Source organism: Limanda limanda, chromosome 14 (genome assembly GCF_963576545.1).
Source record: "Limanda limanda chromosome 14, fLimLim1.1, whole genome shotgun sequence".
In the NCBI taxonomy this organism is placed as follows: Eukaryota; Metazoa; Chordata; class Actinopteri; order Pleuronectiformes; family Pleuronectidae; genus Limanda; species Limanda limanda.
In genome coordinates this window covers 16,782,794-16,904,542 of record NC_083649.1, presented here as the reverse complement: position 1 = coordinate 16,904,542, position 121,749 = coordinate 16,782,794, and the positions used below count along the sequence as shown (strand labels likewise).

General features: G+C 41.6%; 8 protein-coding genes across 14 annotated transcripts; 6 read left to right on the top strand and 2 right to left on the bottom strand.

The window, feature by feature from the left end:
* Nucleotides 1-1,078: 1,078 nt before the first annotated feature.
* On the top strand, nt 1,079-8,509 carry chrne (cholinergic receptor, nicotinic, epsilon). The gene is made up of 12 exons (XM_061086236.1): nt 1,079-1,148; nt 4,954-5,087; nt 5,249-5,293; nt 5,433-5,542; nt 5,634-5,789; nt 5,898-5,998; nt 6,078-6,278; nt 6,910-7,024; nt 7,151-7,265; nt 7,352-7,559; nt 8,069-8,202; nt 8,342-8,509. The coding sequence occupies exons 1-12, from the start codon at nt 1,079-1,081 to the stop codon at nt 8,507-8,509; spliced, it is 1,557 nt and encodes a 518-aa protein (XP_060942219.1).
* Nucleotides 8,510-11,912: 3,403 nt separating this feature from the next.
* On the top strand, nt 11,913-30,337 carry pld2 (phospholipase D2). Its single transcript, XM_061086286.1, has 24 exons — nt 11,913-12,030; nt 16,267-16,427; nt 16,510-16,637; nt 17,777-17,919; nt 18,074-18,167; nt 19,020-19,085; nt 19,171-19,229; nt 19,326-19,571; nt 19,910-20,053; nt 20,149-20,232; nt 20,377-20,455; nt 20,557-20,667; nt 20,775-20,984; nt 21,092-21,248; nt 21,351-21,469; nt 21,812-21,925; nt 23,835-23,939; nt 24,196-24,284; nt 24,566-24,679; nt 25,557-25,603; nt 25,880-26,014; nt 26,711-26,864; nt 27,468-27,585; nt 27,703-30,337. The coding sequence occupies exons 2-24, from the start codon at nt 16,295-16,297 to the stop codon at nt 27,925-27,927; spliced, it is 2,874 nt and encodes a 957-aa protein (XP_060942269.1). The 5' UTR covers nt 11,913-12,030; nt 16,267-16,294; the 3' UTR covers nt 27,928-30,337.
* A 1,172-nt stretch (nt 30,338-31,509) lies between these two features.
* mink1 (misshapen-like kinase 1) lies at nt 31,510-61,944 on the top strand. Of its 7 annotated transcripts, XM_061085833.1 has the most exons (31): nt 31,511-32,394; nt 37,438-37,503; nt 38,269-38,451; nt 38,543-38,653; nt 38,743-38,833; nt 39,444-39,574; nt 39,666-39,720; nt 41,757-41,835; nt 43,114-43,289; nt 43,414-43,483; nt 43,595-43,805; nt 44,962-45,069; nt 45,689-45,775; nt 48,614-48,790; nt 48,888-49,058; nt 49,458-49,616; nt 49,989-50,068; nt 50,168-50,271; nt 50,371-50,462; nt 51,580-51,731; nt 51,875-51,992; nt 52,756-52,872; nt 53,155-53,266; nt 53,484-53,633; nt 54,347-54,490; nt 54,973-55,107; nt 55,243-55,343; nt 55,471-55,620; nt 55,732-55,891; nt 56,006-56,145; nt 56,242-61,944. In XM_061085833.1, exons 1-31 carry the CDS (start codon nt 32,338-32,340, stop codon nt 56,323-56,325), a joined length of 3,771 nt encoding a protein of 1,256 aa, XP_060941816.1. In that variant the 5' UTR covers nt 31,511-32,337; the 3' UTR covers nt 56,326-61,944. The 7 variants fall into 7 exon arrangements, with proteins under 7 accessions (XP_060941813.1, XP_060941815.1, XP_060941812.1 ...); XM_061085830.1 differs by having other exon boundaries at nt 31,510-32,394; nt 44,968-45,069; nt 55,471-55,891; XM_061085832.1 differs by having other exon boundaries at nt 31,510-32,394; nt 49,551-49,616; nt 55,471-55,891.
* Nucleotides 61,945-63,252: 1,308 nt separating this feature from the next.
* Nucleotides 63,253-73,200, bottom strand: gnb2 (guanine nucleotide binding protein (G protein), beta polypeptide 2). The gene is made up of 10 exons (XM_061085647.1): nt 72,807-73,200; nt 71,028-71,107; nt 70,879-70,917; nt 70,533-70,639; nt 69,202-69,265; nt 68,787-68,949; nt 67,060-67,126; nt 66,770-66,971; nt 65,484-65,700; nt 63,253-64,483 (listed from the first exon to the last, which is right to left on the bottom strand). Exons 2-10 carry the CDS (start codon nt 71,082-71,084, stop codon nt 64,377-64,379), a joined length of 1,023 nt encoding a protein of 340 aa, XP_060941630.1. The 5' UTR covers nt 71,085-71,107; nt 72,807-73,200; the 3' UTR covers nt 63,253-64,376.
* Nucleotides 73,201-75,683: 2,483 nt separating this feature from the next.
* slc12a9 (solute carrier family 12 member 9) lies at nt 75,684-87,090 on the top strand. Its single transcript, XM_061085459.1, has 14 exons — nt 75,684-75,925; nt 79,836-80,093; nt 80,204-80,338; nt 80,421-80,558; nt 80,647-80,949; nt 81,047-81,154; nt 81,978-82,089; nt 82,186-82,343; nt 82,427-82,509; nt 82,589-82,713; nt 83,432-83,624; nt 83,701-83,875; nt 84,925-85,071; nt 85,170-87,090. Exons 2-14 carry the CDS (start codon nt 79,874-79,876, stop codon nt 86,009-86,011), a joined length of 2,739 nt encoding a protein of 912 aa, XP_060941442.1. The 5' UTR covers nt 75,684-75,925; nt 79,836-79,873; the 3' UTR covers nt 86,012-87,090.
* Nucleotides 87,091-87,264: 174 nt separating this feature from the next.
* Nucleotides 87,265-91,808, bottom strand: hsd20b2 (hydroxysteroid (20-beta) dehydrogenase 2). Its single transcript, XM_061085458.1, has 11 exons — nt 91,542-91,808; nt 90,348-90,394; nt 90,110-90,185; nt 89,921-90,031; nt 89,407-89,474; nt 89,228-89,272; nt 89,078-89,112; nt 88,903-88,984; nt 88,720-88,785; nt 87,604-87,753; nt 87,265-87,517 (listed from the first exon to the last, which is right to left on the bottom strand). The coding sequence occupies exons 1-11, from the start codon at nt 91,696-91,698 to the stop codon at nt 87,374-87,376; spliced, it is 981 nt and encodes a 326-aa protein (XP_060941441.1). The 5' UTR covers nt 91,699-91,808; the 3' UTR covers nt 87,265-87,373.
* Nucleotides 91,809-99,291: 7,483 nt separating this feature from the next.
* On the top strand, nt 99,292-107,422 carry gucy2d (guanylate cyclase 2D, retinal). The gene is made up of 18 exons (XM_061086067.1): nt 99,292-100,171; nt 100,267-100,568; nt 100,683-101,055; nt 101,179-101,263; nt 101,342-101,453; nt 101,536-101,655; nt 101,759-101,839; nt 102,016-102,192; nt 102,289-102,445; nt 102,554-102,703; nt 103,123-103,271; nt 103,370-103,533; nt 104,591-104,783; nt 105,438-105,612; nt 106,170-106,268; nt 106,891-106,985; nt 107,098-107,180; nt 107,338-107,422. Exons 1-18 carry the CDS (start codon nt 99,292-99,294, stop codon nt 107,420-107,422), a joined length of 3,480 nt encoding a protein of 1,159 aa, XP_060942050.1.
* A 5,466-nt stretch (nt 107,423-112,888) lies between these two features.
* On the top strand, nt 112,889-118,161 carry si:ch211-284e13.4 (insulin receptor substrate 1-B). The gene is made up of 2 exons (XM_061085324.1): nt 112,889-113,240; nt 115,016-118,161. Exons 1-2 carry the CDS (start codon nt 112,889-112,891, stop codon nt 118,159-118,161), a joined length of 3,498 nt encoding a protein of 1,165 aa, XP_060941307.1.
* Nucleotides 118,162-121,749: the final 3,588 nt, after the last annotated feature.

Here is a 121,749-nt window from a genome sequence, read left to right as displayed (position 1 = left end):
CACACTGCACATTCCAAAAATCAGTCTGTTGCCCTTGACACCGAAGAGTTACTCTACTTATGTTACCCACAGCAGTAGCTAAAGCAGCAAAGTTACACTCTGGATTTGATACATAGCACTTTGTAGGGTTGCAGCATGGTCTGTTATTGGAATTTCAAAAAACTAAACAGATTGGTGACTTATTGTGATGCAGATCTCAGTGTGGGCCTCCTTGGGGATGTTCACCAGTAGTCTGCAAACAGTCATACTACTGGAGTCCTGATGGTGAGGTGCTAAAGCTCTGCAGGGTGTATTATTACCCTTGGACACATAGCAGCAGGAGTCTGCACAGCTGTTCACCTTGCTACACCCATAGGTGCATGTATCTCTGTTTTCTTGCTGCGGGTCTCCGTGACTTCAGTGAACATTGATTTTCAGTGACCTACACTCTAACCTTGTAAAATGTCATCTACTTGACATTTTAATGATTTAAATTAGGTTAAGGTAACCACAACAAGAGGTATAAGTGATACACACATACACACACACACACACACACACACACACACACACACACACACACACACACACACACACACAGAACATATAAATTCTAATTTCTAATAAATCAATTTGAAAATGCTGGAGATTTTCCTTATAATCTAATATAGAATAAACACACTATATAGTCTCTATAGAGAAATAAGACTCACAGGAATATTACATGGATAACTGAGATATATTCCATATGGGAGGTGAACAGCACAAGGTTTCACTGTTTTTTGTCTTTAATTTTATCACAAAAACATCTTAATGAAATATTACTGCCATCACCACAGATAGCTGGTGTCTAATGATCATGATGATGATTATTGTTGGTGACCAGAGTGTGACTTGAAGTCCTGGTTCTCAGCTGCTGTGTAATCTGAGCCCATGGCAGCGACAGCCGGGGAGGGCGACAGTCGGGGGCATTTGGGTGGGGGTGGGGGGGTTTGGGCCCTACCTCTCTGTCTCCGCTCTCACTGTCTCCCTCTTTTCTTCCTCTCAAACTTTATATTTATAAATAGTGCCGTGCTGGGCAGCGAAGGGGTCTTGGAATATGATGGCACTGCGCGGTTTTGGGATATTTTTTGGAGTAGTTACTATTCTTGGGCAATTAATGGTTGAGGGTAAGTGGCACAGTTGCAAACCTTTGGCACGTCCTCATCGACTGGCTGGCTGCCGTCGCCTCTATCAAAATAATCTTCTGCTTGTCATGTGCAGGCTGACGATCAGTGTGCAGCTCTGAAACTCATGCTGACGCGCTGGAGCTGATTTTCCTAACTCTACTCTTCGTACTAAAATGTGCTTACACCTATATACAAGTGCTGCTGTATTAATAACATCTCGAAACGTGTGTATTTTAATAGTTAGGAGGCAAAATAAATTATTTCCTTCATTTGATGCATATCTGCAAGCTAACATACAGTATATATTGCAATATATAGTATATGTTCATGATGCCGTTAAGTGTATATAAAAATAATCATTGTCTGAGATGGTCCATGAAGATTATTTATATACTGACATTACATTTAAACACATGGCATACAAAACAAACTGTACACAGAGCACGTCATGCTTTTTGTCCATCCACTAATAAGCCTAACCAAATATTGTCGACATGGATCATCTGTCACATGGATCATCTGTCACATAAACTGTCGCACGATTATATGATGCAGTCAGTGCAATTTTTTGGTTGGAATCAAATAAGTCGATTAGCCTCAAAAAATGGGAAAGATCATCTGTGCTTTGTCATGCAAGCAGCATTACTGCAGTGCGTAACACTAAATCCCCCAAACTAATACAAGTCTATAAATAAAGTGCATGGCCCAGTGCACAGCTTGGCCCAAAAAGCCAGAAAAAAAGTGAATTTTTTTTTGGGAACATTGTTGGTGCAGATGCAGGAACAACAGAACTGAAAGGCTGTGAAACTCTGGCTATGATAGAAGTTTTATATAAAGAATATTGTTATGGTTTAGGGGAGCCTACGTAATTCTGCCAATGCATCTTGCCACTTGGGATGGAAAGGAAACTTGTGGACAAATGCTTCCTGAGTCCATCGTGTTGGTAGAGGTCAGTGGAGTAAGGTACAACCAGGGATAAGAGTCATCCTGGAATGTAGACTTCTGATATTATTTCTCTGACATGCTTAAAATGCCAGGTCACTCAAATATCACTTGGAGTTTGGGAACAGTGCTGTTGTGATTGGTGTCCATTTCAAAACACCGCTCATCTTCACCAAGAGAAGCACAGCTCATTTAGGCTGAGAGAAGTTCTTGACATTCTTACCTCAAACCATAGTGTCATATGAATTTTTGTGTCACAAACGGGACGTTGAGGCTGTTGTCGGTAATTTGATCTCTACACACATAGCATGTAGCAGATGCTGCACGTGTTAAGTCAAACTCAGTGGAGGTGTGATATTTGGAATTAACTCTCCTCCTCCCTCAGTCTTCTTCAAGTTGTTATGATGAGAATCAGGAATGCAGACAACAAGATGCTGAGGTGCAGCAGTTCATTCCCCTCAGACAGCACCAGACCATTTCTTCCTCTTGCTGGGTCACATAACGATCCCTTCATGTTTAAAACGCTCCCAGCAGTAGAAGTGTGCACTGGGTAGTAGGTCACAGTCATCTGGGGTGAGTTTGTTTCGCGTTTACCCCAGTTCAACTGAGATGTTGCAATGTTTACCTGTTTGTCCGTTTTTGTCTGACATATTATACTGCCTGCTCTCTTGGGTCAAGGGTCCCTTGAGCCAAATCACAAAAAAACACCGTTTAGAGCTGGTTTTATCTGGGGACAAAGATTTCATCAGCCAACGTTATGAGGTCTTCATTGATCACCTTTGAGCTGACTTGATATCCTATCATGCAGGTTTATAGGTCACCTGCAAAAACTGACCGGGTTGAAGCAGAGACACAAACAAACTTTCGTTGCCACATATTAATATAACTGCTCTAAGAGAATTGGCTGACTACTGCATTTAGAAGCACACCAGTTACTGTGTGACTCACATTGCACACTGAAAAATCACTGCTTACAGTTTTCCATATTTACAGTAATAAGTTTGTTTGAATATCAGCATTGCTTTTTTAGCCATCCATCACAAACACTTTTTTGTGGATGAACAAGAAGAGTAAAAGTAGGCTGGAATAATATCCTTTAATTTGATAGCACTTATCTAAATTAGGTTACAAAGGGCTTTATACATGGGATTAAAACATCACAGAAGAAGACCAAAGAAAACTAGAATGGTACTCAATAGAGCAAATACCTCTGCCAAGGTCCAACAGTCCTGTTGTGAAACCAGGTTTAAATTCACAAGATCAAACATTTTGTTTAGGTCTGCACCAGATTGCACACACTCATGGAAATCAGTCCCTTAAACATTTATTTTTTCATCGAAAGATAAAGATAAATCAAGAAGAACTATGAAAAACGCCCTGTTGCACAATGTTAAAGAAAGTAGGGAGAAGAAATCCTGCATCTGCCTCCTGATCAGGATCTGCAACAAAAATGTAATGTCATGCCCCCCCACTGTGCCAAATGTCATGAAAATTGGTTAACACAAAAAGTTTGACCAGCTTTTCCATAATCCTGGTAAAAAACTAACAAACAAACACAAACAAAGAACCAAATAAACACAAACAAACCTCCTTGGTGGAGGTAATGAGAAGAGTAACATAACAAAAAAAAAAGAAACCGCAAATTTCATCCATTGCCAATGACAGAAAAACTAGGAAAATAAAGCCATTTTCAAAATTATAATTTCACAAAAGCTTCCTATGAGGGAGAACTGTTTTAGTTTTCCTCATTGATAAATTTGGAGAAAGTGCTATTGAGCTGTGTACAAACTCAGAGGCCTAACGCAGATGCATTACACGTCTTACTTTACATTGTCACACTTTCCCTTTCACTGAGTGTTGTTCACTCATCCATGTGTCCAGTGTAATATTCAACAATATTCAATCATTGACAAATGCCTTGGGAGGTGAGAAATCTGACCACTGTCATTACACTGCCCACCACACAAACTGTCCCATGGGAGAATCCTGACTACAGCTCGAATCCAAGTGATATTTTTGTGTCTGACTGTACGAGGGCATGGATCGATCATGGCGGGGAACATGATCTTTGTGGCTTTCTAGTATGTGTTATTGATACCATTTCTGCCTATTAATGATATTGATGATTATTGTGGATGCCCCGAGTGTGACTTGAAGTGGTTTAGAGTTTCCCAGCTGCTGTGTAATCGGAGCTATGGGTAGCGACAGCTGGGAGGAAAGAGGCAAGGGGTCGGAAATAAACTCGGCCTTTTCTTACTCTGAGTGTCTCTTGAATGTTATTCTGAAATACGCTGGAGCCGAGGAGAGTAATAAAATGCTACTACTGCCATGAAGTTCAGTTTAGAGCTGGCCACACGATAACAGGGTAAACAGGTGCATAGAGTCGTCAAACCGGCCACATGTTAGCAATGCAGCAGTATCCAGCTGAAGTTTGCTAATATTCGTTAAAGTTAGCCACCACATGCTAATGGTCACACCATAGATATAAACCTAAAGATCCTCCCATTATCCAGAAACAAAGTTGAAATACCCCAAATGTGAACGCCGTCATCTTGCGCATTTGGATGCATCAATGTGAAATGACCGAAAACATCTTTGAGAAAAAAAAAGTTGATATAGTAGTATAGTAGTATACTTTATTTCCCTTAACTTGCCTCACCAATTCCACAGCATGTCCACGTAAGGCTAAAATTACTGTCACTCTCTATGTTACATGTAGGTGTTCGCATCCTATTTGATAGTTAAGCCTAAAGCATGCATACATTGACATACATTTTTTTTAATGACATGTGTGTCTTGGCCTTGACGATCCCCTCATGCAGATCATAAACTGACCCAATTTCTAATCTTTTTCTCCATGCAGTGCAGTGTAATGAAGAGTCAGAGCTGATCGGCGACTTGTTCAAAGACTACAAGAAAAACATACGACCTGTGGTTCATCCTGAGGACAAGCTGACGATTCAGATTAAGATGACCCTCACTAACCTTATCTCATTGGTGAGAGCTCGCACTTCCTACTTGTTCTCACAATGCCTGGCTGCATATTAAAAGATATATTTCTGTGACATGGACTCGATTCTCTGGACATCCACAGGAGGTTGTGTGTGAAAAGGGCTTGACACCCACAACTCTAATTCTCACATTCACTTGCACCACAGAATGAAAAGGAAGAGACTCTTACGACCAACGTGTGGATTGAGATTGTGAGTTCACTCTTTCTTCATACTCATAATTTTGTTTTGGTTGCAGAAATCATGGAACAACTTTTCAAACTGTCTACATTACTCACCTGTTCGGTCCTCTGTTGTGTCTTGTGACCTTTCTCTTTAATGTCATCTACAGCAATGGGTTGATTATCGCTTTGTGTGGAACACCTCTGACTATTATGGCATTGATACTGTTCGTGTCCCGTGCAACACAGTGTGGCTTCCGGACATTGTACTTGAGAACAAGTAAGACGGACACACAACGCCATTATACTATATGTTTTCTGTTTGGGGCTAAAATATGGCGTCAACTCTTTCTGTGCGTCCTTCTCTGCAGCATCGATGGCAAGTTTGACGTGGCTTACTATGCCAATGTGTTGATCAGCAACGATGGGTCGATGTACTGGCTACCTCCCGCTATCTATCGGAGCACTTGTGCCATCGAGATCACCTACTTCCCGTTTGACTATCAAAACTGCACCCTATCATTCCGGTGAAGTACAATTATATCATAAGTAAATACTGTACATATATGACATGTGTAAGGATGTATGAGTTTGTCTATTTTCAATCCTCCCCTCCTACACTGCCACATTCCTAGATCCCAGACTTACAGTGCCAAAGAAGTGGACCTGATTTTGGCTGTAGATGACGAAGAACATACTATTGAGTGGGTGGACATCGACCCAGAGGCGTTCACAGGTACAGAGCATCCGCATTTAATACTCCAACATTCAAAGCACACAGTTCCTCTGTGGCTTAGTGCGCTTTCACTGATCAGAGAATGGCGAGTGGGCCATCGTCCATCGTCCGGGCAGGAAGATGATCAACAAGCGGTACACCCCGGACGACCTGGATTATCAGGAGATCCTGTACAACCTGATCATCCAAAGGAAGCCGCTGTTCTACGTCATCAACATCATCCTGCCCTGCTCCCTCATCTCCTCACTGGTCGTACTGGCCTACTTCCTCCCTGCACAGGGTCGGTAATTACATGTTATTATGGCTATTAATGACATAATAAGGGGCAGTAGCACAAAAATATTCGATGCTATAAAATGTTATGTATCATAATGTTTTGCACCTGGAAACAGAATGATAATATAAAAAGAGCACAATTTGGAAGCAGTCATTTGACTTATATTTACTTATTTAAATAATAATGATAATGCTAACAATAACAATAAGAATTTTTTTTATATTGCACTTTACTTTTGTTAACAATGTCACACAATGTTTTATAAGGAAGAAACAATGAGAAGAAAAATGGGACACGAGAAGCCTACAAACACACAAATATATACTGTATATATATATATATATATGTATATATATATAGGGTTGATGAGTGAAAATAAGAACTAGTGTAAATCAGTCATAAAAGCTTGTTACTTGTTATAAATCAATTAAAATGGAGCTCTTCTCATGATGTTGTAAGAAACATGCAACCAAACAAAAATTAAGCTTGTTCAGTCAGTCTTGGTAAAATCCCTAACTGATGCCATATGATGTTATATAATTACTATCTGAATATGAAACATAATATTCTTTATAGTACTGCAGGTATAATCTCTCTATTTGGTCCCCTAAGTCTCTGTTGTCCACTTCCACAGCTGGAGGACAGAAGTTGACTGTGGCCATCTCCGTCTTGCTGGCTCAAACTGTCTTCCTCTTCCTTATTGCTCAGAAGGTCCCTGAGACGTCTCTCTCTGTCCCTCTAATTGGCAAGTGAGTCAACGTGTGCTCTCTGCTGTCCTCGGCCAATCTCTGCTGGACTTCTTCCTTTCTTTTTGACCTATACAGTTTGAGTGTCTTGTCCAACCCGGATCTTGTCTGATTTCCTCCCCGCTGCAGGTACCTGATCTTTGTCATGTGTGTTACTACTCTCATTGCTACCAATCAAATCGTGGTGCTGAACATCTCCCTGCGCAGCCCCAGCACTCACACCATGTCCCCCAGCATCAAACATGTGAGTTCATATTTAGGTGTTGGTTTTTTTAACTCTATGTGATTATGTGTCCTTACAGCTACCTATCCATTTTCTGTCTTCCTTAGGTGTTCTTGGAGATGGTGCCTCGTTTCCTGGGCATGTCCCCACTGGTGGATGACAGCGAGGTGACCACAGAGGTCAACGGAGTGAGGGAGCGGCGGCGCAGCTCCTTCGGCCTCATGCAGAGAGCAGAGGAATATGTGATGAAACAACCTCGCAGTGAAATGATGTTTGACAAACAGAGAGCGAGGCACGGCCTAACACGATCTGTCGGTACGACGTCTGTTTCTAAAACTATGAGCAAACATAACCATGTTTGTATTTCGGCTCAAATACTTGCCTGAATGTTCCTGGATATTATTATAACTTATAAGAATAACTTCTCTAAATGTGCCCACATTGTTTCCTTAAGATCCTTGAAATATTTCTGGGGAAATAAAACATATAACTGGCTCCACTGTTTACATTGTGGAGCCTGTATGGCCCACCAAGTTTTGTGGCAATCCACTCGGTAGTTTTTGCATAATTTTGCATATTATGCATGGGTGAAAATATAGTCTCCTTTGCTAAAGTAAATATGAATATCTATTAGAGCAATATCATCACCATGATACAGCTGCTGTTTTATACGTGTATCCCTGACTCATTTTAGTATTACAGGCGTAACCTGTGTTTTTCAACACCTTTTTCTGCCTCATTACCATGGAAGATACCAGAGTCTACCTCAGGAGAAGCTGTAGAATACTGATCTCTAATTGTCAGCATCTCCTTCCCCATCTCAGTGGATAGTATGGACATCAGCAGCACAGCCAACCTGTACAAGAGTTTGGCCCAAGCTGCACCTGAGATCAAGCAGTGTGTAGATGCCTGCAACTTCATCGCTGAGAGTACCAGACAACAGAACGACATCGGATCTGTAAGTGTGACTTTAGATTTCAACTGCCCATCAAACAGATTTTGGCTAAGGAAGCTCAATCTTACTCATTTTCCATTTCATCATTCTTTTAGGTAAGTCTTCATTCTTTAATCTCTATTCACTCTCTTTCCAACTGCAGGAAATTGAAAGTTGGGTACTGATCGGGAAGATGATTGACAAGGTGTGTTTCTGGATTGCCCTTCTCCTCTTCATGATCGGCACGGTGGCGATCTTCCTGACAGGACACTTCAACCAGGTGCCAGAATTTCCATTTCCTGGCCAGAGCAAAAAATACATCCCAACATAAGAGAGTTCAGCAACCCCAAAAACATTTTCATTCAGAGCGGTCTTGATTCCATGACTCGTCGGGCTCAGATTCAGAGTTGAGTTCAGTCATGTTCACAGCTCAGACATATACTTGTGAACACTTTTAATGCTGCTAAGGGTTTTTTATTCAAATTAGCAGCTTTGTTTTTAGGTCTTCATTTTGGTGTCTGTTCATTTGGATGTACTGTATCGTTGGATGAGATTGAGCTTCATCATCATCATAGAATAGAATTATCATTCGTCTGTTCTGTGATAGAAAAGACTATAGTTCTTAGTTTAGACTAGGGGTCATGGTTGAAAGGGCCTAAGCCCATTTACCACCATTCTAGGAGTTCTTTCTATTGAAGCTTCCCACATCAAACTACTGCAGCTTTGCGATATTGTGTATTTAATGTAGCCACATGGACTGTGAAGAGCTATATTTAAAAATAGCAATCAAGAAATTTCACTGCTCTTCTTTGATGGGCTTCAACCATGTACCACACTAAAATACATATCTACTTAAGTCTGGATAAGTTGCTGTGCATGTACTATGTCTTATATAAAGAACCTGTGCATGTAACTTGAGCCCGCCTGCTCTGAATCAAAGCCTTATTCTTCTTACTATGACTTATTTATTAGAAAGTCTTGTTAGAGGTAGATGGCTCGGAGGGATATCATCTTGATGTCATTGTGCCATGTTTTTAAATAAATGTTTTATTTTGTGCATCCTGACTTATTGAATTTATTTATTGCAAAGGATGTGACCCACAAGGCTTGATCGTGAATTGTAGTAGCTGTACATGGAGTATATCAGACTGGGTTGTATGTATCACAGAGAGGGTTTGATTGCTATCCTTCACAGCTGTCAGTCACTTACATATGGATGCAGAACACACACATTTATTACTCCAATATCCAGAAAAAGGCGAGTGGGCAGTCGTGCATCCTCCAGCCAGGAGGATGATCAACCAATGTTATTACCCAGATGACTTGAACTGTCATAAATACCTTGTTCTATCCGATTTATAATCAAATCCATCAAATAAATGCTTAATAAATGCATTTCATTCTCAGTCATATAAAATAAAGGTACATTTAGTCACTTGGGATCCTATGTTTACTCTAAAACTCATCATGCTCACTCTTAGTCCTGAACAACAATATTGTATTTCTAAATCCCTCTCAGACTTTTTCTTTTAGTGTGGTTGAACGCCACCATGTGGTGTGAATCTGCACTACACCAAAGCAAAAAAGGGCCTCTTTCCTCATAACAGCGCCACCCCCAGGCCAACATTCACACTGTATTTCACAACTGATCAGTCATAAGTGAAACTCTATTTTTACCTCCATCTGATTATGGCTTATTTTACCAGTAAACCTCAGTCAACACTTTCCTCTCTAAATGAAATCAGTTCATTTGAATTAACCTAAAACATATGTCTAATTAGCTTGTAGGACCACATCTCATTAAAAGCTGGTGAAAAAAAAGTCACCTTACACTTTTGGGTGTAGAATATGTAGGTATAAGAGCCCTGGTAATAACAAAATAAAATAAATAAATTCGGGCTCACTCCTAATAAACATGTTGCAGTCTTATTATCTGGGAATCTCTAAGTCATTTCAGTCCTTTCCAAAGTGAAGTTACGCTGGAAGAGGTCTGTTACCAGGCTGTGGGCGGACCAACAATAAGTTGGCCCATTTTGTGAAAAGCACCTTTGAACACATCTTCTGTAGCTCACTTTATGAAGTTTATAGAAGGGAGTGCCTGGAAATATTTTGATAGTGCTGCCCTCAGAGAGGTGCTACAGGTCACTTACAGACAAGAGCTTGAGCCTCCAGACTCAAGAAAAGTTTCTCTACCATGCCCATTCAAACTTTAAATCAACACACTACTAATAAATTAAAACTGCCTTATCACCCCCTATCTAAGTAACTATGTTGAACTTTGCAATAACTTCTGTGTACTGTGCAATAATCATATATTAATAAATATACTACTACTTTCTTTATGTCTGCATGCATGGTATGCAATGTGTATGCAATGTTTTATATAATGTGTCTTTTTTGTGAATGTGTTCCTATGCATCTAGTGGAGTGGCACTATGAATTCTGTTGTGTCAGTATACAATGACAATTGCTTTCTATTCTATTCTATTCTACCATACCTGTCTCCATACACATGCTGTGAGCATTAATACAGGTGTTCATTATACATCTGGTCCTTCACACAAATAAAATAGACAAAACAGACATGATAGTAAAATATTGTATACATAACAATAACATAAATTGATCATACAAAAAAATAAATGAATAATAATAAAGTTAAACATTGAAAGGGCATGATCTTCACAAGTCCACTGACACTTTCTTTTTCATGAGTTTCAGTGCTTTCAGAAAAAGAGAAACTCATTAGGAAACATAGAAATTGTAGGTCTCGTTTTCATGTACATGGATCAGTGAAGTTAACATTTCCCAGGTATTTTATCTCTTATGGAACATTTTAACCGGAAATCTCGCGATAGTTTGTGTGACTGACGTCGCAGTTTGTAAAATACATATTAAATGCACGAGTCCTGTCCCTACCGTCCATAAAGGCTACATTCCTGTGTGTGTGTCTGTGTGTGTGTGTACCTGAAGGCACCGAGTCTCAACATGTCCGCTGCAGCCAAATCCCTGCCTGTTAAAGGGATAGTTCACCCAAAATGAATCATTATCGACTCACCACTTTGCCGATGGAGGGGTGGGTGAAGTGTCAACAAAACACTTTTGTTGGAGTTTCAGAGGTAAACAGCCTTGCAGCCAATTCCAAAACAATTTTAGTAAATGGAAATGTAAAAAAACAAGAGAAAAAAAACATTAAATACCTCCATATCTGCTCATTGGTTTCATCCAAAGGTCCTTAAGCCCCGGCATTCAAATTCTACTTGGAACAGCATTATTTAAACAATGTTTATAACCTAAATGTTCACTCGCGCATGCGGCTCCGGAAGAGAGTAACAGTTTTATTTTCGAGTAGAATTTGTTGACCCCTGAAACTCCAACCCCAAAAATTATTCTCTCTTCACCCACCAACCCCTCCATCAGCATAGTGATGAGAAGATGATGAGTGAATTTCATTCTGGGGTGAACTATCCCTTTAACTCTCCTCTCTTCTGCCGGTTGGTTCCATAATATTCCATCCATCAATCTATCTATATATATTTCATACACTTTACATTTTTGTTGCAAAACTATGTGTACATATATATATATATATATATGTATTTTAAATACTGCGACAGACTGTTGTGGAAAAAGCTGCCATCACTCTCTCGGGTCTCCTCCCTTCTGTCCTGCAGGCCCCGGTGGGAGGGACTTGATGTGCATCACCTACTGGAGACACTCTGCTTTAGCAACACTTTGGAATACGATGATCGATCAGCTGTAGTGTGTGTCCGCCTTGTTGTGTCTCATGTGGAGCATCTGAGCTGAGCCGAGCCGAGCCGAGCCGAGCCGGGGGTTTCCTTTAAACTTAGAGTGAGTATGGTTGTAGGCCAAACTTTGACGCGTTATATCCCACTCCTGTTTGTGTGTGTGTTTGTGTGTCGCAGCGGTACCGACACCGACACCTAATCGTCCAGATGCACATGTCTATATCCATCACCCACTCGCCCCACTCTGTCACATGTGTTTATAAACAGCCCGTCTGGTGTAAACAGTGTGAACACAGCTGATGTGTGCGGTGGTTTGATCGCGGTGTAGTTTTTCCTGGTGGAATGTGGCGCTGTGGGAAAACAGGGGAATGGGTGGAGACGACGAAACTTAGCTCTCAGCACTTCCACGGTGCTCCGCCAAAGTAACGATTTAGATCCGGAGTGATCGCGGATTTAAAGGCGGTGTGGGGAAACGGGCTCATACAGATCCCATGTTATCGCCTGGGAGGCTCTGATGGAGCTACAGCCCCACATCCAAAACTCCCATCACCTCTGACAATCTAACCTTCAAATCTGCGTTTTTCTTTCCACCCAAAATCCCCTCTCGACTTGTGACTGTGCCTCGGTGAGGAAGAGGAGCTATTCTAAGTCGAAGCGGAGGAGTTTCAAAAAGGGAAATATGTAGTCGGACCATGTGGCTCAGGCACGGGTTGACTCAGCACTGTTGTTTTAGTCATTGTGCGAAGTTTTGTTCGACACTCGTACCCGATCCTTTCAGTGCACATGTCACTGTCACACAGCCTGTGTGTGTTCTACCCCGTGTGTTCTCAGAGGTGCTGGGCACGTGTGTTGTTTCTGAGAGATCAGAGGCATTCTGTGAAAAATCAAATCAAATGGAAAATGTAGACAATAAGATTTGTGTCAGGGGGGTTGTTTAAAGTTAACGTTTAAGTGCGTGAACCCTAGTGTTCCCATAATAACAGGTGATCTATGCTTGAGACAGATGGATCGATAGTAGGTCTGGACGATATGGCCAGAAATAAGTTTCATATCACTCAATGACAAGAATTAGCACTAGAAATGTCACATTGTTGTATCTTTTAAGTCTAGAAACAGATTTTTGCTCCTTAGAGCAGGCTGCCAAATATAAGCATTATATTGATACGTTTTGTCAAATTGCTATTGATGAAAATTATAATATTCATATAGAATCTGCATACAGAGCTATTTATCTTGGGGGGAGAAACCAATTTCTCACAGCAGCCAAACATTAAATAATGACCAGATTTTCAATTCAAAAATACTTGCAGACCTGAGGCCATTAAGTAAAATGCAGTATTAAAGCAAAATCTAATATAGAAATTTAAATTTAAATACAAAACAAGATCGTGATTAAGCCTCTGACCAATATTATCATTGTAATAAAAATAATAACAATTATTTTGTGCCATATGTGAACACAAACATCACATGTGAGCATAAAGATATTTTAAATTTAGTCAACTTCATTGATCACAGGCCCGGTGGAGGTAAATGAGTTGAGAAGTTCATTGTCAGTTGGCAGGGATGACCTCCTGGTGGAGGTGGAATGAGTCCATTGCTGAAGCTTAATCTTGTCTACTCTTTTATAAAGAGGGTGTGAGAGATAGTACATGACTTGTCTGTAGCTGCCACTCTCTCCTCAGCCAAGTCCTTCAGAGTGGTGACCTCGGACCCAGCCACAGCCCCCGGCCTTTGTTAAGTAGAGGTGTTGTGTATTACAATTTTAGTATTAAACATATCTGCACGTCAAGCGGATTACGGCGTCAGTCAGATCATATTCAGATAAATAAAGTACAGTCTGCTTTGTTATGGTTGGAGACATGCAAACACAATCCTCTATTAAGCAGTAGTTTTCTTTAAATAGGAACTTTAACAACCTGAATAGCCTTCAAGTTGCTGTTTAAAACTCTCTATATATGCACATAATGAATGATTACTAGGAGCACACAATTTTTGATTAGTATAATCACATAATGTATTATTACTGTAAGCACATAATGTATGCTTAATAGGCAAGTTTGTGTTTCCTCAAACTGTAAAGACTGAACCAAGGAAGTAAAAGACAACAGAACTCAGAGCTCATCTGGTAAACCACATCTATCTCAACCAAAAGCTGGAAGGGAATTCAATTGACAGGATGAACATTTCTGAAAAAAACAAAACACCCTGTCTTGCTGTGTTAAACCGAAAGAAAAAAGGAAGTTGGGGGTCATTTTGGTTTTCCTACATTTGTGTATATACAATTTTAAATAGATGATCAACAAATTAGCAAAAATATTATGCACTATTGTCCATATTAAATATGTAATAACATTCAAATCATAAAGTGTTTAACAATCATATGGTGGAATTATGTCATTATGACTTCTCTTTGAATTCACAAACGTTCTATAGTGTAACAATATGTTAACATGGGCAGCCAGTAACATTAGAGCCTCTATATTCATCTTATTTCATTCTTTGTTATTCCATCATTCGTCATCATATGGTAGAAATTATGTCATTATTACATCATTATGAAATGGCATTAGTACAATATAAAGAAAGGAAGCATTTTTACCAATTTGGCAAGTAAAAAGATTAGGTTGTACTAAACAGTAGAAATAGAAGTTATTCAATAATGTTGCTTCCTTAAACTAGTGAGTCATTTCAATGAAGTCTTTTCAATGTGTTTCTTCAATGGGTCACACACACACACACACACACATACAAACACACCAACCACATTTCCTCGTTTCCTTGGAAACACTCAGCCATTCAAAGACATCTACTCACACGGCTACACAAAAGGTTTCACACGCACACCCTCCTCTGTCACCGGTAGCTGTGTCCTAGACTTCTCGTGTTTCGCAATGTCGATGACCTGACCAGCAGATAAACACCACGAGATGCCGATGCTGCTTTAAGACTCTTTACTTTTGTCACTTTAACTGTGCTTCTGACAACATTTCTCAGTCTGTTCGCCGACTGTGCTACTGAGTCGTGCTTGAATGCCTCTTCCTGTGAGAGGATGTTACCTCACTCTCTCTGAGGACGAGATTGACTTGAAGCTCCTGCTTGTTTGACCAGATTGTTTTCTCCAGGAACCTGAAGTTTATCTGCAGACAAGAGTTGTGTTGTTGCAACTGATGATGTATGACAGCCGTGACTGCTAATGTCAGGAATGCTGCTGGTTGATTATTGCTTGAGTGCTGCTGCTCCTAAAATACATCTTATATGACTCATAATGCTGTTGCTATTGTTACTGTTAGCTGTTGTCATAGTGGAGCTAGTGGGACTTTGACCGCTGCTGCCTCTGTTCCTACTTTTACCAACACTACTGCAACGTTTGCATGCTGCTAATCATGTAAAATGAAATATAATATATCATAGATGTACCACACCAATTTCATTCATAGTAGGCAAACTCACATTAACTTACAAAGTGTAATAGACCTGAAATATTGATGACCGTTTCTAGCAGCCCATTAGCAATAACTGAAATTAATATCTAATGAGACATGATGAAGCCATAGAGACAATATAATTATAATTCATTTAAGGAATATAGAGAAGAAAAATCAAATGAATTCAGTCAAAATATTTACCGTCTAGTCTTTAAGTTAGTGATTTAAAGCAACACCATGTTACTTTTACCGAGCAACAGCGCCCACTGCAGCTACACGTGGTGATTCGTTTTGTCAGGCTCAGTGTCCAAGCGATTATGTGGTTAAAAGGTAAAAAACACAGACTATCAATGTGTTGACCGGTGACACTGACCTGAAACACAACAGATATGTCCCATGATCCCCGGCTTCCTCAATCAAAGGAGCTGCAGCTGTAACAAATACAGCAGACTCTGTTTAAAATCCAAGTTTCCTCGCTGAATTTTGGGGATAAATTCTGGTTTTAAAGGAATTTTGTACTCTTTTTAACCGATCTTAAGTTCAGCATTACTCTTGAACTTACTGGGCCTCACCAAAAGTCACATATTGCAAGAGCGGACATTCAGGGTGGGTAGTGGGAATGAAAGCAAAACCATTCTCCTCACCTTCAAACCAATTTTAAAACTGCTATTTAAGGTAAAGTAGTTGCATACTGTTGCTTTACGTTATGGTGCTTCCTTGTCTCTACTGGAATACTGAATGTGATTGGGTTTATGGTGTTTGAAGAGTCTGTTCTCATTTCCACATTTGTTTGGTCAGTACTCCTCATGCGTGCCAGTTTAGTTCACCTTATGTATACTTAGTGGCGAGAAGGTGCACAACCTCTGCAACTGTAAATGTTAATATGCCTTCTTATCTTGTTTGTGCACCAGGACAGCTGCCACCTGCAACAGCTGTGCGATGGCCAGTCCAGAGGAAGTGATCGAGCCTGAGGCCCAGAGCTCGATGGCACAAAACCTGGGCAGAAGACGCTTCTCGAAAGACGGCCACAACCTGAGTCCAGATGAGTTAGACGGCCTCATGTCCAGCAATGGTACGGAACACATTAAATGAGCTGCCTATTGAGAATGTCCGGTGTCCAAAGAGTCTGATTAAAATGTTGTTATCTTCCACAGATGGCCGTCCTTTCCTGGTGGTACATCGTCTTCCGGATATAAAGGAGGCGGGTGTGCCATACTTAATGCCCGGTATTCCTGTTACGTGCAGAGTGGACAACACAGAGAAATACACTACTCGCTCAAAGGTCCTTTTTTTTCCTTTTGGTGGTTGTTAAAAGAATAGAAGTATTTTAAGGTTTAGATGAACTTAAAAATCTAAACACACATGTATCCTTTTTACTATAGAAACATCTCGAAACTGTTTCTACTTCCTAAAGACCAACAGACGATCAACCCATGATCCCCTTTTAACGTCCCAGACGTAATAATTTTTTTACGTCAATGACATGGTGTAATATACAATCTATGACAGTAAAGCTGCAGATGAAACTCTGCTGCTAAACTGTTGAGCAGCTTGTTCCCAGTCTGAACAGTCAGCTGTCCCTGTGTGTCGTGAGGTAGTTGAACTCCTGTGGGGGCGTTCAGGGCTTGGAGCTGCTGTATTAGCCTGCTGTTGTTCAGAATGAGAGGTAGGCTGGAGATTATGTGGCCGGTTGCTTTTGACTGCTTTTATGTGGAGTGTGGATGCAACGTGAGAGTTGAACAGGTGAGTGAAGTGTTGAGAGTGTGAGAGGAAGTGGTTGGCTAAATTTACCGTGGAGTTTTCCTGGAGCCTTCAGAGACTCATACCACAAACAGCTGACTTCCTGGGAGCCCATTTTACAGCTTTGACACAATTCAATGTTCTAAATGGGCATAAAAAGCACAAGGTGTGTGAGTGTAATGGTGCATTAACCAGAACTGACCCATATGTTGCAGTTTGCACAAACTAAAACAGTATAATCATTTATAACAGCTTAGATATATGGCCCCCTGGAAACTCAACGTTTTATTCTCAGGAAGTGATGCGTACTTATAAGAAGGATGCCCAAGCGTGATGAAATTCCAAGAGAAAACGTTTACTCAAACAGTCATTTGTGACTCTTTATAATTTGTCCGGCCACAGCTTCATAATGAACCCAAAAAGTGTTTTTACAGTTCTCATTAGTGTTGCTGCATTGTATAGCTGTGTGCTGCTCTGGATCCTGATCCTCTCCTGAATTGAAAGGGTTCTTCCTTAGGCCATTTCCGACACCTCCCCAAATGTTAAGAAAATTTGTTCAGGAGCTTTTTGCATGATCCTGCTAACTTACAAATGCGGTTGAGAACAGAACAGGAGAAGTCATTTATCGTATTTGTTTTCTTCAGTATTTGATTTTCATCATTTTCCAAATTGCCCCTCCAGGTCCGCGTAGGCACCCTGTACACTGTGCGGCTGACACACGGCCATTTCCACTGGACAGTGAAGAGGAAGTACAAGCACTTCCAGGAGCTGCATCGAGACCTTTATAAACACAAGATGTTGATTAGCTTGCTGCCTCTGGGAAGGTTGGTGCCCACATCTGTTTATCATAATCAGGCAAATCCACCTCTCGCTCTGAGTGAGGTGCTGTTTAAAATCTGAGTGATAGGTTGAACGTGAGCTTTTATTGACTTATCTCTCAGGCTCTGATTGTTTTGAATATTCAAATGTTTGTGACAGATTTGCGAAGGAGCGGCAGCAGCTGAGAGCCATGTCAGAGGAAATGCCCAGCCTGCACGGGACTGAACGAACCAGGAGGACCTCCAGCAAAATGGTATTAAACCAACCCGTTAGATACATCTACAGTGTCGACTTTGAATCGATAATACTCAGACAAAGTGTCTAAAAATCATAGAAAAGATTTTGAACTGTACTATAAGAGGAAGATTGATGATTTCATATAATATGATCAACTTACATCATAGTACTCACATATTCTATTACAATCACAAGCACACTTTTGCATACGTTTTTGGGGTGCCACTTTTTGGAGAAAAGCACATTTAAGTGTTTTCATTTTTGTGATAATACAAAATATTATTTCAATTTTTTTTTTATATGATTCATACATTTTCTAGCGATACCACACACCCACATTCACAAAAGTAAATCTCTGGCCATTTTCAGACAGAAATACAAAAAAATTGGGTCTGGACATTTTCCAGAGTTGTCTTTCACTAATGTAGAAAGCAGCAGGAGATTGTCTGAGTGTGACGTGTGTGTCCGGTTGAATGTCTGGAGCATTCAGGCGACTGGTGGCACCTGAGCATGCAGGAGGCAAAAACGTTTAAAATCCCCTGCAGAAATCTTGTGTTTTATTTGTACCACATTGACACTGTCGTCGGCCCTTATCACCAGAAGCTCTTGAATCTCTATGTCTTTCAAATTTGACACCTTTGTTGGCGTCTTTTTTGTGTATGGCAGATTCTATTAGTTTTTCTAGTTTTGCATCCGTCGTGTGTCCTATTCTCTCACATGATCTCACAAAAAAATTTCAGACATTTTACTTGGGGGCTGGCCACAAAATGTCCTAAGAGCCTGTCTCAAAGCGGCTTCTGACTGACTGCAGTTTGTCAAGTTGCTTTATTAAGATTTGTTAATTTTCTTACCTCCTTGTCTATTTCAGAAATATCTTGAGGAGTATCTGAATGGTTTGCTGGAGAACGCATTCTGTCGGAATGATCACAGCATGGTAAAAGCTATGAAACCCAAAGATACCCAACACACACAGTGGATGTCCTGCAGCATTTTTACATTGTCTCTTATTTTTCTTTCAGCTGGAGTTCCTCTCTGTCGGTGCTCTGTCTTTCGTCACTGATCTTGGACCTAAAGGCTTGTAAGCAAATTTGTTGAGATTTGTGTGTTTAAATACCAAGTAAATAACTGACTTCATGAAAGAGGTTCATTTTGCAACATCTTCAACTTGTCTCAGGGAGGGGCCCATCTTCAAGAGGTCAGGGGGTCACCGCATCCAAGGCCTGAACTGCATCGGCCACCATCAGTTCTGCTTCCGCTGGTCGCGCCGCTGGCTGGTGGTGAAAGACTCCTTCCTGATGTACATGAACCGGGACCACGGCTACATCAACTTCGTGTTGCTGTTTGACCCGGAGTTCAGAGTGAAAGTCGGCCGTTCTTACACAGACACTAGATACGGGGTCTGCATTGAGAACTTCACTCGGTACGTTCAGCTGTGTGTTTGTCTATGTACTCAGTTTTATGCTTTTTAACATTTAGCATTTAACTTCATAGCTATGATTCCACACATGTCGTATTGTTTTCAACACACTATCTGAAATGACAACGCCTTTACTGTCACCTATATAAAGGGACGTACGGCCATTCAAAGTCACAGTGTTCCCCCAAATAGTTAAATAGTTAACTCTTTAGTTAAAACATAACACACATGGACATTTGGTTCCATAGGTCGCGACGGCCCACAAGTGCGATGATTTGACCTTCATGTGTCTGGGATTGTGTTGTGGTTATTTTTCACAAATTGCCTGTTTGTTTGTTCAGGAGTCTAGTGATCAAATGCAGCAGTTATCGACAAGCTCATTGGTGGAGTCACGAAATCAACCGGCTGGCAGAATCCAGTGACTATCTCAAAGTGCAACGCTTCGATGGTTTTGCGCCACCGCGCGAGAACACACTCACTAAATGGTCAGACATGTAATCGACAGTAGATTTACATATGTATGCCTTTTGATTTTTTTCCTTGTTTGCTAAACTTGGCAGTTTATCCATGTCGTTTGAAGGTACGTGAATGGAAGCAGCTTCTTTGACAACCTGGCTGATGCTCTCGAACAAGCCAAGGAGGAAATCTTCATCACAGATTGGTGGTGAGTGTCATCAACATCTGGAATCAGTGAAAAGAGTTTGGTTTACAAAACAAAAACTTCAAACATTTCACCTACAGATTAAGTGTAGTTTGTATGTGCACAATGTAGAAATGTATAGAAAGCCTTCAATGTATTTTCTCTCAGGCTCAGCCCAGAAGTGTTCCTGAAGAGACCAGCGACTGAAAACTACTGGCGCCTGGATGAGATTCTCAAACGCAAAGCAGTAGGGATTCTCTCTGTCTTTTTCTGCTCTTTTCAAGTATTTGAGTTTCACATTACCTGATTGTTTCTTGGCGTCAAGTCTCTTTGAACCTTTTCCTGCAGGAACAAGGGGTCAAAGTGTGTGTTCTGCTGTACAAAGAGGTGGAGATGGCACTCGGCATCAATAGTGAGCACAGCAAGAGGACTCTCATGAATATGCACCCAAACATCAAGGTCTGTCATCTCCCTGCATAATTTGACACAAAGAGAACGGTAACACAATTACCATAAGCCTCATCTCGTGTTTTTAACCTCGATTTTGCCCCTTTTAAATCCACCAGGTGATGAGACATCCCGATCATGTGTCATCTGTGGTGTTCCTGTGGGCTCATCACGAAAAGATGGTCTCCATTGACCAAACGGTAGCCTTCATCGGTGGGCTCGACTTGGCCTTTGGGAGGTGGGATGACAGCCAGTACCGGCTGACTGACCTGGGTTTGACAGAGGAGTCCATCAGTGTAAACCAGGAGGAGCCAAATGGAAATACAGGCGTAAGAATGTGTTGAAACTCTTATTAAGCTTGTTGATTGCCTCCGATGAAGCATTAATATATTGACAATAGTTGAAATAGATGCTAACAAATGTCTCTTTTAACCAGGAGAATGGTGAGGTTGACAGTCCAAAACCCTCTGCACCAGATAAACAAGCAGTGCAGGTTCCTGACAGCCTGACCGGCAACACTAAACTGTGGCTCGGCAAAGACTACAGCAACTTCATCAAGAAAGACTGGGTTCAGTTGGACAAACCGTTTGAAGGTACGTCACCTAATCTCCTGCAGCGTCACACCCACACATGCAAACAGGCCGAGAGCCTTTGAAAGCGTGAGCTGAAAGGTTTTCTTTTCTTTACTTTCTCAGATAACGTCGACCGTACTCAAATTCCTCGCATGCCCTGGCGAGATCTGTCTGCTGCTATTCATGGCAAAGCTGCCAGGGATGTTACTCGCCACTTCATCCAGCGCTGGAACTTCACCAAGGTTAATCTGCAAAGAAACATCTGCCTTTTTAAAGATACCTGTTTTTTAATTGTCGTAGTTTAAATCCATATCTTCACATAATGTTGTAAACATCCTCATAATTTCAGCTTTTACTATTGAATCTTAGATATCGTTAAAATGTCTTGTTCACCACTATTTGCAAGCAGTTATTCAGAGATGTAAGCAAAGTAAAAATAAAAGTTAAATGTTGCTCGAATTAATCAAACTGAGCTAAATACAATCTGAGAATTGTATCATTCAGGCCCGGTTGGAAATTGTAGAACTCTGTTGTGCATAGCGACTTATGATAACACTGCTAACAGGAAGTTTTGTCTCCTCTAGATCTTCAAAAACAAGTACAAGGACAACTTCTACCCCTACCTACTTCCCAAGTCTCAGAGCACTGCTGACTCATTCTCATTCACTGTGCCCGGCTCCAAGAAAGCCAAAGTGCAGGTATTTTTCCCCCCACACAGATGAAACCCAGATGTTGTGTGGGATTTCTTCAAAGACGAAAATGCTTACAATCAGTTCATATATGATCATTTGAATGTAGCTTATGGGTCGCCCGCTGCATAAGAGAGGGTGTAATTATTATTTGATCATGTTGCCTTATTGTTAAATACATTAACAAATGTTCAAAAAGAGACAAATAAGGGTTGGTGTGATACAGTACAAAAGCACCACCTCTACTTTAGACTTCTCACACTGTCAGGTTAGTTATCTGGGTACTCTCTGGCCTTCAGTCTCCTGTTCAAACAAGACAAACAAGATAAATCAGACTTGTTTTCTATTCGTCATAAGTGTCATTCCCAAGGGAGAACAGTGGCGGGTTGTAGAAACACTGCAGTGTCTTGCGCAGAAAATTAACCCTTGATCCATGATAACATAGAAAACAAGCAGACTATCTATAGTATGGATTGTTTATAAATGGGAAAGATACTTTTGTGTCACAAAATCCAGATTTTCCATTAATTTAGAGTAATTACTATAAACAAACAAGAGAGATTGCTAGAGATTGCCAGAGAGATTGAAGGTCCCTGCTGGCTTCTGCTCTGCACTTTACATGGTGCGACACCGAGTCAGATCCAGCAGAAAATCACAGGGATTTATTTGCAGTACAACAAAGAGACACTGTTCTGGTGTTGTAAATGCAGCTTAAAGCATTCAGAGGTTTTTGTTGCAGTGGCAGAGGGGGGGGGGGGGGACAAAGGTAAAGCCTGTGAACTAGAATCACTTCTTCTGTAAAGCCACAGAAAACCCATATGTACTTGAAAGGACTGGGAGAGCAAGTGAAGGCCTAATGGGAGTTGTGGTACGGATGATTGGGAAACACCATCAGCAACTCAAATGCCTAAAGAACAGAGCAGATGCTACGTGTAGCAACTTTACAAAGTGCCATGAATCAGTTTCCGTCCGCTAGAGGACAGAATGATTATAGCTAAGGTAATATAAGCTGTAGACTTTATTATCCCAGGGGGAAATTTACCTTGGACATCATCACAGACACTGCAAGATAAAAGCACAGCCATAATTACTCGGGGAGAGCACACGTCTGCCAAGGGCTAATGTTCCGCTTATGAAACCACATTCACTAGAATCCAGTTTTTTATTTGCACCAAATTATACATACACACACACACATCAGTTCTCTAAACACGTCTGATTTTTTTCATCAAGATCAATGAATTGTTTTCTGGGAAGTGTAAAAAAGATTGTGTTTCACGATGTTTAAAAAGTGAAGAATACCACACCACATTTTTCCACCAAGTTTCATGGTACTCAATGTTCAGACAGTTAATGACAGTAAACAATAGTTTTTGCTGAGTGTATTCTGTTATTGTATTGAGGGTTGTGGCCTATAACCGTAACCCCAGCTCTCTTCTGTGCCGTAGTTTTCAGATCATGTTTTGTTGAGCTCTTACTCAGGTTTCAGGGGCAGTTTATTAGGCTGCAATAGGGTTTCTCCCTTTTTGTTTGAGTGGGTTTTTGTTAGTGAGATGGATGTGAAAAAGAAAACTCCTTGCATCACAAACGACTTCAGACTTGAATTCACAAAGTCTCAGTTTGGTTGTTATGTTTTCACTTTGTTTGTTTTTAAGCAAGATATCATAACAACAACAGCACAGATTTCCATGAAACTTGGTGGAAGGATGAAGTATTAGTTGTAAAAATGTTTAGTGTGGAGTCAGATCAGGTGGCTGATGCAGGATTCACTTTTTCGCTTTTCTTTTTTCACCATTTTGTCCAGGGAATAATTAATGGATCTCGATGATAACAGTGCCTATTTAGGAACTTTCTTATGAAGACTTTGTTGTACACATAGAGAGTGACAGTGTTTGTATTTTCCACTTTTTTTTCTCAGGTGTTGCGCTCTGTCGACCGATGGTCAGCTGGAACCTGCGAGTGCTCCATTTTGAACGCCTACATTCACACCATCGAGAACAGTGAGCACTTCATCTACATCGAGGTAATGCAGGAATTGATATAATATTTATTTTTAATAAGTTATTTTAAATCTCATTGTGTTAATAGACACATCTACATTTGAAGTATACATTTTGCTACCTGTGATTCTTCGACACGTTCTGTGGCCAATCCATGTCTGATCATGAGGTTGCATAAGTCTGAAGGGCGTTATTGCTCGCTCCCTTCCTCGCCAGCTCCCTACCTGTTTTAGCGCTCGCCTCATACCAAGCCACCATCTGCCTCCTCTCTGTCCTCAGAACCAGTTCTTCATCAGCTGTGCCGACGGGAAGACCATCCATAACGGGATCGGGGATGCAATCGTGAAGCGGATCCTGCGTGCCCACAGGTCCGTGTGGAGCGTTCTGGCAATGGATTACATTTCTTTTTATAAACACATTCTTGAATGTTTTAATGATACAAAGCAGCTTTTCGTGAAATCTGTGCGCAAGGTGGATTAACACATGTTAAACCAGGCACAGTAAATCTGTCAAATATTTCAACTGACTGAATAAGTGAAACGAATAAATAGAATAGAGTACAAATGTGAGCGAAACAAACATTTTGTATTAATGTGTAAATTAATACACTCTTATACGATGCATGTGCTGACATTGTGTGTTACGACAGAGAACAGAAGAAGTACAGAGTGTTCGTGGTGATTCCTCTGTTTCCTGGATTTGAGGGAGACGTCAGTACAGGCGGTGGAGTCGCCATCCAAGCTATTCTGCACTTCACTTACAGGTGACAGCCTTTTCCTCCCATTATCATTCTACACTCCAGAACAAGCACAGTAACCTCCAGCAACCACCGGAAGAACACAACCTCCGAGCCTCCATCAGAGTCAGCGACGTCTCCAGACATGTAGAGCGATAGTGAAATGACGGGTCCTTTTCATGAGTGTATCTCAAAAACAGCTTCAGCAACAGAGTAGCAGCAGTAGTGTTATATAAGAGTGCACTAGTTTTAGCTATAGCTATGCCTTATAAACTGTCAGAGTGTAGAGGGTTCATGCAAACTGTGATTTAGAAAATGTCCCACTCCTTTGACTGTCGTGCATTAGAGGAACCATGCCATGGTTTTCCAGTCATGATTTGTATTTAATAAAAGTGGCTAATATGATTAATATATTAGGTAATGTAATTTAGTCATTGGAACCTTTTAATTTGTGCAAAGTATAGGTTTCCGGAAAGAAACGTACTTTACTTCTACTCCTTCAAGGAGGTTATGCTTTTGTCTGTGTTTGTTTGTGTGTTGGCAAGACTACGCCAAAATGTCTGAGCAAGTTTCCATGAACTTTGGTAGAGGGGTGGGCCTTGACCCATCACTCATTACATGTTGGTGCAGATCTGGATCAGGGGGTGAATACAGGAATTTTTTCATCGATCTTGATGAAAAAATATCAGAAATGTGTTAGGGACTGATTGTTATGAATGTGTGAAATCTGCTTCACTGAGAGCTAGTTTTTGATAGAATATAGCTCAGCATTATTGTTATTTTCTAGCTTTTTGCATTCATCCATCAGATTTCCAAGTCTGTTGTGAATTGTTATTATGTATATTTGTATCAATGTCCCATGCTGTGTTAAGTTCTCAATTTGAATGCTGTTTTAATGTCCTAGGACCTTATGTCGAGGGGAACAATCCATCCTGTCGAAGCTTAGAGAAGGTGAGTTTTCTGTTGTGTCTCTGCCCTGATTTTAGCTACGTTCACAAAGTTTCCTGCTTCCTTTTTAACACGGGTCTCTTTCTGTCTCCTCGTATTGCTCCTTTAAACTGAAGCTTCTGGTTCTAGGTATCTGCCCATCAGTCTTTACTTCCATCCTTCACTTCTTTACACATCCACTTTAACAGTCAACGTTCCTTTGTGAGATTCTCTTATGGTAAATCTTCCCTGTAGTTTTAAATATGTTTTCAATAACGTCAGTGTGGTTTGCTCCCCCAGTTGAAGACAAGTGGACAGAGTACATCACAGTCTGTGGCCTGAGAACACACTCCCAACTCTGTCAGACGCTCGTCACAGAGCTCATCTACGTTCACAGCAAGATGCTCATCGCTGACGACCGCTGCTACATCATCGGTGAGTCACCGCCTGCACGGACTCATTCAAAGGTGCATTATCGGTACCTTGAGACATTATTAAGATGTATGCTAATGTTGTCATGGCTCTCAGTGCAGCCATGACACTTTAGTGTAAGTGAGTTGACGCAGTTTAGTTTCATAGACCCTTTTGATACTGGTAAATGTAACTGTGGTTGAATAAAAACATGCAATCAAACAAATATATGGGCATGTATTTATGAAAATAAATAATTAGGAGGAATAAAAGTATAATAGAAGAGTAAGCTTATTAATAAGGTTGTGTTAACTGGATTATTGCTGAAGTTTGATTGTTTTAATCCCTAAGGCTGTCACTTATTGTGGTCATCATTTCTTCAGTAATAATTATTTATGTACATTCTCCGTATTTAGCAGTGTCATGTTCGCTAGTTGAGGCGCTAATTCAAATTGCGATGCATGCATGTCATCCAGTATAGTATAAACCTGTAACGTTTAATTTCGAATCCATTTCTGAACAATAAAATACACCATACAAAGAACTGTAGTGAAATCCTGAAAAGCAATCCTCGTTCTGAAGAATCCTTCCAATGTTATTAATGTTACATCTTTTTTTTTTCTGTTGTGATAGTGATTAAATTAAATTGCTGCATTGATAAGAGCGATGCCTCTGAAAGGAAAGATTGTAAATGCTTGGTCACTCCCCCTTGTGTTCCAGGATCGGCCAACATCAACGACCGCAGCATGCTGGGCAGTCGAGACAGTGAGTTGGCAGTGTTTGTGGAGGATGAAGAGAGGGTCCCATCCATCATGGGAGGGGAGGAGTACCAGGCAGGACCCCTCGCACTGGCTCTGCGTAAAGAGTGTTTCAGGTCAGGACGAAATTTGCAACTCCTGATATTATAAGTCTGCCAAGGAGGTTACATTATTAAATCGATGTTGGAAATTAAACAAATTTGGTGTGATTCAGGGAAGAACCCAGTAAGTGTTGGTATGGATCCAGGAAATGTTTCTTTTTGTACTTCAACCTACATTGTGAGATTTTTCAGAGAATATCAATATCTCTTTAAGTGTGCGTTTAATTTGTTGCAGATCCAAACACAAACCTGGATCTAGTGAACTTAAATGGTTTTTCGTAAGGAGACTGCTAGGCCTTGGCAGAGTTTTGCACTCCACTTTTCTAGCACTGTATTTATGACCATGAATTGTTACTACCTCTACACATTATCAAGCTTTAAAGTGAGTATCTTACCTACCTGTGTGTCATGAACCGCACCCAGTCTTGCCCTTTTTTTGCACCCGGCACCGAGTGACAGCTACAGAATGCAAACTGGCAACATGCGAAAAACCACCAGTTTATTTTCTGGTTTACAAGCAAATCAGAATTGGGGGAAAAAATTGTTTTATTTCTCCTCATGAAAAAAGTTTAACATTTTGCCAAAGAACTTTTGTCTGCTTTTACTTCTCCTTCCCAGTGTTCTAGTTGGAGCTTCTTCAGACCCCAGTATCAACATTAATGATCCGATCAGTGACGAGTTCTTCTTCATGGAATGGAATGCATCAGCTGAACTAAATGCCAACATTTACGACAAGGTAATCATCACACCAAACATGATCTGTCATGAGTCACGATCTTGAGACCGGTTATTTTACACTTGGCGGTAAAATTTCACTTTTCACCCCCCTCTCCTTTGTCCCGACGTGACACAGGTCTTCAAATGCCAGCCCCAGAATGCTGTCCACAGCATGCGAGAGCTGAAGGAGTACTCCAGCAAGGCCCCTCTCTGTGACACAGACCCCGAGCAGGCCGCGGAGGAGCTCAAGGCTGTGCGAGGGCTGCTGGTCCACTTCCCGCTGAAGTACCTGTGTGAGGAGAACCTGCTGCCTCCGCTGGCCACTAAGGAGGGCATGGCTCCTGTGGGGCTGTGGACATAACCGTGACTCAGCCCCTGGTCAGATCACTACATTAACAGTTACAGGGCGGGCTGTACCACACGCTCCTCCTCGTAGTCTCAGCTCACCTATTGTTCGGGACAGTACACAGTTACAGCACCGGCACTTAACTAGTGAGGTCTGGACAACACCTTAGGACCATGATTTGTTTATCACTGATGTTTTTAACGTGTTTTTGACTGATGATGAGCGATTTGGAACATAACCACTAAAATGTATAGTGTAATGATAATTGATAGTCTGATAGAAGAGAACATTAACCTTGCCGGTCAGGTTTTTCACAATCGCTGTGTCTGCCTAATAACTTCCACAGTGCAGTGTGAACTGCAGAGCTGGCAATGATGCAAAACACACATACATGAATGTATGAGTCAGATGGGGATTGCAAGGCTGTACTGGAAATCTAGCATCTCACATGATCTGGGACATAGTGTGCATTTATTGGTGCAAGGTTTTGGGGTGGGTGGGTGGCTCTCGCTCTCTCGCTTTCTCCCTCACTCACTCTCTTCCTCTGAGACTTCACCTCTCTCTCTCTCTCTCTCTCTCTCCCCCTCTGCAGTGCCAGCAAATCTGTCAGAACATTTGTGGTTGTTATGGTGACGAATATAAAGAGATGACTGGATTGGAGCTGAAATAAAGACTGGATAGGGAAGAAAGGGAGAGCACTGGTAAAAGTGATAACTGGCTAAATCCGGATGGTGTACTGGAAAATAGAAAGTAATCTGTTGAATGAAGGCTGACGATATGTGTGGAGGCAACGTCGTTTGGATATATATTCTATCTGGACGCGTTACAATCAGGTGGAGAAATGAGGAAAAGAAAAAGGAGGACAAGATAATTAAAGAGTGATAGGTTGATTGTCGTGTTCTTTATGAGTCCCCATGACAACCAAGTGAATTTTTATTTCACTATGTTGCCACAGTCCAGAACAAATTTCTATATTTACCCTGCTGTGCAAAAACTCCTGTAAAGCAGAGACGGGTATAGTTTGACCATTTTTCAGCTATTTCAATGTGTGCTTCATAATGTTCTGTGCAGGTGCCATACACTACCTTGCATGTCAGTTCTACATTCTATTGATAAGATTACATATTTGTTTCAGTGCATTCCATTTAGTCATAACACTAACCGAGTAGCAACAGGATGTGACATTCACTGATGGTGCTATATCTTTGGTTAGATCAGCAGTCATATTTTAAGATGAAAGGAATTTTAGGTTTTCTTTAATATAAAATCATGTCTTTTCTATTGAAAACTGTTCATTTCTTCTACTGGACCACAAAGTACTGAGTGACGTCTACTTCTGGAATATGGAAGAGTCTCACACTGGACACACAGGTAGCATTGGTAGTAAATCTAGACAGGTATTTACACCTTTTGAAATATTGCATTGACTGATTTGGAAATATCATGAAATAAATTAGTTTCCAATAGAGTATGTCTTCCTCATGTAGAAAAACAGTATTGAGGTTTCTTTTTATGCAATAACTAAATGTAATGTGCAAATGAAGAAGAATTTCCAGTGTAAGTGTGTTTGGAGGTTTAACTCATTTTACACAAAGTGAGTTTTATCAGAGCTTTTTGGGAATTTTAAAGAAAAACCAGCAGAGGGAAAAAATAGGCAACATGTAGATTATATGAATGAGGATTTACAAAATACCAAAATAAACAGTCCCATGCAAGGTGGATGAATGTGCATGACATCACTCAAAGAAGTGTTAACCTGTTGGACCTGCGCCTGAGATGGTGCAATACTAAAGAATGTTTTATAAACATTTAAGAGATTCCCATGAGTTTCTTCTAAATTATCACAGTGGTTTCAGTGTCGACCTGTCTGTGAATGAATACATGAACGTCTCCTCACGCTACATGAAGCACCTTTCACACAATAGCTTTTAAAACCATTACGGATTAGCTTGACAAATATTCCACCTCTCCTTGGGAAGATATTGAGTTTTTGCCCTCCTGAACTCACTGTGATTTCTATTCTAAAATAAAGCACAAAACAATTGCTTTCAATTGTTTGCTTTGTTAAAAGATTCTGCAGAAATGTCTGCGATAAACTGAGCAGTGACCTTATACTGTTTCCATCATGAATTTCATGTGACTACTAGCCAGCATTACCAACACATTTTTTAATGAATATGATACTAATAAATACTTATATTTTACTTATACCTATTATCCCTAACAGTCACCATGTGATTCATATATCAGGAGTCCTTTTGTAGGCATTTCTTTAGATCTAGGTTATTATTACTTTGGAGTTACTGATGTATAGGTTAGCTGTCAAGTAGAGAATTGATATGTATTCTGATCTACTCACGACCAACTTGTAGTTTTAATAAATGTTACTTTTCCTGATTTATCAATAAACTTTTTTTTTATTGAAGTCCAATGTGAATGTCAAATCTTTCTTCCATTTGAACATGTTTATCAAATGTTTTTTTGTTATACTATATACACAAGTAACAACCTTCATATGTACTTTTTTGTTCTTTATGCGATAACATATGTTATATTTGTACTTTTAATAAATGGTAATCATATAAAGATATTCATAGTGACTGTAATGTTTTAATATGAAAATGAGGATGCATGTTTATGTGATGTCATTAATTCTTCTAACTTTGCATAAGAAATCATGGCATTCCTTAGACCTGAACAGTAGATCCATGTCTACATGTGGGTTTGGTCAAACTGCCTTTAACTGCAAAAACACATCTGTAACCCATTTGTATCACCATTCATTTATGTTCCAGTCTGCATATTATTGGATTCTCAGAGAAAGTGGTACTAGGAAATAAAATTAGCTTTATGTGTGAATGCTGAATTGTTCAATAATAAACCCATGAAATCCTCTTTTTATCTTTGTAATGATACACCAGGTTGAAGAGTCTTGAACTCTTGGAGGCGACTCCTGCCTTTGTAAGGCATCATGAGCCCCTGGAGATAAATTAGATCTGCCTTAATGAAGAAATAATTATGTCCTCAAATTAAAGCTGCTGGGATTACTCACCGAACTAGAGCAAACACACACGCGCACGCACACTTACACGCACACAAAACCAGTTGTGCATGATGAGGTCCAGTGTAATTGTCCAGGTAATTTGTCCCTGGTGAAGCACCGTAGTCGCCGTAGAGCAGAAAAACACTTGAGGAGTGTGCAGCCAATCGTCAGCTCGAACCCGCAGGACTCTGCCAAAGCCTGGAAGTGGGAGGGAGGACTCTGGGAAGCAAAACATGGCGAAATAACAAGTTCGGCTGTTCTCTGCAGTTGTGAGAACTGCACCGCCCCCCCCCCCCCGCAGTGTTGGACCAGAACCACGGTTTTATTTCAAATTTCGGAAAGCGACGTTTAACTTGAGGGGAGTCAAGGGCCCCCGGGCTGACGAGTGTGTTACGGTGGCCGGTGAGGACGCTGTGCCCGCCTGCCTGAGTGTGTGCTTCGCCCCGGAAGGTTGGCATTGCTGGGGCGCGACTGACTTGACAACACGAGAAAACGGATGAAGGAGGAAAGTTTCTCGTGGGGGGGGGGGAGACAGTTTAGTCTGGTTAGCTTAGCCGCGTTAGCTTAGCCTCTGGGGGGGGGTTCGATCGATCTGGCGCACCTGACTCGGTGGTTTTCTCCTGCGCACGCATTTGAGGAATATTGAAGTCGCGGGAACAAGTTTGACAACTGGCTCGCGTTTCCACCCGAGGCCAAAACAATCGATTTTTTTCCGGGACCTGTTCCATATTTACACAGTGGGAGGAGGACGTGTTCCCGGGCTGATGAGGAGAGCCTGACGGTTCTGGTGCGGACGGACCCGGACGCCATCACATCTCCTTTAAAAAAAAAAAAAAAAAAAACACTGCGTTGCCTCGCCGTGAATCTGATCTACCCCAGGAGCCTCACTGGGAACCTCTCAGCGGAACACCACCCTTCCCTGATAGATTGTTTTATTCAGATTTTTTCGCGACGTTTTTCCTCAGTAGCTGTGATGTCGTGCATCAGCGGGGACGCGGCGCCTCGTCAACACGAACGCAGCAAGGTGTTCAACAACAACACCAGTGGAGGTGCATCGCATTGAGAAGCTGCCAGTGGCCGTGACGTCTGCTGTCTGTGGAAATCTCTGGTGGAAGTTGAAGGTGTTTTGAGCCGATCTCACTGCGGGGAACAGCACAGCTCTGCAGCCGGAGTTTGACGTTAGCTAGCCCGCTGTGGCGCCTTCTATCTGCGATGTGGTTGCTAATCTGAGAGCCACCACATTGTTTGCTTTATATATATATTATTTTCTCTCGCAGGATAAGCCCCGTCAGACTTGTCCAAACACCCAGTTTAGATTTTTCTGCTCCACTTCTTGTCATATAAGTGGCTAACTTGTTAGCTGCCATAACAAGTTTCCAGCTATGTCTGAAAACGCCCCCACACGAAGCCTGGATGACATCGACCTCGCAGCTCTCAGGGTGAGTATTGTTATTACGAGACAAGTTGTGCTGCATACGTGTAAAATGATGGCAGATCGACCCAGTACCTGTTCTGTCATGTGAAGTCGAATGTCAGGTTGTGTCTGACACAAGCAGAACAATGCACCACCCAGGAAATAAAGTGAATGTAGGATCATTTGGCCTGGTGTGTTTGCACGCTCTGATTTACACTGGTTTTACCATCACAGATTTGATCAAATATATTTCCGGATTGCTTCCTCAAATAAAGATTGAAATTCTCCCACACTAACACATTTGCTTAATAAAAAAAACATGGCTGCTTCTTATCACACAACGCTGGATATATTTTTGGCATTGTTAAGTATGCAGTTATTTCTTTATTGCACACAACAGCCATGGTGCATAGGCCTTTATAAAAAGTGAGACCGTTTTGTATATTATGAACTATTAGTTATAACATCTGCATTCACAGTGTCTTAAGTTCAAATCTTTGTTTTGAGAGTGCTTTTTTTTCACATGTTTGCCTGAGAGTCAGTGGTGACCTGCTGAAATGATCTAACCCGGCCTTTGGGGAGTTTGGATCTGGTATTTTTAGTTTACTTTATTTTGGCTTAGAGCAATGATATCATTCTAAAATACTGCATTTTTATAAAATACAACATGTCAGATGTTGAGGGGGAATAGAACAACAAATTCCTGGACTTACTTCCCTGGTGTTTCACAGTGGTCCATCCTGGAGGCATGAGGCTTTAAAAATATACCTGGCGTTTCGACCACCCTCCTCTATCACCACTGCCCACGCCTATTCCAGTATTCCCAGTTGATGAAAAAACAAAAACCTTGTTTTCAAGCATTCAATGTCAAAAGTAGGACCAGCATTTTTAGTTTTTGCTCCATCACAGTGGAATGGGTCAGACATAGTTACATTTTTGCAGGAATGGATCTCATTAAGACACTCTTATTGGCTTCATAAAGAAAATATGTATTTTATCTTACCTTCAGTCACTTTTAAGGTGCAGTTCATACTGTGACCTTCTTTGAAATGATAGATTAAAGCACCATGTCCCAACTAAAGAGAAAACTTTAAACAATTGTAGTTTTCACTCTTATAAAACCTGTCCAGTTTAATCTTTGTCTCCAGAAGATGTTCATTGTCATTGTTAACACTTAATATAAGAACTGATAATGTGGGTTCTTGCTACAAGTGATGTTGCATCACCATAATTAACATAGTTGAAGACATTTTGAATAGTTATCGGAGCCTCCGAGCACGGACCACCAGGCTCAAAAACAGCTTCTTCCCCCAGGCCGTAATGCTTTTGAACAATCAACACCGACCCTTGGAACAGTTACCATGTACATTGTGCTCCACCACCCATACAAATACACTTACTTCACATATATTTATATTCATATTATTTAATTTAATATTCCCCACTCCTTCACCTGGTGAACACTTATTGCTGCTTCATTTTGCTATCTGCTGCTTAATTTTGCTATGTTGCTGCTTCATTTTTCTATGTTATAGGTTATATGTTATATGGTATGTCATTTTTTTTTAATTTTTTAAAAAGCCTGTCTACTGCGTAGATGTTGCCTGCCATGTCATAAGAATTCCACTGCTCCGATGACGCTGTCATTGGTGCATGTGACAATAAACTTTGATTTGATTTGAAATAGAAGGTGTTCCAAAAAATGATGCTTGCGCCCTCTGAACATACCAGGAAACTATCCAGCACTTTGGTGTGCCCTTCACAGGTTGATGGGGCTTAACAGGGGATCTAGGGTAGTTTATCTAAATCCTGGTTTGTTTGTTCCAGTGTTGCCTCTTTTCCCGATTTAATGAGGCCTCACCTGAGAATCTGTTTTCAAAATCATTGTCCATTGTTGACTGAGCAAGTTCTTTATCATAAATGTTTTTACAAAATGACAGTATGTGAGGATTGCCCACACTATCTCACTTTGAATGGGAATAAAATCACTTGAATTTCAGTGCTTTGTTGTGAGTGTTTTGTCCAATGTGACAAAATCTTTGAGGTTTGCTGAATAATTGCACTGCAATATGTGGTCGGGTATTGCACAATAATTATAATAATTGTTGTAGTATTATACATACAATATGCAATAGTAGTGTATTATACAAATACAACATGTATTTCATTAATACTTCTATATACTTCCCCCACTATCAATTTGCTTACCATATAACCATTTGCTAACCATATGCCAATAAGGTGATAGCATCCTTGTCATGATCCACTAAAGCTGGGCATGCTAATAGAAAAACAGTCCCATAGTGCTACTTGATGAAACCTCCACAGGTAATGTGGCTTAGTTGAAGTATTTTGCAAAGAAATCTACTACAGAGTGACTTCACAGTTGCATAACAACAGTACACTTTACACAGAGCGCTTGTTATTTGTGCGAAACATCCCATTCCAATGCCAACACCACTCCGTGAGACAACAGCCACCTGTGTTGACTAAAAGTTAGGCGGTGTGAATATTGGATGCCGATTAGCTAGAATAACCTACCCTCTGGAAATGGAACTCATGAGAGATTTTGTCTTGTGATTTTATTTGGTTGCAGTAAAACAGTGCATGCTATGTTTGGTCTAATGATCAGTAAGTGTTAGGTAAATGACTCTAATATAAAAAAAAGGATAAGGGTTGGGTTCTAAGATCTGATTGTTCTTTATAAAGCACTAGTACAAGTTTCAACTTCTTTTGAAACTGACCATAATCTCATAATCTGATATAGGTTGTTTCAGATTCAGATAACGATACATATCTTTCCCTGGCACTTATTATCCATACCTTTTCTTGACTTTGTAAAAGTGAGACATTTCTGTGTCAATGTTTAGCCATTCTCTCTTATCCACCTTTTGATTCTTTGCCATTTGTTGATCTGTTGGTTAAAGCCTCCTGCAACCGAGTCTGGAGTTGGTTTTGGCTTGCTTAGGCAGGACAAGAGGTTAGTTGTGGTTTCTGGTCCATGACACCCAAACCTCATCCATGTAACAGAAATAGTCTCTCTTCTTAGGTAGATGTTTGTTATGTCTTGGCTGGTTTTAAGACTTTTTGTTCAGAATAACACCATTGTGTGTCACGTTAACTCTCCTCCCTGTTTGTGTGCATTGCCTTCTTTAACATTGATGATACAAATTTTGATGTGTGGAACATTAATCCCATAAAAGACAGATATTCCAACTATTGGGGTATTTATTAATAAAGTGAGATGGGTTTAGTTTGTTGAATGTGAAAAAAGGCATTCCGTCCAAAATTAATTATAATCGTAGGTAATAGCTCTGCATTGTACTGCAGTATACAGTGTACTGCAAGTATTCAGAAATCCATTTAAATACACCTTAGGGCAGCTAGGGTTTTGCTGCTAATGATTTTTGGAGAATAGTTTTTAGTCTGTTGGCGTCTGAGGGATTAAAACAAAGATAACACTCCTGGGTCGTGATTTCGACAGTTTTTGCAGCTGTATAACCAGAGATAGGGCAGGTCTTTAACAAAAAAAGACTTCCTCTGTTATTCAAGTGGACACCCCTGCAGGAAATGTGTGGTCATTTTCCCCCTGGACCATAAACTGTGTCTTTTTGAGTTCATACACTGTTGAAATTAGGTTGTTCTTTGCTGGTTGCAGCTTGACATTAAGAGACATTCATTGCGTTGTTCCCTGAGGTTTAACATTGTGTGATATCATTAACAAGATATCCACAAGAAGCATCAGAGTAGAAATTTTTAGGATTGTATCAGGCTGACTGTAGATTCCTCCTGTTGTTTTAATGCTTCTTTATCTTTTCTACAATTATTACTGACAATTGGTTTGACTGTGTGTGCTGGTGGTGCTACTCCTCCAACATAACAGTACCCTTCCCCTTCTCTCACTCCATTCCTCTCATCCCACTCTCTCTGTGCTAGACGTGGTTGAGGCTACCGCCTCTGCCTTTCCGCCTACTCTATCACGGCATTATTCTCTTCCATACCATACCATCATTCTCCTGCCTCCTACGTCATAGTTCCACCTCTTTTTTGCTCTTGCAGATAACATAATTCAAAATCTGACTAGTATCTTTATATCATCATGTGAGCTATGTGCATTTACTTAAACTCTGGGTTTATTTCCCAATTATACTGCCAGATCTCCCAAGTATGTATGTTATTTTTCTCCTAAACCTTCCCTCTCACAATGGAATGTTTCCCCTCCACGTTGAAGGCAGCAAGCCCATCATTGGAAACAGATGAAAGCAGGATAGGTCATGCTGTACATTCTAAAGCCAAAGCAGCAGTCCCACCACCCACACACCTTACAGCCATATTTAAATTGCATGAAAGTGGGTCTGCTTGTCATTTCCCCTTGTCTCTTGGGGGAGGGGGGTTGCGTAATTAAGTAAAAGCAACCTACTCATTATTGGTGTCGGAGAAATGGGTATTGCAACTTATAATCAAGAGGCCAGAAGTCAGGTCCATGTTGTGAGGATCAATCTTTGTATGTTTAATGTAATATCAATATTAAGTATATCTGCTTTCTATGTTAAGTCCTGTTGGTGGGTGGCAAGTGTGTGGGTGGCTGGCTGGGAAGATTTAGCTAAGATGATTTGCATGGAAACATGGAATTGTAAAACAGGATTTAAATTAGCTTTAGTGTACACAAAGAGAACTGTCTGGGTTGAGTTTCCTGTTTTTATATATTGTATTTGTTTTACAGAGGCACGTGGGCTTTGTGGGAAAATATTTCTAAATTATCCTTATTTATCTGAATTTTGTTAACTAAATTCTGTTTAGAAGAGAAATTAAAATGACAAAATAAATAATGTGCTGGTTTTACTGTTTTCTCAAGAGAACCTTTGCAGGGTGTTGTGTGTGTATATATGGTTTTAATTCAGCCATTGTGCCAACATTACATTCAATTACATTTAATTTAGCTGACGCTTTTATCCAAAGCGACTTACAATAAGTGCATTCAACCATGAGGGTAGACACCCGGAACAAAAATAATCAAGAAAGTGTCTTATTTTTGTATGACTTATAAACCTGCCCGTGTCTCCCTCAGGATCCAGCAGGAATCTTTGAGCTGGTCGAGGTTGTTGGCAATGGGACATATGGACAGGTGTACAAGGTGAGTCAAACTGTTCGTTCGTGTGGTGTCAGAATGAACAGAAAAATGTGTTACCCATAGGGAATATTGACATGTACTCTCAAGTTTAAACCAAAACAATCTGAAATTCATTCAAAATATTTAGCACATGACTTGCTTACGTTATCACTTATAAGCCAATTAACATAATTTTGCCATTGGCTCGAAGTCGTTCTGATGGAACTTGTCAAATATTAGTTACCCTTTTGTTGAATACAAATTGCATGTTCATCAAGCCAAAATAGATATTTCTATGCACTCATTTTAAATCGTTTATACTAACAATTGATCCTTTTACTTTTCTTTTCATAATTAGGCAATAATCTGAAAGAGCTGCAGTTTGTATCCTCGAAAAACATAAATACAACACATATTACAGCGTCCAGTTTTTTTCCATATTTGGTTTTAAAAGCATTTGAACACGTAGAAGTTAGTGACGACTTCACAACTCAGGAAAATGAACCCCAGATGAATGCACAGATGCTGCTGAATTTAAAGCATTCAGAACTAAAGTTGTCACTGATGAGATGAATGTAAAATTTAGTGTGGATACAAGGACACTCCAGTGCCTGCTCTATTTAAATGTTTGGTTTATTATTTTATTCACAGATTTTGGTTTGTTTACTGCCATACAAGTGAAACTTTTATCAGTTTTTTATCAACTTTTATCAGTCAGTTATGTGGCAAACATGAGTCCAAGGATCATTTGAAAATTGGTAACAATGGTCAAACTTTCTCTTGAATCAGGGCCGCCACGTGAAGACGGGCCAGCTGGCTGCCATCAAGGTGATGGATGTTACTGAGGAGGAAGAAGAGGAAATCAAAGCAGAAATCAACATGCTGAAGAAATACAGCCACCACCGCAACATAGCCACGTATTACGGAGCCTTTGTAAAGAAGAGTCCACCAGGACATGATGACCAACTATGGGTCTGTCTCTCCCTGCTACATGACCTCCTGATTTTGCTGCAGTGTGCCTCATGGATTGTGCTCACTAACGTTAGTATTTGTCTGCATGTAGCTGGTGATGGAGTTCTGTGGGGCGGGATCGGTAACTGACCTGGTTAAAAACACAAAGGGTAGCTCTCTGAAGGAGGACTGGATCGCTTACATCTGCAGAGAGATCCTAAGGGTGAGCAATTGCAATTGCAGCAGACAAAATAAATCTGATACTGAGGTCCCTCTGGACTGACCCGATTTAACTTTGTTTTCTGGATCCAGGGGCTTTCTCACCTCCACGCCCATAAAGTCATCCACAGAGACATCAAGGGCCAGAATGTGCTGCTGACTGAGAACGCAGAGGTCAAACTTGGTATGTTGAACGCAGTACTATAGCTATATTCTATCACTCATTTACTGTTTATATGGAAGCTGATATGCTAATATTTATCTGATAAAGCCAATAGTTTGAACAACTCGCTGCTATGTAAACAGCATATCTAATTACCTAAATATGAATAAAGTAATAATCAAATTAAGACGTGGAATACTCCATCTTAATCACATTATTATATCCTATTGAAATTTTCACAGCATTTTGTGACATTGACATACGGCACGCTTGCCCTGGGTGTAGACGAGATGGAAAAATTTAAAGGAGTTGAAGCTTTTGAAAAATGGGAAAGAAAACAAACAAAATGGTATATGTTAGCATTGTTCATTAAACTATGTCATGTTAGGGTTTTCAAACTGGAGAGATAACATTGGACATTAAGGCGCTGTGGACATAATGACATGAGTCATAATCAAACTGCACTGTTATATGAAAACGGAACTATGAAAGGAACATTCCATTAGCAACTCATGTAAATGTCATTCTCAAAATTATGTCTTTTTCTGAATAAGGTCAATAGTTGGAATATTAGTGTCCATGTAAGTGTAGTCATTGTCTCACATCCTCTGATTCCTTTGTCCCTGTGCAGTTGATTTTGGGGTGAGTGCTCAGTTGGACAGGACCGTCGGGCGTAGGAACACCTTCATTGGGACACCTTACTGGATGGCACCAGAGGTCATTGCCTGTGATGAGAACCCTGACTCCACCTACGATTACAGGGTAATGGAAGCATTCTTTTGTATGTGGGTGTGAGCACTATGCTGTGAGTGTGTATGAAAGATAGACTGACCTGGTCCTGTGTATTTTGCAGAGTGATATCTGGTCCTTGGGGATCACAGCTATTGAGATGGCAGAGGGAGCTCCTCGTAAGTCTATACACTTCATTACACACCTATTTCAATTATTCTTAGTTGAATCGTGCATCTCAATGTACTCGGATCATCTTTCGTCATCTCAAAGCCCATTATTAAAGACCTCATGACTGAGTCTGTCGTGCATATGTAGCCTTGTTGTCTGGGTCTTCAGATGGGCAGCTGACTCACTGTAATCAAGGTAGCGTAGTCGTGAGCTGGCAGTTGGCCTGTGGAGGCTTATTGCACAAATCTCTCTCTGGTCTGCTCAGTGGGTAAATGTGTCTGCCTGGAGATTTGCTGTCAAACCTGACTAAAGAGCAAGGTGCTTGCTTAAGAGGAGCAGATACAATGCAAACTGTTAAACAGTGACACAACATTAGTAACTTGCTGCTCCTGGTGTACTGTTTACTTTGACCAGTTGGTATAATGTAGCAATCATAACCCTGCCTACAGCAAGAATCACATTACACTCCTTACTTACTTGGTGCGGCATTGGCCATTAAAGCAGCAGTCGTACTTTTTTACGAGCTCTGCATTGTTGAAAATGTGACTTCACTCTACCTTAATTTTAAAGCCACCAGCGGCTAATTTTTCATTTGTAGAATGACCGAGGTTTAGTCAACTAAATCAAATTTCATGCATTGACTACGTGGGCAGGTGTAAGTAATAGTACATGACTGATCCAAACCAGCGAGGTAGCAGCTAGCAGCTTTTAGCCACTCAACACTTGAAACCTGACTCATATTATTCAAGATGACACCAATCAAAAAGTTAGCAAAAACAATAATACAAATAAACCTTGAGTGCAGTCACATATTCTTAATAAATGTGTACCACTAGAACTTACACTTACAAATGTTTTCAATTTTCTTAAGCTTTTTTCACATTCACAATGACGACAACGAGAGTTCCTACAGACCATGTGGCTACTATTGTGACTGACATAAGGCTAAGTGGCCAGCTGGGATGTACCATTATAAATTATGCACTGTGTGCTTAACTCCATCAACATCATTACTTAATTATTACTAAAATTACAATATAACCATAAACCAGTCTGTTTAATAGCTAAGAAGTGTATTTTGTGGTTAGAAAACAAAACAAACAATGTCAAGGCACCACATTGGTCTTTGATACTTTAAGATAGGATGCTTTATTAACTACATAATAAATTGCTAAATTCATTATTTGCTATTTCTTGATTGGATTTATCAATGCTGGAAAGTATCAATAGGTGCTGTTGCAATGGAATTATGTGGTGGAAGTCACTGTTTCATTGACTTGAATCAATGTGACATTCTTACACCGACACTGAATCAACATGCTACAACATGTTTGTCAGCAGCTCCCAAATTATCACACTGCAAATCACATTTTTCTCAACTCATGGGGATATGATTCTTTTTTTAATTTTTCAGTTTAGAAGAGAGTTTTGAAACAGATTTGTTTCAGCATTTTTAAAACTACAGTTTTAGGCCAAAAAGGGAGTGCCACCACACTGTTGTTGTTGTTCCTTGAAATGAAAATGCTTTTAAAGCAAATCTTATTTAAGCCTCATTTCAATGTTTAATACATTTTAAACATGCATGCTATATGTTGCATTTACAATATCAGTATAACTGTGATCCCTCTGTTTTAATGTGACTCCGTAAAAATGCCTTTGGTCATCTAAATCACATTGCATGTCTCCAAATATTGCATTATAAAAGCCTGTTTACTGTGAACCTCTAGCTAACCAGTCAGGTTTAGCTACCTACCTACGCTGGGAACACAGTGACTCACAAGCCTTGCTCTTGCATTATATTGTAACAAAGCCTAAGGCATTAGGAAAGATTGGTGCCTTAGATCACAACAGCTCTAATGTTTAAGGATACAAAGAGCATGTGTAATGGTGGCTTGAATTTACAATCTGCCATGTTTATGACGTTTGCCTTAAAATAAGATGTATTCTGATGTTCATTTTTCTCTCTTTGTACTGCAGCTCTCAGCATGGGTAGGAGGATTTTATAATACTTAACAACTCTCATAATCTCCTTCTCTTTGTGTAGCCCTGTGTGACATGCACCCGATGAGAGCCCTCTTCCTGATTCCTAGGAATCCCCCTCCAAAACTGAAATCCAAAAAATGGTGAGTTATTCACCACCCTGCTTTTTTACTGTCATATCTTTACACTTCACACGTAACTTAAAGAGGCCTTCCTCACGTCACATTTAATTTGTAAAACTTTCAAAACCCTTATGGAAGAAAATATTACTCTTACTGTCTGGCACTGTGCAGCAGAATTCTTCCTGTTCCAGTGTTTTCCCTATCAAATTACATTAAAACATGTCTGTTAAAACTATCAAATAAAATAGCAAACAAGTATCACTGCCTCACTTTAATCAGTGAAAACTTCAGTCGGATATTTATAAAGTTTCCTGTTGTAAATAACTTCTTCAATACTTAGCTTGGTTGATCCAACAAATAATGTGATATGCCAACATCAGGAAATCAGGTTGGAGCAGGAGAGCATATTTACACACACTTTGATATCAACCTTACTTGATGTATTTTAAACCTGGTTACTGCAGAGCATCATTAACCAGGTTAAGTGCTTATAGAAAAAGGTTATGAAAAATTACAAGAAATTGTGTGATTTCTTAAGCAGAGTTATTTTGGGTGCATTTGTTCCTGGCTTCGTCGGAGTAAGGTGTCCCTTACTCAAATTGCAAAGTGTGTAAAGTACTTTGCCCCAGTTCTGAGACAAATATGATTGTGAGCAAGACGAGACATTGGTATTTAAAACTAATTTGTCATGTTCTTTTTCCTACCCTGTTTTTTGGCCCTATTACTTTTCCTTCTTCTCATTAATTCACCCTATTGGTAGATGTTAGTTTATTGTCCAACAGTTTTCAGAATGCAATGGTTTTTCCACAGGTTTTGTATTTCTAATATTACAGATACCGTCTGTCAGTATTGTGTGACTCAAAATGAACAAATTATGCAAATATAAAAACATTAGCAACCAAAGGACACAATATCATTTGAATAGAAGGAATTCAACAAATTATGGTCACCATCTATGAACATCATTGAATGTATACATGTAGTTGTCCACGCATGGTTATTTTAGTGCATTGGAATATGTTTTATGTTGACCTTTGTGTTATTGAGCTCACATTTGAGTTTTAGTTGATCACAACAACTCAAATCTATTCTGTAAGGATTTACTTAATGTCGTGATTGTTTTGTTCAGTGTGGACATGTTGGACATGTGAAAGAGTTTACAGACAGATCTTATATCACTTGAATATTTCTGAGTGTTGTTGATTCTGGGTAATGGAACATCCCAGCTGTTCCATGCCTCCCCACCCTCCCTCTCTCCCTCACTAGTTTATCATCCTCTGACCTCCCCCTCCCTCCCAGGTCCAAGAAATTCATTGACTTTATCGAGGGCTGTCTTGTGAAGACATATACCACTCGACCATCCACAGAACAGCTGCTCAAGCACTCCTTCATCAGGGACCAGCCCACTGAGCGCCAGGTCCGAATTCAGCTCAAAGACCACATTGACCGCACGCGCAAGAAAAGGGGGGAGAAAGGTAGGCAAACGATGTGGAGGTCTAAAAGAGTGTGACCCCGGAAATATTGGGTTTTCCTCAGATAGTGATCCACTGAAGTATATTGTTTGTAGTATGACAAATTATTGTTCCTTATTCTTTATAGAAGAGACAGAGTATGAGTACAGTGGTAGTGATGAAGAGGATGAAAACCGTGGAGATGACCGCGAGTCAAGGTAATTGAAAGTAATCCTCAATGTCTAAGTAGTTCTAATCCCTGACTTGTGTTCTTCTTGTGAGTGACGTTCCCCAAAATCATATAATCATATCCCTAATTTTGTTTGCAGTTCAATCCTCAATGTACCTGGTGAGTCCACCCTGAGGCGGGACTTCCAGCGTTTGCAGGTGGAGAACAAAGAGCGCTCGGAGGCTCACAAGAGGCAGCAGGCCCAACTGGCTGCTCAGCGCCGCGACCCCGAGGAACACAAGAGGCAACTGTTGCATGACAGACAGAAACGCATCGAGGAGCAGAAGGAACAACGCCGCAGACTTGAAGAGGTAATGGGAAGCTAAGGAATCAAGACTCTTTAAAGGAATAGTTTGACGTTAAGAGAAATTTCCCAAGCAACATAAAGGTCAAGTACCTTCCTTGTAATGTGTTGTCTTATCTTCTACCAAACTACTTCCTGTAGCCTAATTGTCTTCCATTTATTAAGGAACCAGTCAGCCTGTCAGTATTCGTTTTATGATCACTTGCTTTGGTAATAAGGGCACAACAACTATGATTTGCTTTGGTTATTAATGTGAGTGTAAGTAATTAGATAATGTAATATCCAAGAATAACATTGTTGGAACAGCTTGGAATGTGGCCTATACACCACATGTAGATCACACCAGTGCGCTTTACACATCAGTCAGGTTGTTTCTGTCCCTAACTCAGTCTCTATGACTAAACCACCAATGAAAAGACTGAACAAAATCACCTTCAGTGTCAACAGTACCTTTTCAGCATCAAGCCCTTTGACATGTGAACAAGAGGAGCAGGAGATCCAGCCACCAACCTTCTGATAAGTCAATGACCCACTCTACTCATGAGCCCCAGCCACCCACAAAGTGACAAACTGTCAGTATCTGGAAAATGTTTGAGAGTTTTTTTGCCATTTGAATGAGAAATTCTTACACTGATACTGTATCAGTGTGGTGCAGCATTTGTAAGGTGATTTGCTGCAGTAAGGTTGTACTCCTTTAATCTACCTACCATGTCCCCCTCCTGTCTTATCTGGCTCTTTTGTTCAACAGTAACGTGCCAACAACAATCAGTGGAGCTCGAGTTGTGTCACTGCCAAGCGGGAAGTTCTCATTTCACCACTAAGATTAAATCTTGTTGTTTCTATGCTTCTTAAAAAAGCAGGTAAAGTGGGCTCCCTTTCACAGACGAAAACTCGTAGTGTGAGGTCTGAATCAAAGCAGCACACTCAGAAGGATGATTAGGATCTAATTGTTGTGTGTCCGTGTGTCTGTGAACAGTGTGTGTGAGAATGACTCACAGCCTCTCATCTGTGCCCTGCACCCTCCCTTAATTTCTTTGATACAACTATTGGCACATACAACAAGGGAGGATTAGCTTTTAAGCAGGTTATCCATCATATATTCTCCTTTGGGAAACATCGCTACTACACTCATTTATCTTCTTCTTGTCCCCCTTCTCTCCCAGCAACAGAGAAAAGAGCGAGAGATGGTGAGGCAGCAAGATAAAGGTCCCCACCGGAGACTCGACGATATGAGACGGGAGGAAGACAGAAGGTTGGCTGAGAGGGAGCAGGTAACCAACCACAGGAGACATGGGGCTGCAACCAGCCAATCAGGGTGAAGTGTGGGTGTGTCCAAGAGCACCACTGCAAGTTGCCCTGGTGGTGAAATTCCACGAGTAGGTTGCCATAGCAGCAAGGGTCTAAATTAGTGTATTTATTCAGAGATGAGTTTTCTGTGGGTGAGCTCTCTGCGTATCTGATGCTCTGTTTCCCGTCTACCCTCAGTTACACAAGAGTCTGGCATCGAAGCACCATCACTGCACAATGCCAAACACAGATTTTATGTTTGTACAAGGTTACTAGTTACTATCATAATATACTGCTTGATATTTTTATAATGATTTGAATCTAGTATTTGATCACAGTTGATGTTCAGCGCCATACATTGATGCATTTTAATGCTGACTTTAATTTTTTAACTGTTTTGAACATACCACTTCCAAACAGGGACGGTTTAGGTTTTTTCATCAAAATTCAGTGATAGAACTGATGATTTTTATCAGTACAACACGTGTTCTGTTGTTTGCTGGATTTATATTACATAACTGTGTCTGCCTCTATCTTCCACCTCCCCCCCTTATCTCTCTCCATCTCAATGCCCATCATTCCTCCCTCTTTACCTTTGCTCAGGAGTTCATCAGACATAAATTAGAAGAAGAGCAACGACAGTTAGAAATCCTTCAGCAGCAGTTGCTTCAGGAGCAGGCACTGCTTATGGTAACTAGTCATCATTTTTTTATTTTGACTGCAAAGAGTTTCCATGCCGTCTTCTGGGTTACATACCTCATAAATAAAGGAGATTTATTGTTCACCACTGAAATATATGTGCAGCGCTTGATTAGAAATATGCTAACAAAGGCACTAACCTAGATTTTTGGCGATGGGATTATGATTGACCTCGTAGTTCCTGGCTAGTTTTTTAAATATCCCTCCTAGGTTACACTTACACATAATTCCTGTTGTATATGCATGGCATGTACTAAGGGTTTGGTAAACACCAGTGCCACCGTAGTAGATTCAGGGGATCAGTGAGGGAATATTGCGACGCAGTGTGGGTGTAATGGCCGTACAGTACACTGGCCCAAAGAAAAAACAAACATTGCAATTGAACATCAATTGGAAAAGGAACAGCTATACAGCCTGAAATGACTCTTTGTCACTTCAACTATGTTTTATTGTTCTTGTCTATATTGAAAACATCATTCAAACATTCACAGTGTGGGTTCGGAAAAGTATTTAAACCTGGTTTATTTCGAGTCAGAAATTACTTCTAAACCTGGAGTCCAATCAATGCAACAAGAATATAGTTCTAATTAAGAGCTTCTCAGGTATTTTGTTTTGTTTTTTATTTCTCTGTTCACACGAAGCATCTGCTGATGAATATCAAGCCTTTCAAGAGATCTGAGAAAACGTAATATCTCGGATGGCTGATTCCCATAAATCTTGCAAAGTAATCTCATAGACTTCAGACATTGATCGGTCCACAGGTAGACTGTCTATAAATGGACATCATTTATTTCTGCAGCTACATTCCCTAGAAGTGGGCGCAAAGCTAAAATGACTCAGAAAGAAGAAAGATGAGCAGCATAAATAAGTAGCCCAGACCAACATCTGAATGCTTAAAGGAATCATTGGAGCTCATTATCAGCAATAAGACTATCCCAATACTGCATAAAACTACTAGGACAATGTTTTGTGGACTGATGAAACTAAGGTTGAAATGTTTGGGAAGGAAATACAGCACTATGATTGACGTAAAGAGGAAACTGCATAGCTACATGAATGCATCGTGCCGGAGGTGAAGTACAGTGGAGTTAGCATGATTATTGTTTACCAAGCTATCCTAATGTCTGCTATCTTAAGCTCAGTAGAAGTTTGGTGATGCAGTAGGCCGATTACCACAAACACGGAAATATATCTAATACAGAAATACAACACACACAATGAAATCCACGTATTGCAATGGCACTGTTTCTGCCCAGAGCTTGACCCAGTAGAGATACTGTGAAATAACCTCCAGGCAGCGGTTCACACTAAACATCCTAAGAATGTGACTGAGTTAAAACAGGGTCCAAAGTTCCTCCTGAATAGTGTGCAGGTCTGACCTGCAGCTACTCACTGGAAACTGCAAAAATAGGTTTGATCAGTTATCGATACCAAGGGCTCGCTTTCTTTTTCCACCAACACTGTGAATGTTTAATGAGTGTGTTCAATAAAGAAGATTATCATTTTTGGGAGCCATTAGCTTACATTGTTTTTGTCTGTACTTGTGACTTACATGAGATTAGTTCACATTTTATAACGAAATAAAGCTGAAAACCAGGTCATTCCAAATGGTTCATATGCTACTTCTTACCACTGTAAAGCAGACAGAAGTGGATAAATGGAATTAAACCACCTCAATAAATCCAAAGAAATTTAACAAAAAAAGGCAGCTTATATTATTTCCTACTAAAAATCTTTGCTCTTGGTCGGTAATTAATTTTCGTTAGATACTTTTTAAGATATAAGGCCACCATGAGAGGATTGTTGAAGGCATAGGCAGTAACATCTGAGTTCAACAAGTGGCTTTGCAGTTGGCTCTTCACAAAAGAAAATTGTTTCCTATTCTTGCCTTGGGCTCCTCTACGCATTATTATTTTTCAGAAAGGAATATCAAAAATCTAATATGTTGCATGAAAATATATGCATATAATCACTGGCCTCAAGAAAAAATGAGAATCCAAATTATTTTGCAGCCGTGAAGGCCTCATCTTGAAAAGAAATTAAATATGTCAGTGATACAAAGTATGAGCTATGTTAAGTTCACAATGGCAGCAGATGTTTCTTTGCCTCACATGTTCAAGGGATGTACTATAGTGCCTTCATTGTAATTCTATAATCCCCCTCCCACTCAAGGAGGCACCTGGGTGAGGCATCCTCATCTGGCACCAAACTAGATTTTCTCATTGACATGTAAAATCTAGTTCTTTGTGGCCCGCAGTGATGTGCAATTTAAGAACGAATGGAGAAAAATTACAATGTTTTTAATTTAGTGGGAAAGTTTTTTCAGACATTCATGTAATTCAGTAGCATTTACAACGTGAGAATGTAATGAATTTCAGCCTATGATTTAGTGACTCTTGTTTGAATCTTTTTTCATTTTTCTTTCCTTCTTGTTTCCTTAAGAACACAGTGGCAATCAAAAGGTTTGGAGACCAGCACCTGTTACTCACAATGAAATACCAATAAATCAACTGACTCATGTTGTCTGTTTAATATACAGCTCAAAAATGCAGAGTTACACTCTCAATCAATATAGTTTTATTGTGGGCTGGTGGTAATTTATGAGTTTAATAGAAATAGTAAAGTACAAATTTAGAGAGTCTGCCCCAAATACTTTCTGTCTCGTGAGAGGGGATCAGTGGTGGTCAGTAAATATTCACATCTCTGCCTGGAGTTGAAGTGGAAGGAGACTTCCTGTTTGCAGATGCGATGGTTTAGTTTGTCTCACCACTCTGTTGTGTCCAGTCTGAGGTGAGCAACACCTTGACTGCAGTGTGTTTCTTTGCTCAGGAGTATAAGCGTAAGCAGCTGGAGGAGCAGCGTCAGTCAGAGCGTCTCCAGAGGCAGCTGCAGCAGGAGCATGCCTACCTGGTGTCTCTGCAACAACAGCAGCAAGAAAAGAAGCCCCAGCTCTACCACTACAACAAAAACCTGGAGTCCAACAACAAACCCACTTGGGCTCGTGAGGTAGAAATTATTTCTACATTCCCAGCACCACCCAACAGGGTCAAACTGCTGTAGACAGACCTGCAGGGAAAGTGTTTTACTGTTGTCCACATTTCAGGTGGAGGAGAGAAGTAAACTCAACAGACAGGGCTCTCCAAAAATCTGCACCACTGTGTCTGACACTGCCATCCAGTCACGCTCTGACTCTATCAGCCAGTCAGGAGTGGTCCAGTCTGCTCAGACTCCACCGATGCAGAGGCCTGTTGAACCCCAAGGAGGACAGGGCAAGGTGGGTGTTTAGAGCTGAATTGATGAAAACCTCTTAACACCTTTTTATGCCCCTTAATTCTCTGCTGCTTTACCTCTCCCAGTCTATGCAACCTTATTTACGCCTTCTCTTTCTTCTTTTCCCTCTCCTCCCATCATTTGGCTCCTCCCGGTTAATATAAAAATCACCTTGGAATACAAACCACCTTGCGCATTTCTCCACTTTGGCCTGCTTCTCCAACTGTCTTGTGCGCTCTTTCTTCTGCTTGGCTGCTCTTCCCACCCGGTGTGCTGCTGCTCCTCTCCTCTGCAGTTCCAGATGGCTCACTTGGTTCCTCTGAAGCCTTATGCTGCCCCTGTTCCTCGCTCCCAGTCCCTCTGCGACCAACCTACTAAGACCATGTCCGCCTTCCCCACCCAGGATCCCTCACTCACCCCCAGCCCCCGCCCCATCCACTCTAGAGAGTTGGTGCGTCAAAACTCTGACCCCACTTCTGAAACCCCCGTGCCACAGGCACACCAAATCAGAGAGGATCGTGGGCCCTGGATCCGCCTGCCAGATGTGGAACTCCCGCCCAAGGTAAGAACTCAAGGCTGGTTTTCAGCAGAAGGTGTGCAAAAATTCCACCTCCACAAACTGCACCAACATTAGTAATAAACGTGATTTGCTTGACACATCTAACAGCTTCACCCTCCACTTCTTTGACCTGCATTTTGTTTGGTTTTATTTACACCCCGTACTAACATGCTCACATCCAGGGGGAAAAACTTTGACCTGTGTAGGATTAAATTCAAGTGAATACCTTCAAAGGTGCTTTATGTAATTCAAATGGTCTATCTGACATCAGGCGATCAGCAAGGCAAAAAAAATAAAATAAATACGACCGTTGGTCAATTTCTAATGTTAACTGTCTTTACAAAATCATGGAAAAAGTAATGTTGCTGTCTTCAGGTTCCCCAAAGGACAGCGTCTATTGCCACAGCTCTCAACACCAACCTCACCTCTGGCATAAGGCATCCAGTAAGAGCCAGGTAACTGAAAACTGTTTCATTAGTGTCCACTTAATGCCGACAGGTTTTAATAATGACTTGACTTAAGTGATGTGTATCCTGAATATATCCTCATGGCAGCAATCCAGATCTTAGCCGCAATGATCGCTGGGAGAGAGGAGACAGTATGAGCATCATATCCAATCTGCCCCAGACTGGCTCTCTTGAGAGGCATCGCATTCTCAGTGAGTCCCTGCCTCCCCAGTGCTATTTCTCCGCAGACTGTCTTTGCAGTAATCCTGATTTCAGAAATGTAACTACACCGTACAACACTGTGATTTCAGGTTCCTCCAAAATGGAATCGCCCATGCTCTTGCACGATAGCCGCCATAAGCCAGGGGAGTCCCGCACCTCCTCCCGCCCCGGGCGTCCTGCTGTAGGTGTTCAGAAAGACATTATATTAGCTATCTACTATTCACTTCTTATAATGGGTGCATGCACTACATAATACTGCTAATAAGCGGCTATTAAAAAACACTAACTCACTGTACATATGCTCTATTCTATTTCCAACTGTGCATAATGCACCTGTTCTGCTGATTTTCTTATAGTGTATTAACTAAAATTACCTTTTACTTTACTCAACACTTTTACTCTTTCCCTTCATGTTTCTCCTCTTTTCAAATCTTTGTTTACTTCGCCTCAATTGTACAGAGCTACAAGAGAGCTATAGGGGAGGTTAGTATCAAAGTCTTTATGTGTTCAGTTTTTATCGGCATTCATTTGCTCTGGTACATATTCACGTTCATCTTTATTTAATCAGTTAATCATGTTGTCATTATTTAATTTTATTATGCTTGGTATGTGGGCATCCTTCATTCTGCAAAGACCTTGAAACCATGGCTCAATATCATCCCAATATCAATATATTCATTCAGAGTCTTGACCATAGACTGTAAATAATGATGAACAACATGACTGCTCCCCGGAAGTGAAGCCAAATCAACTTGATCACTCCCTTGTGTCTGGCCGCAGTAAAGTTCATAAGCCCCACCTGTTGGTGGACAGGACGTAGCCCCAACAGAGAGTGAAAGTACATGTTAAATATTTTTTTGAAGTGTTAATTTTCCTGTAACTAACAGGAGTTAAAAGTCATGATTCACAGATGATACTGAAGCATGTGTGTCAGCAGGACATTGATTCCACACTTTCACACCACGATCACTAAAGCACAGATTTTAGATCCACACAAGATGGCGGCGCCTTTGTCAGGGATATTTCAGCTTCATTTTTGTCCAACGGGTGGAAGGAAGTTGAGACTTGTAGTCTATCTTTCTCTACAGTCTATGGTTTGGACTTACATTGTGACTGTTTCTGAACCCATCCTCCTGATAACACCTCACCTTCAGTGTCAGGATCGTTTTCATTAAAATAAGTAGTGCATATATTACTGTTGCATTATTTGCTTTTTTCTTAAGTAGCTGCAGTTATTTCAGGAAGATTTTCTGAATGCATTCATTAAGTAAACTGTGGTGGACTGCATATGTGTGCAGGACCATGGTCTTTTTGCCAAGGAGCGAGCTGAGGAGCAGCCAAGGCCACCAGTCAAGGCCAACGACTACTCCTCGTCCTCTGAGAGCAGCGAGAGCAGTGAGGAGAGTGAGAGTGGCGAGGGACCAGAGGAGGAAGAAAGCCCCACCGATCGGTAACAACACAAATACTTCAGAGAGTAGTTTCTATTTATCGACTTTATTCTCAAATGAAGAATTCAATACTTCCTGTGATTGTGATATTGTGTTACTCTCCTTTCACTCTTTCTCATCATCAAACTGTGCCTCTTGATCTCAGTCACAGGGATGAAGACACCGATTCAGTCAACACAATGGTGGTTCATGAAATCGAAGGCGAGGGGGGAGATGGAGAGCAAGCTGGTGGCTATGGGGATCAGACCATGCTGGTGCAGAGGGTGAGTCATCTGTATATGTAAGGATGCTTAACATGCATCGTGACTTTGTATAAATTCAACACATTACAGTTCAAAGAATATTACAAAGCAACAACACTAGGCCAGTGGGTTGTTTAATGTACTTGAGCCACCACTGTGATGAAATGAATCAGAGAGGAGGCAGAGGTGCATAATGCTACTGTATATAACACATATAATCCTGTGCACAGGAGAGCCAACAAAGAACAGTCCAATTGTTATGTGTTTTTGTTTGCGTTTTCTTCTTGTCTTAAAATAAAGCAAAGCATTTTTAGTTTTTTAAAGGAACAGACTGATGAAATGTATCTGTTGCATCTCATCCACGGGTTGGGGCTCCTGTCAGTGTTTGATACCTCTCTGTCAGTGAATGTGTGTTTTTCGGGGCTACGCTAACTTTAGCATCATACTCAGCTGGCCTGTATGGAGGCTAGCAGCTTTTTAGCCTGGCTAAAACCATTAGCATAACCGTGTATAGCACATACACTGTATAAAAAGTGAGGCGCAAACACTCTTTAACTTTAAATACAACTATAAATTGCTTTCACATTTTGTATTATCTGAATGTTTATAATAAGCAGATTTATATTGTATGGTCTCATCATACAGCATCAGCTAGTTTAGAAACTAGAGAAACAAAAAGCAGTACATCTTTTTGTTGAGCTTGACTTGTTTGCATCCGGTTAGCCTAGATCCAAGTCTTTGGTTGTTGTTATTTATTTGTTGTGTTTTTTTTACATAAAAAAAGACCCCAGAGAAGCGGAGCCATAATGGATACACTAACTTGCCTGATGTGGTGCAGCCCTCCCACTCCCCCACTGAAACAGCCACTCACTCTTCCCCTGGGAAAGACTCTGTTTATGACGTAAGTTCTACTGACCCTAAGTATGTCAGTCCTAAATGCCTGCTTTATGTTTATGTTCTCAGTCTGCTTTTATTCCAGCCATGAAGTCAACTCATTACACTTCGAATTTCTTTTTCGTAGACTGTCATTAATAATGTAGATTTTTAAAACTATTGTTTCAATGCGACATGGCAACATAAAATAATACAGAAATGTGTTTTTTTACCAATTTGTCTGACAAACTGATCTCCTCAGACATGATACTGATTTAAACAACTCATAATATCTTCTCTGCTTCTCCAGTATCAATCCAGAGGTTTAGTTAAAGCATCTGGCAAGTCCTCCTTCACCACCTTTGTGGATCTGGGCATGTACCATTCACCAGGAGGAGCAGGGGATAACATGTCTATCACCGGTGAGTCAGAAGCTTTTCAATCTTCAAGCAACGTCAGCTTTGAGTTTTTTTTTTTTTTTTTTATTAATAAATAATGACAATAATGTTATAAAATGATTATAAAATTGTAATTTGAAAGAATGAAAAATGAGAGATTTGTTTCTAGTTCCTCGTACCAGGTTACCTTGGCTTGTCTTTTCCTTCAAAAATTTATGAATTTCCTTTGCTCAATGTTCAGGCTCCAGGTTTGAGCAGCTGAAAATGGAGGTGAGAAAAGGATCCATGGTGAATGTCAATCCCACCAACACACGTCCCCCCAATGACACACCTGAGATCCGCAAGTACAAGAAGAGATTCAACGCTGAGATCCTGTGTGCCGCACTTTGGGGTGAGAGCAGACTCGATAGTGGATTGTGAATGCAAAACACAGAGATTGTATACCTAACTATACTCACTTAACTGATTTCATTATCAGTGCAGTCTTCACTTTTTGACCGTTTGAACTTATATATATTTGTATTTTCTAGTTGTTTTTCTAGTTGTGTTTTTATGTGATAAACATCTTCAAGTATGCTTTAAGATACAGCAGTTAATGGGTTATGTCACACACAGTTACATAATGTATACATTTTTCTGAGTTTTCTATTACACCTCAAACAAAATTGTATATTATGGTGGTTTAGTTGCTGCAGATTATATGGAAATGATGATGATTTTACATTATCATAAGCATTTACTATAAATAACTAGAATGGCATTTAGTAGAGCACATACCTCTGCCAAGACCCAACAGTCCCCCAAGCTGCACTAGACTGCACACACTTATAGATATCAGTTCCCTCAGTTGGCCTCGGAGATGTATGAATTATTCCCTTGGAAATAAGTGAAAATGTTAAAGGTAGTGAAGACAAATTTTGGGATCTGGGTTATTTCTTGGCCCTTCCACCAAACAAACAACCATAAGAATGGAGGAAAAGCAGAGGTAAAAACAAGAGTCACAACACAGAGATACTACAAAGTTATTTTTAGCTGTGGCTAGAGGAAAGCCAACGATTAGAATAATCTTGTGCTAAATGAAAATGTCTGTATTTGTGTTCCCAGGTGTGAACCTATTGGTGGGCACAGAGAACGGTTTGAAGCTGCTGGACCGTAGTGGTCAGGGCAAGGTTTACCCCCTCATCAACTCCCGCAGGTTCCAGCAGATGGACGTCCTGGAGGGCCTCAACCTGCTCATCACTATATCAGGTCATTACTGCTGATCCTCGCCAGCCTGCTCTCACTACAGACAGTTGAAGCTTTCTGTGCTTTTGGCAACAAGACCACTGGCTATAATGGGATGCCAAATACTCTAGCCAAATTGTGAAAATGTCGTCAGATTGATTTATTATTAAATTCTTTCAGAATTAATGGAAAGCTGTTTTGGATTAAGCAGTGTAGTGCTTTGACATTGCTGACAAAAGCTAAAGTTACAATATTTATCAGAATATCAAGGAAAATCTATCAAAAGATCCAATATGAATGTTTTTTAGTAATCATAACTAAAATGATATATTTTGATGATTATTGATGTTTTCAGCAGAAATTTACTTAAGAAAACATGCAGTAGTAGTATTTAAAAAAAACTGTATTAAAACTTTAATGCAGTGTTTAAAACTCAGAATTTATACCATAGTTTTATCAAATGTGTAAAAACATGTTAGTAATTCAGTCATACTTTGCATATGAAGGCAAGAAAAACAAGGTGCGTGTCTATTACCTGGCCTGGCTGAGGAATAAGATCCTCCACAACGACCCTGAGGTGGAGAAAAAGCAAGGCTGGACTACTGTGGGCGAGATGGAGGGCTGCGTGCACTACAAAGTGGGTGAGTGACAGATGATCGGTTGTTTATCGCTGCTGTCTCTTCTGCTTCAGGCAAACGCTCACAAATGCATTTGGCACAGTGAATAATTGATTACAAGTATTTGATATCACATGGCCTTGTGGCTGTCCTATCTAGTGAAATACGAGAGGATAAAGTTCCTGGTGATCGCTCTGAAGAACGCTGTGGAAGTGTATGCTTGGGCGCCCAAACCTTATCACAAATTCATGGCCTTCAAGGTAAGTCTCCTCTTTCTTTTGAGCTGGATTAGTTATGCGACATCGGTCAACCAGGAGAGCAGTCAAGTTAATTATGTTCCCTCACTCACTTTCTGCCCTCTTCTGACCAGTCTAACCTTTTAATCAGTCTTTCGCAGACCTCCCACACAGGCCTGTCCTGGTTGACCTAACAGTGGAAGAGGGTCAAAGGTTGAAGGTCATCTATGGCTCATGTGCTGGTTTCCATGCAATTGACGTGGACTCTGGAAACAACTATGACATTTACATCCCTGTGCATGTAAGTTGTGGTCATTTGTCAGAGAGCTGGGGTTTTTTGTGTTGTTTTTTTTTTTTTTGGGCAGATGTGAAACCAACAGGTGCTCAACTCTTCTATTTTAATCCCACACAGATTCAGAGCCACGTGTTACCACACGCAATTGTGTTCCTGCCCAGCTCAGATGGCATGGAGATGCTGCTTTGCTACGAGGACGAGGGCGTCTATGTCAACACCTACGGACGCATCATCAAGGACGTGGTCCTGCAATGGGGCGAGATGCCCACATCTGTTGGTAATGGTCAAATCCAAAAACAATCTCACATGGACGTCACATGAAAGCTAAAGTATCCTCTGTTTGAACTGTAATAAATTTGCTTCATACTAATATGACACTTTTCCTCGGCAGCTCATATCTGCTCCAATCAGATCATGGGCTGGGGAGAAAAGGCCATAGAGATCCGCTCAGTGGAGACTGGACACCTGGATGGTGTGTTCATGCACAAAAGAGCTCAGAGGCTGAAGTTCCTTTGTGAGAGAAATGACAAGGTGAGAGATGAAAGCTCTTACAGCCCAAGGTCTCTAAAAGCAGCTCAAAAAGACCTTGCTCACATACATGTTTTCTATGACCCTCCCTCCCCTCAGGTCTTCTTTGCATCAGTGCGATCTGGAGGCAGCAGCCAGGTGTACTTCATGACCTTGAACAGGAACTGCATCATGAACTGGTGAAGGAAGTTCCGCTCTGGTCAGTGCGTGGAACCGCTAGGGTTCGAAGAACGAAGTGCATCCGAAATTCTCGAAAACGCATGCACACAATTGTGAACACATCTCTCGCTTTCTCTCCAGCTCGCTATCACCCATGCAGTCTTTCACCAAAGACACACATAGACAAACACACACACACAAACACAAATAATATCTAAATTCATTCCAGCCTACACTATTTAAGATACAGTTTCTACTGAGGCCCCCTGATAACATTCTCTGCAGAATCATCATGAAAAGTCACTGATGAGCTGCAGATGTTAACACCACCTATTGATTTGTACTGTATATACTCTCGTCTTGATCTGTTTTACTTGGTGGACCTGTGTTCAGTCGTATCTATTTAGTTCCATATCGTGAAGTATGTTTAAAAACACATTCCGTGATGGTTCTACCGTAAATTTTGAGGAAGGCATTATTTACCTATACTGAATGTTGAAATGAAGCTGTAAATAGATAGCACCTGACACTTAGATCTGAATCATTTGCAGGCATCTTTTGCTCAAATAATAAAATGGTGGAGCTTCCCTCTGCAGTGGCCTGTGGACCCCCCTGTTGTTTTGGGGGGTTTACAACTTCAAGAAGGCCTAAAGGAAGGATTTAATACAAAAAATATTATGAAGGCACATAAAAGTCAGGATGAAGTAGCGCTCTCTATCATAGACAGTATCCTGAAGTCCTGCTCCTTCACTTTTTGTTTGGCCTGAATGGCAAATAATGTTGCAGCTCTTGATCACAGCTTGAATGCCTCAATAGCAAATTTAATTTCTCTTTTAAAATAAATAAATAATAATTAAAAAAACAATCAAATCTCAAAAATGCTCTGTCGTCAGAATTTGTGCTGCAAAACCTCCAGCTTTGCCTTTATTTCTCTGGTTTAGATGAAACCATTAATTATTTGACTCATCTGGCTTGTATCTAAACCTTTTTTCTTTTTTGTAGATTTACAAAATACAACAAATTTGATATTTATATGTAGTGGTTATGTATTGGTATTAGCCTACTGGTATTCTTAATTTTACTGTAATTATATTGCCATTATATTGCAATATATTCTATTCTTGTGGAGTCTTTGTTTGAGGAGGAGAGTTTGTGTGTTCTGGCTTGTGTCGTTCTGCGAGTACGGTGACAACTTTTGGGACGTTAGCCACAAAAGTAAGAAGTTGGAGAAACATGGAAGCAGAGTGCCACTGAGATTATAGTGATGAAGGGAGGTTGTTTTCAGGGGCCTGTCGCCCTCTTACCACACTGATCTACTCTACTGTATTATATTTCAGTTCTTAGACTTTTTTTTTTGTGTGTGAGAAGTGTTTGTCCAGGGGATGGTGTTGGAACAGCTCATAGTGCAAAACAGTTCTTATTTGTGGTGGGCCAGTAGAAAGATTTAATGTTAAGATCTGCACCACCACAGAGGTTTCCATCTCATCAGGCGCTTTGGCTAGCACACATGAAACTTACTATTTTTCATATTTATAGATTCTGCCAAAGTTCACAGCATATTCAGAAACAGAGGGTATGAACCAAGGCCAAAGGCAATAGAGTTTGAATTGGCATCTAGATATTTGAGAAGAGACTTTTCCTACAGATCAATAAACATTGTTTTCCTTTCAACATATAGATCCAAAGAGTCAGCTGGCTTTCCACAAATATTATGGTATCATGGTTTATTAGCTGCTTGTAATTTCTTATAGATCTTTACTCTGTGTTTGTTAGTAGTGCATAGGTTCCCCCACCATGTTTAGGGGAGTTAACTCTGCTTTGTTTAGGCAGCTGCACGAGGGAGGTACCATGTTCTCATACACCGGGTAGAAGTATGCGGCAGCCGTATCAGGAAGTAGCCTGGTGGAATTCTGTCGGCAGGGAGTAGGTCAACACATGAAGAAAAGCTTTTTTTGTTCAGGGATTTGTGATACCACAGCATATGAACACATGGACATCTGCCTAATTCGAGGCTTCTCTTTTTTCTATCTTCATTCTAGAGCACAATTTGAGAGCAAGCATTATTGATTCCACTTTCAGATTTTGTAATGCTCAAAACCCTGCACTCACACTCAAATAGCCCCTTCTTAGATTTGCTCTGCTTGTGCTCTGCTTGTGCTCGAACCGTGCACTTGCACTCAAATTGTGTTGCTCGGACAGATTTCATGCACTTTTTGTGCATCAAATCCTTCAAAATTCCTCAATCAAAAGAGTTGACGAATTATAATAGTCCCTTCCTCGTTTTGGGTGCTTTAGCTTCACTTCTTTGAGAGTCCAGTACCTGTTGTAACTTTAACCGGGTTCATACACTCCCATCCTCCTCAGCCTTATTATCACACCGGCTTCCTGTCTGTTTGCCTGACAGGAAAACGACACCTTCAATTGTTACGACTATACCTGGCATTTTATTGGTTTAAAAATTTTGACAGACTTCCAAGCTGAGAGAAAAAGGCTGAATGCAGGAAATATCTGAATTAAGCTCACAATCTGAGCACAAACAGGGGCCATTTGAGTGTGAGTGCAGGATTATGAGTGTAAGCATAAACAAATCTGAACATCAAATTACTCAGACCACATTCTTGAATAAAGACAGGAAAAATAAAAAAACATCTTATTTGTTGATGTTGACAAATGCGACTGTTTCGTGAATATGCCAGTACTAGAAGTTTATGGATGTTACGAAATTAATCTTGGATATTGATAAAAGTCTTCTTAAAGTCACACTTTAAGCTAAGAAGATATATATTTTATGTGGTTGAAAAGAAAACTATTCAGAAAGATTTCAGGGCAAAGAGTGTCTAATCAGATTATATAAATAGATGGTTAATTTTATGGTGTGATTATAACAAATAAAAGCATAGAAAGCACTTTCACATCAGTAAACCTACATTTACAAATATATCTGGAGCACATACTTTGATGTGCAGATCAAAGCCATTGAAATAGAGTATATCACTGTATCAAAGTTGTTTTCCCCTTTAGCAAATACGTTTTTATTCTTAAACATGTTAAGTGCCATGACCTACATTTCAAACTTCTATGACAATTTAGACAGACCTCTGGCACTCATTCTTTTTTTTTATTGTTCAATCATTATTATTTTATTGTTCAGTCTGCCATGTTTACAGTTTAAGCAGTGCCTTGGAGTGGGGAAGGCGTGAAGTTTTAGGATGGGTTTGTGAGCCACATCCCACCCACCTACACTTGTCTCTAACTTGAAATCACGTGAAGAAGAGGCACAGCTATTTTTGCTGCCTCATTTACGACAAACATCCTGTGCCAGTTAAGTGCACTTACGTGAAATCCGGAAGAGATCTTTTTTGACACTAAAATGAAACGATCAGTGACAAAGAAGTTAACGTGTGTCCAGTGCAACATGCAGAGGCTCTACACGCAGTGGGAGCCAGTATAGAGAAAAGCCATACGTGTGAATCGTGTTTTGTAGAAGACAACTTAGTACTTGTGCACAGATGAAAGGAAACTGTGTGTGATGTCTGCTCAGAAAGCGTAGGTTCTCGCAGCAAGGATGAGGTCAGCGCTTCTTACTTTAATGATGTTAATTGTTCAATCTTGTAGTGGGGGAAAGTAGCTTGATTCTAATAAGTCTATTTTATAAAATGTGTAAATTAGTCTATATTGAAAAATAAAAGTGAATGTACATCTATAAGACAGATTTGTATTTGTATAGAAATGTGTACCGCTCTAGTAATCAAAGCACAATGTATTTAAGGTAGAGAGATCAATAAGAGAGATGGAAGGTCACTCAGCGCTCGTCGGTCGTTAGAGTGAAGCGAGTCGTCTGCTGAAAAAGATGCGTGTCTATGGACAAACTTGGGGTTAGCAGAGTTATTCAGACAGATTCTGGTGATCAGAAGAGTCTATGGTGACTCATAGATTGGTGATGGACTTTTGGTGTAAATTGCCTGTGTGAGGTTGACAGGCTGTTAATATGTTCAGGGGATCATCAGTGGTGACATCAGTGAGAGCGAAACGGTTTTGTTATGAGGTTATCTGCTCTTGGCTTCTGGATTTTATCCAGAAAGTAAATAACAGATGTATCAGTCAATCACTATTACAGACCAAGACACTGGTCTTTTTTTTTGTTTCTTTATGACATTTTTTTTCAAAATGACATTCAGTTGACGTGTTGCCCCAAAAAAATGTAAACATATATAGCTCCCTGTCTTTAATATTAATTCCAATAAAATGCACAGACATTGATTTATTTTGAAGCATTGATTTCTTGATCGCTTCCATTAATCACTGGTCACAGACCTCACAGACATATTCCTTGTTCCCAAAGAATATCAATAGTATTTCTAACTTGGCTGTGGTCCACATGCTCAGTGTGGGTCATTAAACTTTATTTGCATCTAAAAACGATGAATAAAATAGTTAAAGTTCACAGATTTAAGCTGCTAAATATGTTATTGCTCAATTTAAATCGAACAAGAATATACACTACATTTAAAAGAAGGAATACATTTGAAAACAATTGCACCTTATTGTATTTGTTGAGTGTTTTTCTAGATGGCAATTGAAGTGAATTGTTGGACTCAAGAAAAACATGACAGGCAGGTTGGCATCATTTTATTTTTCACCAATAAAAACAATCATCTCAAATCGGTAACTAATGCTTCGAAGATTTGTGTCAGAGATATAACAGTATGTGAATCGTTTGACTTAAGAAGGCGCTTCTGAATATTACGCTTGTCTAATTTTCTGCAGCAGAAATGAAAAACACAGAAGACTGGATCTGATTGTCTAATTCTGTAGAAGCACCTTAAGGTGTGAAAAGTGCTTTTTTTTCATTTTGTGCCAAGAGCCATTAAAAGAAGAAGATTTGCAGCACGAGTCACATGATTTTTTTTAATCACGTGACTCTTCTTTAAACGGCCGAGATGCACAAACATTTGTCCTCCGAAAGTAAGAGGCATCACCGAGGTGGAGGTGGAGCACTGAAGGTGTAGATGACTTTTCTCTTTTCTAAGCAATACAAGCATTTGAACAAATCAAAACCATGACAGTGTATCTCAGTGTGACGTGCAGGAGCCGACCCTCCGGTGGCAGACTGACTGTCGGCTGGTTTCTGTCTCGCTTGTTACAGGAATAATCTGTTCTTTACTTTTGTTTGTAATCGCAAGAAACGACTGCTTCTCTCCTGATGGTCGAGCTGTTGGGATGCTTGCTCTTGTTTTGCTGTTGTGAAATCCCAGAAACTGCCTTCATGAACTTAACGCATCGATAAATGGATGATCGCTAATATTCGTAATGAGGCATAGCTTGTGTTTCTTATCCATAACGTATGTGTGGATTAGCAGCTGTAGCTGGGAGTGAGGCAGATCGAACTCGTAAGTGTCGTGGATCTTTGGACAGAACTACAATATCTATTCTTCTTTTTCCAATAATTTTTTTTTTTTTTTTAAAGACCGTAAACATCTTTGCAATGTTTTAGTGTGTGTGCGCGCGTCTGTGTTACTTGTGACAGGTTAACTCCCGATTGTATTTCCTAGACTGATAAACTTCAAACTTTCAAAAGGATTGTGTTGAATGAATTCATGTCTTAATACAGAATTGTTTGAAAAATAAAATACATTGATCTCATGTTTGTCACTGTTATTCTTTCACATCATTTGAAGTGTGTTTCTTATGATTATTATTATTATGACAGAGGAAATCCATGAAAACAATTAACACGCTGTGGAACGTGATGAAAGTTTGTTCAGAGTTCAGCCACATGATGGTGCTATCATCTTTTCCTGAAGCCATGCCCATGTTAGACGTATGACACCACTGCTTTTCTTAATGTGACACTTTACATTGACTCTACTTGGGGAACAGTTAAATTTACAAATCTGTGTCTACCTTATTTATACAATTAGCTCAATAAATGATAAAGAATAAATATCTATGGATCAAGCTTCATTCTAATCATGAGAACCAGGGATTCTGATTGAGCTGCAGCACCCTCTAGTGGGTCAGCGGTAACACTTCAGTACTGCAAAACAAGAACAAAAGAATCCTGAATTAAATGTTTCCCTTTAATGTCTATCAGAAGAAACGGAAAACGCAAAAGGTAAATTTATTCTTAACTGGTCTAATTGTCCGTTCACAATGAGTGAGGATTTAGAAAGTCATTAAAGAGATCTGCACACAGAGGACATGTCCCTTCTCTACTTGAGCAATAACACAACATGTGGGACATTTCTTCAGCCTCTTCTCAAATCTGCCTGATTTATATGGTTACTTGGTTTTCCGTGGGGAACTGCACCTGTTGCATCCTCAGACAGGAGCTTCCCGTGAACTCTCAACTTTAAACTTTTGTATTTATTTGTCAATGCATACATCCAATATCTATCACTTACCCTTTAGGGGTCGTGAGGAGCTGGAGCTGATCTCAATAATGAATCTAACATAGACACAGAGAGAAACAAGAATCTTCTAGCTGTGAGGCTGCCATTGTACTACCCCTGCATTCTGTTGTAGTTATAGTGTTTAATTGTACAGGTTTTGAATGGGATGCTTTGTAGGACACTAAGGGATAAACTTTATTAACTTAATTTATTTTAAATAGGTCGGATTGTGGCACTATTTGCCAGGTGTACCGTTACCAATGGATTCCCTCTTTCTTAAAAAAAATCTAAAAATATATCAGTCACTGTCATTACCTTCTGAACAGATTCTTAAAAGCAGCTCTCTCCTCAGTGATGTGATACATTTTAAATAAAAGCATATTGAATTTGTAGAAAATGGTAACCAGGCTATTTAGAAACTGCACCAAAGGTTATTTTTTTTAAATATCATTGTATGTGTTGCTTATCTGGACCAATCAGTGACTTGAGTTTAATATAATTTCCCAAACCAATGACCATCTTCACGGACACAAAAAGAAACCACACTAATTGGCAGGAGAAGCTATTATTTATTAATATTATGTACAATTATACCATAATAATGTCCAGATAAATACATTGACAAAGTCAAAGTATGGCTCCTGCTTTATTAAGATGTGTCTTACAATGGTTTTAGTTTTCACCCACATTCTGACTTGCAGATCTTTTATCAGTACTCTATTAATAATCCTTAAAGTGTATCTGAGGCACACGGGGAGAACATGAATCAAATAAATGTTAAAAAATATTAAATAAAATGAAACAGATGCACAGTCTGGGGGGTGGGACGTTTCTATAAAAAATGTGAATACATGATGTTTTCGAGCCAGATGAAAATAAGAGGTTGTTTTTTTTCCATCCTGTCTGTCAGGGATTTTTTTATTTTTATGTTCAGTGTGAGCGGTCTCACGTGATTCTCATCCACGCCCGTCTTTCCTTCACATCACCGTCGCTGAGATACACGTGGTACAGAGAGAAAAAGAGTACAGAAACATTTTGTCTGAAGTGCATTTTTGACTTCATTGTAAACAAAGACGGAATCGTCCAATTACGTCTTCTCCCGCCGAACTCAAGGAGCAGTGTCTCTCAGGAAAGTGTGTGTGTGTACGTGTGTGTGTGTGTGTGTGAGATGTTAAAAGGCTTCAGGTAATAGTAGCATTTGTATTTTTTTTTTCAGCAGCTGTAAATTCAACTACATAATTGGTCACATTTGGACATTTTACAGATTTTTTATACAACGACCAATCACAACATTAAACCAGTTACATGCTTTAATGGTGTGGCTGATGTATGTATATTCGTGTGTGTGTGTGTCTGTGTGTGTTTTTGGTGCGTGTTTGTGGTACTGTTGCCTTGTTTCTGCATTCTTAAATCAACTTTAGGTTGTGTGGGTACGTGTCAATGTCTTGTGTCATTCTGCATTGTGTGTGTGTGTCTGTGTGTGTGTGTGTGTGTGTAAACTCATATCTAAGTCATATATATTATGTACAGTACAATGTTTTAATTTGTCTGTTGAATCTTACATACAGCGTGAATACAGGGTGCAAACTGTGTCCCAGCGGTGTCTGTCTGTCAGTCTTGTGTGTCTGTGTCGGTCTGTCTGTGTCTGTCAGACGTGCGTTTTGCCGAGGTCGTGGGCCCGGCTCAGTTCCAGATCTTCAGGAAGCTGTCCCAGGAGCCGGTACACACCGCCATGCCGTCATCTGTCACGCCCAGACAGCTCACACGATTGTCATGGCCGGCCAGGACTCCTGCAGGAGGGGTGGGGACAAACAAAAGAAGACTTGTTGCAGGGAAATGTTTTGCTCGGCACACTGCTCCGAAACGTCTTGAGAAACCGCACGGGAACACAGCAGCCTAGTGTTTGTCTGGGCTCCAGCTCTCACCACAGGTTTGCTTTTCCCAAATTTTTTTACAAAATCAGGCCGAACACCGAAAAATCTCACTGCAAGAGGGATTTTCGGCCATTGAGCTCTGTTCCCCCCCCCCGAAAAAATCATATGTAAACTTAGATTTGCCAGATGGTTTAATGCGGGTGCAGCAAATGTCTCCTTTTCTTCTTATTTACCACCATTTTCTCAACTAGTCATTTCATTCATCCTTCGTTAATAAAATATGAGAAATTAGTAACAAATGCTAGTCTGCAGGTAAACTCACAACCTTACAAATCATTATTTATGTGCATATCATCAGATTTTGTTTTACAGCTCCGACTTTGGTCTCAATCAAGTTCTTTTGATTTTCACCTCAGTCCTGTTAACGTCCAGATGATTTACTTGCAGGAAAATACATGTCATTAGTGTTTAGTAAAGGGTGTCGAGTATTTCCTTACGTGAACCATGTATCACTGTGAGCTGCATTACCTTGAAACTCCTCATTCAGCACTTTGACGTATACGGATGAGAGCAGCTCAGGGCACAGTTTTCTGTCCCAACCCGTACGAGCCAAAATCATTTTTACCTTCAGTGATGAGTCAGTTTGACAGTATTTGCAGTGAGACATGGTATATTAGGATATTTCCATTTGAGCGAGGATTGTCAAAGTCCGCCTCCTCTAACCCTGTGTGTGATGCTACATCTTCAGGTTGCAGGCAACAACGAATAAGTCCCTAAACCTCAAAGAGCTCTGATATCTCTTAAAAGCAGCTCTGTCATGAAAATATGAACAACCCTCAGTTTAAATTGGACCTTTCTGAACCTACTCTGTGACCTCAAACCGGCACGCGGCCGTTCTCTCGCCCGTTCCACCCACCTGCTCTGTCTCCCTTCATGGCGTCCCAGATGTTGCAGTTAAAGTCGTCGTAGCCGGCGAGCAGCAGGCGGCCGGAGCGTGAGAAAGCCACGGAGGTGATGCCGCAGATGATGTTGTCGTGGCAGTAGAGGCTGAGCTCCTGGTCGGCTCGCAGGTCGAACAGCCTGCAGGTGGCGTCGTCCGAGCCGGTAGCGAAGGCGCTGCCATTGGGGAAGAACTGAGGAGAAGCAGAGGAAGATGAATGATTGTTTGTCAGGACAGTCGTAAGAGAGGAGGTCCTTATTCCCATCCCTCACTGGCTGTGTGATGTCATAGCATCAACTTTCTAATATATAATTACTGTATCTGTAATATATACTGTATCTAGACCACAAATTATATTGCTGTATATTCTGTTCTATTTCTGGGTTAAGGTTTACATCATTCACTGTAAATAAAGATGGACGACACGTCTCCATTTTGTCCCACTATCCAGAAGCGAAGCCAAAATATCCCGATTCCAACGCTGCCATCTTGGGCTGAAGAAATCCTTCAGCACAGTAGTGATCGTGGGATGAGGCAACATTATCAAGGTCCCACCTTTACACAGGCTTCATTAATCGTCTCAGCTGTCAAACATGATGTTTAAAGCTATTTATAATAGCGTCAAATAACTAATTAAAACTAAACTTATCTGAAAAAATCGTGAACTTTGTCTTTTTAGTTTGGTTTATGTACCATCCACTTACATGTGGCAGGTGGGGATTTTGAGCTGTACTGTAGCCAACCACTAGGGGGTGATGGAGCTATTTTGGCTTCACTTTTGGGGAGCGGCCATGTCGTCCATCTTTATCTACTGTTTTGTATCTATTTTCTGTCAGGCTGTGTTGAACCAACGTGTGTTTTACTTTCACTTTAAGGACAAATTACAGATAAATGAGATTTTCAACAATAGCAACTTTAAATTACCATTTATAAAAGTATACATTTTATTTATACAGATATAAGCAAAACGGGTCCAGGTAATTTTCCTCTCTGTTTAGTCTCTAAAGGCAGCTGTTGCTTCTCACTGAACATCTTTCAGAATCATTCACAAACACTGCAGCACTTTAGTATTTCAGTTCTTTGAGGTTGTGAGAAACAGGCTAATGGAGGAAAAGTCCAAATCAATACAGCAACCAGCTCCACGGGTTGTAAAGACAATGTGCAGCTGTTGTCAAAGTCTGAGTTGTGAGCTACTTCCTATTCAAATTACATTTTGTGTAAAAATGGAAGAAAAGGAGAAACAGCGGCCTGAGGGCACTCACACAGATGGCGTTGATGTCCGACTCGTGGCCTGTGAAGGTCTGCCGGCACATGCTGTCCCTGATGTCCCACAGTTTGACCGAGGCGTCGCAGGCTCCCGACACAAAGGTGCGGAGGTCGGGCGACAGGGACAGGCTCATGACGTCGCCGCTGTGGCCAGAGAAGACGGTGGTCTGCTGACACGTCTCGATGTCCCACAGAGCGCTGGGGGCAGAGAGCGCACAGAGTTGAACCGTGAGCTCAGGGAAAGGTGTTTGAACTGCACGTCAGTGTTTGGATTTGTGTGACTCACCATGTGGTGTCTCCTGAACTCGTGATGATTTGATTGTCGTCAATGAAACGGCAACATGACAGGTAACCTGAGAGAACACGGAGAGCAGATGTCTGGGTGAGTTTTTACTTCATGAAACTTGCAAAATGTGTACACTTGTCTTGTAGAGGGGCTTCTACTGTTATACATTGAATATAAGATGAAACTTTACACTGAATGCACAAAACAATGATGCAAGGGCAGAGAGAATGTTTATATGACATTTCCTGGATGTTTTTATCAATCTAGCAAATAACATTGGAATAAGTGGCTTTGTAACCAAAACAAAAAAAGAGAAAGAAAATTCAGAGATTAAGAGAAAAATGTCGTCATGCTACTAGAATTAAGTTGTAATTTAACGAGAAAATATTACGAGAATAAGGGTATTATCTTTAAAAAAATTAAGAAATAAGCTGCGAGGAGCACCAGATCTCACCGGATTTCCACTGCTTCTGGATCCAAAATCGTAATAACCAATGTTTGTTAAGAAACTACCAAACCTCTTTTGAAAAGCAGGCACATGTATTGATAACCTTAAAGTCGACCACAACCAAACATTTGCTCAACCACAAGTCTGTGTGGTGCTCGACACAATTTGTTGCACAGTATTTTACTCCTACTTGATAATTAGGTGCTGATCAGTCAAATGATTTGATCTTTTGTTAAATATGAAACCTATACTAAGTCATAACTTAACAAGATGATCTTCATTCTTCATTTTAACACAGGTGACAGGCAGATATTCTGATATTCATCCTTTAACATGAAGCTTTTAACGTAGCTTAAAATTACAACTTTATTCTCAAAATCAGTTGATTTTTATGACTCAATTCACATTATTCACTTTAATACTTTTTTCTAAGTTGTATAACATTGAATTTCATCTTCAAACAAAGGACTGACAACTTGAGCATCGTTAAAGGAAAATATTCACAGAATAAATTATGTTTAACTCATCTCAGGCTGTGTTCAGTTGGTTCAGACCCTAAATACAAGTCGCCCATAGACTCGCTCGATGTGTGAACCCTGAGAGGCGGAACGGAGGCTAAACAAAGCTCATTAAACATATGGCTGTGAAGGTGACTCAAGAAAAACACATCTATGTAACTGGAAAATCTGGATTTTGAACAGCTGAACAGAAGGAGGAAACTGTTTTCACTGTAGTAGGAAAAGTTTGATGTGCTGTCCTTCACCATTACAGATATCTTTATATTAATTTGCATCCCAGTTTGCAAAATCCACATCTCACACCTGACCATTGCTTTTATTTTCCCTTCAGTAGATGAGAAACATAGTGTACTTCTTCCCATCTGCAAAAACAAACTTGAAATGTGGCCTGAATCATGCATTTCTAGTTGTTTCATGTCTAAATCTGTAAACACAAATAAAACACATTTGGATATCATGACACTGTCGAAAGCTAAAAACAGAAAAGGTGTTAAATGTAATAGCGTAGAGCGGCACAGTAGCCACCGTGTCGCAGATCAGAGTCGCTCAGACTCTCTGTAATGTCTCAGCTCATTAAGACTGTGTTGCCCTGCGATTAATTAACCATGTAAATGAAATCTTCATTGTTTAGGGCTTTGGGACCGGAGCGTTCCCTCGAGGCAGGGCACCGCTGCGCGCTCGTCTGAGACGTCTCATCAGTGTGACTCACAGAGGAGGAGAACGCCAACGGAGGCGAGGATGAGAGCGCGACGTTCTCTCACCTGTGTGGCCAGGTAACTCTCTGCTGATCCGGACGTTGCCCTCGCGCGTCTTCAAGCAGTAGATGGAGCAGATGTTGTCCAGGCCGCCGCAGGCTACGTAGTTCCCGGAGGGGGCGTACGCGCAGGTCATCACCCAGGAGGAACGCAGCGGGATGGCGTGCATCTAGGAACGGCAAAGGTGTTTCGGAAGGAAGAGACGTGTTTTAAGGAGTAAGAAAACCCAGTTCCATAAATTAAAATAGGCCATTATTACCACAGAAAGATGTTGCAATAAGCCATGTTGCAGAAAAGGCTGTTACGAGTAAAACCGCACTCTCACACAAGAAAGACTTTCACTTCCAGTTCGGACACAGGTCAAAAGTGACTATTTATCCATCTGATTGCCTGATGGGAAGAATTATTCCGCTGACTTTACCTTGTTGGTGGTGTAGCTGTCCCAGATGATCAGTTTTCCATCCTGAGAGGCACTAACCAGAAGCCTGCCGAGACAACCAATCAAACATCTCAGTTTCCTGCAGCTGTTCCACTTGAGGAAGAGTCATTAAATCTCTGAAGTCAAGGGGATGGAAACCATGAATGTTTGTAGAACAGAAAGTGGTATACTAGAAAAAAATAACTGACCCTTCTGATGGCAACACAGAAACATTTACAAGTCTTAACGATTCATCCTCTGGACTATGAATATATGAACCACATTTCATGGTATTACATCTAAAAGCCTGATTGTAGAGATATTACAGTTTGGACCAAAGCTGCTGCTGGAACTAGAGTCCACAAGAGTTTAACTTTAACCAGCAAACAGGTTAATTACATTATGATCTTTGAGGTTGTCAGTTTGAAACACAACAGAAAGTTGTGTTATATGTCACATTTTGACAACACAGTCAAAGGCTACAGATGAATAGCCTTCACCAGTTTGAGTAATATATAACACATTACAGGTTTATTACCCGCGCTTATGTTCTCTGTTTGTATGTTTGTTATCAGGATTATGCAAAAATTGCTGGACTTATTTCCATTACATTTTATGGAGGCTTGGGGCATGACCCAAGGAAGAGTCCAATAAATGTTGGTGTGGGTCTACATCAGGGGCCGGATCCGGGGATTTTCTGTCTTTAAGGGGATGGTCACATGCAAATTCAGGTGAATATCAGGGGGTCAAAGGTTGAGTTGAACTCCAAGCGAAGCCACACTGTTCACATAGTGTGACAATCAGGGAGTTTTTCATCCTTTTTTTTTTATATTCTTAGAAAAAAAATTCATGGATCTCAATGAAGAAACAGCCATGTTGAGGGGACTGATATTTATGAGAGCGATTTGGTGCAGATCCAAAACAAAAATGCGGATCTACTGAATTCAAATGTTTGGTGTCAATGGTTTCATTTGCTCCACTGTGCCATTAAAGTCGGTTTTTGGGTCAAGTTTTGATGGAGATGTTTCACTGAGCCAAATGTGGATTCAGCCAATTTGACATAGCCAAGGCATTATTTGATAAGTAAATCGTCTCCTTTTGAAAGAATGGACAATGTAACATCGGTTTTACGACTCTTAACATTTGCTTACATATCTTCATAAAGTCCCATCATACTCCATGCTGACATGAAACTACTGGTTATGATAGGGAGCCTTTCAGTTCAACTCCTCTACCTCTTCAGTAGAAAGCTGTAATGGTACATTTTAATGATGCATGCATCCCATGCATTAAGTTAACAGCATGAGATGTTGTGTGTTGTGTTGTTGACTCACTTGGAGTCTGAACCCCAGTGCATGGCGTAGATCTTGGCGAGGTGGCCACGGAGGGTGCGTCTCGTCCGCATCTGAATCCGCCCCACGGGATCCAAACCGGCGGTTATCTGGGATAGAGAGAAAAGATTAAACAAGGAGTCAGGTGTAGTTAAATCCACCATTTTTGAATTGATAACGATGTGTGTGTGTGTGATCAGAGACGTTTGTTGTAGAAACAAACAGCGCTCATGTGTTTAAAACCTATCCCGTCTCCCACATGGATTTATCATATCTCCATATTGATCAAATCCTCAAAAGGATGCACAGACATTTCTTATGAGTATGTCTCTTAGCACCTGGGACTCACCTGCGTCAGGGTTGAATCTCCACATGCTTTCCTGGCGTCCTGTTGGACATGGAATCATATGATGAGCAAAAAGACATAGCACAATAAACTGAACATGTCAGAATTATCATGCTAAAGATGAAAATGTTACTGCAACTCCATTGACTCACTCTTATCTGGTTCCGAAGCTGCTCGGCCTCCTGGCGAAGCTGCTCCAGCTCACTCATTTTGGATTTGTCTGAGCCGTCACCTGTTGGATTCAAATATCAGAATATAATTTCTATAAAGCAGGTGACAAATAACTGCTGAGTTATACATTTTGTCCTATTTGGGGTACTGTTTCCTGCTTTTATGACCCAGCCTTCCCGGCGCCCACTTGCATCTAAAATGAATCAATTAAGTAAAATAATTAGCTTAAAATGCTGCTAGTCCCTGATTTGTGGCGGTAAATAATAAAATAAGAGACGCAAATTTTAATCTCCAAGATTTGCTGAATCCACACAGTGAGAAAAATCCTTGTAATCTGGTTATGGCTGTGCACCATGCCTGGTTTAACTGAGGAGAATAATCTGTAATGACTAAGCTGCTACCGAGCAGCCAGCATCACTCCCAGGCAGCAGATAGGGAGTGAACACACCCTTTAAAGCAAAGAGAGCCTGTCACACTGCAGGTTGTGTAACGATTCAGAACTTAGGCCAAACGCTGGACACAGACACCTCCTTGACCCCACCTACAGTCATCTTAGGTTCCTGAGAATGTCCTGAGACATCTCCTAATGTACACACCCACTGTACAAACCACATGATGCTTTCAGCAGGAAGGAGCGTTTCCTGTTCCAGCACAGTTACACATGCAAACAGCTTCCCAGATTGGGGACCCTGTATTTGCATTTAGTAGTGTGGCAATTCAAATCCACGCTAACACTGCACACAGCAAACCTGCACCGCACGGCACACACTGCAAGGAAGAGCAATTAGCTACAGTAGGTCACTGTTCCCTGGGGTGGGAGGGGGGGGGGTTGGACCTTCACAGATGGATCACACGGCACTAATGGAGGCCAAAAGGGGTGCATCATGGGTTCTCAGTCTCCTGGCACAGCTGTTCATTTAGCCAATGAGGAGAAGATAATCTGAGGGTGGGTGGGTGTGATGCATCAGAGATCAGGCCTGGATGGCTCCGGCCAGATGCTCTAGGTGCATGTTTCTGTTGCATGCGAGCATCGACTGAAGCAGATCCTTTTTTTTTTTTTTTTTTTTTTTTTTAGCTGAAGCCCTGCCAACAGGGAGCGAAAGGAGTGTGTGGAAAAACACACATCACACAGACCCCACCTGCACTGGTGCATGCACGGCCTGTAGCAGCGGACGAGCGGCTCACACCACCTACATGATGCTGCAGAGCGAAGCATGTTCTCCACCGCCTGGGCATCTGAGAGGGGCGTTTACTGGCTTTTATAACACCAGGAGACCAAAAAACCAACCAAAGATGCTAAAATGAGACTGGCCCCACCCCTTGTTAATGCACATCTGGTGTGTAACCACACCAACATGGCATGGCTAGAGGAGCAGGAGAAGCTGGGGGGCTCAGCTGCAGCAAAAAAAAAAGAGAGAAAATCAGATCCGACGATCCTGATCATACAATTGTCAAGATCCTCTTGCCTGCAGCATTTCGAGAATCACGCACAGGCTTCAAGATAGGAAGGGCCCTGAACGCAGCACGTATTGATCAGCGCAGTGATGGAGGCCTGTCTTGGCCACATCTGGTTTCACATGCGGATGTAGCCAAATGATTTTAAGTCGAAATGATGCCACGAAGAGAAATCATCATCATCACCATCACCATCATCACCACCACCACCACCACCATCATCATCATCATCATCATCATCATCATCACCCAGCCATCTTACACCCAGCAGGCTGGCCTGCACACAGCTGATCATGGGTGGCTACCTGTTAATTCTCCCGATGATGTTTGCAGATGAAAAGAAAAAAAAATGAAAAACTGTCAGCAGCCTCCTCGGGATCGGACTATTCGTCTGTTTGGCTCATGCAGGAGAAATCCAGCAGCTCCGTGTGTTTCGATGAGGCTGTTTCCAAATCCTTCAGTAAACAGGCGAACGGAGGAGGAGGAGGAGGAAGAGGGAGACACACATTTCCATTTCCCCGCTTCAGTGTGCCTCCTGGAAAAAGATGGGATCTGCTGCGGCTGCTGTTGTTGTTGTTTCTTCCTCTTCCGCGTCAGGTTTTATTTTCTGTGTCCAGTTAACCAACACATCTCAGTGGGAGCAGCTCAGGGTTGTTCCATTAAAACCGATCGCTCCGGTTTTTTTTTTTTTTTTTTTTTTTTTTTACTCGTGACGTTATCCTCGTTTCCTTCCTCTCTCCGGTCCCCTCCTCCTCCTCCTCCTCCTCCTCCTCCCACCTCCTCCTCCTCCTCCTCATCAGGACTCAGCCATGAATTAAATCTGCAAAGTGCCTCATGGAGAAAATAATGAGATTATTTTTTTAAAGAAATGATCCCACCAGCATCAGCAGATGGTCTGCGTGCGTGTGTGTGTCTGTGTGCGAGTGTGTGTGTGTGCGAGTGTGTGTGTGTGTGTGTTTGTGCGTGTGTGTGTGTTCGTGCGTTTATGTGTGTGTATGTGAGAGAGATAAGAGGCGGATCTCTCTCTCTCTCTCACTTATCTTCCTGTTTGCTTTTGTTTTTCTTCTTCTTCTGAATATCATCATTCAGAAAGCAGGCTGCAGATCACGCGGTGCAGCGTTTGCAGAAGGATCCTCAAAAACCGTCCGTGCAGCTCGTTACAACCACACCCATGAAATACTATGAAACCCTGTGACACCCCCACCCCCCCACCCCCCCTCAGATCAGGACACCACCCTGCAGCCTCCACACGTGGACCGAGGTCTTGGGAACCTGTGTGGATGTGAGAGGATAAACAGATCCATCTGAATTAAATGTTTTTAATACAGGATCGCTTCACGCTCTGCAGGCTGCAGCACAAACAAGAGAAAGCAATAATCATTCTCTGCACTTCACCACATCTGCAGTTATTTCCAGTGGTTTTGCAAGTCAGTGCAGGGGCGAATCCAAGGGTGGAGCTGGAGGGGGCCTAGCTGAAATCTGATCGGGCCCTTAAGTGCCCCCTATCCACTCAGTAGTCTTTTTTTCCCCTTTCTTCTTTTTTTGAATAAACTAATCTATTTTCAGACATGAACTCCAGGGGATGTCCGCAGAATTTGCATCCGGACTTCCTCTGGAGTTTATCTGTCCCGTTCATATTTCCGGGAACAACACAGTGCGTGATTCTTCGCTTTAGACGCGTTCGCCATACACAAAGAATTGTGCTGGTCAACACGTGCTGCGTTCAAGTCCCTCTCTCTTTCTATCCGAAGCCTGTGTGCGAATCTCTAAATGCTGCAGACAAGAGCGTTCAGGTGAGGGACGGCACAGCAGGCAGGACGCACTGTATTCATTCAGCCGCCGGGAACACGTGTTTTTGTTTACAGCACGTTGAAAATGGCGCCATCATCACCAAAAGCTCACTTGACACCTTCGTCAGTGTCTTCTACATATATATCACATCGGCCACTGTGGACATTCTCCAGATTCTTTACTGTTGGGTGCTGGCAGGGGAATCTCTGGAGAAGGTCTGGAGCCTCTCATTTGGATAGATGCGTTCTCCGGAGAATGTCCGGAGGTTATCTGGAGTTCATAGCATAGTTTTGAAAGCAGCTATTAACGATGTTAACGATATTAACATGTCATATTCAATAAATATGACATGTTCACAATGTTTATGTTATCAGTTTATTTGAAGAACACAATGTGCTTAATCTAAGATCTATTTTCAAAATATGTTCAATGTAGCAAACAGTAAACAGTGTATTTTCTTAGTCAACGCTTTTACTGTTAATTCAATATTCTCTGGGATTTTATCAAATTCATATATGGAAGTACATATATAAACACAGACAGCTCCATGATCCAGAAAACAGACCATGAACTCAAGTGATACTGATTATACGTGAGGTTATTACTTTCATATAATTATTCCAAATTAAAAGTAAATTGCAGTTTTGCTGTATCTGACACAATCTCCATCCCTTTTCTAATTTTTATTTCTAGTTTGTTGTTTGTTAGGATCAGAATGGACGAAGGCGTCTACGACTCGCAGATTGTAGACATCAGATTTTAGCTCTTTCAACTTTAGTTTTTAGGGCAGGTGCCATATTCATCTCACTTTTATTCTGCGTCATTATTCTGGGTCTTACACGATATGTCCTTGTGTGTGTGTTTCGGTCGTTTGTTACATAATGTACAGTTCTGCAGCTGCTGCAGCACTTTGGCCCAAAACAAATTCCCCATGGGGACAATGAAGTATATTTGATTTGAATTGAATTTTTGTTTTGTTTTTTGGGCATTTAAACTATAAAAGCTATTCGTTCCATGAAAACGCATTAGGTTACTCCAGCTGCTAACTAATGATCCTCTTCCTCATCCCGGACGCCATCTTTGTCTAAATAGCGACCCCTGGTGTGGAGAAATGCCATTACAGTTCAGGCGACATCACAACTTTGTGATCACATCCACAAGTTTTTCTCCCCCTCAGTAAAAGCAACTGAAGTCTCATCTGAATCATGTTCCTCAGTGAAGTGACGTTATTATAAATCACAGTTTGAAAGCAGGTCTGACTGCTCTGTAAAAAAAGTGGGCTTGGCACTACCTGCTCTGATCGTATTTGGGTTAGTTTGTTTTTTTGGGCCCTCCCCCCTCTCGGTCACATGGGCGGTGACTGCTCCCTCCGTGACACCTCAGGACAAATAACACGCGGAGCAGGCGGGTCATGGCTGCTGTGTTGTTATTGGGCAGATCATCATCACATCCCGCACGCCAGCGTCCAAGTGTCGGCACGGCTCGGCTCTGTCCGCCGGCCCGCCCCGGTCCCAAAACCCGACCGTCCTCCGCCGGGAGACAGGCAGCGGAGACCCGCGGAGCCGCAGAGCCGGAGAGGAGGCGGCACCGAGCAGGAAGCACCGAGCAGGAAGTGTGGAGGAGGTCCGGAGAGGTGAGTTTAAACTCCTCGGTGTTTGAATTGGAGGTAAATAAAACATCCCATGGCGCGTCCCGGTGTTGAAATCCAGCCTGATTCTGAATGACGCTGCATTGGAGGGCTACACGGAGGGTGCGTTGCTTTATCACAGCGGGCGGGCCGGCGGCGGCGGCGCCACCACCACCACTTCCTGACCCTGAACCCGTGAACCTCAAAACGTCACGAAACTAAAACAGACATTTCCCTAAAATGGGGTTTAGATCTCAGGAGTTTTTTAATGCCGCAGCTGCTCCACCCTTATGCGACGTGAATGCATAAGATGTGTTTTAGTGAAGTTGGTACAGAAGTAGGGCCCGGGGCGGGGACCCTCACAGGGCCCGGGGCGGGGACCCTCACAGGGCCCGTTAGGTCCTGGGGCTCTGGTCCCTAGTTTTCCTCCTATCACTTTATTTGTTAAAGCAGAAGACAATCAGCCATGAATACTTTATCCTGTTTGACAACTAAAAGGCTGAATTAAACACAGCCAGAATTCAAGATGATATATCTGTTAAACATCATAAAAACAAAGGAGTTAGAAAGATAATTATCACAAAATAGTAAATGAAAGTGAATCTCTTTAATCTGAGGTGACAGGAAATATACTTCCAAGCCAAACAGAATAGCTGCATTATTTATCCACGTGTTTACCATCTGCCCCTCAGAGGACATCAGGTTTTATTACCGCATCTGCTCCATCATCATGCTGCGTAATTCTGTTTTTACACATGAGGCTCAGACGTTCTGCTTTTTCTTCTTCTTCCAGTCATTTTATTTGCCAAAGGAGCAAAGCCTACAGTATACGTAGACAATCAGGCATGAAAAGATAATTCAGTTCTCAATGAAATGAAATGAAATGAAATATCATTTAAATTACATAGAAAAAAACAATAAAGGAACCCATTAAGACCTGAGTTGCAGAATACAAATGTGCTCTAAAAAAGCAACCCCCTAAAACATGAAAGATTTCTGAACAGCTGACAGTATTGTCAAGGATTCCACATTTTGTTATTTCTGTGAGGCAGAGAGAGACATGAAGATGATAGCTTAAACATTTTGCTTTCATTGTAAATTTATCACCTTTCCCTAAACTTTGACCATTTAAAAACAAACAAACAACAAACCTGACCCCTTCTCCCTCCTCCTCCTTTTTTTTAATGCTAAGAGCGCATACAACAACAACATCAATATTTTCATATCAGCAAATGACAATGTATTTCATTAGTCACATGTCTTAAACTATGACATTGCCAAACAGTGTGCAGTCGTTAATCTGTACATGTACAGCATGTGTGTGGTTCTTATTGCCCATCCAACTTCCTTATTTAAACTGCTGAAGAGTCATCTCACCATGATGGTGTTGAGAGTCTGTCTCATCACATGTATTTGACTCCAGTTTTAAACGTAGATATTGTGCAGCTATGTTAAAAGTAGCCGATCCGCTAAAGCTGCTTCCAGACCCATAGAGCTCCAGATATTCTACTGAAATGATCCAGAGAGAACGCAAAAATGTCTTTGAGTCAGTCGCTGCAAACTCTCCCTGGAGTTTGTCCGGCCAGTCCCCAAGAATAAACTCCAGATAATGTCCGAGTCAGTCCGTGTGGGAATACAGCAGGATATTGATATTGCATAATTTGTATTAACACTATGAGTATCTTACATTGAAAAACAGGTGCCACTCATGTAGAAGACACTGTCCAAGATGTCCACTTGGAAATGTGTAGTAAACAAAAACATAAATTCTGCAGCAGATATTATACGTCATGTCCTGCCGCCTCCTGCAGGCTGTGCCACTCCTCGCCTGAATGTTCTGACCCAGAAAATGTCCTTGTGCGTTCTTTATCTGTAAAAGGCAAACTTTGGAAAATGTCCGAGCCCAATTGTGCAGACATTCTCTTATGAAACCACTTTCACTTGATCCAGATTTTATTTGGATCTGCTCCAAATTGTACACACTCATAAATATCATTCCCCTTAATATGCCAGTTTTTTTCCATTAAGATCCAGGAATCAGTCTCTGAGAAAGTAATGATAATGTGAAAAAACTCTCCAAATGTTAAAGAAAGTAATAAACAATTCCTGGATCCACCCCTTTGATCCAGATCCACACCAGAATTCCATGGGTTCTTCCCCTGACCCATTCCGCATCCATCCAGTAGTTGTAGTGTCATCCTCCTAATAAACGCTAATGTAATTACAACCCTTGGTGGATTGTTTAGTTTCAGTTCAACAGGCGAAACAAATTCAAAATCTAGTGTGGAAAAACAGTTACAGGGTGTGATCGCACATGATATAAGCCTGTGTCTCTTGCGTGTCCAGTCATGTTTTGTTGAGCAAAGCTTCTGCCCTATAGTTTCCATTTGCCATCGTGTGATTTATCAGGACCTTAGATCGGGATTAATGTTTGACAGAGAAGGTTTCATGGTGTTACGGAGATTCTGGCAGCGTTTTCAGATGGCAAAGGTGTACGCTGGCGTCAGAGATAAAGAAAACAAGCAGAGGACGTCAGCTCAGACAAGCAGGTGTGAATCAGCTGACTGCAAATACCGAGCTGAGGTGCGAGTGGGAGCTTTCATTAAGGAGGCTGCCGTCGTTAAAGTTCCTCCCAGACTCTAAACTCGTGGTTTCCTAGTGTTTGATCTCTGCTGCATTTTGTAGTAGCAGAGAAGTGACTCACTGGGGTAAAGTAAGACAACAGGTCAGTGACACATGAGTGCTGCTGAACCTGTTTGCATTGTAATTCCTATGTTTGTGTTGAGCCACTGAATCACATGTATGAATATAAAACACATTTTCTGTCCCTCAAAAGGCCCCAAATATTTTGTAATATTTTCAGTTGCTTCCTCAACCCTCTAAAGTAAACACTCAGTGTTTATTTAAGGATGCTGATGGAATGTAGGACACGGGCTACTGTTGTTCGTCATTTTCAGGAAGCACTGAAGACGGCAAGAACATCACTGTGTTAGATGTTACTGTGTGTGTTTTGTGTGGCCTTTATTTTGGAATATACATCAAGAAAACAAATGTGGTATATAATTATATAAGTATGACATCGAGCCAAAATGATACTCTGCTAAACCTGTTTTCCTAATGTATGAGGAAATGTTTCATGCAAACACAATGGACTGTATATAAAAGGGGACTGTCCAGAAAGTAAGCCAAAATATCCCAGATACTGTTTTATTTTGCTGATGACGTCCATCGGAGTCTGGGAAGTAGCGATTATGATGTGGAGGAGGCGGGGTTTATGACCTTTACTGTAGTCAGCCCCAGGGGGTGGGGGGTGGGGTCGAGAAAGCTTCACCCTTGGGGAGCTGCTAAGTCGTCCATCTTTATGTACAGTCTAAGGTCTGTCCATATAATATATAATTATATATAATATAAAATATATTAAATAAATAAAATAAACTCTTAAGTGTACACATTTATTTGATCTGACTGGATCCTTTCAGTGAAAAGATGCCGTCTACACTTGGAGACTATTTTTACTGAGGAGCACAGAGGACTGATAGAGAATCTCATCACATGGTGCAGCAGAGACAATTTACTGAAGCTCAATATCTGCAAAGCCAGTGAGTTTATGTTGAGCTAGCAGAGGAACAGAAGCTCCCCTGTCCACAGGAATATATTAATAACACGGATTTGACTTTGTTAAGCTCCGTTGTTTCTGTTTTTTTCCAGAAGGGCAAAGGTCAACGCCACATTATGTATTATGGTGTTCTTGCCATATTAAACACCATAATTCACGAAACTGAAAAAAGACTGTGAACATATTTCCCGTTTGGCCACGACTTGTATCAGAATCAGCTTTATTGTCACCGCTTCAGATCAAATTCTGTAACAATATTTCACTCTAGTGGAAACCTGTCCTTCCTGATGTTTTTCACAGAACAAGAGGACTAATCTGAAGCCCCCCCCCCAGCAGCCATGTCTAGTGAACGCACCCCTCTGATCCCCTCGGGGATGTGCGGCCTCTCGGTGACCGCGGTGACATGCGGCGCGGTGACATGCGACGGATCGCCGGACGCCCCCCCAGAGTCCGGCTCGGAGACTCCAACCAAAGACCCCCGACAACTGAACACTTTCTTCGGGGTGATGGTGCCGACCATCCTGTCCATGTTCAGCATTGTGTTGTTTCTGAGAACAGGTGAGCGACATGTTTGTGAGCAGATCAGAACATGGGCAGCTGTTTGTTTTGTGTGAATTACCTCCAGTTGAACACTCAGTCATTGTGCGGCACTGACATCTCTCTTCCAGGGTTTGTGGTTGGTCATGCCGGGCTGTTACAGGGTCTCCTGATGGTTCTCGTAGCCTACACCATCATCTCTCTTACAATACTGTCCATCTGTGCCATTTCCACCAATGGTGCAATACAAGGCGGTGGAGCCTACTGTATCCTTACCCAACGAACTTTCTTCATGTGTTCACTGACCTCAGCCGCACTGACTCACCAACCTTAACACAATGTGATAAGACATGATCAGTCGCTCTCTGGGCCCGGAGTTTGGAGGAAGCATTGGTCTGATGTTCTTCCTGGCCAAAGTGTGTGCGTGTGGAGAGTATGTTCTCGGCCTCGTGGAGGCCATACTTGACCTGTTCGGTGCAGATCCTGGTAAGTTTTTCTTTTCTTTCTCTTTCTACACCCACATGTCATGTTTCTGGGTTTTCACCTCTCCGCTCTCTGTTTTCTTCTCTTTTAGAAGCTTCTGTGTCCGAGGGGATCCGCGTGCTCCCTCAGGGTTACTGGTACACGGTGCTTTACTCCTCCGCGGTCCTCCTGCTGTGTCTGCTCATATGTCTGGTGGGCGCCAACATCTACTGCCGCACGGCCTTCGCCATCCTGCTGGTGGTCACCGTGTCCCTGCTGTCCGTCTTCATCAGTTCCGTGGCGGTCAAACCTCGGGACTTCGTCATCACGCACCCGGGACCCGGCAACCAGACGCTTCGCTACAACGCCAGCTACACAGGCTTCAGTGTGACCACGCTGAGGAACAACCTCGGCTGTAAGTGTTCATTTGTGAGTCTAATCAACCGTAAATCCAGATGTGATTTGTAGCTCAAATAAAGGTTCTGATGTTGTTCCCTCGCTTTTCCCTGTAGCTGGGTATGCTTTGGACTACAGCACCAACTCCGTCATGTCTTTTGCCACCGTGTTTGCCGTCATGTTCACCAGCTGCACCGGGATCATGGCCGGAGCCAACATGTCAGGTTAGCGCTTGTGTCCCTACATGAGTGTACCTCATTCCGCCCTCAATCACTTTACTGGCTATACTAGCCCCATGCACAGACTTTACATATTCTCTTTTATACATATATATATATATATATTTTAGTTTTCCTGTTTGTTTTTAATATATATATTTTTTTTATACTATCCACCCCAGCAGCACAAGAACACTTTTATACTGACACTGAGACAATCACTGTTTTCTGTACCATAGGGTCAGACCCATTCATGTATCTGTAATATGTTGTCCCTATGTTTCTGTGATTTATGTATGTATGTCGGTGAGGTGTATAAGTGTATAAATGTATAAGCTACTGGATGACCTTAATTTCCCAAGGGATTAATAAAGTATCCATCCATCCATCTATCTATCTATCTATCTATCTATCTATCTATCTATCTATCTATCTATCTATCTATCTATCTATCTATCTATCTATCTATCTATCCATCTATCCATCTATCCATCTATCCATCTATCCATCTATCCATCTATCCATCTATCCATCTATTCATCTATCTATCTATCTATCTATCTATCTATCTATCTATCTATCTATCTATCTATCTATCTATCTATCTATCTATCTATCTATCTATCTATCTATCTATCTATCTATCTATCTATCTATCTATCTATCTATCTATCTATCTATCTATCTATCTATCTATCTATCTATCTATCTATCTATCTATCTATCTAATATATATGTATATGTCATATACATGTTATTATTCAGGGTAATATTAAGAAAGAGATGATTCAGTAAGTGACGTTGGCTCTTTGCCTAAATCTGTCCTCAGGGGAGCTCAAGGCTCCGAGTGTTTCCATCCCTAAAGGCACCATCGTTGCTGTTTTTTACACATTCACCGTCTACGTCCTCCTCTTCATCCTGGTCAGCGCAACCTGTGACAGGTCTGAAATATCTCATACTAGTGTTGTCTAATAATGTGTAAAGAGAGATTTAAAAAAAAAAGATAACGAATAGTTGCAATTATCTTTTGTCTTTAGGACCCTGTTGATTCAGGATTATGGGTTCCTCCAGCGCATCAGCTTCTGGCCACCGCTTGTAACTATTGGGATCTACTGCGCCTCTCTGTCAGCTGCGATGTGCTCTATGATCGGTGCATCTCGGATCCTCCATGCTCTCGCCGTGGATCAACTCTTTGGTAAGGCATGAATCCTTTACCCACCATATCGCTGCCTTCGTCGCGTACTGAGTCGTTCTCTGAGACTGTTGTCCTCCACACAGGTCTTCCATTAGCCCCAGCAACCATCACAACAGCCTCGGGGAATCCATGGGTGGCAGTGCTGTACACGTGGGGTCTGGCCCAGGTGAGCGGCTGTTCTGCTGTTGTCTGCGTTCTGAACAACACCCCGGTGACCTGACCTGTGGTCTGTGTTTGTGTGTCAGTGTGTCGTGTTTGCAGGTCAGCTCAATAACGTGGCGAGTTTGGTGACTGTTTTCTACCTGCTCGCCTTCGCTGCAGTTGACCTGGCCTGTCTGGCCCTGGAGTGGGCGTCCGCACCAAATTTCAGGTAATAACAGATCAGTATCGTTCTTTACAGCGCTGTATCAGTGATGAGTAGGAACAGGATACGACATTTTCAGCAGCCTGGTAACTTTATCCAACTACACATTCAGGCTTTTGATTAAAACGATGTTTGCTGAGCAGTAATTCATCAAAATATCCACTGTATACATAAGTGATGGAGGAATCACTCAAAATATTTCACTTAAGTAAAAGTATAAACAATAGACAAAAAAAATGTACTCAAGTCAAAGTAGCAAATCGACTTTTCCACTTTAGAAAGTTATCCGCCCACTCTGATTGGATCACTGGACCAATTCCCCGTTGTTATTGATTACTTTAAAAAAACTAAACTAACTTAATGCATTGTGAAAATGTAGTGCGGCGGAAAGTATTGAGTTATTATTGATGCTTCACTGTGATTAAATACATAAATGGGACATAAGTTTTGACTTATGAAGCCGATGCTCAGTGGTGGGGGTGAAGTTACACTTTAAATGTCTGTGATAGTAGAAGAGCTAAAAATGTAAGATCGCTAAATGTGTATTTTCTTAGTGAGTACAGGCATAAAAGCTACATCAGAATGCCAGTTATATTAGTCCACAACATAATATAGATCACCTGGATTCTGGGAAAGTTAGTCATTTTCATGGCTCTTCATCATTTCTGCTTTTCTCATGTTCAGCGGCTTCACTCTTTTCTTTTGTCTCTGTGTGTTTTTACAGACCGACCTTCCAGCTCTTCTCGTGGCACACCTGCCTGCTGGGCATTGTGAGCTGTTTGGTCATGATGTTCGTCATCAACCCCGTCTACTCCTCAGGCAGCATCGTCGTCCTGCTCCTGCTGCTCCTCTTCCTCCACTACAGGTCGCCCACCAGCAGCTGGGGCTACATCAGCCAGGCTCTCATTTTCCATCAGGTACCGTCATGCACGCACACGTACACATGCACTCATCAGACATGCTCATTGACGGTGCTGTTTTGCTCTCGTTCAGGTGCGCAAGTATCTGTTGATGCTCGACGTAAGAAAGGACCACGTGAAGTTCTGGCGGCCGCAGGTGCTGCTGATGGTGGCCAACCCTCGCTCTTCCTGTCAGCTCATCCTGTTCGTTAACCAGCTGAAGAAGGGAGGGCTGTATGTGCTGGGCCACGTGCAGCTGGGGGATCTGGGTAATTGCTGTGTGGACTGTCGATGCTGGCCATCTGCAGCCGACAGTATTCAATTATATTTTATCTCAGAATCATTTTCTCTCGCTGTGTCTACCATCCCCACTTTTTTGTCTCCGGTTTATTCTTTTAATCGCTGCAGACACAATGTGATCACTGCCATTGTTTTCTTTCGCTTCCTCACCCCGTGCGAAATGGTTGCCTTTTAAATTGGAACTCCTCTCTTGGCCGTCTCCTGCGTGTGGAAGCCCGTCACTGATGTATGGAATCAGCCCGGCATCATGTAAGGTTTATTTTTATCCTTCAGTCTGAGAGCAGATGATCAAGATAAGCCAAGTCGTGGGCTTTCACTTTCCACCTGCTGCTTCTCCTGCATTATTAATGAGAGTATTTTCTCTCTGCACCGCAGTGGCATCAGACCAGAGTGTCTCAGGAAGCCTTATCTGAAATCAGTCTAATCTCTAGCTCCCTGCTTCCGCTTTACAATTAACAATATCTTTCCCAAACTGTGAGAACCAAATTTATTTTATTTGGCATGATGCACCTCAAGGATTCATGGAGAAACTTGCCGACATATTCCATCACTCTTGCACCAACTCACAGATTGCCTCTCTGCCCTCTGGTGTCCATCAGAGGACACTGCAGTGTCTAGATGTAATATAATTTGCTTGCATATTATCTGACACTGAACTGTGAGGAGTTGTGACCTCCTCCACGGAGGTTATGTTCTCACCCCTGTCTGTCTGTAAGCAATATTACTACTGACCGGATTTCCATACAACTAGGTGAAGGGATGCAGGATGGGTCAGGAAAGAACTCGTTAAATATTGTTGCAGATCCAGGAATTTCGCAGGGGGAATAATTTATGGATCTTGATTAAATAGATCATACACATGGAGGCTACTGATTTCTTTAAGTGTTTTTAAATTTGGTGCAGCTTGATTGATTTCAAGTGGACAGTTGGGCTATTCGCTCTATTGAGTGCTTAAACCCTGAAGCATTACTATTCAAACCCATGCAGTGCATTTACCCCGGACCTGTCTGTGTTGTAGACTCGCTGCCGTCAGACCCGGTCCAGCAGCAGTATAACTTCTGGTTGAGCCTGGTTGATAAACTCGGGGTGAAGGCGTTCGTAGATCTGACGCTGTCTCCCTCCGTCAGACAGGGAACCCAGCATCTGCTGCGCATCACAGGTTTAGGTAAGTTCTGATTAACTCCCATCATGCCCACATTCAGTTATGCCTAACCTGCACTCTGTGACTCTCGTGCTCTCTGCTCTTCTGTTTCTCCCAACCAGGGGGCATGAAGCCCAACATGCTGATTTTGGGTTTCTATGACAGCTGCACTCCTGAAGACTTCTTTCTACAAGATTCTGCATTCTACGACTCTTCAATAGGACGGAGTAAAGACGGAGAATACAATTTCGGCGTTGACCTGCCTTCGCTGCAGGCTCATTTCCCCCCCGTCCGACACGTTGAGAGCCCACGCTGGCTGTCGCCAGAAGAGTACGTCGGGATCATTTCGGACGCCATTAAAATGAACAAGAACGTTTGCCTCGGCCGCTATTTCTTCCAGTTGGAAGGAGAGGGTAAAGACAGCAAGGTCGACGGATCAGAGCGGACAATAGACGTGTGGCCTCTCAACCTGCTCCAGCCTGGCAGCCGAGATTACGAGGACGTGTGCAGCCTCTTCCTGCTGCAGATGGCCTGCGTGCTCAACATGTCCAGCAAGTGGCGCCACGCGAGGATGAGGATCTTCCTGAACGTAGAGACGGAGTCCAGCGACCAGGGCTGGGTCGTGAACGAAGAGACGTTTCGAGAGCTGCTGAAGAAGCTGCGGATCAGGGCGTCCATAAAGATTGTGCCCTGGGACTCTGTGGTGCAGCATCACACTCAGTCAGACGTGGAGTGTTCCACAGAGCAGACGCAAGCTCTCTCCGAGGGCTTCCTGTCGGCAGTGAACTGTATGATAATGGAGCACAGCGCGCAGGCAGCTGTTCGCTTCCTGTATTTACCTCGACCTCCTGCTTATCGCAGCCAGTCACAGCAGTATGTGGCTCAGCTGGAGGCAGTGACCAATGGTTTAGGGCCAACGCTCCTGATCCACGGCATCACCCCGGTCACATACACTGATCTCTGAGCACGTGCAGTCGGGTGTATTGTTCACGTTCCAAGAAAATGTCCTATTTTTCACATACTTGAACTGGCTTGAGCCAAGAAATGCTATATTTAAGCTCTCGTTACATTAGCTTGTTACATTAGCTTTGGGCCTGTCTTCTCGCATACGGCAGATAAATATGTGTCAAAGTCTCTTGAGAACAAAAACACACTTTGTTCTGAGCAGTACGGGTTATTCTCAGAGACTGAGTATAAACAAGTCTATATGTGATTTCAGGGATGAAATTCTAAATAAGTAGTGTTATGTAATTTACCAATTTAAATCTATGCGATTCAGCTTTAAAAGAATTTTCATATTAATTTGTAGTAATTGTTCTTTTATAGATGATTCTTTCTTTCTTCCTTTTATTCTAACATTCCGGCCAAGTCGTCAAGAGTCTTCTTGTTTCTGTGCTGAGCTGCGTTCTGATGCTTGTGCTCCGGGCACATACCTCACCACGCTGCTTCTGCTGCTGAACGGGTTTCACTCCTCTTCACAAAGGGACCTGTTGTGTACAGTTGACTTCATCATGACGATGAATGTTGCTATTTTATGTGCTAACTTAAATAATATTGGAGTTTGTGCTTCACATTGCAAATATACACCAGAAGGGTTACACTGATGAGGGTACTAACATAATAATTAGGAGCTTCAGTCATGACAATTCCAGATTAAACTTCTCACATTCTTCAGCTTATAACCATATGGACTATATACAGAATGAAATGTTACTGCACTTTTCTCATGTTTTTTGTGTCATAGTGCTCAACACTGCATGGATCTCGAACCTTGGACCTTGAACGATGCAGGGCACGGGAAAGTTGCTCAGAAGCATCTTGGGTTTGCCATTTTCACAGATTCCATCTCAGGTTGTGAACCTTGAGACGTCAGTTATTGACGAGAAAGCCTTATAGGAGCGTCACTTGTTTACTAATGGTTTAGTTACTAATGATCCTGTGGAGTAAATATATGCCAAATGTACTGCGTGATACTATCTTTGTAACTGTAAAGTTGTTCCAGATAATATGTTTAAAACATTGCTTAACTGCGATACAAACAAATGTGTCTGTGTATTTGTCAAGTTTAATATATACAGCAAGAGAGAAATTACATTTAAAATACAATGGATTAAGGCTGTTGACCATGGATAATTATATATGTAAAGATAATTAAAAACGTAATGCAATAATTCACCATAAATAAATGTAAACAAACATATTAGTATTTACCTTCCTATGATATTATACACATTTTAGGTATCTGACCTACACTAATGTAACTTTAAATATTCATATTAGTAATCATTCAGTGGACTTCAGCCTCCGTGCAGATTCAGGCAGACGATTACTCTTCCTTCTTTCTGAGTTTCTCCTCTTCCTCCATCGCTCTTCTCTTTACAGTTATCACCTCTGCCAAGCGTTGGAGTTTCCTGACAAGGAATTGTGACATACGCAACCAGTCCGGCAGGAGAACTGTGAGAGCCACGCTCTGTGAGAGGAGAGAGGCAGTGAGACGTTAAGGTGTTGCAGCAGCTGACAATTTGTAAGTGATCACAAGTCGCTCATCCCTCTGACCTGCAGTGCGTGGGACAGACACCCACTGGTGTAGCTGGAGAGACCCACGGTGTTCAGAGCCTCATGTGCGAACCCTGAAGCACTTCTCACAAAGCAGTTGACTTTAATGTTCTTCGTCATGTTGGTGCACACCATGAAGGGGGCCACACACTGGGAAAACATTAATTGTTGTTACATGGGTTGAACTTCCCTTGATCAAAAACACCAATGAGACTGAAAAACATTTAGTCCAGTGCAGAATTTATCCAAAGCACAGGGAGTTTGACTGAGGCAGCTTCACATGCTGCAAATAAAAAAAGAAAAAGTCAGGGGGAGCTGCGGGGCGCAAAGGTTAAAATTAGAAGCTGCATGTTTGTTCAACAAATCAAAAGAATCTGCAAACACAGCAGCTCCAGTAAAACTCGACAGTCACACGTTATGTCTGTAAAGCTTAAAGTTAAATAATTACCTCTCTTTACAACTGTGCCATATCTAGTATTTTAAAACTACACAACACCATTAAAACTGGTGCTGAGCTGATTGTAGACCGATGTTTGCCGCACGAATTTCAGGAGAGAAAAGCCAAATAAATGTTTGACTTGGGTGTATTCTTGAGTCTTAAATGTCTAACTTACTTTATAACCAGATTAAAAATCCCGGTTTCACTGGTAGAACTAGCAACATTTTCAAAGTATCTGCATGATTCTTTCTTTGATCTATTCTGGATACTAGTACTCTTTTTTTGTTATGTAATACATTTCTTAACATTGAGAGACCTATTGAACTGTTTGTGAATCAAAATTTTCAAAATTTTCCCAGAGATAATTCATTGATCTTAATGAAAATATACCTGTTTGTATTCCAGTACATCATGATTGCATGAAATAAGCTGTGTTTATAACATAGAGAGCAGAATCAACCCAAGAAATGTTTTGCCCAACATCACGAAATGCTTAAAAGTTAATGACCTTTCCAACAGTATAAATCATATAAGGGCTGCTGTGCTGAAACTGGCATAAAAGAGGCTTATTTATATATATTTATACGTTTTTAAATGTGTAGATGGGAATTTTAATCAATGAACCACAAATGACAGGAGTGATAGTTTCTGGGCTCAGCTTGTGTTGCATACTTTACCTGCACATTAATTCCTTTTCCCTTGTACTCAGCGTTCAGACACTGAGAGAAGTACGTTACAAAAATCTGAAATAAAAAGGAAAAACCCGGTTACAAGCCAACGGAGCATTGGGGAGCGTGTTTGTGCTAATGAGTGAATATGTGATCTGATCAGGGTGTGTTTGAATGTGGAGGAGAACCTACCTTGGTGGCGGAGTAAAGTGACAGCAAAGGCTGCGGCTGGATGGCGGCCACAGAGGAAATATTGATGATGAGCCCCTTGCCTCTGTATCGGAGAGGAAGATAAATATCCAATGACTTATTTTATCCTCTCATCATGTCATACCCACTGTGATAGTATACATATTTAAGACAATACCTTTTGATCATGTCTGGAAGTACCAGTCTGGTCATCTGGGGTCAAATAATATAAATTAGCATATTTTGTTTTACTGCTCTAGTGGTCGATAAAACAGTGGAATCAACACACACAAACACACAACCCACACTAATTTACTGTGGATCTTACCTGAGGGACAGACAGAATGTTACAGTTGATGAGCTCAGTGATTTTCTGTTGGAAATAAAAACACAAGGAAAACTCTGTAAATTAGGCCAACATGACATTCCCTCTCGGCCTGAGGGAGTCAAACTAAAACATGCAGTGTATTTTGCTCAGGAGATTTGCATTTATAGCAACAAACTTACCCGTTCAGGATCTGGTGCATCCAGGAAACAGGCAAAATGATCAGAATAGGCCATTCCAACATTGTTGACTGTGGGGGTTAAAGACAAAAAAGGAACCTTTGTCAACAAGTATTTGTCTTAAATTAATAAATTAAATTGTGAATAAATTACGTGTCTCATACAGTACTAGATTGACCCAAAAGTCTCATGATAAGATGGTGAACTTTTGTGCAACAAAACATTTCTTAACCTTGAGTTAGTGAACTGTTAATCAATGTGAATAAAATTACGACTGTCCTACTCTGTCTTTGTGGGCAAGATTGCATGCGACAACTGAATGAATTTCAATGCAGCTCGATGGAAGTTTCACAAAAGAACACATTTAAGTCAATTATCAAAAATCAAAAAAAAAAAAGTCCTTTCTCGCAGTGTTGTGTAACATAAATGTATTTTTATCATTGTTTGCAATACTGACACTGTCTCTTGAGGCGATAACATCCTGTTCCCATCCCTCTAAAACAATGTGTCTTATTACCCAGAATTCCAATCTCCAGGCCTTGCAGTCCCTCAGCGATGGCAGGGTAGATGCTGTGGCCGTGTGTGAAGTCCGCTGTGATTGTGCAAGTCTTTCGTCCGTACTGATGTTCTGAAGGAGATAAAGGGGTCAAAGGTGTTTTTGCGATAACATCAGTAGAACACGCAGTACTATTTGCACTTATCTCACCTATTTCTTCGGCAACTATTCGCAGTTTATGGTCAGATCTGCTCACCAGGACGACATCCAGGCCTCTACGTGCCAGCTAGAAGGAGACATGCGGACCGACAGGTTTGATCAATCTTTTGACCAACAAATCAAAACTGTGACAGTCCTTCTAGGCAGCTGTACTCTTGAACTTCAAAATCTGCGCCCCTTCTCAAACAAATGGTGAGAAATGGTTGTTAGAAGGAATCTGCAGACTCACCTCACAGGCGTAAGCTTTACCAATGCCCGATGTAGCACCAGTTACAACTGTACAGGGAAGGAAGCACAGATATATATCGTGTTAGGATTATTAAAACATAAATAAAACTGACACTTAGGGAAATAAGCTGTAAAACAACAGAGACATAACAGAGAGGGGAAGAGCAAAGAAATGTGAAGCACATGATCCCCGTGTTTCTTACTGCCTGCTGCTATTTGTGAACAAGATCCTGGTCACACAGACACTGAACTCCAGAAAACCTGTGTGTTTTGTTCTCCTCTTTGAGGACATGTTGTCATTTTTCTTGAGCAAACATGTGATAAGTGGCAAAACACTGTGATGATCGCACAGAGCAGAACATGTTACTTACAAATGGAGCTTTGCTGTTAAAGCAAAAGCAAATCTATGAAATTAGTATTCATCTTTTAGTGCAATTATATATATTCCTAAAATAAGCTCTTACTGTAACTGCAGAGTAACATTAGTTAGTTATTGTAATAATGTCATACATTATTTACTTTATTCAGAGAGAAGCTAAACTGCAAATGTGAAGTTGATGCTACAATGGATTGATTTAAGCAACTAGAAAATATTTGGTCAAGTCGCTAATTTTAATGTCAAATTTACCATGTGGCCATATATTTAGCCAGTGAATTCATGGTGTAAGTAACGTGTGTGCATGTTGGTTATTGGGGGTTAAATCCTGCAATGCAGATTAAGCATTTTAGACAAATAGTCTGTGAATCCTTTTTACATTGACAGGAAAACACTGCTGCTGCTTGATAAGTGTTTTTTTCTTTTTACAGGGAAACTTTGAACAGAAAATTAAGATGGAAAACTGACTCAAAGGTTTTGAATGTTTGCAGCCAGTGACACGCATGAGTCCCATCCAGTATATGAACTGCTTATCACATCCCTTATCAAACAGGCCTCACAGAGAGGAAGCCTGCTGTGTGCTGCTGCAGATGCGTGTTCAAAGTGAACGTAAATATTCCCACACTTCAGTTTCCTGTCGACGTTTGATTGTGAACTTACGATCTTTTCCACAACAGACGGTCATATGAACTACACTATCAACATGTGGCACTGGCATCTTCTTCTCCTACGAACACAAACATACAGTGATAGATGCTGTCCATTTTTTGTTTTGCTATTAAAGCAACCTGTCATTAAGTATATTTTATTTGACTTTACCTGCCCATTGCCCATACGTCCTTAAATCCATGTGCCAAACCTCTGCCAGAACAAACTCTCTGAGCCCACGCCAACATCTCCATGTCAGTCTCAGCAGGTGGAAAACGACCGTGAGGCCTCCAACGATGGTCAGTACTTCACTGATTGAAACGGACATTCTGCAGCACAGATCCTGACAGCTCCCTTGTAGCACTTCAATGCTTGTAAAAGGTGGTTAATCCTAATTCGATATAAAAGGAAATGAAAACTTTTTTATGTACTGTATAACACAGGGCTCCTCCCATGCTGCTCCACCCCTCACTGTGTGTCATGAGGGAGAGGCTGCTAAACCAATTCAAACAATCCTGCAGCCCCACAATGCTCCTGGGATTTTCAAATTCCTTGCATGATGAAATGCAGGCACTAAATTGTTTTATTAATATTAAATAAGCATAAAATTATGATTATCAATATTAATAATATTATTAAATCAAAATTTATAATGACAGGGCATCCCCCTGGTGTGAGGCACCAAGAATCTAATGGAAGAAATCTGTCTCAATTTTACAAGTTCAATTAACAATATCAATCTGCAATAATGTGAATAAAACAACAGTGAAGGTTTGAATCTGAGCATTGACCGGTACAATCCAGCTGTATTCACACACACATGCAAAAATAAAACTCTGGCTCTTTGATTACAAATATAATTTATTGAAAACAGTTGTATCAACACACATCAATAATTCTTAGGTCATCAAATATCTACTGTACTAGAGACACTACCAACACAATAAACTATACAACACAACATGTAGTACCTATCCAACAGATTGACATCGTGACAATAACATTGTTAAATCAATGGAAGACATCAAATTGCAATAATATGCATACATTAAAGATAACAACAAAAAGAAGGATATTACAAAGAAAATGTCAAACAGAAATTCTAATAATATTTCATGAACATATATTCTAATTCCAAACAACCAAATAAGTGATTTCTGTTAGGAGAATGAGCTCCAATATCCCTGAATGTGTCTGAATAAAAATATTCAGAAAAAAATCATCCCATTATTCAGTTAAATCCATAAATTCCCATATATTTCAATCTCCATGGCAACAATTCAGAACGCAGACCTCTAGACATATATTTGTTACGTCAAAGCCCGAGCTGACATAACCCTGATGACATCACTGTGAGGACGTGTCCACAGGCTGATCCAGTGAAAAGGCCTGTCGTCATTACTTCCATCTAATCACCAGAGCTCATAACAAAGCTAGGACTTCTGAAGGAGCTGCGATAAAGATTAAAATGGTAACGTAGCTGCGAACAAGACAGTGTTTCTGATAAGGCTCTGCTGCAGTGACAATCAGTCACGTTTTAATCTCAACAGAAACGTTTCATACACATTCGCTCAGAATCAACATCTGTACGTGGATAAACCTGAACATGCTCCAGATTAAATGTCTGACGGATAATATTTTGTGATAGTGAAGATATGACTGCTCCACAGACATATTCAGCCACTTGATCCAAGTGATGAGTAAGAGCTGTGTATCACCAAAAAGATTATACATTTGACTGTATTGCTCTGATAAGACTTCCACTTATTCTGGTTCCTGTCTGTTGAAGATTATGAAATTTAAGATAAAGTCATTTAACACTCAGGCTTTAATTCTCTTTACCCCAGTCCATAAGCATGGGGCAGATAATTGTCCTGTTATAGTTTGGAATATATAATTTATAAGCTCAACATAAACTGGATGGTGCACCCACTGTCTAACATGTGAGCCCATTGTCTATTCATGTCTTGCAGAAGTTGATCCTGATATCACCTTATTGTGTGACCTTTGGCTCTACTCTGGTTTAACTGTGTTTGTCCTTTGTTTGAAGAACTCAGCTGACTGACACAACACCTGTAAGGGAAATGTAACATGTGACCACAATATGATCATGTTTATTTCCCCTTTGATTGATCATGATTGAATCTCGTACAATGTAACCTTGTTTGTGCTGTATCCTGTACTACTGAATGAATATTGGCCTTATTGCTTTAACTAGGCATTGTTGTTTTCATGTGATCAGAAGATCCCAACCTTTGACTTTGTAACAACCCCAACCAGAGTGGGAGGGGTGAGCCAAATGTATAAAGACAAAGAACTGTTTCCCATCGGTGTGCATATTCAAACTAACCTTTGTCGTATGCACCATGCTCGAGAATTTAAGTGTGACAATACTGTAAGAGATCTCGTTCCTTGTTGGTAGAGAGGGATTGTAGAAATTGCAACAACACACCCTAGCCATACATGGTAGTATTTCCTCTCCAAACACATTTAGGAAGCAGCATTCACCAAGGCTGGAGTTGAGTGTCAACTTTCCATAGTTGTGTTTTGGGGCTTTATTTATATCTGACTAACAAGGGCCTTTATTTCTGTGACTGAGACAATTCCCATGTTTCTAGCTCATTCTTGGATGTTTCACAGAGATCATGATGTTTTGACTGATTTACATCTTCAGTCAACTGGCTTCTAATCCCAGTTTCGTTTATTTGACAAACCACCAGAGGGTGTTGTAGGAGCCCGTCGGGTCACAGCTGGATCTGACTTTGCCAGAGGTGCACTAAGTGAGAGATGCTCGGCTGACGCTCATGAAAAATTTGTATGATAGACAGATAGATAGATAGATAGATAGATAGATAGATAGATAGATAGATAGATAGATAGATAGATAGATAGATAGATAGATAGATAGATAGATAGATAGATAGATAGATAGATAGATAGATAGATAGATAGATAGATAGATAGATAGATAGATAGATAGATAGATAAATTACTTTATTCATCCCCGAAGGGAAAATTAAAGGTATATTTGAATACAATAAAATACAATAGAATAAAATAAAAAATATTGAGGTAGAAAGACTAAAAAACAGAAACACAAGATAAATAAGTAGATAAGGTGCAGTGGCAAGATGATGGTAATAGTACTGATGATATGATGGTAATGTTATTGTTAGACAGTATATAACAATAGTACAGTATATATAGTATATAATATAACATAATACATATTTATATATGATATTATAGATATGAAGTAATTATACCAATACAATAGCAGTATATAGTAATAATGGCAGCAACAGTATATATAATAATAATAGTAATATAATAATAATAATAATTATAACATGTACACATGTATAAATATGTGTATATAAACTCATATATACAAAGAATATACAGAGAGTATGATATAATATATGATATATAGTAGAGGTATAAATATAAGTATTTGACTATACAATAGATAATATAATATACTATGAGTGTAAGAATATGTAGACAGAGTGTGCAAAAGACAATATTATTGTATAAAATGATATATAATATCAATATGGTTTATATTAACACATATATAATGTGAAGTAAGTGTATATGGAGCGGAGTGTTGTACAGGGTACACAGTGCAAGGAGACAGGTATATTTAGTGCAGTCCGGTTTGTTTCGCTTTATCCATATTTAAATATCAAAAGTAAAGAAGAAATCCAGTATGTAAGTGTGAGCATGAAGACAACAGACAGTACAATCTAAGATTATGTCCAGCTAAAGGATGAGTGAGTTCCTCCAGTGATATATGAAGTGTGTGTGTGGTGGAGGGAGGAGGACACAGAATGGGATTAACTGGGTCAAACTTACAACAGAGTGAGTCCCTTCATGAGGATGTTACAGTTATGATCCTGTTACTATATTTACTATATTTATTGTTTAAGTCTCTGATACTGTCATACTTTCATATGATACCATTAAAATCAGTGAATCTTTCAATGTCTTTCTAACATATTTTCTTTGAGTCTGACAGCACAGTGCAGTTACATCTGTCAGGTAACTGACCCACTTCTGAAGCCAGAGGCTACGTAAAAGGAGGTTTCCTCTATCACCCGACCCACATTTTATATAAGGATAAGGAACTGAGCGGCTTCCTGGGAGGATTCCCTTCCCTTCCTCTGAGTCTGTGACCCTCCACAGACCGAGTGATGTCACTGTGGGCGGTGGCCAAATTAATTCACCTGATCAATTTAGTGGAGTCATCCAGGAGGCAAATGTCTAAGCTGCTCTATGGCTCCTCCCAAGGGTTTTTCTTCAGCGTTTGATTAATCAACTTTGACAAAAGCTTCACCGGAGAGAGAAAAGAATTCCAAGAGAGAGGTGCGCTTATAAATCACAGAATCACAGCGGGGCAAGTCGTGTAACTGAGCATTGAAACTGTCCTCGAAAGACAGACGTGTGACATTAATATGTAATTGGATTTATTAAAAACAAATCTGTTAAACAAGTCCCAGAACATTGCAGTCATGAACAAATCCGGGGTCAGAAGTGTTGCTCTCCTCCTCTCAGCACTGGGCTTGGTCGCTGCCTCTGTCGGAGGCTAAGCTGGTTCTTTGCTCGACCGGTGCCGGGCCGTGTGTCTGACCTTGCTTCGGAGTGATCTCTGTCAGTGAAGTTAGCCATGTCACTAAGAGGCTTGCGGGCAGTGGATCAGTTTAGCACAGCCTCACCTGACTAATCTGATTACATTGATGGGGCTGCTATGAATGTGCAAGACAGGGCAGACGAGAACACACAGGACTTCACACTTCCATACGTGGTAGATCACCTTTGTATTCAGGACTCTCAGCTGCAAACACAGAATCTGCGTGTTGCGATGTGTTTCCTGTGTCATCTGAGAGCACCTTTTTTAAATAAACGTGGAGTTTCCCTTTCCACCCCCACAGGCTTAAAATCCAGCTGTAGTACTGCAGTGTGGTGTGGGGTCAAAAGAGCAACTTTCAGTAGCTTACCACAAGATATTTTCAGCCCTTGGCTCCAGGTCAGATTGTTCTTATGCCTTCATTAGCATTGCCCCCCATATATAAGGTACTCATAATGACCTTCACTCTGCAAATATTATCCCATCCAGAGCTTCAAGCCTCTGGAAGAAACCTCAGGAAAAGCTCTGAGGCTGTAGAAACGTCAGGGCCTGAAGCCTCTAGAGAACGTGAGGGGATATGCTCATATTCAGGATAGCTTGACATAAGAAAATCTCTTCTTAATCAATATTCCCCAGGTTTTATTGCTATAGTCCAAGCTTTAATTTGCATAATGACAATTGTTAGCTTCAGTTAGCATCTTGAGCTTCTGCAGGGGAACAGGACAAAGCATATGGAAAGGTCTCAGAAGAATCTGAAATGTAGCAGAAAGGTTAAATGAGGCAACATACGCAGGCATCTTAATCACTGCCCCCCCTTCATGGCCCAAGTAATTACAAGCAATTCTATGATTCAATTATCAACACTGCAATTTTTTCCCTTTGTTCTCGCCTGCATGAGTACGTTTGCTCCTTCATTTATCAGCCCATTTATTAGCTTCTGGCACATTTAACAGCCATTCATGAGGATTTTGTGAGTTGAAAGTGGTGCATGAATTTTGACGAGTGTCCCAAAAATCCTCAGCTCTTGATTTCATGGAGGTGGAGGAAGGAGCAATGATTGTGTCCAAGATCAGTCTTTTCATCCCAATATTTCCCAGTTCTCACCATTAAAAACGTACATTAATGGAATCGGCCTCACACTGCTGAACGTATGACATTTCCTCGGCTGCATCATGACCTCTGTTTACACCCTGTGCAAAGGATACAGTGAATGTTCTTTTACTTTCACCTTCCTCTTCAACTCCTCCCTCCCTTCCTCCCTCCCTCCACATACACTCTTCCCACACTAGTATGGATTAAAAGCTAAAGAGAGCTGAGAAGTCAAAGCCTGCCAGTCCTTCCCTCTCTCCCCCTTCTCCTATACCTGTTACCTATCCCCAGCTCTCTTCCATATCTATTCTTTTTTTTTTTTATCAATCCCAATTCTTGATCAAGGTTGCGCCTCCTTGTTGAGGACCGGCCCTTCCCTCTGAGGAAACGGGGTCTCGCAAGAAGAAAAGCAAACAACCTGGAGATGTGGAGATTTACTATGTACGTCTTGGGTTTTGGATGCAAAGGGAGATAACTATTTTTTGTTTTCTTTTGTCATTTTTTGTGCTATTTGGATTATCGATGATATTTTAAAAGATCAAAGATCGGTTCTCATGCTGTGCACTTCTGTAAACTTAATCCACCTGAAGTCGGAATGCTTGGATGGTGCTACTCAACAACAGGTGACACTGACATGGCAACTGTTTAGAAAAGAACCGCTCCGGGTCAAAGTTGATTCCCGTTAAACTTGTTTCATGCGATTGTGACTAATATAGTTGTGGTGTTGTTAACAGATCATTCATCATCACTGTTCAGATCTGTTTGCAGCAGAGTTTCTCCTGTAGAGGTCAAACATCAATGATCAATTCATTCCTTTACTAATTTGCTTTGAAATTAGACAATGCAAACTTGATTTGACCTATTTTTATGTTCAGTTAGAATATTCCACCCAGTGTTCCTCTTAACCAATTAGCAAGTGCTAAGCCAGTGTTAGCATTAGCAACTTTAGCAGGGGCGTGCTGCATCTCAACTTGAAGACGTTGGAATGAATCAGGCTGTATTTCGTAATTTATGACGTTTTTTTTAATACGTAAATCTTCGCTTAGAGTTCATACATATTGTTCATAGAGTTCATACTTGAGTCTTGGCCTTAAGTTTTGAATTGGCACTTATAAATTAATATTGTATTTATATTTCTTCCAAACTCAATTTAGCAACGTTAGCAACTTTTAGCATTCGATGCAGCTAAAATGTCCGCCAGGTTGGTCAGACCTCGTGCTCAGGTGTCAGCATAAATACTCAGGACATGGGTAGCCATTTTGAAGATGTCTGAACACCAATGTAAAGCTCGATCGAACTGTCCTATGTTTTCTATAAAAAGACTAATTTAAAACTGAGATTTTTTTGGAAGTCGATCCAAATTTAGAAGCAGGTTTCAAGAATTGGGATTTGCAGAAGAGAAATAATCCAGAAATGGATAATGAAGAAGATCCCAAGAGATTGACTTTGGAGGTGGAAACAGAGACTTTGATTGAATATTTATTTAAGCCTCGGAAGACACATTGAGGGATAAGACCCTCATTTTCAATGGTGCCGAGGGTACAATAAAAAAGTTGATACATTAAAAGTTAATACATTGAATAAATAGGAATGAAATAAATATGCATATATATATATATACACAGTAATACAAGGTATAAAACAATTCGTCAATAAAATACTATGGCAAAGTCAACTAGCAGTTACTAGCAGTAACTAGTAGACTAAGACCGAAAGGAGACATCAAAGCCAGATTTAGCCCCACGTTACCTGGCACTTGATTTTAAACTCCATTGCTCCGACAGAGCTAATCAGCTTGCTACTTACATGCCATTAATTCTCCAGGGAACAGCACCTGCACTCTGGGCATCATGTCCTCAGTGAATTTAAACAAAATCACCTCAACGAGGTGTAAGTTCAGGTCAGGGATCACATCTGTATCCTGACACCTTTTGAACCCTTAGATGTTCCCACTTGTAAGCAAACTAACATCATGTTGTGTTGCAAATGTCCTAATTCATTCCACTTTTTTTCTTTCTTGTTTCCCTGGAGGCAGTGATGGCTCGAAGTTGTGCTGTCGCCTGTCCAGCTTTGGACTAGAGGCCTGCTGAGTGCCAAGGGAGGAAGTCCTGTACATAAAGACTCGCTCACCATCACACTACATCGCCATACACTCTCCACTCCTCTTCTGTGTCCGAAGCTGCAGAGTAGCCGTTCGCGAAAATGGCAAGTCACAGAGACATTCGCTTCCTGCACAACCTGTCCTACCACCCGCGATGGCAGCACGACTCAGTAAAAGTCAGGGGGAGAAGGAAACATAGACGGACAGTGGTTTCAAACAGCTGCAGCGGGCATAGAGTGTTTGACTCATTATCAGCATCAGCGTCGTTGACATCAAGGTCATTGACGTCATCTAAACCACAGTTGCCATTGTCCCCTTTGCGATGCTCCAGGAGCTGGTGGGGCAACTGGTTTCTCCTGCCCTTACTCATTGTTTCATGTATGCCCTGTCAAGCCTGGGCGACCACTTTCAAGGTGGCCTTGATTGGACCCTGGACGTGTGATCTATTATACTCTAAAGCGCTACCGGACTTGGCCGCCCGTCTCGCCACAAACCGCATAAACAAGGACCCCCACCTAAACAAAGGCTATTGGTATGACTACACACTTATCAATGAGGATTGCAAGTCATCCCGTGCTCTTGCTCGTTTTGCCGAGCTGGAAGGTTATGGTTCTGCTTTCCTGGGCCCCGCCAACCCAGCATACTGCTCCTCCGCAGCTTTGTACACAAAAGAGTGGGACGTCGGGCTCCTTTCCTGGGGATGCCTCAAACCTACCATGAAAATTGGAAGCATGTACCCTACCTTCCTCCGTCCGCTGCCCCTGTCCGCCCGTGTACTTTTCACTGTGTTGAGGTACTTCCGGTGGGCCCATGTGTCCATAATCTCAGAAGAGACGGACATTTGGGAAGCCACAGGACATGAGCTGGCCTCTTCACTGAGGGCACTTGGCCTGCCCGTCAACCCTGTTGTAACCATGGAGACTGACAAGGATGGGCCTCGCATAGCCCTGACAAAAGTACGGGAATCAGACCGGGTCAGAGGTGAGCAGCAAATAGAGAGACCTTAATGTCGAACAAGATAAAGAGACGCTCTACATTGCTGTGAATCATGCAAATAAACCCTTTTCTCTCCACAGTGATCATCATGTGCATGCCGTCTGTTCTCGTCGGTGGCCAAGCTCAGTACCAACTCCTGACAACAGCGCTGTCCATGCGTATGATCGACCGAGGCTATGTTTTCATCCCCTACGACGCCCTCCTGTATGCGCTACCTTACAAAGATGCACAGTACTACGCTCTCGGCAATGATACCAATCTGCGGAAAGCATTTGATGGGGTCCTCACCATCACCATGGACTCTGGAGAACGCAATTTCTACGAGGCCTTCAAAGATGCTCAGAACAGCTATGAAATCCGCAGCAGCACACCACCAGAGGAGGTGAGACTTTGTGTCCTGTACTAATTAAGTCATGGTAGAAAATGATGAGGTCAAAAAACGAAGGCGCTTCGGGAATTTTAACCCAAATTGTCTCATCACTGTGTCCTCTTCTAGGTTTCTCCCTTCTTTGGCACCATCTACAACATGATGTATTACATAGCAATGGCTGCCGAGCAGGCGCGGGCCAAAGGAGGGCGTTGGGTAACTGGTCAGATCCTGGGCGAAAGCGAGGGTGGCTTTGAATTTGAAGGCTTCAATCAGCCGTTGAGGGCTAGCAGGGGTGGAGACGGCATGCAGGCTGGCTATGTAGTGCTGGACTACAGTGGCATCGGCACCTCTCTCTACTCTACCCATTCTTTGGAAGCTGCTTACACAGACGGGTGGACCGGGGGCCTGAAGTATCTTGGTCGTTCCATCCATTTTGCGGGCAGTACGCCCTACAAAGACTCAAGCTGCTGGTTTAGCCCCTATTTTGCCTGCACTGGAGGTGAGGGCACTTTTAGTATCATAACTGTGTGAAGTGTATAAGCTGGCATGGCATAGATTGTTGAATTCAATGCATTTAAGCTGTCTGTCTATGTGTTTCTCTTCTCTTCTTCTCTTCTCTAAGGCCTGGATACCGTCTCTTTGTTTTTCCTCTTCCTCTTGTTCATTGTATTGGCTGGTTTTGGAGTCAAGGGCTTCATTCAATTCAGGTACGTGCACTAGAAAACCAAAGCTAAATGCATCATCCGGTGAGGTCTTGATTTCTACAACGTATTATTATTGTTTAGGAAAACCGGCAGGATTGCATTCACCTTTGGCGGCGACGGTAACGGCGGCCCAACCAAGACAATCCTGACCCTGGACGACCTTGTCTTCATCAACACTCAAATCAGCAAAAGGGTCAGTTCTGACAATAATGTGAGTATTTTTGCTGTGATTTCATCATCTACTCGAAGCTGACCTCCCCTCTTTGAACTTGCAGAAGCTCAACGATGAAAGCATCCTGAGGAGCACGCTGGACATGAAGACGCCGCACTACTCTGTGTCGGGCCGCAGCTACCTGGCCTCAACGCCTGACAGCTCGAACATTGCCGTGTTTGAGGTGAGGCGGAATCTGATCCGATGTTGCATATTCAATAAGCTTGTCATCTTTTTGGATGTTATTGACTGCATAAAGACCACATGCTTTTTTGTTTACCTCCCAGGGTGACTGGGTTTGGTTAAAGAAATCTCCCAATGGATCAGTGTACGGTGTCAACAGCAGCACCGAAATTATCTTTGTCAAGGTGAGTGAATGCATGAGACGATCACAAGGAAATTATCCTGGGAACGTCTATATCAGCGCAAACTTGTAAATCCTGTGGACGAACGAAAAATAATGTAATGTCCGCATTTGTAGTGAAAAAGCCATAAAATACATCCGAAACAACCTGACATTTCTCAATGTTTTTCTTCCCCTCAGCTCAGAAACATGAGGCACGAGAACCTCAATCTGCTCCTGGGGCTGTTCTTCGACTCTGCCATCTTCGGCATTGTGACAGAGCACTGCTCCAGAGGAAGTCTGGATGAGCTGCTCAACAACGAGGAAGTGCGTCTTGATTGGATGTTCAAGTCCTCCCTGTTGATGGATCTGATCCGGGTAAGAAAGACAAACTGATCTAGTTAACTTGTGTTCCAATCAATTGTTTTGTGTTTTTTTCAAATCTCTTATCATTTTTATATCACCTGTCATCAGGGAATGAAGTATCTGCACAATCACGACATCGCCCACGGACGGCTCAAATCCCGTAACTGTGTGGTAGACGGGCGCTTTGTGTTGAAGGTGACAGATTACGGGTACAATGATATCTTGATTGCCCAAGGCATCGACACTGACCATGAAAAGCCAGAGGGTGAGTTTATAAAGTGAACCCACAGACTCATTGATTGAGTTTATAAATATATTTTTTGTATGTTTGTTTATCAATTATCTTGCATGTTTTCTTGATTAAAAATAAAAGAGCTTCTTTGGACGGCTCCTGAGCTGCTGCGAAAATCTAGTTCGAGGAGGAAGGGGACTTTCGCAGGAGACGTCTACAGCTTTGCCATCATTGTGCAGGAGGTCATCTCTCGCTCCTCACCTTTCTGCAGCCTGGACATGCCTCCTAAGGGTGAGTGATGCTTTAGTAACCCCACAGATATAATAAAATTATGAAAGGTATAGGAAACCTGCGAAAGGTTGATTCATATTTGAAATCTTTTTGGCAAACCTGTGTTATAATATTCATCCTATCCTATTCTGAATGTTTTCTACCTCAGGAAAAGACCAATGATTGACGTTTAGGCACAATAACATACTATGAATACAATGAGCACATTCAAATTTGCTCTCCATCCACATTTCCCACAAATTATTCACACTGATCTGAAAATAAAATGAGAAATATTAAAATTATTGTGATTATATCTGCTTTTTGTCTGGACTAGCAGTAAACGGAAGAAATCGGCAGCAGAAAATCTGTCTATTTTTGTGCATTTCTGAGTTTGCTCACCATCCCTGTGTCGACATGCTGTGTGGATGTGTTGACAGAGATCATCAGCAAGGTCAAAGAGCCTCCTCCTTTGTGTCGGCCTGTGGTGTCATTGGACGAGGCCCCTCTGGATGTGATACAGGTTATGAAGCAGGGCTGGAGCGAAGAGCCAGACAAGAGGCCAAGCTTCGAGGAGATCTTCAAACAGGTGACAACATTAGCTGCTAGCAGGTCTGCTCCTCCCTCCGTTGAATCTTGCTCTGTATGAAACGTTGCGAGCTGTTCCCTGTCTTCTTCATCTGACAGTTCAAGAACATCACCAAGGGAAAGAAGACCAACATCATCGACTCGATGCTGCGAATGTTGGAGCAGTACTCCTCCAACCTGGAGGATTTGATCAGAGAGAGGACGGAGGAGCTGGAGGTGGAGAGACAGAAGACCGACAACCTGGTGGCTCAGATGCTGCCCAGGTGAGAGTCCAGCATCTTTCACTGACACACGATTTAACCGTGTTGTCAGGATCTAAGTCATATTTCACTTTTGGTTAAATCTGAGCTGTCATCTCCGAAAGAAAACAAAAAAATACAAATTTGGCAGCCAGGGTGTTTTATCTTTCCGTTTGTCAGTATCTTGTCTACCAGAATATGATGGACGCTCTGCTGTGGGAACATTTACTGCAACAGCCAACACTGAGGATGTGACCAAGCAAAAATCATCTTACTTTATAATCTACTTTTTTCAATTATTCTCAGCTTATAATAGTACAACTTTGCTTCCTTTGCAACAAGGTTACAAAGTGCTGTACCAAATACAACAACACAAAAAATGAAAGAAATAAAATAAAATAAAATAAACATCCAGTAAAATTTCTGGCAGTAAATTAGGTTTAAGCTTAAATACAACGTTTGACCATTATAAGAAAAATATTCAGCTGTGTCCTTCTATTTGATTTTACGCATTCACTGAAATTGAATGCATTGAATGAATATGCTATTTGAATCGGTAATGAGTATATTTCAATCATCAGGCCTCCAAATATATAAAGCTAAACTTTTAGATGATGTGTCTCAACATGTGCAGCAGGCCAGTCACTTTCCTTTTGTGTTTCTCAGCTGTGGATGTTACGAGCAGTTACAACGAGTACACCTTAACAAAATAACACTTTAACAAAACTTGAATGGCACTTATAGAGCGTGTGCCTCCATCAAGGCCCAACAGGCATCTAAAATCCAAATGAGCTGCACCAAGAGGCACATACTTATAGATACAAGATCCCTAAACACATCTGATTTTTTTTTTAATCAAGATCTATGAATAATTTTTCCCGGGAAGTCAGTGAAAATGTCAAAATAATGCCCCATCTGGAAAAGACAACGATTCCTTGACCACCCTCTGATACGGATCCACACCAGCATTTTATGGGTTCTTCTTTGACAAATACCACGTCCTTATACCAAGTTTCGTCTTTTTAAGTTCTGACTCTCCTCCTCTTCCTCCTCTTCTTCCTTCTCCTCTTCCTCCTTCAAGGTCTGTGGCCCAGGCGCTGAAGACAGGCAAGCCCGTCAAACCCGAACACTTTAGCGAGGTGACGCTGTACTTCAGTGACATCGTGGGTTTCACCACCATCTCAGCTCTCAGCGATCCCATCGAGGTGGTGGACTTACTCAATGACCTCTACACATGCTTTGATGCCATCATCGGGCTGCATGATGTGTACAAGGTGAGCCCGGAGGGGTTTTGCATTTAGCCATGAATGCTTGGCTTTTTATTATTTTGATTTTAGTCGGTTCCACTCACAGCAATACCTTAAGAAGTTTTTTATATATGACACGTAGTAATATTTTTTTTTACTTCTTTTATTGTCTTTTTAAACATACACAGTAACATAACACAGTACATACTAATTCCTTGTAGCCTTTCCAATCCATTTTAAAAATGTATTTTACATTTGGAATTGTATTAATGTAAATAGCAGTATATAGGATCAGTCGGTATTGAAGAAAAAAAAAAAAAACCTACAAGATATTTGGTTGAACTATTTTATTTCCAATTATTAGCAATAAGCAACACTGAACCTGGCAAGGAAAATAATGATTATCTCTTGTGAATTTTATGAATAAATATATAGATAATCCCAAAATTATTCTTGTAATTCCTTTCACAATGTCTATAAAAATTTGATATAGGATTATCTATATTGTGATATTGCAAACATTGTGTAACTCAAACATTTAGTCTGATCCAAATAAATACCAGTAACATATTCCCTTCTTAATTTCTTAATTTGTACACTTTTTATTAAAGCTATTTCTATGAGTTACTGTATTTTTAGAGAGAAAATACAGATTTACGTTTATGTGTGTGAATTTCTCAGGTGGAAACTATCGGCGATGCCTACATGGTGGCCTCAGGAGTCCCTAACAGGAACGGCAAGCGTCACGCAGCGGAGATGGCCAACATGTCTCTGGACATCCTCCACTGCATTGGGACCTTCAAGATGAGGCACATGCCTGAGCTCAGAGTCCGGATCCGTATCGGCCTGCACTCCGGTGAGCAACACGTTCGGCCTTTTCCTGCTGGAATAAAATTGCTCTAACCATCACGATTTCTAATAGTAAATGCTACACCTGAAGAATGCTGTAGCGTGACTGTAATGATTTGGAGAGTCCCGTACATAGAGGGTGTAATGACTAATATTTCAGGCTGAGTAAAAGTCGGTGTGTTGCAGAGGAATAGGAACGCAGGAACACAAGCTACTAAGGCAGGGAGGTATTTTTACCTCCTTTATCTCCGTCTGGAACTTATTCCTGGAAGAGAGAGACACTATCCACTTAGAGTGCTGTCATCCAATTAACACACTCCATACTCTGGATCACTAAGTCCTTGCTATGAATTTATCTATGCACAGAGAAGCACAGCTTTAACGTCATGCACAGGGATAGGACGTGTGGACTTCTGTTAAAATGCTGATAGTTTATCAGAAAACTATTTTTAAAACTGAATCTCCAGTTACACGTCACAGTGTTAAACTTTAACAGACAAACTGGTTCACCATTTCAGATAAGATGCATTGATTCTTAAATGTGTGTATTTTGTGTGTGTGCAGGCCCGGTGGTAGCAGGAGTGGTGGGTCTCACGATGCCCCGGTACTGTCTGTTTGGAGACACCGTCAACACAGCATCTCGAATGGAGTCCACAGGGTTGCGTGAGTGTCTCATACATTATTAATTACACAAACCAGACACATCTGTCATCCTCTTGCTTTATAAACTCTTTTTTTTTTATTGACATGGCTTCTGAGAGGGCCGGTGTGTGGCAGTGTGTGTGCCTGCTGCTTGAGGCTAAACAGGGCTTTAAGCGAGCAGTCCTGACTAATCCTTTAAGACTATCAGCAGAATTAGAGGCCAATTAGAAGTTTCAGTGTAAATGTCGTCAATGACCAAGTTTGCCTCAGTGACCCTCTGCATGCCGTATAAATAAAATAGAGCTTCAGTGATAAGTCATGAACTCACTTACACTACTTCTTGTGTTTAAAAATAAAGTTCTCACATTTCATGGATCTCCCATGATGATCATCCTGTACTGAGAGAAACGATTAAGATTTGAATCGGTCTGTGGCAGATCCAGTCTACTTCATCATATCTGAAATAATTATGCATTTATGCATGACTGTACTGTTTCCATGCCAAAATGGTAATGGGTGATATACTGCCACCAAGTGGATTTGTGCCAAAACAACAGCCTGAATCTCGCAGACGTTACATGAGCGCCTGATATTATTTCAGTTTCAGTGTGTAAACGTTGGCACTGTGTGTTTGTGATCCCAGCTTACAGGATCCATATCAACCAAAGCACAGTCGATGTCCTGAACAGCTTGAAGCTGGGATACAAAATTCAAACCCGAGGCATGACGGAGTTAAAGGTAAATTAAATGAGAAACACTTACATAATACACACGGACGATATGTAGAGTACCTACTGTAGCACTGGCCTTGTAAAAACAGTATACAATGAATGCCATTGTTTATTTCCAGGGAAAAGGTATTGAGAACACATACTGGTTGGTGGGGAGGGAAGATTTCGACAAGCCTCTGCCCATTCCTCCAGACACTCAAGGGTAAGTCGACAGTTGCTTAACTCCTCCATATATCACATACAGATGACTTGCAGTTCATTATATAGTTATTGCTGCAAAACTTTCTATCATCATTGTGTTTGTATGGAGGCTCTTTCATGTTCTGCTCTGTACAAAACAGTTATATTTCTCATTACAGGGGAAGCAATCACGGTATCGGTTTAGATGAGATACCTCCCGACAGAAGACAAAAATTCCTGGAACGGCAGAAGAAGATGGGTTAGCCTCATGTTTTCCACTGAAGCCCCCAGTACTGGGAAGTGATATTTTCTAGAACAATACTGTTTTTCACTGAGAGAAAAAACGCAGGGAGATGTCCGAATGAAAAGTAAACAGTGCTACGCTCTTAAAATGATCCACAATTGACTGTAATTTCTGCTCTAAACCAATTCCTGAACCAGTGACATGGAAATTCATATCTAGACTAAAATAGGCTTTCCTGGAGATGATTATTCTCTTTGTTTGTAGTCTTAGCACATCAGTGCCATGATCAACTCTGGCTCCACACTGCAGAAATGAGCCAAACAGACAACTGTCCGTATTTGTTCGGCACTTGTTTTTATACTGGCAGAATATTTTTTATTTCACAGCTTCAGAATGTGTTGGCGCCAATCGCTGAACAAGCTGATGGGTGTGTCTAGACAAAGGAACACAGTGTGACATGCAATACTGGTGTTCGCCATGTTCTGTATGTATTTATACTGAGCTCTATACTGATTTGTAGAGCGGTGGAGAGAGAGGAAGCTATTACTGCTGGACTATTCATCTTGGGTATAACAGAAATGTGTGAGACATTAGTCTTTTACAACAGCAGAAGTAATACATTTAAGCGTCCTTGCTGTAATTTAAGCAGGGAGACGCTGGATAAGTTAGAGCTGAAGTCGAGGAGTGCTCTGATTTTTGCTTTTGTTGTGCATCAACTTGATTATTCAGTGAAAAAAAATGAAGCTATATTATCAAAATATATCAAAGTATCTTTTTTGTTTATTTAATAATAGATCAAACTATTTTCATACATTTTTTGTTTACAGGGTCCCTTCAAATATTACTCCATTACTGCGGATGTGTCTATTTGACTGATAGTTCTCATTCAATATCAATCTAGTTGTGTATCTCAACACAAAACGTGCTCTAAAATTGAATTCACATGACTTGTTTCCATGGTAATTACAATAAAATACATATCTTTAGGCCAATACTTTTGCATATCAGTAAATGTTGTATAAATGCAAACCCTAAATGACACAAAATATTTTGGAGAATATCGATGGGACGCACATGATATGGTCCTTTAAAGGACTCACTTGTAATTTCCATTTGTGTGTATTTTGTGTTTAATGATGTATGTATTGCTTTAATATGGGGCTGACATTTTCCACACAGCATGCAAACAGGCGCCGAACCATTGGTTGCTGAAGTAATGCATGGTCATTGCATGTTTTGTACAGCGTGCTGTATGTTCTTCATGGGACAGCAATAGAAAGACAAACACTGATACGCAGAAAATCCACTCCTTTCCAATTATGTGCTTCAGCAGATTGAGCATTTTCATACATGTCGCCCTCTTCTGAAGGAAAATGTCTGGCTGTGTCTGGCTTTTTAAGGCATTATCTTCTGACCACTGCTGTTGCTTGGGATCCGAGAACAAATGTTCACTAATTCCACCTCCCATGCCCACCCCCAGGGGGGTCCTAGCTGAAGGAGGGTGGCGTGAATATAAAAAGGGGAAGGACAGAGTCTTCAGAGTCATTCCTTTTTGGCCTGGGGATGTGTACTGTATATACTGTACATTTGTACATAGTTTGTCTTTGTATGCTACCGGGTTATAGGGAACAATTTAGTGTTGTTTCTTTTCTGCTTGTGTTCCCTAAACAACCTGACACAAGAGGAGAAATCAGCCAAACACAACAGGCACACGTTCAAAAGGGAAAGAGCAAAGAAGCAACCACATTGTTCACTCACTCACTCACTGTGGGTGGGTTTGCTAATTGTTCGCTGCAGCACTGATATTGAAGCAATAACAGACGAGCGGTGTCAGCGTGTGATTTTCCTCAGACTACAGCTTTTAGTCTGCAGACATTTTCTCTTCGGGAGCTCAGTGCTGACCACATCCAACGTGTCACACTAGCGTATAGACAAAAAGAAGAGAGGAAAAAGAGAGGAGGAGAAGGGACGTCTGATGAGTTGGTCATCGGCCTGCTTCCTTGTGGTGTAGTCTTTCACACCATTAAGTGTTTAGCACCAGCACTGGCTATTCATGCATGATTTAACCTCCCAGGGGAAGAAGAGGAGAAAACGCAGGATTCTGAGTCAGGAGGAAGAAGGTGGGAGAAGCTGTCTGAAGGTTTCTTTTGATCTAAAGAACAAAAATGAGTTATTCTAGAAACACATAGATAGAACCCAACTTTTTTTTTCTAGATTTTTAATCAATTTGCCAAACAGATAGGTATACTCCAAAGTGAATGGACTGTATTGTTCATTATGAAAGTGATTTCAATGTGTTTCTGTAAATAAACTATGGTTTTAGTGAAGATGGTGTCTTCAGTCTGTCTGTGTTGAAGCTGTTCTCCAAAATGGTGCGCTGACACGTCAATAAAATATGAGTGCACCAATAAATCTTAAGTTCAATAACGGCCATTAAATCACACTGTAAAGGACAAGAGAGCCAATTATATCCTGATATTTTTAAGTTAGTGGCTTTTTATCTATCACATCTGATTCATACTTTTCAATTATGACAAGCAATATATGGGGCAGGGCGGGAGAGAGGACTTGGCAAGAAGGAGGAGATGGCAACATTAAAACTCCCCTCAATTATGAGGAGACAGTAATTCAGTGGAGGTCTTACCTCACCCTTTCACCATAAATCCCACAGCAAGTTAGGGTAACGCTAACAAGCTTTGGGATGGTTTTACTCGCCCGGGCTGGTGTGACTGGTTTTATTCGTCTGTGGAATAATCCAATGAAAGTGTAAGAGCGGCTTTACATAATGCAACTTCTGTGCAAGACGCTGCACAACATAAACAAACCCTCTAAGTGTTTGCTTCACGGTTTCGTCCTGAATGGTGAACACATTTTTTGGTGCTGAAACTACAACCTCTACAGAGCTGGAGTTGTATATGAAGCTGCAGCTGCCTCCCACTGTGTTACCCACAGGTTAAAAATGAAGAACTCCAACAATCTAATCAAAGTGTCTGTCAGTGTTAGAGTTTTTGGTTTGAACATGGGGAGGGGATGAGGTTCAAATTACCTGCATAATGTCTAAATTATTACTTCTTACACTTAAGAGTTTTCTCAAAGAATATTGTATATGTCATACTTGCCAGATGATACCAACTAGCTAGTAATAATAAATAATAATCATGATTTTTAATCATATTGCAACAACAGGAAACGGTTAAAAAGCAAACGAAAATAAACCATTTAAAAGCAATGAGAGGTTCACACAGAATTAGAGCACAGATACAGAAACAAACAATATTCAGGATAGTTTTGATTATTGGAAGAGATGCCACCCCCCTAACCCACCCATAGATTAAGCCCTTGCTGCGGATAATATTATACCTCGCTAAAATGACTACAATTTTTTATTTCATCCGGTTTGGAATATGCACAGATAATGTATGCGCTGCTGGCAGGGACACGTGCATGTTAAATCACTGCCCTGAGGAAACAGCGGCTCAAACGCAATACCTATTCCTGCCACACGGGGGATGACGTGAGGACAACTTGGACAGTTTGACAGCTTGCTATGCCAAAGCCTTTTTGGCACTTTGATGGTGCAGTCACACCCTTGATTTAACCACACACTGTGTCATCTATGACAGACTTTCCCCTCCACACTCCACAATGGTGTGTGGTTTCTTTGTTGCTCAGGGTATTCATTATTTTTAGCCATTAGTGCCGAGCTTTGTTGCATTATTCAGTGAATGTTCTGTCTGTATGTGTGGGACACATCATATAAAATCATAAGAAAAATACCTAAGTCTGCATTTAATATGCTAATCACAAAGAAATAGTGTGTCTTTCCTACTGCAAAGACAGACCATTAAATGACAATAGGACAATGACTTTTAATATGACAGAGGATAGTCGTTTCACTTATATGCATGACCACACATTTAATTGGATCAGTGTTGCATGTTTTCTTATAGCAGGGGGTAGAAGTGGTTGCTGAGATATTCATTTTGATGCATGTTAAATTAAACAAATAAAATCTCAGCATTATATACAGCCAATTTTGCTTTCACTTTATACCTACAGTTATATACTGCCCCAGACACACATCAGCCCTGACCAGTGCATGCAGCTGCAGGTTCTGCTGATGAACCCCCCCCCCCCCCCCCCCTGCCTGCTCTCTCTTCACACCATGAAGTGAATCCTCTCCCCCCGCCCATACATGATGAATCCAACGACACAGACAGTCTGATCCTCCACATGATCACAGCCGAAGTCTTCCTCCCCTGAACGCCGTGTTCCTCTGCCTCCTCCCCCCCCCCCCCCCCCCTCATTAGCCCGGAGCCCCGCTGGCATCTGACTGGCACCGGCTCGGAGGTGCCAGTCCAGCAGAGGCAGAGTGAAGCCAGCCAGACTCAACCAGGGGGAGACCGGAAAGTAATGTTGGCTTTCACAATCAAAGCACACTAGGGTTGCCATGCACTCAAGGTGATGTATTGAATCATGATTTTATGAGAGTATTGTTGGATGACATGCATGTTTAGGGTTATTAGTTATGTTTTAATCTGACAAGGTTGTGCTGTAAACACAGATGTGAGGGTTCTAACATCTTCTTTCTGAAAGCGGGTCAGCGGAAAAAGATTTTCCACCGTTAAAGGAGGTTGTCTTGATTTTCTCCTGTTAACCTTCAGGACATAAATCCCCTGCAGTTGGTGCTGAGGGGAAACATGTGCATGTGCAGGCCTGAGCACATATAGACCCTTTATGCATATTCTGCATGTGCACTGTACTCAAGCTACTACATATATAAAGGTAGAAAAAAAATAATCTGGTAATCAGTTAAACAGCATGTGTAGGGGGCTGCTTAACTACCTACATTTGCAATTAAAAGATGCACTATTTTATATGACTTTAATTCAAATAAAATAATATCATTAATGAAAGGTTCACTTTGTGCACTCCCCGCTCCAAAAGAAATGTCTGTGCACGGCCCTGTGCGTGTATTATGTGCATGTATTGCATCCTTCATAATCTTTTTCCATTGAGCAGGTGGGTGTTTAGGCCTTAATCCAGATCAATAACTGTTTTATTTTGAAAGTCTGTACCGGAACTGCCTTGTTCGCCTCCTGCAGCCTGACAGGAGGGTTCAGATTGACGGTGTCAGCCTCAGACAGGTGGAGGAGACGTCCTCCAGCACCGTGGTGGCTGTGGACCGGGCAGGACTGGGCTGGGGCTGCAGGAGCTGCTGTCCGGTGCTCGGATCCTCCTGCAGCCGCTGGGTTCACAGCGTGAGAGCAGATCCGTGCAGGAACATGCAGTGTTCGATTCCTGCGAGCCTCCGCACGCTGGACACTTCACCGTGGACGCGGGGAGGACGAGGGATGTAGCTGCTGTGGATGAACGAGGAGCACACATGGACTTGGCTTTTTTATTGATGCTTCTCTCCCTCTGCTGAGGGTATCGGCTGTGATCTCGACCCCCCCCCCCCCCCCCCCCCCCCCCTCGGCCCGGCCATGGAGAACCCGGCCGCCGAGCCGCAGAGCTACGAGGACGTGCAGAAGAGCGGGTACCTCCGCAAGCACAAGTCCATGCACCGGCGCTTCTTCGTGCTCCGGGCGGCCTCGGAGCACGGTCCGGCTCGGCTCGAGTACTACGAGAACGAGAAGAAATTCCGCAGCAAGTCGCCCGTGCCCAAGAAAGTGCTGAGCCTGGAGACCTGCTTCAACATCAACAAGCGGGCGGACTCCAAGAACAAGCACCTGATCGTGCTCTACACCCGCAGCGAGAGCTTCGCCATCGCCGCGGACAGCGAGGAGGCGCAGGACGAGTGGTACCAGGCGATGCTGGACCTCCAGGGGGGCGACTGTAAGATGCTCGTGTCCGTGCCCGCGTCCGGCCTGTCTCCCCCCGGGCTGTTTGTTCTCCACACACACACACACGCTGTTTAGAGCGACCATTCCCGATTGTTCCCACTGGCTCGAATGGTTCTGATCCATGTTCTGCAGATGGGTTTTTAATGGGATGATTTGAGATGATGCACGTCAGTGGTGCGGTTCGGGCGGTGTGTGTGTGTGTGTGTGTGTGTGTGTGTGTGTGTGTGTGTGTGTGTGTGTGTGTGTGTTTTCCACCCGGAGGCAGGTGCACTATGATGGGGATGATGGGGATGAGCAACACGATGGGCGGCATGTGCTGTGTTTGTGCAGCACAATCCCAATACGCGCTGGTTTGATACGGTTAAAACGCGCAGGATCGTTTTTCGTCTGCAAATAAAAATCATTCGGATGCACCGCAAACAGCATCCACGTGCACTAATATGTGCACGCTCGCCCTTTTCTGAGGCGAACGCAGCCCGCTTCAAATGACGGCGTGTTTTTGCATGGCGCAGTGGGCATATAGCAACCATGCAAGGGACGCATCATATAGTGGGAGCCTATCGCCGCGCACTCCGCTGCAGCCCGTCGTGTTTTTGTTTTTCTCGCCTAACCTACATCCGCTGCCAGGGAGGAGACTCATCGCCCTCACTGGAAGATGTGTTTCTGTGGCGTCTCCTCGTGTTTACGTCGTTCCATGTCCTTCGTGCTGGAGCCGAACACGACCACCCACCCACCCTCCCTGTTGTGCTCCTCCTCAGTCACTGGAGATTGATGGGTTTGCCCAGCTCCGGTGGTGTCACGCTGGAGACTTTTATAACAGATGCACACGTTAGAGTGCAGAGCCCATTTTGTTCAGATGGTGTCTCAGGGACCGCCACAGTAAAAACAAAATATATATATATATATAAATCTGTATGTCTGGTCATAATGTACAGACAGAGACGTGCAAATGGAGATCAACATGTATTAATATATAGGTTATATGTGGAGATCATTATTTTAATGAATTCCATATTTTTCCTGAGAAAAAAACCCCAGCTGTTCATTGCAGTGGCGGATCCAGGATGTTTCTGCATCAGGGGCCATAACGGGTCCATGCACAATTCCTGATTCAGTATAGGGTTCACATTTAAGTCATTCCCTGTTTACTGTTAGCTCAATATCTCTGAGCAAATATCTCTATATCTCTGAGCAAAGCCACACATCATTGATATATTTTTTTAATTCCTTGCTCATGCACATTGTGTACTTCAGGAAAGCTAAGAAATTAAAAATTCCTAACATATTATCATATTCATGGTTAGTAGGCGACCGATTATTTAAAACGACTACTGAGAGGACAGGGGGCGCTTCAGGGGCCAATCAGTTTTTAGCTGGGGCCAGTGCCCCCCCCTGGCTGTTTCCCTGGATCCGCCCCTGGTTCAGTGAACATCCCAGTGGCTGTGGTTGAGTAAAAATAGAAATAAATATATAACTAATTTTTTCACGATCAAGCTTGGTTTTTTTTTCTCAGTAGATGTATTCAATACCTCCAAAGACTCTATAAGCTGTAGCTTGAGAGTGATGGTGATGAATTAGCTGCAGCACTGCAGCTTGGCAGACACAACACACATCATTAGATGTAATTTAGCAATGATAGGGAAACCAAGTATTACTCATTAGTGTCACCTGCACTGCTCTGTCATTTTTCAACTGGTTTGTTTCATTTCCTGATGTATGTGTGATGTCACATAGTTTTTATTTATATATTCTTTCTTGTTTTCCCAGGTAAAACTCCTGAAGACTATGGCAGTAGTGGAGAGTGTAGCTCTCCTTCTCCTGTTCCAACCTTCAAGGAGGTGTGGCAGGTCAAGGTTTGGCCTAAAGGTCTTGGACACGCCAGGAACTTGGTGGGCATCTACCGGCTGTGCCTAACCGACAAAACTGTCAACTTTCTCAAACTGAACTCGGATGTGGCCGCTGTGGTGCTGCAGCTGATGAATGTTCGCAGGTGTGGCCATTCAGAGAACTTCTTTTTCATCGAGGTGGGTCGCTCGGCGATAACCGGCCCTGGAGAGTTCTGGATGCAGGTGGATGACTCCGTCGTGGCTCAGAACATGCATGAGACCCTGCTGGAGGCCATGAAGGCCCTGAGTGAGGAGTTCCGTCAGAGGAGTAAATCTCAGTCTGTAGGAACGTCATGTGGAGGTGGTACCGCCTCAAATCCCATCAGTGTTCCGAGCCGTCGTCATCATCCAAATCTGCCACCAAGCCAAGTGGGCTTCTCCAGACGAGCCCGCACAGAGACCCCAGGCAGCAGCACCAGCACGTCACCTACATCACGTCACGGGTTTCCGAGGGCGCGAACAGCCAGCATCGGGGCCAGGTCGGAGGAGAGTGGAGCAAGTGCCAAAGGGACATGGGCCAGTTCCAGTCCAAGTCTTAATGGATCCTGCTCTACTACGCCAACGCTGAGAACCAAACCCACCAGGGCCCCAACCCCTGCTAAGATTACCCTCAGCCTCGCACGTTACACGCCCAACCCTGCTCCCTCACCCGCTCCAAGTCTGTCCTCCAGCTCTGGTCATGGATCAGAGTGTGGCCTAGTGGGGGCAGCAGTGGGAGGCATTACGGTCTGCTCCTACCCTCGGGTTTCTCAGAGAGTCTCTGTTTCAGGCTCACCAAGCGACTACGGCTCCTCAGATGAGTACGGTTCCAGTCCTGGGGAACACTCTCTGCTTGTCCCCAGTCTGTCTGGACATCATGCACACGGAGAAGGCTCCTCCAGCTATATAGTCATGGGACAGCGAGAGGGTCTCCTCGGTTCCCACCATCGCTCCAAAGGCCGACGGATTACGCGGCGCTCATCAAGTCGAGAAGCTGAGGCAGAGCGCAGACTACTCAGTAAGAGGGCGTCCCTGCCTTTGGCAGCCCATGAACGGCTGACTCCACACAGAAAAGATGAAGATGAGGAAGATGATGAAGAATATGCCGTCATGTCACAGAGTGCTAACAGGCAGAGAGCTGATTTGCACCATGCCTCAGGGGGTCTGGCAGGTGGGGGCGGGCACCGTGATTTAATAGGGGAGAATAGGAAGAGGGCTGAAAAAAGCAGGGGAGGGGTGGATGCAAGAGCAACTGTGGATACTGGCTACATGTCAATGCAGCCTGGAGTGACTTCTCCTCCTGGTTCACTTCCTCTCTCAATGGGTATGTCTGACTCTGGTGCTAAACCTGGGGCAGGTGATGAGTACATGGCTATGACCCCCAACAACAGTGTGTCCCCTCAGCGCATCCGCCAGCCCAGCTCAGAAGGCTACATGGTCATGTCCCCCAACAGCAGCAGTTCCACCGACCTGCATGGACTGGGAATGTGGGAAAGCGGGGCCAGCATAGAGAGCCGGGCTGCCAGTGACTACATGAACATCTCACCCGTCAGCAGTCGCTCTGCCTGCAGCACACCGCCGTCCCACCCCGAGCAGCACCAGCTGCAACCAAAAATGTTCAATTCTTATTTCTCCCTGCCACGAGCTTATCAACACACTCTCTATACTCGCTTTGAGGACGACTTGAACAAAGTTGAAGGAAAAAAGGACATCAGTGGTGGTGCTGGAAGGGGAGGGGGAGTGGGATACAGCAAGAGAAACAAAATTGCAGTGGGCTCTGCAGGAGGCTGCCAACTCTCCATGTCTTCCTCTTCTTTCTCCTCCAGCTCAGCCAGCAGTGAAAGCCTGGAAGACAAGTCCATATCAGCAGGCAGAGGGTTAAGTTTATTAAGAACTGGTGCAGAGTACATGAGTGCGGGAATATGCACAAAAGATGGACGTCACCAGCAAAAACGTGGATCAAGTAGTAAGAGCCCAAAGCAGCAAAGGAAGGGTCGCCCCCTCAGTGTGTCCTCAGATATGGCGAAAGCAAACACGCTGCCACGGGTGAAGGAGAATCTGCCTCCATCATTGTCTCAAAACGTTGGTGAGTATGTCAGTATCGTCTACAAGGAGAAGAATAAGTATGACGGAGGACTCAGACATCCTGTGATCCACGGAACCCTCCGGCCTGTGAATCAACCGCTTCTCTGCCACAATAATCCTGCTAACCTTCCCCGCAGCTACTCGGCACCGCTGTCCACCTCTGCCGAATACGTCACCATGGACTTAGGGAAGACCTCAGCACCCCTGACCCCTGTTAGGTCCACATTCAGCAACCCACAGGGCCCACCAGCCGTTGTCCCCAAGGCCCAACACGAACACAGCACAGAGGTCAACACCGGGTACAGAACAAAAGTAAAGACGGCAGCAATGCCAACAGATGCCTCAACTCCATTTACAGACAACAAAGGTTCAGATCCCAGCATTTCAGCAAGATCTGCCGTGCACTCTGGTCCACCATCGTCCATAGAACAGGAAACAGGTTTGGGTTTCTCCCCGGTCAAGTCCTTCAAGTCTCCTGAGAGGAGCACCGGCAGACTGGTCCGAGGTGACCCGCAGGGACGGTGGAGTCACCGCTCAGAGACGTTCAGCTCACCTCCCTCTCTACCACGCCACCCACCCTCTTCTACCTCCCTCTTCACGGAGGGCAGCCAGGCAGCGAGCCATCGGCATGGCTTGGACTGCTCACTGTGGGAGAACGGACAGGCAGCAAGTTTGTCTGCCACGCCTCCACCGCAAGCCTCCACCTCATCCGCTGAACCAGGCCTTAACTACATTGACCTTGACTTGGCCGCTAAGGAGAGCCCTCAGGCTGGAGTGGAGCGCACCCCTGCTGGCTACAACATTGGAGGGGGTGCTATGGGTAGCAGTGCTGGCTCCAGCCTCAACTCTTATGCCAGTATTGATTTCTACAAGTCAGAAGAACTGAGATCACACCAGAGCAGTAGAAAGGACGGTCAAGGTAAGAGCTACTGGTGCAAGCCCATCTCATGGGGAGCATGTTGATCATAATAGTTTACATCTGACAAAGGTTTATCAAATATTGTACTGATGATCCTTAGATATTTTATGATGTTATTGGTTGAGACCTCTTTCATAATGTTGCATTGTCTGCAGCAGCACCTTCATTTGTTCAGTTTATTGGTGTGAGCTCTGGCCTCAGTTGCTACTGCACAAAGGACCATGTTTTTAACACAACAACTTAAAATCTATCAACATAGCAGTTGATTCCAAATTAACATCATTAAATTATACTTTTAAAACGTATGATAGATTTGATTCTGATGTGAAAAACTGAAAGGTTACATGAGGAGAAAAACTGCCATTTGTCAACAACCAGATAAGAGTGAAGTTGAATAAGCTCGATTGACTGAAAAGATTTTTAGATAACAGAATGCATTGCCTTAAAATGGCAGATTTTCAGAAGAGCAGTGGGATTTCATTTGATCAATTAATCAGTCGATTAGCAGAAAATTATCCAGGTACTATTTTGATAATCAATACATTATTTCATACATATTTCGTGCAATCTCTTTTTAGTCTTTTAAATGTGATGATTTGTCAATTGTAATGTTGAAGTGATGGTCTCATTAAAAAGGGCATTTTTCATTATTTTCCACATTTCATGGAGCAAACAGTTAATTCCTTGATCAATGAACCGTTAAGACAACAAGTGAAAGAAATAATTGGAAATGGGTGAAAGGAAAACCATTATAATTCCTGGTAATATTTGTGGAGCTGGGGGTAAACTTTAGATGTGATGTGCATAATCCACAGACAGAACTCTGTCTGGCTCTTAGTCACTCCTCCCCTCTCTCATCCTCTACTGACGTGTACCTTCGCTTCGAGCTGGTGGGCAGCGCCACACTTTCCAGGCAGTGGGTTGTCTGCAGAGTCTCTTATTATCACAAGTGGGTGTTCAGAGAGCAAAGCCAATTGATTTGTCTGCTGGTAATGAGCCATTTTACATAAATGGAGAAATATGGGCCAGGTGTTTATGTTGTATGTGTGGGCGCGCTGTCGGCTGCTGGATTTCACACGGCAGCTCTGAGGTTTCCCCTCACACTGCACTGATGACAGTTGTTAATGTGGGTAGCTGTAGCACATTTTGATGGAAATGCATACGCAATCCTTTGCTTTTTACATGTGGAGAATTAAAAGCCACACTATAGGCAGTATCTTAAATTGTTAACATACAGGTAACCATGAATATTAATCAGAGGACTCAATGGAACAAACAACTCATGCAGCTTATTAATTCGAAGCACCTACGACATTTGCATGATTGATTCATCTAATGCTTTCCGGTCTTTACGTGCACATGCATAATCATCATGATTGCCTTATTATTTTAATCGGGGGGTAGTCCATGTATGCATTTAATGTGAATAGCAAGGGGAAAAGGCCATATTAATATTCTGTAATCAATTTTTCATCAAATGTTCACACTGAGATTTTTGATTGAATGTTTTCCTTCCTCTTAGCTTCAGTGTTTATCTGCAGCATTATTATAATAGAGGGACTCATATTTGAAAGGCTGCAAATCGACAAGATGGTGGTTGTGCTTAAGATTCTAAAATGATGTCAAATTTCAATGTTTACTAAAATATCAGAATTAGATTAAGAGGTCTGCGTGTATTCTGTGTTATGGAATCAATGTGTTCATTTAAACGTAGCTGGATCTTTGGCTCTTTGACTCTAGCCACACTGAAAGTTATTTTATCTGATTCAGTGATGTATCCAGCGTTTGTAAATAATAATAATTCTTTTATAATGGCTTCTTTTGAGTCAACCGAGTGCACCTTTCAATAATATCATAAACAAACTCAACGAATAATTAAAGTAAAACCAAGGTTAAAATCAGGCATAAACACAAAACACTTATTAGTTTATTAATGTCAAATAATGAATGAGCTTTACTTGAGCCATTTAGACTAATGTGAGCAGTTATCAGTGGAGAACATTTGTTCTAACACAGAGAAACTTCATAAACACTTCAGAGAATAAGAGCTGGCTGTCTGCAGCAATCATCTTTCTTTAAAACAGCAGGAAATGTAATAATGAATTCAGCGACCAGTCCATGGTTCACGCTGTCTTCTCGCCTCATGTCCACTGGGATTGGTTCCAGCCTCCCCAACAACACTCACAGGATGAGCAGTATAGATAATGGATGGATGGATGGATGGATGGATGAATACAGTCTCAACACAAGTTGACAAAGGGAAGGTGCACTCAGCTTTATTATTCAGCACACCTTGCTAAAACGAATGCAGTCTAATAAAACAGCCCTGCAGTAAATCCTGGAGCATGAAGGTTTAATGTTCGGTTTTTATTGGAACTATATTAAAAAGGTGTTGACTCAACTATGTGGTCATTTTGGGGACGTGCTTTTTGCAGCTGTTGAACCATATTGTGTTATTGAGAGGTGTTTCAGTTTACTCTGCCTTTTAATGATGTAAATATGATGCAGCGTTGTAGTTGCAGAGCATGACTCTGAGGCTGTGAACTAGTGAGTTTACCTTTCACATATGAAGAAGTCGGCAGGAGATTGTCCCCGACAGACGTGTTCACAACAGCAGGAGAATATCCGGAAGGCGAGGGGGGGGGGGGGGGGGGTGCCTGTGTAGAGCACGCAGGGGGCTAATCAACACCGGTGTCTGCCCACATAGTCCAAAGCTCTCGAATCTCGTTGTCTTTCCCAGTTGATATCTATCCTATTTTTCTTGCTTAGAACAACACGCCCACTCACTCCCAGGGAAATTTCTGACATTTTCCTGCTGCATTCTTTCATGGGCTCACTTGGACATTTTTAGATTAGATTAGATTAGATTCAACTTTATTGTCATTGCACAGTACAGGTACATATACAACAAAATGCCGTTTAGCGTCTAACCAGAAGCGCAAAAAAGGCAGTAAAAGTGCAGAGTATTGTGCATATTTAAGTGAAAATGTAAATAAATAAGATCTGAACAGTAGAAATATAAAGGGAATGTTACAGTATTAACAGGAAGTATTTGCAGATGTTTTACCGAGGAGCAAGCAGGAAAAGGCCTGAAGCAACTGACTGAATTTGCAGAACATTACAGGAAACTCTCTTGACTTGGGTGCATTTGTGAAAGCACCGTGAGAGTGATTGGAGCGAGTGGTCGCACTGTCTCAGAGACAGCCGTGTTGATATATCGGCACTCTCGTCTGATTTACACAAGATAAATGAGGTTGTACACGAGGTTATTCTTTAAAAGGTAATCACGCTCCTCTGTAAACCACATGAGACCAAAAAAAGAGGAAAAAACTCAGTAATCGCAAACTGACAATTACGAGGCTCTGATGTTCGCTCGCTGCCTCGTCTTTATTTTGCTGACGTGATCAGTACTGGAGTTGCACTGAGCTCTTTGTGTTGTGTCAGGGGATCGTTAAAGAGAAGAAAGTTCAGAATCCCTGGAAGTGATAAGACAACACACATAATATTGACGTCTGCAACAATTCAGTGCATGAGACTGAAAAGAGCAAATGCTTCTAGAGAGATATGAAGAGTCATGTGATATTTACCCAAACATTCAGCAGGAGCTCCAGATATCAAAATCTACAATCATA

Coding starts and splice junctions, on each gene's coding strand:
- chrne (XM_061086236.1), top strand. CDS start 1,079: ATGATGGCACTGCGCGGTTTTGGGATATTTTTTGGAGTAGTTACTATT. Junction 5,543..5,633: donor GACATTGTACTTGAGAACAA/GTAAGACGGACA, acceptor CCTTCTCTGCAG/CATCGATGGCAAGTTTGACG. Junction 5,999..6,077: donor CGACCCAGAGGCGTTCACAG/GTACAGAGCATC, acceptor TTCACTGATCAG/AGAATGGCGAGTGGGCCATC.
- pld2 (XM_061086286.1), top strand. CDS start 16,295: ATGGCCAGTCCAGAGGAAGTGATCGAGCCTGAGGCCCAGAGCTCGATG. Junction 20,054..20,148: donor GAGAACACACTCACTAAATG/GTCAGACATGTA, acceptor TGTCGTTTGAAG/GTACGTGAATGGAAGCAGCT. Junction 24,285..24,565: donor CGGATCCTGCGTGCCCACAG/GTCCGTGTGGAG, acceptor GTGTTACGACAG/AGAACAGAAGAAGTACAGAG.
- mink1 (XM_061085829.1), top strand. CDS start 32,338: ATGTCTGAAAACGCCCCCACACGAAGCCTGGATGACATCGACCTCGCA. Junction 48,791..48,887: donor AACCCACTTGGGCTCGTGAG/GTAGAAATTATT, acceptor TCCACATTTCAG/GTGGAGGAGAGAAGTAAACT. Junction 51,993..52,755: donor AGACCATGCTGGTGCAGAGG/GTGAGTCATCTG, acceptor ACATAAAAAAAG/ACCCCAGAGAAGCGGAGCCA.
- gnb2 (XM_061085647.1), bottom strand. CDS start 71,084: ATGAGTGAGCTGGAGCAGCTTCGCCAGGAGGCCGAGCAGCTTCGGAAC. Junction 67,127..68,786: donor AGAGTTACCTGGCCACACAG/GTGAGAGAACGT, acceptor GTGTTCTCTCAG/GTTACCTGTCATGTTGCCGT. Junction 64,484..65,483: donor CATGAAGGGAGACAGAGCAG/GTGGGTGGAACG, acceptor CCCCTCCTGCAG/GAGTCCTGGCCGGCCATGAC.
- slc12a9 (XM_061085459.1), top strand. CDS start 79,874: ATGTCTAGTGAACGCACCCCTCTGATCCCCTCGGGGATGTGCGGCCTC. Junction 82,510..82,588: donor ACACGTGGGGTCTGGCCCAG/GTGAGCGGCTGT, acceptor TTTGTGTGTCAG/TGTGTCGTGTTTGCAGGTCA. Junction 83,625..83,700: donor AGGCTCTCATTTTCCATCAG/GTACCGTCATGC, acceptor GCTCTCGTTCAG/GTGCGCAAGTATCTGTTGAT.
- hsd20b2 (XM_061085458.1), bottom strand. CDS start 91,698: ATGTCCGTTTCAATCAGTGAAGTACTGACCATCGTTGGAGGCCTCACG. Junction 90,186..90,347: donor GTAAAGCTTACGCCTGTGAG/GTGAGTCTGCAG, acceptor GTCTCCTTCTAG/CTGGCACGTAGAGGCCTGGA. Junction 90,032..90,109: donor AATAGTTGCCGAAGAAATAG/GTGAGATAAGTG, acceptor TATCTCCTTCAG/AACATCAGTACGGACGAAAG.
- gucy2d (XM_061086067.1), top strand. CDS start 99,292: ATGGCAAGTCACAGAGACATTCGCTTCCTGCACAACCTGTCCTACCAC. Junction 100,569..100,682: donor GCAGCACACCACCAGAGGAG/GTGAGACTTTGT, acceptor GTCCTCTTCTAG/GTTTCTCCCTTCTTTGGCAC. Junction 103,534..104,590: donor GTGGCTCAGATGCTGCCCAG/GTGAGAGTCCAG, acceptor TCCTCCTTCAAG/GTCTGTGGCCCAGGCGCTGA.
- si:ch211-284e13.4 (XM_061085324.1), top strand. CDS start 112,889: ATGGAGAACCCGGCCGCCGAGCCGCAGAGCTACGAGGACGTGCAGAAG. Junction 113,241..115,015: donor GGACCTCCAGGGGGGCGACT/GTAAGATGCTCG, acceptor TTGTTTTCCCAG/GTAAAACTCCTGAAGACTAT.